The sequence below is a fragment of the Helicoverpa armigera genome, chromosome 14 (genome assembly GCF_030705265.1).
Source record: "Helicoverpa armigera isolate CAAS_96S chromosome 14, ASM3070526v1, whole genome shotgun sequence".
Lineage (NCBI taxonomy): Eukaryota > Metazoa > Arthropoda > Insecta > Lepidoptera > Noctuidae > Helicoverpa > Helicoverpa armigera.
In genome coordinates this window covers 7144385-7288563 of record NC_087133.1, presented here as the reverse complement: position 1 = coordinate 7288563, position 144179 = coordinate 7144385, and the positions used below count along the sequence as shown (strand labels likewise).

Sequence of the window (144179 nt, the reverse complement as noted above, 5' to 3'; positions counted from 1 at the left end):
TGACTGTACATACTTACCTTTAAAAATAAATATCATCATCATCAAAAGGTAACATCAGATCGGAACACTGACGTGTATACGTATTAAAGTCATACGTACTTGATAATTCATATTCTTTCAACTACCGCTATACCCAAACGTTAAATGCACAAAACTGCAGAGGCACAATATTGAAATATTCAATGAAAATATTTGCTTTAAAATCGGCGTAGGCACAACTAGCTGCGATAGCCGACATAATGAGAGACAAATGTTAGCTCATACGGGTTGTTCGGTAAATATTGTATTATCTGTTCTGAATAATGTTGTACCAACTCGCTCTGTAAAATGTCTGTTTGTTTTGCGACGTGTGTGTAGGGCTGTACTTCTTATTGTGACGTCACTTACCGCTACGTTCTAGTAAAAGGCAGGATGAAGATGATATATCTACCTCGTCAATACACTGACCTTTGTAAGAAAAATATTAATACACCGTACTTTAACAGTCGCGTTACGTTCATTTCTAGTCAAAAAACTATTGTTGAGTAGGTATTTCCCTGAGTAGTATTGGGAAATATTTTTAGGAGTAGTTCAGAAAACGGGAAGCATTGGAAGAGAAGCAAGTGTTCCATTAAACATATTTTATTTACATTAAAATCACTTCACTATTATGCTAATTAAATATTATATTCCAATCAAAACTAAGTTACCACTAACGGAATAGGCTCAGTATATCATATGATTTTCGAAAATCCTGGCAGCCCTACAAAGAAAAGTTTATGTTTATATACGTTTCCTTGCACGAGGCCGGTATCACTGCTGCACGAAAATGTTGTGCATATTGCATGTGAATAGAACGCTTGCAATTTGATGTCTCGGATATAGCTTGTTCATATTTAAATCGGAAAATATTTTAAGTGAAATTCTTGACAGTTATTGTTGTGTACATAAAAACAAATCTTGGTATAAAATCTTGGGCATATGGGCAAATAAGAGTTACATAGGTAAACAAACATACACATTGAATGCATTATGTGCCTGGCTGGAATAATACTTGTTTTAATTTTAAGTAAAAAGACATTTCGAATTAGAAAAATATAACCAAAAACAAGCAACCACGATATTCAAATAACCACTCATAAAATTACATCACTATTATTTGAATAATCGCACAGAAACAGATGACTCGTTAGTTCCTGTAACGCTATCAGTTTCCCTTTACTATGCTTAAAACTTAGCCACTAGGGTAGCAATTGGTAGCAACTAATGGCAGCTGGTAGCAACTGGGTAGCAACTCTCTATGTTTATTTCGAGATGATCGGTGAGGAGTGACAGGGATTCTGACGCTAATAATAATGTGCCTGACTGCAATACGCTTTTTTTCCTTTCTAATTAGAAGAACATTACCTAAAACTAATATATTCGAATAATCTCTCATAAAATTAACAGTGAATCACACCACTATCATTTGAATACTCGCACAGAAACAGATGACTCGCTAGTTCCTGCAACGCTATCAGTTTCCCGTTACTCCGCTTAAAACTTAGCCCCAGACGTCAGGTTTCCTATGTTTGATTTATAAACTTACTAATGAACTACTCTATCCGTGTTAATGCTTATACGATATAGGTCTTTATGCAGAACTGTTTGGATCTGTGAGCGAACACTTTAAAGTTTATATTATTTTAGTTAGGAATGGAGAATTTGAGAATAGTAGATGTGGTAATCGATTTTGGTTTTTAGTGATTGTGTGATGGTAAAATATACCTACGGTTATTTAAGCGTCGATTTCAATAGAATTGAAGCTTTTTACGCGTACCTATACTTACGTGAACTAAAGGACAAGGCCTTTGATTGACACATAAAGACCTATATCATAATTCATTACGCCAGCAACGTTTTTAATTCCTTTGTTGATATAATGTTAAAACTAATAAAAATGTATATCGGTGTGGATGCACTATCACAAATTGCCTCAAAAACTTTAAAAAGTTTGTCACTGGACCCACACAGAATCACGAAACTAACTTCCCCCTTTCAACATAAATGCTTTGATTCATATTCAATACCGTAGTTATTAAATTTTCCATCGATTGCAGCTGATTAAAGATAAAATGTAGGAGTAAAACACTTTGCAAGTTACTTGATACCTCGGTTCTCGCCTACAACTTTGTGCGCTGCACAAAAGGCGACTTCATCGCTTTCTTTTATTGCAGCTACTTGATTTCCTTTTGCCTCGCTTGGCTCCTGTTCATGTTTACTTTTAAAGTTATTTACTTTTTCTATATTTGTCATTTAATTTATTGAAGTGGACAGATTGTGTTTGAACTGTTTCTTACAGATGACTTAAACAGTGGAAAGCGCACGTAATAAAATAAAACCTATTTTTTAAAATCTTCTCCGTTTATGTACTTCCACGTAGGTATAGTTGAGCGATACGTATTTACTCATTAAATTTATGTATAAAATACGTACATAAACAATTATATCCGAAAATAAAGCTGATTTTCTTGGCGATGGAAAAACATGACAAACAAAATACTCTCATCAAAAAGTCATAAAAACTTTTTACGAACCAACAAAAGCTATTTGTTTAGCCAGTAGACAAATGTATAATGGTTTTATCCAGTCAACAACCAACAAAGGATTATCTCTTCATTATAACGATTCAGAACCAATCTGTATCCAAGCAATGCCTGAAAGTTGCGGTATGTATACCTACTTCAACTGAAGAGCCCTTCACTATATCCACTATCGTGAGGTAGGCAAGTGCAACATCTACAAATTTTGATGTCCGCGATATTCATTCTTGTTACACTCCTACCTCCAACCCAAAACCCACCTTATTGTCACAGTCTTAAAGTTTGATATCACATGGCGGTTGAAAAGTGTTAAGAGCCAGTTTGTAATAAAGGTCGAAAGTCAAGTTGCATGTGAAGAGCGGCGTCGCGCTTCGTTATCCGACTGCGGCGGCAGGACGATGCTAATTGTACACTCGTCATTACAAAGAGTTTGTATTAAGTTCGTACTCTGTTGGGATGATTGTTTGTTTAACCGTATCTTTTGTTCAAACGATTTGAAAATCGAATTCCGCGGAATATTATCTAGATTTTGAAACGTTGTTAATGTTCGAAAAGTTGAAAGTCACTAAATGTATTATCATAATCTGCTTTTGAAAAGTTTTTAGTATTCTTCTCTTTTATTCTTTCTTTCTTTTTTGTTTTAAAATAATGTTCAGCTTTATCATCTGTTTTATTAAAATTTATTGACTTTCCAGAGACAAATAAAAGTTATTTTGATAACACGGACTAAATCACACTGAGCATTGCTGAGCGGAAAAGCCACTAGTGTGAGCGCACTCTAAAGCTTTTTCCTTACGTAATTATTTCTACTGGTCAACTCATAATAAGAGAACGTATGAGTAGAACCTCTTTTAATTAAAATTCTAACCTGCGTGCATTAAAACATGATAACCGTCCCAGTTAACCGACGCTAATGGGTTAAGTACGTTAATTGCAATTAATCCTCGTTACACTAATATGATTCCGTTAAATTAGTGCATTAACTATAGTTTAGTGCCTAACACTATTATACGTTGGTACAGTTAATTAACACTGCATTAAATGACGTTGAATTGTGATCTCCAGTGTTTAACGGTTTTGCAAACATTTTGAACATTAATTATGTCCACGTTCAAATTAGTAACTATATTTTATATTCATGTTTGTGGCGGACAAATTGCTATTTGTAATTTGTCATTAGCCATTTGCTGTGAATACGTAGTCTGAGCGGATTGGACTATTTAATTTACTTGATCACTATTTCCAAAATCTATTTTAACAAACAAACTAATTATCACAAATGCGTGTTTTGATAGTACCCACGAAAAAAGGAAGTTTTTTTCTTCGACATTTCTAAGGAACGTACCAATATTGAGACATCAGAATTAAGAGCATTGTTTTCAAACACAGGCTTAGAATAATCTTCATTCTTCAAATGTCTATGCTTTGCTCAAATACCTGCAGTTATTACAAGCAAATACGGGCAATCAAAATCCAGCCTTTTACCACTGAATACCTAGGAGCAGAATACTGGCTTTTGTTTTAAAACAATGACTTTACAGAGCTATAGCCGTAATAACCACGCTGGCCAGCTTCATTGATGAAAAAGGTACGTATTTTCTTTATATTTTCCTGTCTTTTCATTTAACAGGCATAATATTAATATTCTCTGGCTTTCTGTTAATTAATACTTACTCATAAAGGCGACATTGTTTCATTTGTACAGGAGTATTATAATATTTCTGATAAACAATTAAATTTTACGTGATAAAACTGATATAAAACTAAATATGTATATAAAATTAACATTCAGCTTTTTGGGAAAGATTGATATTGCAAAAGAGGTTAAGTTGAGGTAACACTAAGAAAGCTCCTAAGAACCTATGCAACTATGAAAGCCCTTAATGTAATTAAAACATCTTTATGCTACACCAAACCCAAGTAACAAACCAGTATCCCATTCCATCTCGTCTCAAAAAACGCAATATACCTATATAGTATATTCCTTACATTTTGTAGAGCAACATAATGCTGGAATGCAATAGCCGCAATGCAAACATCTGGCCGTCCACTAGACAATAAGTCGGTAAGCGAAGAAAACGCACACATTTAAAAAAAAGACGTACCCTCCAGCAATGGAGGCTACGGACCTTCGTAGAAAAATGTGCAGTAATACCAAAGAGTTTTGTGGTAAGGAGATCTTATTTCTGAGATTAAAATGATCTTTTCAAAACATAGGTCATGTGTTCAAGGAATGATAGTTGTACTGTCGAAAGATCTGAGTAGCCTTACAATTAGAATAGTGAGTATCAAATGTAATACCTGTATCGTAATGGACATACCATTGACAGGATATAACAAGTGAGTGCTAAAATGTAGTAACATGTGTAGGACCGTTAATTAACTAACTTTATGTCTGAAACTGGATGTTTCATTTGCACTGCTCTTTGTGTAACACAATCCATTTCCAATTTGAAATTGCAAAATCGAATATCAAACTGTAATTTTACACCATTTGATTCGGGCGCGAAGTTCAAAACACTGCGATACTCCACAAAGTAATAAAAACTAAACATGACTGTAGCACTCGAATGTCAACCCTACAGCTTCCATTTCATTCCATAAAATAAAATGCCAGAAACACAATCAACGTGAAAGCCAAGAAACGTTACACTACTGAGTATATTTTTCCATGTTTAAAGCGAGTCGCCGTCTGCAACGGCCGCCTCAGTCAATATTGACTGCAGAAGGAGCATCTCACGACTAATCTTATAGAAACTGTTTGCCTTCACGATTGAAGGTTCGACGCTCTTGTGGAAACTTTCGCATTTCAAATAGAATTTGCATATAGGCTACGGGGCAATATTTCCGTGGCGGACCCCATTTGAATATTGCTGACAAAACGAAGAAATCGAATATCTATCGTCGGTCTTTGGTGCGGGTTTTCTTAGTGCTGAAATCTGTTATAAAGTATGGCGATGAGGAAACTTTAAAGTCGTGTGTGCTTCAAGAATGTGTTCGCTTGATGTTACGTCGCTTGCCTGAATAACAATGTGTTTTCTTGTGTGCGGTTCCAATAGAATCGCATTCTTTCCCGGAACTGAAATTCTATAAAACATATTTAAATTCCTTTTCCGCTAAAGTTGATTTGGAATGTAAATGATTATAAAGAATATTATTTATTGTTGCACCCGAATTGCACCTCATTATCATAATGTCGTATTTTATGTTCCAGTTTATAGTGTCAAATATTTACATAATTTATCATTTTAATTAGTATTCAGTTCCAGCTAAATTCATACGCCATTTGGTTATTATTAACTATATTGTATGTATTTGCAGATGAAATTATAATTATTGTTTCATTAGTTAAAAGTGTTGCTAAAACGTAATTATACATTCTGTGTCTATTGGCTGTCCCAATAGTTTGAACCACTGGTAGGTATTTATTAATGATTTTGCTCGGACATAGCGTCATACATGGCGATGTTATATAGCTCGTCCCTTCATCCCTGTACCACCAATTACATATGAAAAAATAAAAGACATTCAATCAAGGTAGTGGTTGCACACTAACGTAAAAAAGAAAGAACCCGAATGAATGGCGCTTATTTACTTAGGTGACGCCTAAAGAAGGAGCCTGATAAAAATGATGATATTATTATTTACCACTGAAAACGACAATTTTCTCAATATGTTTGTCAAATCCTGGCCTGATGTGTCATATAGACCTCTCTCTTGTCACGACACTGGTCTCCACCATCAGGTCAAAATGATAATTTTCTACAAAATAAAAATAAATAAGTATATCTCCTAAAAACATTCAGTGTGAAAATATTTTGTTTCTAAACGAAAATGTATTTTAACTAAACGCTAAAATAAACAATGCAGTTGTAGATAAAATAAATTATAAATAGGTTCATCCTCCGAGCCTTTTCCCAATCACGTTGGGGTCGGCTTCCAGTCTAACCGGATTCAGCTGAGTACCAGTGCTTTACAAGAAGCGACTGCCTATCTGACCTCCTCAACCCAGTAACCCGGGCAACCCGATACCCCTTGGTTAGACTGGTGTCAGACTTTCTGGCTTCTGACTACCCGTAACGACTGCCAAGGATGTTCACTGACAGTCGGGACCTACAGTTTAACGTGCCATCCGAAACACAGTCAATGGTGTCTAAGATATACTTAGAAAGTACATACAAACTTAGAAAAGTTGCATTGGTACTTGCCTGACCTGGGATCGACCCCGCGCCCTCATACTTGAGGTTGGTCCTTTACCCACTAGGCCACCACGACTTATAAATAATTATAAATAATTAATAATTATAAATAGGTTAAATACAAATAAATGCTGAAACTGAATAATCAGTACAAACACGCGGTCGTAAAACAATTAGATACAGTAAACAATTGAACAATAGTATTAGTTTAAATAAGCACAATAAGTATAACTATTTACTGAGTGTGATCAAAACCAAAAAGGATTATGAAAACTAAGTTGATTTTTACCCAGGTTCCAAAAAACTGCTTCAGGCATTTGAAATGAAACCTTTTAACGACGTCAAAAATCATCAAATGACCCCTCCCGCTGTGGGTTAGCAGCGGTGAGGGAGTGTCACTCTTACTGAACAAAACCGGCGTGTTCCGTCATAGGCCCTTTATGTACCAGGGCCGCGGTATCTCTTTAGAACAACCCGCAGCCTCGAACGATCTTACCCTGCTACAAACCTTACTCTGCTACAAATAACATATTCAAACTTCAGTATAACACTATAGCTACTTTTTATCTGAGTGCTGGAATAGTTTCCTTGAGACTTTTGGTACTCTTTTTCACATGAAGATGTCAGTAAGGATTTCTTTCTAGGTATACTTACCCGAGGTAAGGTTGAATAGAAACCTTTTAGATTCAAGCACAGTTGGCTAAAAAGCAAACGCTAAATAAATATAAGCTGTACATTCAAATTCACCTGTCGTATTCCATTAGGATTCGGCGGACGAGACTACAAATATAGATATCTATAGCCTAGCTTGGCACCGTATGCCACGTGTAGCTTTTAGTTACGTGAGAGCGAAGATCATGACTAAACTTGTGTGCTTTGTGGATGCAAAACACTCAGAAATAATCCAAAAAGTAATTTATTGAACTACCTGCCAGATTTCATTTTGCCTATCTATTCAATTATTATTTAACCCAGAAATAAAACGCTTATGTATGTAACATCTTGCGCAAGACGGCTGCTGGCAGGAGCTGGATGCGAGAATCCGAAAATCGATCTCAGTGGCGTGCACTTGGAGAGGCCTATGTCCAGCAGTGGAATGCGATAGGCTGATGATGATGATGATGATGTATGTAACATCACAAAAGGTTTTAACTTTCTTAGATGTTTCTATACAAAAGACCACAATTCTTCCCAAAAAATAACTCAGAGGTCCGACCTTTACGAGCTTCTTAACCATTCTTCGCCATTACAGAAAAACACATACACATTAATATGCCAACGATTCGTCCATACACCATCTGTCCAAAACAATAGTCTGCCATCAAAACATGGTCACCACACGTAATATATTCAGGTCCGCAGATCCGTAACACTCGCATGATGAATTCGTCCGCATGATATTAATGTTATCAGAATCTGTCCGCATCAACGGTCGCACACTATTAAAAGCAATATTTCAGTGAAACACCACAATTTGCATACATAATATTGTTGCTTCAACATTAACGGTTCGGTTCGGTTGTGTATTTTTGACGGCGTGTGTATTTTATAATTAACTTTTACGTGAATAATGATGGCCGATTATAATATGCATGGTAACTGGAGTGGAAATATCATCATCTGTCTAGCATTTTCCCAATTATGTTTTGCTCGGTCTCCATTCTAAACGAACAGCTCATCCCGATTAGGTCTCTGGCGAGTGGTACCCAGTTGTATTTCTGGCTTCTGAGCACTCTTAAAGACTGCCGAAGGTGTTCAAGTGACAACCGGGATAACATAAAAAACTCTAAAAAAGCACACTGAAGCTCTTCAATTATAATAATTTATTCACATGCAAATATACTTTCTGAGGATATTGAAGCTAAGATTGATTACATAGAAGAATATTTTTTCACATACATTTCGGCAGCAATAATTACTGTAGGTGGCATACAAATCATGACATAATTTACCCTATTTCATTTAGCATATACAACATGTAACTTAATTAACGTACATCCTGAAATTAGTTTGTTCAGAATCGTTTACTGAATCGATTTATGTCATTTTTAATATAGGTAATTTTTTATCCCAAAAAATAATTAAAACTACGGAAATTATTGTCATATTAAACCTGTACAGTCAAAAAAAAATTCAAATAGACCGTAACTCAAAGTAATAAGACTTCGTTTATTGTCGGCTTTTTCCGTAGTTTCGTTATGTTGTGTCGAGTCGAGCGGCGCGCGGCGCGATATTTGCGTGCGTGGTAGTATGACCAAAAAGTTCTCTAAGAATTGGTATAACTAATTTAGTAAATAACAATGCATATACATGTTAAATTAAAAATTCAGTGTATGTATTATGATTATAACATAATATTCTAATTGGGGTGTTTGAGGGTGTGCGTTAATTACGTTACATGTTGTATAGAACTGTTTGAGTAAAATTAATTATAAATAATGTACAAAACTCGTTTTAATTCTTTCCTAGAATTAAGATCCGAACATTTTGTATTAGTTATTTACTAACCATTAGCGTTTCACGTTTTTCTTTTCTATAAACCTAGCTAGAGTATGAAACAACATGTTCGCTTCGATGTATTTACTGTAAAAAAAAAACTTTCAATATTCATGAAGAGCTGGTTTGAGTAATTTAAAATCCCACCCAAAACAAAAATGTGAAAGACTGCCAAGTTCGATAATATGGGAATGCTTCGCCTATAAAAGAAGTGAGATCTGAATAAGTACCAAGTTCCATACACATACCTCAGTTAAAAATAGTTACTTTTTAATGATGTTACTTGGCAAGTTTTCATACACCTTGTTATAAACCTACTAAACGCAATGAATCAAGTATTTAATTTTCTATTAAAACTTGCCAAGTAATCATCATTAAAAAGTAACTATTTTTAACTGAGGTATGTGTATGGAACTTGGTACTTATTCAGATCTCACTTCTTTTATAGGCGAAGCATTCCCATATTATCGAACTTGGCAGTCTTTCACATTTTTGTTTTGGGTGGGATTTCATTTATTTTTGTAAGGCTGTTTATTTTATTTTTTTCTTATGATTAAGTTAGTTAAGTAAATGTCTCATTTATACTATCTTTCAGATTTTTAAATATGCACTATGCTTCTTACAAAGAAATGAACTAGATTAACTAAATGGACTAGATTTACCAACTGACTGACATGACATGTTATCATATATTATGTTCGTGGATCAAAGTTACACATTCGTTATTTTCGAAAGTGAATCACACTTGACCGTTTTCAGATTTTTACTTTGACTAAATACAAACCTTTGTAACGAATTTCAGATCGGTACGACCATTCGAAGATATATTATATAAATATAGATAAATTTAGTTCGTTTTAGTTCCTTAGGGGTATAAATTTACACTGGGTATTTTACACCTTCATTATTTTGAAACCGACTCACACTTGGCCATTTTCAGATTTTTTCCTTTACCTTGACATAAAGACCTACCTCCATGCCAAATTTCAAGTCAATACGACCATTGGAAGTGGTCTAGGTTTTTGATGAGTGAGTCAGTGAATCAGTGAATCAGTGAATAAGTGAATCAGTCAGTGAGTGTATAGTAAAAATAGCGATTTTCTGACGTCAATATCTCAAGACCTACAATAGGTAAAATAATGAAATTTTGTATTTTAGATAAGTGAGGGGGTCTCAACAGATACTAGAAATTTGATATGCGTAAATAAAATAGATTTTGAGTTACAGGGGGGTCGAATTTGGCCCGAAATGGTTCGTGTAATATAACCCACGGCCGGTGTGTCGCTTTTTTTGCTCGAACTTGGCGGACACACTGCCGTGTGTCTAGAACAACAGTAGGCAATGCTTTTTTTAATTTTATTACTGAAAAATTAATTTAAATCTAGCCCCTTTTCTGTGAAGAGAATATAATTTTTAATATTTTGTTGTTTGTGGTGATTAATGATAAACGGGCGTAGTTTTGTTGCTTTGTCTCAGACACGTTGTTATATTAGTTTTTAATATAGATTTACTATTTATCGACTAGTATGTATTTTATGTTTATATTAATACTTGAGTGCTTTTTGTCACTACTACTTAAGTCACTGTTTCAAGTAAGTATAGGTATGTACCTAGTAAGTGCTGTTCGAGTATTAAGATAATTACTGAAAAGGTGCGAAAATCATTGAAGAACAGTATACCATTGATAAACGTGAGGCCATTGTCCTTACAAGCACTTTGTGCGATAAAAAATAATTTATGTATCGATTCGATTATAATTATAATTTACTGCTGATAAACATATACTTTAGCAGTATCGTTATAATATTGAACAATATATCTATATTGCCAGGCCCCTGTAGATTAGATACACTAGCTGTACTAAGTATTATCAAATCGATCAAAAAAATACATTTTGTTTCGTCTCCCAAGTTCAGTTCCCATTTAAAGACCATTGCTATCATCCTGAGGCAAAAACACTAAATATTTTTTGCCTCCATTTTCAAATCCCAGATTAAAAATATTTTCATACATTTCACAATTTTTCATAATGACAAAAAGACAACAGATGTTTCATAATTCAGGCTTATAATTTTAAATGAAACAAAGTATTTAATTTCAACAAAAAATGGTCTCCATGTGGACAGCCAGACTTAGTCGCCCGTCGATCCTACCGACATTGAAACATTTGGGGGTTAAAACGAAGATGAATGTTAAAAACAGCCTACCTTTCACTTCTATACTCAATTATAAATTCGTTTTTCATTAGAATGAAGAGATGGCTTAAAGACAACAGCCTGAGGCTTTGAAATTAATGAACGTGTTCCCAACAAAGAGATCAGAGGAAAATGTTCATTACTTATTTCTCTCTTAGTGAAATACTTAATCCCTCGGATGAGAAAGCTTCACTCACTTTCTAGTTTGTTTTTCAACGTTTGCGAGATAAATCGTATCGTAAATTGGATATCTGCAGTCGGTTGACTTCTGCTAGAGATTCCCGACTGTATTTGTTTACAGATTTTACAGGTAAAGGTTTTATGGGTAAATTATATATTTTATGCAATGTATTTAAATGGTACGTAAGCATGTTTGTACTTAAGTTCCTATTGTGATATAATCTCAGAATAATACAAGATGTAACTAGGTATACATACCGGCAGAAAGAGGAGTTTTGGACTTAATTATACACTTTCTCACAAGTCGCAAAGGCATGAAACTCTGTCATTTATTTACCCCAGAATTGCCTTTCAGACAGACATGAAGCAGACAAAGTTATATTGCATTTAAATAAATCACAGCACTAAAAAGCAACCTGTATTAATAAAATTTCGTAAAAGGTTGATTTATATCGCAAACTCCAACGTTTCTGGAAATCTTAAAGTTTGTACTCTGCACTGCAAAGTACTGAATATTGTATGAGAATGCATGTAAAATTCATTACGTTCACATTGAAGAAAGAGAAATCGAGAATTGTCAGTTGTTGATATCATAAAAGTTTTGAAAAATACATTAAACTTTGTATATAAGAGCAGAATCTATATCAACTTTTGTGAATTGTTTTTGATGAGAGACTAAACTAACTCAAGCGAAACCTAGCAGCCATGGGTTGCCTTAATTAGCTCCACTTTGTATGAACCCATACAAAAGCGGTTAGATAAGGGTAAAGTGAACAGAAGCAGGCATAAACTAAACAACAACAAGAAACCTTAGACTCTGCTCATAATAAACACGAAGGTTACGTAATATGAGAACAATTACGAAGCTAGTACAACCAACTGTCGAAAGGTATAAATTGCGACAAGTATTTTAGTAAGGCGATATGACAAAGTTAGTTATTGAAATTGTCACCAGGTATGAGGTCCCAGAGCAAGTTCGCGTTGTTGCTTTGATGTTTAAGTTTCACAGTTAATACGAAACTTGGTACTGGGCCCGGTATAACTTAGATCGCTGTTATACGCACTCGCTTACATATTTATAAACTTTCTAGCGTTTGTGGTGTGTTTACGTTTGTATAGTGTACTTATTTCTTAGTGAATTTGAGTTGTCACTGTTTGCTATCAGTAATCTTATTGGACTGGTGGAATTGTGTTTTAGATATTCACCGTCTTACCACAAAAACTTTTAAACGTCAGTTTATGCCTTGTCTAAAAAAATGTCAAATTATGACGTTGACATATGGTTCATTTTGCAGCCAAAAATTTATTAGACAAGTGTAAAACAGGGTTTAAAGTTTTTGTAGTAAGGCCCTCAATGTTTTGGTTTCAGCGTTTTGTACCGATAGACAAATAATTTGATAAAGATTCCGCAGATAAAGCCTTTTTATTAAGATGCAAAAATCAAAGCGAACTGTCGGGAATACACTGTTGAAAGTAATTAGTACAACTTAACAACGGCTCGGTGGAACATCCAATGAACAACGCCGCTCTCCACACAAAACCACAAAATAAAATAAACGTCATTATTTTGTTTGTATTATTGTTCGCAACCGCTGATGCAGCTCGGCAGCCCGCGGCGAATGAAAATGTTTTTCACGTTTTTAAACCACAATGTAAGTATTCAACAGAATTCCTGCGCAAACGGAAAGTTTAAACATAGTCTGGTTTCATAACACTTTGTGGGCTGCTGCGGGAGTGTGTTTAAAGCATTCCACAATCCGTAAAACGGTACGTGTAGCAGCATTTAATTTGGATGTTAAGCTGGGCTTAAATCGGTGCCCGCCGACGAGCGCCCAGTTTGTTTGACTAGTTACTTCACTGTCCAAGTTGTCTAAGACAAACACGAAACTGCTAAACTTGAAGTTCCCCCCGCAGGGTACCGGATTCCCCACCACCAAAGACGTTATCTTAATTAAGGCTTTCGGCTCGGAAGTTCGGTGACGAATTTATTAAAACTTGTAGTTGGTCTGCAACATTTTGTGTACGGCCGAGCGCTGACAAAGATGACGTTTGTGGGTTTCGTGAAGACAGTCAATGAACGAAGTTTGTAAATTGTTATTCATATTGTTCAAAAGTTTTAAGTGCCGCGTAGCACGATAACGGGCTGCAGTAAACCCTGATCTAGGCTACCTGCAGTATAAATACAAAGTTGTTTACCCAAATTATGCACTCAAAAGTATTCAGAAGTCAGGATTTCGTGTCTAGTCAAATCCTATAGGTAAGTATTACTTATTTAAATTAAGTTTCAACTTTAGAGACTCGCTTACAAAGTAACGTTGGTTGAAGAGAAAACGTAGTTTTATTTAGTTAAATATTTTTGTAGAAGTAAAGGGTTGCTTCTAGGAAACTGTGAATAGAGTGAAAAATGAAAAGAATAAAATATTTTTCACAAACCTGTACGTTTGCCTTATCTTTATTTGAACTACCTATTTCCTAGTTTACCGTTTCATAATGGAAGTAGTTTTATAATTTCATATGCAGGTAATGGTGCAATTGAGCTGTTTCATTAATAAATTACTGCGGAATAATAGGTAATCATGAAACTGAAACGACGGCATATTTACCGTAATGCAGGTAAGTGGCCTATTATCACTGAAATTTTAATGTTCATTACAGTACTCTTTCAAGTATAGTTTAGTAGCTAATTTACTATGATATTACAGCTATTTTATCATTATAGCGGAATACTTTCGAAGTCTTTAAGATAGCAGCTAAGCGCCTTTTAAAATAAAATAGCAAAACGTAGCAAGAACGCCAATAACGTTAAATAAAACTAAGGCGTCAAAGAAAATGCTCCTCAATTTTCACTAGAAAAATGGCGGGAGGTCGACGGAACTGTATTTCACAATAAATCTGGCATATAATGTTAAATGCGTCGACCCAGGGTGCTTCTGAGGCAATATGGATGGAGAACATAAATTCTTCTTTGCATCAGTGATGCTGGTCGCATATGATGACGGTTTGAGAGTAAGATGCCCATCGTTTGTCTTGCCTTCTACGCTTTATGAAAATTACACCCGATGACATTATGAATAAGTACCGAAAATGAAGGTCGTTTCTTGTTATGTTAATTTGTAAATTATATTAATTTCTTTGTTGGTATAAATTAGACGTCTTTCTTATGATTTAATGATAATTATAATAATAATTGCTCTATACATTATCCTTGTGGGGGCATTGATTTAAAACTAGATAAATAGATTTCATTAATCGATTGATCAGTTAATCTTTATTACATCTTATCAAATATGAATCAGGTGATAACAATCTATTGTAAATATGATACCTACAAAGATAGTGTTTTTTTTCAGCTTTATTACCCAAATATCTCTCGCTGATTCATATTAATCTTATCAGTTAAATATTATTATGAGTTCCAAGTAATTATTGTTATGAATAAAAAACCCAAAACTGTCATAAATATAGACTCAGTTTTGCGTAGAAGGCATTGATCACGATAAAGTTTTAGGTTGTGAAATATTTTATCGAGTTGATGACGTTCGACGAGACTGAATGATATAAACCTTCGTACATTATCATAGTTGTCAATTAATCCTTATTTTACTTTGTATATTGTACTTCGGTATCTGACTATACGTATTGAATGTCACAGTTATGAAAAAAATTACAATATTCGATTCCGGGACAAACTTTAAAAAAAATGGTTTTAACAGACTTCTGAAAATCGAACTTACTTTTTACTTAAACAGTCTAAAAATAATGTTGAGCTGACCTTTAATTTAAGAGCATACACTAACAGTTGCTTCCCTTATTTTAAAGATTGTCTGTATGAATCATACTTAGTAAGTTTTAATAATTAAAAACGGCTTAGTGCAATTGGTATAAATATGTACTTCTAAGGAAACTAACACCCCATAACTCTGTGATATCAAGCAAAACAGCGAACTCCCCGAAGCGATAATTGCCAGCAGTACTAACCCGTTGTAGATATCAGATCCAGCTTAAACAGAGGGTTCCGTCCTTACCCAAGGACGGTTCCGGAGGAAGCCGGACGCGGGAGGCGGGGGGGGGGAGGACTAAGCGGATTCCAAACAGATCTCACTATGGTGTTGCTTGTGAAATAATTATCATTTAACTTATACAGGTCATGTTTTGGGGTGAATAGACTCGTACCTATGTATGTGAAAAATTTTAGGTAACCATTTTTTTATCGTGTGTCGAATATACAAGTAAAATATTTGGCAATATTTTTATAATTAAGCTCTGATTGATTGCCTAAAGTTATTCCTAGTATGTTTTTCAATTATGCTGACTATGTTGGCTTCATATAAAGTTCTTAGAATAACGGTAATAATGTTTGTACCGCTCTTCCTTTGAAGTTACTTGAGTCAACTAACTCTAATAGATAGCAAATACCTCGTTACTCCATTACTCAGTGAAATACATGACGACTGAGTAATAGGTATATTTTCTTCAATAAGTATACTCTGCACTATAAATTATCGCGTCGGGACACACCCTGCAAAAAGTAATTTTCAAAATATATATGTCATTACCTCATTACAGACCAAATAGAAATCCATAATGCGGGATACACATTAAATAGTGTATTACATAATTAATTGCTCATTTTTTTAGTGCTCTATACTATACACACAGCCTTACTCTAGTACGACTAGTTCTGAACGGAGATTAGGAATTAAACTTATCAAGATACCTATGTGTAATCAAGGATGTATATTGGTAGACCACAAGACGCAGTACATAGTTAATGAAGCATGCAATCATCATAGCAAACAACTTTAGCAAATTAATCAACCTAGGTACGTGCCATTAGAACCTAGAGAAGCATCAATTGACAGAGTTCATAATAAGGTCGGATTGAACGGCTTACATCGTCTGTTGATTGCCATCGAAATAACACCAAGTCTACAAGTACAAGACCGCAGTCAAAAACCGAGCGGTTCAATCATCAATCAGTAAATAGCTTCCTCTGATTTGGAGATAGTGCTGAATCTCGTTCAAAACTTAAGCATTAGCATGGTAACTGCATTTACATAAGTCGTAGTGAACATTTAAGGATTAGCCGCGTTAACGCGAGCGTAACGTAAGCAGTCAACTGGTATTGGCAAGGCTTAAGCTACATTATGGCAACAATGTATTGTACCAGAGATAGCAAAGTATGGGCACACGTATCAATGGTTATGCGTAGAATTTGTTCTTAGAATTGTTACTGAGGTTGCCGTTATTAACCCCTGAAATTAAGCCCAATTATGTCCCTCACTTTTGAAAGGCGACTCTTGAATTCACATAATAAGTAGGTACGCTAAAACCACTTCTAGCCAGAAGCATAAAATTTGTGCGTTAGATAACGTAGGTAACTGCATATAATGGATTTAAGAAAAAGGCTGAGGAGCACAATTCGATTTTTATTCATGGATGATGATACGGTAGCCAGCCTTGTCCCCGACTTTGTTATATGGACGAGTTTTTACAAATGGACCCAAGCTTCAGCATCATTTCAGCTACTGACGTGAACTGCCTTTATTTTTGCTTAGCAAATGAGAATTTATTTTTCTTTTGCTATTCCCTTCTGAGACCGCTTACTACTTAGGTCGGGTAAAGTGTAGCTCGGTTTTCCTATGTTTGTTTTTTTTTAGGATCTTTTGCCAACGGGAGTTCTTTCGACGTTGCGTGTCACCAACCCTTATAAATGTATTTCCCGAGACTATGTTGTGGAACCCCGGAACGCATGGGGCAATTCCAGGACCAATAATGGGTTTTAGTCAGCGAAATACTGGCAATTCCAGATCCTAATTTAAGTTTTCCATAAAACCAGGTCTATAATTTGATAATTTGGCCAATAATTCTGAAACAAAATACATTAAAATTAAAAAACATAGTCATACATACACACTACATGCTCCTCTATCGAGAAGGATTACGCTGGATAATGCTGAAAACATTAAACATACACTAAATCTCTTTGGAAACTGCAGTCAGTCTCCCACTTCATTGCAATCACCACCGAACCTGAAAGATGACCTCAGTATAGACATGGGAAAGATAAAAATATATCGATAAATAAAAGGAAACATTCAAGAACATAACACTGTATTGTATATTATTATCGAATATCATGTGTTATATTAATTACGATAAGATTTGAGATATATTATGGAATCGTGCCGATATGCGGACTTACACCCGGAATTTTTGTTATCTGTTCGAAGAAAAGGTATACAAAAGTACATATTATTATTATATTGCTATTAACCCAATCACTGAAAAAAGTATTGATAGATTTGCTTTTCAGTAGGTAGACATATTGGAACTTATCTCACTAAATCTTAGAATGAACAAGGCTTTGCAAAATTCGACTCTATTAATATACAACCACAAAGTTAAAGTTCGTGTACAAAATCCAGCATTTAAAATCCCATCAAGCCGTCAAGTACGAACATTTATGATGAAAATCCGAACTAATTTCGCAGCAAATCTGGTTGCTCAATTAATATTGGTTAACCTTTATCAGATCTGTACGGTTGAATGGCCATCATACTAATTAAATGTTAGACACGTAATTAGTTGTATGTATGCATATGAGTCTGTTTGTTAGGTGTCAACACTGCATTATTAACGCTACTGCACTGATTACGTATTTGTGGGTAGCTGTATTAATTTTCTATTTAGAATTTCTCTGCGCATGATGTTTGTTTAGCAAATAGAGAAGCTGTACCTCTTTGAAAACATTATATTTGAAAGTTATTGGTTCGTTTTTTTTAGCATAACATTTAAGGATGGTTTAGTACCAGCTGCAAAGGACGAACGGGGTTAAGCTACGCAAGTCACAGTGGATAACTGTTTGAGTAACTATCCATTTCCTTGCAAGACCCCTCTGTGTCCCAGAAAGTCTGTTAAGATGTTATATCCTGCTGTAGTAGGCATGTCCTTTGTTGTTCCTTTCTCCTAAATGACTAGATAGCAGAAATGTAATTATTGCTGTTCCTACAATAACACTAATGAAGTACTCGGCGAGGTGGTTTTTCATTGACATTATGTGATAAGCAATAGCTCAATGACGATCGATTTATCAGACTGTTAGGCAAGTCCGAATAAACGTAGACAGTTAGACATATATTTTGATATTTTTTCTATAATATACACCGTGACATTTTAGTCGTCTTACAACGGCAGCCCACTTCATGTATCCAATGACTAGAACACGTTCATTAATTTTTTTTTTTATATATATGACATTTAAATAATTCAAAAATAAAAATAAATTCATTATTATGACGCATGACATAGATTATAAAAACACCCTGTAGTGAGCGCGGGTCTTGTATCAATGGAGCGGCGCGGCGCGGCGCGGTGTCTTTATCAAAGTTCATTCACCCTAGCGCAAAATAAGTTTCTTACTATTGCAATCTTAATGTTCTCGTTATGTAGAAGTTTGTAAACTTGCACTCTTACTTAACTTGTAACACTTAATTCCAATTCTTCCTTCATACTTTTACGGGCTTAGGACCGTCAGAAACATTTTTCGTAATAAAACCGAAACAAAGTGATGTAAGTTGGCAATGACGTATTATAAGGCCTCTGTCACTCGACGTACTTGCGCGCGATAAATGCCTATCGCTCGCTGGGTTTCCGGTAGCCCCACGCGGCTCAGGGCGCACAACAGTCACACGCGCCGCGCGCGTTCCAATATTTTTATTTCGTGCGGGTTGATCACTCCTCGGTTCCGTAACGTTATTAGATTGTTAGGCGCAGCGTACAATCTTCTTGCTTCCCTTAAATTGTCGCCAGCTATTGCATACACGCGTACCATTTGTAGGTACTCGATATTCGAGTAGCGACGGTTCCTATCACTCATCATGCAAGACGTACCTATACCCTATTCACTCGTAGCGATCGCGAACAACACTTGATTACCGGTAGTACGCACACACTTCCACTTCCGGTGTCTGGACGGCAACTGAGCCACAGAGTGACCTTTAAAACCTATTTTTAAGTAAAAGGCGGCATTTATCAAAGTCCACGTGGACTCTTTGAAAAGTGCCGTCGTCGTCTTTGGCGGTGCCGTCGTGCCGCTCGTGGAATGAATCTCATTGGATGACAGTCCACGTGGACTGTGCTAGATTGGCTTACGATATTTTGTCTCGTAAAAAATGGAGATGGAACGATCACTCGACTCGAGCGCTGGGAAGGTACCTACTTTCTACCGTTTGATACGTAAACATTATTAACAGGATGTTTCTTATTTCTAATGTCATTACATTAGAAATAAGAAACATAATAATCGTGCCTAGTGGTATTTTATGTCGGATACATTGAGTGGACACCTTTGTAAGACGACTAAAAAGTCGCGGTGTATAGTCCAATATAATCCACGTGTAATGACTCACAAGCGTTTACCAAATATATTGCGATTCATTTTTAAGGGACGAGATATAATGATATCTCAAACATACCTCTAGATATGAATGAAGCACGTACCTAGCTAATGCAAGCATGTTTAAAGTAATCCCCGTGCCTTGTTATCAGATAAGTAACTGCTTGGGTGGTAACTAGCTAAGGTTTTCCTACTTTGAGGTAAAAAAAACACTTCGATTAAACATAATCAATTATAAATAATCATTCAATTAAAAATAATAATAATTAAAGAAGCATCGAATTTATTGAATGATAAAATTAACTTATTTTACAGTAGGATTTATTTCTATTTTCCTTTAATACATAAAGCCATTCGAAAAAAATATAACCAATAATCATTTTTTACAAACGCCTTATCTCCAGCCCTTGTAGCACATGAAATGTTCATCAGTAAGCAAGTGAGTCAAGAACTGATCGTCATTTCTTTCTACTCTATAAAAGGTAATCTTTGTCTTTTCGATAATACGCGTTCCAACTTTCCCATCCCTAACATCAATATATCGTGAAAGCATTTAATTAGAGATCTGTATGTGTTTGGTCTCAGCAGTTTGGAACTGCATCTAAGTTCTGGAACTACCAAAGTACCTTTAGCAAATATTAATTGGTGGAAACTTTATAGCCGTATGCTCGTAGTTCTATTCAAAGACAAATACGTACTTACTTAGGTATTAAGGATGACTTATAGTTTGAGTTTGAGAGTGTTTGAATTAGAGACTTGGGCGGAGTTCGTATCACGGTTTATCGAGAGGTGTATTCAAAGGATTGTTTTTAAACTTAGGGTTCTGTGTTAGTGTTCTAGAAAGGTCGGATTAAGTACAAAATTGTTGTACAGACAAAGCCTACAGATAGTTCTTAATTTGGAAATGTCTTTGAAATGAATTCGAGTGGATTTTATATACTATTATAAATTACGTATGATATAATTAAGCAATAAATACATAAAAATATCACGTTACAAAAGAATCGAAATCAAGCAAACACCACCACCATTTACGAGTATCAAAGTGCACAATTTACGATAGCTTACAAGGAAGGTACAAACACAGTTAGGTATATTAAGCTATCACGGGTACAGGTACCTACTATCAGGTACAAAATTTATGGATACACGAGGCACTAAAACTATTTATACCTCGATTTTATCTTGCTGCTGATAAGATTAAAACCAAACGAAAGGCAATCTAACATATTTGCGTTTTTTTCGCACAACAGAAACATCTGGCCCTTTGTTCATCATATCTGTATACAAGTGTAGATATGTTCTCAATCAATGTCAACATGACTATTTTCTCCAAGGTACACAGACACATACAACACAAATCTCGCAAAGCAATTGATCATGGTCACCGATCGGAACAATAAGAAGATAAAGAAGATGCTAAGATACAAGCAGAAGTGTGGATAATAACTATTTAATTCTAAAATATCCTGGCAATTTTTTTTATCAATGTTGCTGAATCGCAGGGATTCACCTAAAACAATATTTTTAAGGTACTAAAAAGCATAACCATATTATGTGCGGGAAGAACGGTCCGATGATACCTGTACCTTCAATGAAGTAAAAGAAAGCAGCATCAGAGAGATTTTAGAAGGTAAATGTCCGACACATCACCATACGTCTGTAGAGGAGTCTCATGAGGAGTTTTCCCATGCAAGGAAAGAAAAACAAAACAATATATCTGCGAATGTTTATTCATCTACTTATTATGAATGCTCCTTATCTATCTTTGCAATTTAGGTGGGCTTACGCAGAACGATAATTATCGATGAGTCAGAATTTCATTAGTTGTCCAAATGATACAATAAAAAAATTTAATGAATCACATGCGATTTATTAGTCAGCTTACTTTTCTTCGATAATATTACGTTCATTACATAAGATAGAGCTCCGACATAAAGAAATACCATTAGAGGTACATAAATATTTGTGATACCCAACTGTGTGTAAATGTGTGTTTATATGTAGTAATGTATTTCCTTTCTTCGCACAAAATGCTTGGGATGTCAGACTCGAGCTTATTGCATGACATAGCTACATTTACAACTCAGTATAAATCGAACTTAGCCAACCGGCGAACTGACCCACAAGTAATATTTCATTTAAAGTCTCATCGTGCGTTCCGAAACTTCGCCAAAGCTTGTAAAGTATTTGCTCGAAATTTTCAAGACGGAGTGCAATCACGGAACGTTTCGACCGGAGCAGTTCAAGTTGCGAATCGAACTTGTGACCAACGAAGTCTTTTTCATTTCTGGACTTTGATGAAATTTCAAAACTCGCCAATGAGGTTCATTTTAAAATATCTGCTGCTGTTTCATCTAAATGGAATGGATTCGAATTTTCTGCGGTTTCAAACTAAATATTTACTTCTATTTTAGTAAGGCGTTACTGAATAAAAACTCGTAGCTTTTTCAATTAGAAAACAATCATAATATTATGGTAATCTGCGTCGCAAAGATAACACAAGAGAACATGAATAGATTGGCGTCTATCTATTCATGGTCTCTTGTGTTACGAAATAGATGAAACAGTCTACCTTAACTAATGTAAGAGAACAGATAAGTTTAACATCGAGTTTTATTTAAACCAAATAAAGTAAAGCAGGAGTAAAATATTTACTTAGAGATATTTACAACAAAGTTATAAACCATATAGTTTATGATTGTCTATAATTTTGTTATTTAATATTTGCTATGCACTGAGGACTTTCATTTTTAGTTTGTGTTTCTTTTTCGAAAGGTTGAAGAGTTGAATCCTAAAACCATACTAAAGAAAACCACTTAAATGTTTTGATGCATCTTTACCTAGCACTGAACATTAAAACTCGGCGGTCCAGAGCGAGTAAACACACCATAATCAGATTACGACTGGATACTGTTAATGTAAGGGGCAATAAACTGTGTGCACTTTAGAGCTTTCTAACGCCAATCTTACTTTATATTTGTCGGTTTGTAATCATAGTTTTGAAGCCTCTACATAACCGTCTAAATTACATCCAGGAAATCTTTCTCCATTCCAAGTCCTCTTTCTTTCAAAATAATATCAAAATTGTTCATGTAGCTAAAGTACCTCCGGTATCCGTCATTGAACAAAACTAAAGGGGCGTCGTTACGAAAAAGCTAGGTTCGCTCAGGTGCAACTGACTTAACACAATTGAGTTCGTTATTCCAGCGGGGCATTGTTCAGGCAATAGAGACTTACGGGCCCGATCTGCAATCACCCTGATTTATAGACTTTAGAAAGCACAAACTAAGGCGACTGTTGCTATAAAAATTGCTGCTATATCTTAATGTTGAAGTATGGGATACAATTTTGAAGAATAATGCTGAAATGTACAATGGTTTCGTAGTTTTTCCAGTCTAAGCTGATTTTCCACTGCAAGGATATGTTGTATTAGTTTTATCAAATTGTCAAGTGTCAAATCATAACATATATGCAGATCACGAAAATCGTCGTTCTTAAAGGTATAGCTTCTTCGAACACACGAGGCACCTTTGTTCTTATTTTCAATTTCATGTAAAGCGATTCTATAAATTTTAAAATCGCTGCCCAGACAGGAAGTCAGATCGAAATCGTGGCGGTCGGGAGGAAATTGCTCATTCTCACGCGAACGGCCGCCGCCTCACTCCGGGGAATCCGCTCTAATGGAAAAAGTTAAAAAAATATACAAAACTTTTTATTACAAAGCCTCGTTGGACTCACCTAGACACACACCCTGATGCACACAACTAAGAAGACAGCGAGGCTGTAATATGATTCATTCTGATTTAATAAAAGTGGAGGAAAAGTATTTTCAAAAACTAACGATAAGATAATGAATTTGAAGTAGATACCGATAACCTCAAAAATGTGAATTATTATATGTAGGTGCATTCAAACTAATAATGAATCATAAAAAACAAGATATTGACATACAATACCGTTATTTAAATCAAGGATTAAATATTATTGAATGCATAACGCAGCTAAGTTATTACGTACTTTTTGTTGTTTAATACAATATATGTCAAAGGTATTATTACATAAAAAACATGTTAAGAGTACCTACGTCTATATTGATTTTAATAAATAGCATAATATTAAAACCCATTGCGTGATATTTTCTTTTCAACTAGGGCATGGTAGCGTAAAAAGTGAATTATCACATTTTATTATAATAATACTTTTCTTAACAGGTTCTTCATAAAAATATTGTTGTATCTGAGATTGTGAGATCTTTGAAAATTTTCGTTATTAATTTTGTGATCCAAAATCATTTCAACTGACTACAGTGTGAGTATTGGAATTACCTTAAGATCAAGTTAGAACTAAAAAAATATCCTTATCAAACATTCCAGTCAAATTAGTCTCCTAAAATATCAAAATCACATTAGCTCTTCATGTAGACACTACTAATTTATTAATTGAGTGACTACTTGAGTCAGGCATAGCAGAACTAAGTAGTTAAGTCTATCCACGACGCGACGCTTAAAACCCTCAAATGCCATGTGTTAACTAGATAAGTTTGGTGACGCCCTGCGTACCTAACTTTAACTTAACTTCATTCAGACTGAAGTTGTTTCAGTCAACGACAATTAGGGTGTGATCGGAGACCTTTACATGTAAAAATATTTCTCACGGACTCTTCGCGAAATATCCCAAACTAAAAAGAATATCAGTATTTGCTTCAAGTTTATTTTGGCTTCCCTTTGTTGGCTTTCATTAACCTGCATCAATAACTGTATGTCAGTGTATTATTTTTGTAGTACTTATTGAAATAACTCAACTTAATCTTCGAAGGCCAAACGTCATATTGTGTCATGTTTGTTTTCCTAATCGTTTGTCTATTCTTTGTCTGCCCTTATAAATTCACCTTCGGTAGTTCATAAAAGAAAATTGTCACATGCAAGTTAAACGTGCCATCATTCATAACCATGGAGAACAAAATGATTAGCGGAGGTGCCATAACGGTAAATCGCTTAAGTAATGTTTACTTAACATTACTGGTTTTGCCCTTATAAGCCTTCTTTGAACCGGACCATTTTTTGTATCTTTAACAGATAGAACACGAATGCTTCGTTAGTTCACTCGTAACTGATCGTTTTATATGTGCAGACCGTACGAATTTGACATAGAAGAAGGCGCCTGACCTGCCTGCATTATGGCATCTCTGCTCATCTTTCCATACTCCGTGTTCACAGATCATTTGGATTAGTCACGCTGTTTTCCTTTGCCATTCTCTCTTTATATTCGCAGTAAAGCAGTATGCCTACTATCGATAAGCTAAATGATCAAACATATGTCGTAAACAGTGCCCATTGGTCATGAGTGCGCACGAGTAGCCAGAGTCTTGGAAACTTAACAATAGTACCATTCATACTGTCTTACAATGGGTTCATAATTATTTCTGCATGTTGCGTTTTTAATTGTGTTTAAAGGTGTCATAATAAAATGTTATACATACCTTGAAGCATGCCAAATTATAAAATTATGACACTAGGCTGACTAATACAGAATTGGTAAACATAATGATTATAATGTTTATCTTACGATAGGAGTAATCTTTATTCCCCTCGGTGCAAAATAGGTACTTTTTAGAAATTATTTCAATAATGTTAATAAGTAATCTTAAATACGATAATATTAATCTTGAAAATATAATTCCTTAAACATCAAAAATATGAGGAAACATTTCATAATTATGACTGTTTTGAGCCTTTTTATTAATTTGTAATGCATCTATTCTAATTTTAGGTCAAATGATAGATTGAATATAAAAAAACACATAAAGTAATGTTGAAGACAATACAATTTTCTTGTTGTATCTAGTTTGAGTTTATTTATAACAATAACAACAAAATAAATTATTAAAAAAAAACGTGATAATTTTATCTAATGTTTCTCTTATCTTTCGATATTAGGTTTTGAGAAAAGATTTTCTTCAACAAGATCTAAGAAACGTGCTAACTCGTTGATAAATCTGTCAATCAACATTAAAACTACTGCTCAGTACTCTGCCGGCTTCAGTGCAAGGCACCTGCTTCAAACAGTTACATTCATAAACACCTAAACTCTACGAAACCAAAAAAGTGTTGCTATATCCAATTACAGACTACATACGGCCATAAATTTAGTACATTTTAATGAGTTAGTAAATCATCATTCTAAATATACTTTCTCATAAACACGTAGATGTGTAGATGTACAAATGTTTGCCGGTGCACCTATCTCTCTGCCGAAATATTGTATCGATCCGAAGATAAATTTCGATAAGGACTGATAAGTTTTGTTATAGTTTTAAATAGTAAGAACGGTCACTAGGCTTCAGTCGTGGACAACTGTCAGACTCGCGATCAGTGATTACAAAGTTTTTCTAATTTAAATCAACAAAATGTGGTAAGTGATCTCTGTGTGTTTATTCAGTTTTCCATCTAGTACACAGTGTTTTATTTACCAAGTAAATTGTGTGAAAATACCGCCAATAATAACACAGTAATTTTGCAGTTTGATTAAACACACGCGACGCAAATATTTTGTTGCAATTATGTTGTTGGCTGAACGTTTTATTGTTGGAAAAAATATTAGGACTTGACGATTAATTATTTAATTGTGCGGTAATTAATGCACAGAAGTACCTCGTCGTAATAACATGCATTTTTTTTTCACAATAGTGACTTTATGCTTTTATATTTTTTTGCGCAAATTAATGCTACTTTGACACGAAATGTTTGACGTGCACAGTGAAACATCAAACAAACATTCGAACAACACAAAATTAATATTTTCTTTGCGTAGTAATTAGAAGTAAGTTTAATTATTGTTGTTTTTATAGTTATGGTCAGTTGTTCTATATTTATTCGAGCATGCTATGCTGTCGATGCGCAGCACTAGCGTGTTCTCCGTCAGTGAGTACACTAGTGACGTAACTAGCATTGACCAATCAGTTCGATAATGCAGTCGAGCGCACGTACAGTTCGCAACATCTGCGAAACGAGAATCATTGCAATAACTTTTATTTTACGTTCCTACTACACTAAACTCAATACTTTATTTCCTCTAAACTATATTTATTTTACGTTCTAAGAACTTTTTTTACTTTAATCTATTTCTAATAATGAACTAAGGTCGTTGTTGTAAAAAGCACAAGCAATTGTGATTTTCTAAACATAGATGTTATTTGAAACGTGTATTTGCGAATAGCATGTAAAAGATATAAACATTAAACATTCCGTGACAATATAACAATCTTATCTAATAGGTATCAGTTAACAAATTAAGCCTGTGATTAATGTTATAGGCGGGTTTACTACCTACTACGGTTATGAATAACAAGAATGAAGATAAAAACAATTAAATATCGGCTGATTTTCATATTAAAACTTTGCTTCTAAAAACTTTTTTTTCTCGAGTGCTGATTAGCTATTCAAAATGTGATACATCCAATGCATGCTTCCAGTACTAAATAGTAAATGCTAAATAGTAAAAAAAACAATTGAAAACAGAAAGCATCTCATTCTTTAACATATAGCAAAAGTCTTCGGAGTATTATGTACTAGCTTCTGCCAGCGGTTTCACCCGCATCTCGTGGGAACCTCTGCACGAACGCAGATAAAAAGTAGCCTATAGCCTTCCTCGATAAATGGGCTATCTAACACCGAAAGAATTGTTCAAATCGGACCAGTAGTTCCTGAGATTAGCGCGTTCAAAATATCTTTTCGGGGAAACCCTAGCGGACACATTGAAGGCTGCCAAAGCTGTGACGAAATCTGGGGCCGATATAAAAGTCACCTATGATAAAAATAGGAACCACAGCCTACCAGCCAACACATACCAACCACAGCCATCAACTTCGCGTGGTTTAAACTGGAAGGCTCCCGCTTCGACTCGCAGGCAGTCGGGGCCGCAGAGGAGCCGCCAGCCTTACTCGTCTGCTGGAACGAGGGCGCCACCGCCGCCGACGAGCCGGCCACCGCCGCCGCCGCACGTCAGCTCGTCGAGGACATCGCGCAATCAGCCGCGGTCGATCCGCCGCCGGTAAATCAGGTACAATATGCTGGTCGTTTATCGTCATTTGTAAGACAATGGTCCCTCCTCACGAAAGACAACACTATTCTATCATGGATTGAAGGTTATAGAATACAATTTTCTAAACCAGTCACACAGGAAAATGTACCTCCTGTCCCTGTTTTAACACTAACTGAGATAAACGATTTTTGCAAAATTATCGACAGTCTTATAGAAATTGGAGCTGTATCCGAATGCACTCCGTGCGCCAACCAATTCATATCCAGTATCTTTCTTGTACCTAAACCGAATGGCAAGAAAAGGTTTATACTGAACCTAAAAAATCTTAATAAATATATACAAACTGATCATTTCAAGCTGGAGGATTTACGCACAGCAGTAAAATTAATCACAAAAAATTGTTTTATGGCAACCTGTGATCTCAAAGATGCATATTTTTTATTAAAAATCCATCCAGATTCCAGAAAATATCTCCGCTTTCAATTTGACAATAAGTTATTTGAATTCAATGTCTTGCCATTTGGTTTAAACACAGCGCCATACGTTTTCACAAAATTAATGAAACCCGTCGTTAGATTACTCAGATTGGCTGGCTATATATCTACTGTATATCTTGATGACCTATTTTTAATGGGATATTCGTATAACGATTGCTTAAACAATATTAATATTTCAACTAAGTTACTAACATCTTTAGGATTCATCATTAACTATGAAAAGAGTTGTCTACAACCTTCTATGAGATGTAAATTTTTGGGTTTTATCCTTGATTCCCAAATTTTTTTAACTATTTTACCCGATCAGAAGAAAGAACGCCTAATTAACGAGATTACCATGTTTATGAAATTAAAGCGTATCAAAATTAAAGATTTTGCTAAATTAGTCGGTTTGTTAATTTCTGTTTGTCCAGCCGTAGAATACGGTTGGCTTTATACCAAAGAATTAGAACGTTGTAAGTATCTTAATTTACGCGGTCACGACGATTACAATCGTTACATGAGTATCCCCGGTCACTTGCACGATGACCTGAGATGGTGGCTACAAGCCTTAGTAAAGCCCGAGAACCGTATCAAAGATGATACTTACTCGCTAGAAATATTCTCTGATGCCTCAACTACGGGGTGGGGAGCAGCGTGTGGCTCAGAGACGGCGTGTGGTCGTTGGTCGTTGTCAGAGCAAAAACAACATATTAATTACTTGGAACTTTTGGCCGCCTTTTTCGCACTTAAAGTTTTCGCTAGTGACTTTCACGATTGCCAAATACTCCTTCGCATTGATAACTCAACTGCTATTAGTTATATTAATCGGATGGGTGGAATTCAATATCCACACCTAACAAAAGTAGCAAAATATATTTGGCAATGGTGCGAGCCTCGAAGAATATTTGTTTATGCGTATTACATTAAATCTGTAGATAACACTATAGCAGATTTGGAATAAAGACGTAACCATCCTGATATAGAATGGTCACTCACGGAGAATATGTTTTCCTATATATGTGAAAAGTTTGGCACTCCATCCATTGATTTATTTGCGAGTCGGCTTAACAAAAAATGCAAAAAGTACATTGCTTGGCATAGAGATCCAGGTGCTTTTGCAATAAACGCCTTCACAGTTAGCTGGTCTAGCATATATTTTTACGCATTTCCGCCTTTTCCAGTTATTCTAAAAACTTTGAAAAAAATCATAAATGACCAAGCAAAAGGCATTGTAATTGTACCCCTCTGGCCTACGCAACCTTGGTTCCCTTTGTTTAAAAACTTATTAATATCGGAATTAATTACCTTTAAATCAGACAGTTACAATATAGTTTTTGACCATTCCAGCACCGGCAACATTCAAACCCATCTTACCCTGGCTGCAGGGATTTTATCAGGGGAGCGTTATCGCGGAGAAGCGTCCCAGAATCATCGGAACATTTAATGCTAGGCTCTTTAGCCGACAGTTCTCTTAAGCAATATGATGTGTGTTACAAACAATGGTTCAACTTCTGTGTTCAGAATTCATTAGATTTTTATGCCACATCGATTACCGACGTATTGAGGTTTTTAACAATGCATTTTGATGCCGGAACTAAATACAGTAGTTTGAATAGTTTTAGAGCAGCCCTATCTTTAATATTGGGTCCTAGTGTCTCCAAAGATGATAGAATTGTAAGGTTTTTTAAAGGCGTGTTCCGTTTACGTCCGCCCATGCCTAGATACAATGTAACTTGGGATACCTCTTGCGTTCTATCTCATTTAGCTACTTGTTATCCTAATGAAACATTACTGTTAGATCAACTGTCGAAAAAATGTATAACTTTATTAGCTCTTGTTACGGCCCATAGGGTTCAGACCTTTTCAAAAATCAATATAAAGAACATTGAAATCAAACCTAACGAAATCATAATTAAAATACCTGACTTAGTTAAAACTTCAAAAAAAAGGAACCAATCAACCTCTCTTAGTGTTACCTTACTTTTTACAGAAAAGAGAAATATGTCCTGCACAAACATTAGTTGATTACATTGCTAAAACTTCATTGTTACGTAAGGATGAAACTTTATTCATCGGATGTAAAAAGCCGCATAAAGCAGCGACTACACAGACGTTGTCTCGCTGGATAAAGAGTACGCTCCACGCTAGCGGGATAGACGTATCCATATTCTCAGCGCATAGCACGAGACATGCGTCTACATCTAAAGCCCACCAGCTTGGTGTTAATATTGACCTGATCAGAAAAACTGCTGGCTGGTCCAACAATTCAGATACGTCTTTCAAATTTTACCAGAGAAATATAACTAAATATGACCCGTCAGTCTTAGCAAGAGCTATTATCAATAATGCAGATGACTGAACTATGTATAGTTGATTCAAAATATACCTAATTAAGTCTTATCTTAGAATTTATTTAGTACTAAGCCTAGAGACATGTAATGCCTTTTTGTTGATGTGATTAAACATAATATGTTGATTCTGATAATTTTGCGTTGATATTTTTTGAATTATACCTCTCAAAGTCTACAGATGTGAATAAGTAATAAGTTTATTATTTCAGGTTACTAATCTCGAGAACGAAGCACGAGTATAATTGATGATTAAACGAACTTACCTGTACGTGAAGTTCAATCATAATTATACGAAGTGCTTCGTTCGAAGAGATTAGTAGGTCCCTCCCGCCCTTCCCAAATCATTCCAAAAAATATCAACGATGGACGTTGGCTAAAGACACTCCAAACTAAATGACAAGCGGAGTATTAGGTCAAAATCACCTCGCAAACAAAAAAAAAAAAAAAAAATCTTTTACCTCTCAACATTCAGTGCATGTGGTGAATCCTGGGTGATACTACAGATGTGAATAAGTAATAAGTTTATTATTTCAGGTTACTAATCTCTTCGAACGAAGCACTTCGTATAATTATGATTGAACTTCACGTACAGGTAAGTTCGTTTAATCATCAATTTTTAAACACGATATTAAAATATATCTTTATTCGAATGTGATTTGCTGCTATTACATCCATGTATTTGCTAACAAGTGCGTAATTTATACGACGCTGCCAATGACCTCGACTTTCTAGTAAATATTCTACTGGCGTTTTCCATGTGACGACCTCAAAAATGGCGGCGAGTTACTGTCACTGCGTTTAGACCTATACTTATAAAATAATATGTAAATAAAATTCATTTATCAGAAAAAGAACCCAGAGATACAATATATTATGTAAAGAAATTATTAATTACATATGACAGATTCCAGATTAATGCCGTCCACGGCCGATTTCGGCTGTTCTCATGTTAAGAGATCAGGCAGTTACGCAGGACATATTATAGTGCACGAGCATTTGCGCAGACACAGGTGCAGTCCCTATTCCTTCACTCTCATAGCCCGATGGGGCGGCAATCCGACACGACCGGAAAGAGATCAGGCACAGGACCGACATTTACGTGCTCTCCGACGCACGGGTGAATCAATCACCAACTTCTAGACTACGGGCTGCTTTGTGATTGTTTAAGAAAACCCACAAAGCGATTTCGGCCCGACCCGGGAATCGAACCCGAGACTTCGAGCACAGTAGGCGCGCTTCCGACCACTAGACCAACGAGGCATTCCAGATTACTTAATGTATAAACGTGAAAAGTTAGTGTGTTTGAACATGGTCATTCCTGAAACTGTATTACGGATTTGCTAATTTCTCTTGCATTTGATTGTCTAATACTTGACCAATAAAATAGGTCTTAATCGTCAATCGTCACATTATACATATAAATAAATACTTTTGCGGTTTTAGTTTATCTGCCTGTTGCGATAAACTCAAAAACACTTCATGGATTAAGCGCCTTCACCAATACACAATAGTGATAGCAATTCACATAGTTCAACGAGGAAGCAGTATTATAAACAGGCCCTTGCCTCAGCCGGAGAAAGCAAATTAGAAAGGATACTACTTGGGAATAAACTAAAATAAAATTTAAAAGAGACTATGACCCTTGAGTTTGTTTCGGCGTTTCTTCTCAGGGATCAGTCAGTTAGGAAATGCCGACCTTAGCGTTCTTAAAATGACGTGTAAAAGTGATGTAATGTCCAACTTGCAAAATAAACGATTTCATTTCATTTCAAACTTCAGTCCAAAAACAGTTAAATATTTGAACATCCGGAATAAAAATTATTATTGCTGAAATAAATAGTGTTCTTATATTTAATCAAATCATGATACTTATCATTGAAAAGTGAACGAAACGTCAAACACGTGTTTTAAAAGCACTATCTTTGCATGTTGTTTATATCGACACACAATCGCTTTGCGAACTATAATATATCTTTTGTTATATTGATAATCAAGTAAATCCAAACGGAATCATAAAGATAAAGCAACGTGATCAAGATTGTGTTAATTAAATTAAAAGTATAATAAAATTGTGTATTACAACACAGTATAATTAAAAAATATATGTTTATTAGCGTTTATTTAGCTTCCGAATATGTGAGCACTTATATACCTATGTCACAGCAAATTATGTATTTTAAAACAACATTATGAACAGGAATGATTCTAAAGGAGACGCAATTGCCATCTGTTATATTCGTAACAGCGTTTTCACACTGATGGATTTTTAAATCAAGCGAATACGCGCGATAAATTCTTAACGGCAGAATCGCTCAGTTTAAAATATCATCATTGCGCTGACAGTTGTCAATTGTTTGAGCAATGCCACTCGGAAAAAACGCGAAAAAATCCACTAGTGTGACAATACAGTATCGAGAAAGTCTGTCATTACCCGGTAACATATTAATTAGGGTTTTACGATGCACCTAGTGTGACCGAGTTTGTAGTACTTATTGTTTAGTACCTATTGTATGCAACAAATCAAGCAGTCACTACGGTATTGCGTATTTTATTGCTGTTATGAGTGTCATTAGATTTTAGTGTTTGAGCAGTACAGTGAACGTAGGTTGGATTATAGCTAAATGCTTGATGCTTGATACTTCGACGTAACAATGTAAAGTTTACCAAGTTTACTTTCAATTTAACTATACGACTTCGTACGTGTTCAATTAGGGTTTAAGGGCATTTAGGAACTGCACGTAAACAAACAAACATTTATATTTTTTTAATATACAAGAAAGCCTTTCTACAAAATTGCAACAAACTATCCAAACAGACCGAGTTGATAAAGCTCGGTCTGTTATCTTGCTATCAAAATAATTATCTACTCATGATTTCTGATTCATAATAATAATTAACATGATTACTAAATATAGGCATTTTAAACTCATACTAACGCTTACTTACATTCTCATTAAGCACTAACACTATAGCCTAGGACTTTATTGTTTTTGTTCTATTTTGTTTCAGCTGCTGTGTGTGTAATCTCTTATGCAAGATCCTCAGTTTGATCGTATCTCTACTGTTCATCGTGGCTGTCATACTGCTCATCTTATGGGGCGTTGGAGTTATATTTGGCAGTAAGTATTTAACACTATTTAAGGCTCGAGCAGACCGGATGCGTATGCGTAGACGTGCACGTACCACTGAGTTGTAATGTATGGAAATGTATGACGCTTGCGCAACGACGCGCGTCTACGCTTACGTCTACGCATACGCATCCGGTCTGCTCGAGCCTTTAGACACTGATACTTAATAGATGTTATGCTTTCATTGAACATCCTTGACAGTCGTTACGGTTAGTCAGAAGCCAGTAAGTCTGACACCAGTCTAACCAAGAGGTATTGGGTTACCTGGGTAGCTGGGTTGAGGGGGTCAGATAGGGCAGTCGCTCCTTGTAAAGCACTGGTACTCAGCTACATCCGGTTAGACTGGAAGCCGACCCCAACATAGTTGGGAAAAGGCTCGGAGGATGATGAAGGAAGAATGCTTTTGCAATCATCACCTGTCTAGCCTTTTCCCAGCTTTCTTGGGGTAAGCTTTTAGTAACTGCATGCAGATAAACCAATGTTTTATGGAGTGACGGCCTGTCTGATCTCCTAAACTCAGTTACCTGGGCAATCCCTAACTGACCCAAGATTGGTTATGAGACATTCTGGCTTTCGACTGTGGTACGGGGAAGCGCGACGGGTACGCGATGTAGTTCCCAGGGATATACATACATGGAACGGCCCGCGCTGGCAAAAAGTAGTAAAACTGCATAAACCGTTGCTTATATGTATATAAATAACACCGACACTAATTTATTTATTTTTCTCCCACAGATAATAATACCGACACCGCCAAAGCGCTGAGCTTTAACGAAATGACCTACAATAACCCGAAACTACTTTGATTACAACGACAACCTATCTTCATAAATCTTACTATACTTGTAATACGAAAAATGCAATCCTGTGTACTCGTCAATATACACGAAAAAGATCAAAATGTAACTTCTCTCTCACTGTTTTAATTGTATAAATTATTACTTATTATAATATAACGTAAGCTATTTTCTTATCTTCATTCTTTTCTTTCTCTCCTTCTCTTTAGTTTTAATTGTAAATATAGCTTAAGTTATAAATATAAACGTTGCTAGTTATGAATATATTGCACTATATTGTATATCTAGCTTCACGCATTCAATGCATTTTAAAAACATGTGACTATTGGATAAAACATAGACTGAATCTTGTCTGAATCTTTGACTTTTATGATCAAAGGTCTATTGACTTGTAACCCAACAATCGCATGTGTAAGTTCGCTTTTATATACAGTATGTCTATGAATATCTTCGCTGATGGCAAAGAACAAACAACTAACAAACTATTCGAATTACGTCCACCAATTACGTATTTGACCTGAACCAATTGATAGAGCATATATGTAAGTAAATTGCCCGTAGTTAGTAGGTAAGTACATGGTTACACTTCGTTTGTTTTGAGTAACTTATAATGCATCACATTTCTTCATCTAACAATTAATGAAAAGATCTTTTAGACATTAAGCTCTTACACAGTTTAAGGCACCCATGTACAAATATGGCTAGCAAATAAATGTTTAAATAGAAGGTTGTTATTTACTCGCTTAAGTCAAAATCTTGATCACACTATATCTGCTTGAATAATAATAATGTACTGGGATCGATCTATCATCACTGACAAGACTATAGTAGCCAAGCAATAAGCCTGATATAGTGTTGATGTCGCCATGTGGAATGTCAACACGGCTGTTATTGTGCCGATTGTCGTTACGGCAAATGGTCTAATAGCCAAGAGCCTCGACCAACACCTCATGAGGCTCTCGTTAGGTGGCTAGATCAAGGGTCTGATTCAGAGGGCAGTACTCCTTGATACGGCGCGTATTGTGATGATGTTTCTGTCCCTGGGCTTACTTACCGGTACCTTGTGGCTGATGTTTTATATTTTTAAATATTTTTATATTGATATTTAAAAAAAACATTATGTTATGTACACAATTAATGAATAAACGAAATAATTTTATCATCGGTTTCCCCATTCCTTTTCCATTGCCATCCCATCACTCTTCTTAGCATTGTACTTGAGTCACAATAAAAAGTACGATCAAGAAGAGTTTTTGTCAATTGTTTTCATCCATAAACAATTTTGAAGTTTTAGACAGACTTGTCAAAGTAATTTGTAAGAATGTCACCAGTTCAGTCTTTGCTAACGCTAAATATTATAATTAACACGTTAATTCCGAGAATAGAACTAACTACAGAATAATTATTTGTTTATAACGCTTAGAAGTCATCATATAATTGTGGAAACCTATGGATTTATAGTAAGAAGCAGAAAACACAAACATGTGGTAACTATGTTTTACTTTTCGAAAAGACACTTCGAATTGAACCCTCTTATGGCAATAAGAGAACTGTATGCATTTAGGCATCATAACCATTCGTCATTTTATTCTCAATAAAAACAACAGTTTTGTATGGAAGCCACTTTATTCAACAAATTCTCCTACTAAGAATATTACTTGCACCTCACAACGCAATATAAAACACTAACATGTCAGTTATTTTAGGAATTATAAAATACGACCAGTACAAGTTCACAGCGAGTTTGAAATAAATAAAATGTAAACAATAGCCAACTGGTCACGGACGATTCTATTTCGAAGTTTTATGCGTTGGTAATCATTCTTTGTAACTTTATAGCCGTACTATATAACAGATTAGCCCATTGCCTTTACGTAGTCGGTAATGTATTATGTTATGACCCATCTCAAATATCCGGCCACATCAAACTTATGAATTAAATGAATCTATATTTGTTATTGTGACGAAGATAATAAGCATAAATCTGGATTGATATAGTGGAAATACTTTTACTATAATCAGTGCTTCCTCTAATAATTTGATAACACGTGGTAAGCCAAAAGGCTGGGTAAATTCCATACTCAAAAAAGTTCATTATTTAACGAATTTATACCTAATTATATATTACACCTAAAATTAGGCATTACGTCATAATATTGTGGTTTCCACTAGGATATAGTGACGACAACAAACAAAAACAGGATGCGTGATGGTTTCGGTAATGCGTAGATACCATCAAACGCGATTAACACACGGAAATTACCTACTTAGTAAATAGTTATAGATAGGTTATTGGTGTGAACAGATAACACGAGGCTCTTTTGGGAGTGTCTAGTTACCAAAATATAATAAAGCATTAGTATATATATAGGCTGAAAAACACTTCATCCAACTCGAAATATTTAGTTACATATTAAGTTATTTTGCAGATGTTAATATTAATTTGAAAAAAACAGCTTAACGCCCCGCTTCAGGCATTACAAATGTGACGGTTTATACTATTCTTATTATCTACTATTTATTACATAATATATTCTAAACATAAACTTATTACAATTTGCTTACAGTTATAGGTACCTGACAGTATAAGTAGGTACAAGTATTCCTACTGCGATTGTAGAGGGTTACTTGAGATGTAAAGTAGTTTCCTCAAAGAGATGTCAGCAACCCCAGCGGGGCCCAGCAGGGCCCAGGCCTGCCGGAGCTGCGGGTTGTTCGAAAGAGATACCGCGGCCCTGGTACATAAAAGGCCTATGACGGAACACGACGGTTTTTAGTCAGTAAGAGTCTGACACTCCCTCACCGCTGCTAACCCACAGCGGGAGGGGTGATTTGATGATTTTTGACGTCTGAAAAAAAAATGATGTAAAGTAGTTTGGAAGGCAAAACGAAATAGGCTGGTTTCATTTAGTAATAGTATCCTAATAGTATTTACCTCCTCACTCCACCTTATTCGGGTCGGGTCATATTTGATGATATCCGATTGTTAAATGGAAATAATAATTCATGTGACGTTATAAACCCTTTATTTTCCTAATTCACATGACCATAGAGATGGGATCTCTGTTCGTATTTCCACTGCGCTTATAATTCTTTATCCATTTATCCTATTTACCATTTTATCAGCCTTCTTTAACACGGAGGAACTCGTTATGACAAGATAGTCATCCATCCATGGACCGACCGAGCTAATCGTTGCGGTCATAAAACTATCTTACTATCGATTGACCCGCACAGCTATGTGTCTAAGTGACAATTTAACCACGAACTCCTCCGAACGAAAAATGCAGTCAACTTAGCAAATGACGTTGAATGATAGGTAATAAGCTACAAACTTGTATAATATACACACCAGTTTTTTGTTATATTGTTCCCTCAAGTCTCCTTCAATCACATGTGCGCGCGCTAAAAGTTCACAAAAAAATTGACATACTCAAGAAGAGATCTTTGTAAGAAGACGATTCTTGTGACCGCGATCGCATGCCAAGGTATGTACTATTTTGTAGCTTATTACCTTAAATTCTGAGGTGCTAAAATGACTGATACGTAATTATTTAATTATTACTTATATTTATTAATATTAATAACCTTTTTTCAGCTTTATGTGCAAGCTTCTTTGTCAGATCTGCAGCTTGACGATGGGTGTCATGGTCGTCGGTGCGATCTTCTTTTTAGCATTCTGGTTCCTTCGATGGTTATTCGATAGCTGTAAGCATTTCTTCTTTTCGAAATAGTTTTCATGCGTAGATTGAAGGGCACTTGAAGTATTTTAGTCATCTGCTGTTGTTATATAGACTGTGGTATAGATTCATCATCATCCTCCTGCCCTTATCCCAATGTTATTTGGGGTCGGCGCAGCATGTTTTCTCCTTCCATACTTTTCTATGAGCCGTCATCTCGCAAGTTACATTCTTTCTAATTATATCATCTTTCACTGTAGTATAGATGCTTATGTTTTAATATTTCCGACTAGTAGGTACATTTTTTGTATAGTAAAAGTAGAGATAGGTTAGACTGTTTATGGCATATGCACTTTGGGTTCTTCCAACTAGATTGTTACTATATGATTTTACTTCCCTTTATTAACGCTAGACTTAAAATAACAAATTTATATTATTTGCTAGATTTGATTACGTTAAAACTCGCTTTGATTCATAACAATGTTTGCATTTGTACTTTTTCTAATCTGAAAAATCCCAAATGAATCCACTGAAGATGATAAAAATAACAATTGTTTTCTTGTTTTCAGAAATCAAGATTATAATTTAGATTGTAAGTCTAAGTTATAAGTCAAAGGATTGACTTTAAGGATTGGTTTAAGTTAAGACTTAAGTTTTAGTAGTTCGGTTTACAACTGCACGCTTTTGACTATCATGACTTGTTAGCGGTTGAAGATGTCTTCTATACCATGAAAATATCTTAAAATAATTTTATTCTGGCTCAAGGTAAAATAAATAAATTGTATTAAACTCTACTTTGATGTTTTATTTAAATAACACCTTTAGATACGAACAGTTGTTGCTTTTGTCACGACAGTTATAACATCAGGCTTAAAAGGTATACTGTTAACGTATATTAAGTATACGCGGTACTCATTCTGATAAAAAATAAATAAATACAGTATTTAATAAAATAGTATTTAATAAATGAAATAAAATTCGTCTAAAAACAGACCTTCTGGTAATGACTGACTCTTCTATGGTGTTCTAATTCTCGCAATTTTTTATTCTATTAACTTTATTTGAAATATTATTTTATTATATTTCATTATTTTTGCATATTTTATTTTTTAGGGTTTCGTACCCAAAGGGTAAAACGGGACCCTATTGTTTTCGCTCCTCTGTCCGTCCGTCCGCCCGTCAGTCACCAAGTGTATCTCATGAACCGTGATAGTTAGAGGGCTGAAATTTTCACAAATGATGTATTTCTGTTGCCGCTATAACAACAAATCCTGAAAACTATAATAAAATAAATAGTTTGGGAGGCTCCGATAATAATTTTTTAATAAATTTTTGCTCTGGTACGGAAGCCTTCGTGCGCGAGTCCGACTCGCACTTGGCCGGTTTTTTTCTTTGATCTAATCGACATAATAATATATTACCCTTTATATTAATGTTAACGTATTTAATTTAATTTGATTAGGTACGACACACTCGTTATATGCACCGACATATGCAGGCCCTAAAAAAAATATTTTTTTTGTTTGCAGCATTTGTCAGCTCATTAGCTTGGGAATTTTTTTAGTGTTGATTATTATACTCATACTAGTAATATTTTGGGCAATTGGATGGTTGTTCAACTGTAAGTGCATTTCCTTCTTCCAATTGTTTTATTGAACCTTAGCTGTTCCCGGGAAACTTCCCTTGGTACCCGGATAAAAGATAACCTATGCCACCGGGAACAGATAAGCTTCCCGAGAGTGAAATATTTATCCAAAACGATTCAGTAGTTTTGCAGCATGTTCAATGTAAACATGCAATTACCTTTCCCCTTTATAATATTAGTATTGATAAAAGAACTGTTACTAAACTGATTGATAAACTAAGAATTCTTCTTAAGTGCAAAAATTGATAACATTTTCTATCTTTTCAGGAATAAAGATTGACAATTAGATTGTAAGTCTAAGTTGTTTTGAAGACTCGACTTTAATGAGGCATTCTTATGACCTAACCAGTGGTTTGGTGATAATTTTTGGTGATACAAATTATGAGTTTTAATTTATTACACGGTGGCAGAAGATCTCTACTGTACTCTCCTACTCATAACAGATTTTGTAGTAAAAATATATATTTTAGTATTGTAATTAAATATTAATGATATTCTATTAAAATAAGATTTATTTCGTTTTTTTTTTTTTAATTTCATTTGTATCTCATAAGTGTCACGTGCAGCATTCTACCTTTTGCTGAACATCGCAATAAAACTAATTAACTGCAAGTCGCGTATACCGAATGGTCAGTAAGCGGTGAATGGAGTATAGCCTGACCATAGCCTATCAAACGACATGCGAATCTGCTTTGCAAATATGGTTGACGCTTGGTTGATAGGAATACAAAAGTATTAATTATTTATTTATTATGTTATTTAGTTATTTATTGAAGAATACAGTAGCGATAATTGAGCGATAAACATGAGGATTTATCAAGATCAGATGTCCAAATTAATCCATCCAGCCCAATTTTACAATCAAATCCAATATTATTTATTGCCACTCATGAGATCTGTGGATGCACTATTTGAAGAAAATAATTGAAATCTCGTACAAAATTCAACACCTTGATTTTAAAGTTTTTTTCGTATGGGTTAGATATAGAAACGAGACCTGAACTGATGAATGGACCGCGCGTTGGGTCTATGGTCTATTAAATTCTATCCTTGTCAGTCTATCAAAAGTCAGACTTATAATGTCAAAAGTAAAGGTTTACCAGAGTACCTCAAACAATAATCGAATTATTTCTATAAAGTGCTTAAAAATCCGTTGATGATTAGTAGTTTTTAGGTATGTCGTTTCACTGAAGCAAAGTAAGAAACTCAAAAAATTAACTTTTTAAGTGTTAACTTGAATCTTTACCGACGAGTAACCTTATTCTGGAAAGCCCGTTATTAACTCATTACCTTTTGATTTCGTTTAGTTGTCACTACACAAGAATTTTGAACCTAATTCACTACATGGTGAGAGCTTATTTCTCTATGAAAATATTCCAAAGGCTTTGAAAATGTGGTAAGATTATCTGCTGCTAATATTTAGTGTAACGGTTGATCTTCACAACTTTGCTGTATAAATCAGTAGTTTATTAATATAGAATTTTGAATCTAAACACTGTGTTTGGATTGACGCGACGAATATTGGGGAAACGTAGATTTTCTCAGATTGTAAGGAGAATATTTTCGATTTTAAATAATTATACGCATTGTGGCATCATCGTGGGAATCAATCACTTTCACATTACCCGGCTAATTTTTCAGAGCAGTTTTCTTAAATGAATCTTCTAAAAGTAATGTTGTCTTTGAACGTTATTTAAATTATTTTCATTCTTTTCAGTACTCAGAAGTATATGGCAGTGATTTATGCACGTACTTCAATTTGAACAGCCGTGTTGATGATTAGTAGTTTTTATGTCGCTTTACTGAAGCAAAGTAAGAGACTCAAAATATAAACTTTTAAGTGTTAACTTGAATCTTTACCGATGAGTAACCGTATTCTGCAAAGCCCATTATTCCCAAGTCCTCTTTATTAAATAGCTGAGATCGTCTGCACATGTTGTGTAGGTATTCAAACCAGTAGTGCTGCTGTGGCCATCGGCGGCTCGCATCCAATATTTTATGTTACAAATTACAAGGATACCTTATATAGATCACATCCTTGTCAAACTGGAAATGGACTAATTCTTGCACTACAGTCAATCAAGAGAGACTAGTCATATGATACCTATTGTTGATCTTAGCTTTCAAATTATGCATTCCCGTAACAATACCTCAATTTTAAATCTTAGAATTATTTGCAAACTGATGATACTAACGTATTAAGTACCTTTTGATTTCGTTCAGTTGTCACTACACAAGCATTTTGAAGCTAAATCACTCGGTGGTGAAAGCTTCTTTCTCTATGAAAATATTCCAGAGGCTTTGAAAGCGTGGTAAGATTATTTGCTTATATTTTGTGTAAAGGTATTTCTACACAACTTTGCTGTATAAGTAATTCGTTTATTAGTATAGAATTTTGAATCGAAATACTCTGTATTTACATTTTCTCAGATTGTAAGGATAATATTTTCGATTTTAAATAATTACACTCTTTGTTGTATCATGGCAATCATTACTTTCACATAGCCCGGCCTCTTTTTAGTCAGAGCAGGTTTCTTAAATTAATCCTTTAAAAGTACGAGTCAAAGGAACTTTCAAAAATTCTCAGTTTGAATTTAATGAACTTAACTTTTGGCCTAATCCTGAAACAAAATATCTAAAATTATTTATAAATTTTTCAAAAGATACAGCATGCGAGTAAAACCACGAACAAAGCCCTGCGATGCTACTATTTGGCAAATATTTCTGTTGCAGCAACTGTGATGACTTCGCTGTTCGAGTGATCGGGTTTGTAGGAGGTTGCCTACTCTTCACTATAGTTCTTTGCATCATCATCTGGTGGCCAACTGTATCATATGTAAAAGGAATGGGTTGAATAGCCACTGAATGAATCTTCTCATCTTATAATGTATATGTAGTTGCCATAAGATGTGACCGACACTTCCAAGTGAGTATTGCTTGAATAGTAGAATAATACATATTATATTATATTTAACTTGTTAGATTTTGTCAATGATTTTGTCACTGGCGTATCAGCTGTGGCATTGTAGGCATTCCCACGATTTGAACAACAAATTGTGAAGTCACACTCATTTCTTCTTTTGATAGTCTCCCCTATCTTCTTTTACCATACAATCCCTTATTATCTCCCTATGAATTCTCTCATGCACTTGTTTAGTTGGCCAGCATTAAACACATTATCTAGTCATGTACAAAAGGTAACCCTATCTGCAAACTCCAATTCCTCACACCTGAGCTGCTTATCTACACGAAAATAGCCCATGCAAATATCACGGTTTTTGGGGTTTTGAAACACTTACATTTATTTCCTCATACCTACAAACTGAAAAAATCCTACGTCTCTGAATACTATGCAATGTATAAATATAAATTTAATGCAATCGCAAAGTACCTCGTTTTTATTTTATCGCGCATATTCCTTAAAATGTAATAGGTAATTATGTTTTATTGTTACAGTGTCTTCTGGCATCAATTAGTTTTACTCATAGCTCTTTGCATTTTGATCATATCTTTGATCATAGCAGACAGGATAATTAGTGGTCGTTGGAGGACTAAACCCGGGCACGTGCCACCTGATTTTGACCTACGACGGAACGGAGCAGGTATGTATATGCGTTTAGGGTGAGAGATGTGCGTTTGTGAATTTGTGTGTGCGTTTGTGCAAAGTAATGTTCCCACATCTATTATATACTAATATTATAAAGTGGAAAACTTTGTTTGTTTGTTTGGTTGTAATGGATAAACTCAAAAGCTACTGGACCGATTTTAAATATTCTTTGACCATTAGAAAGCTATATTATCTGCAAGTAACATAGGCTATATTTTATCCCGGTGCGGGCAGTAGCTCCCACGGGACGCGGGTGAAACCGCGGGAAAACGACTAGTATCTTATAAACTAATAATCCGATTTTGATGCGGTTTTCAATGACGGGTTTGTATTCGATGAGTTCATGTCCTTGGATAGGTGTGATGGCTATAACTCACTAGGGGGCGCCTCAATATTAGTGCAAAACAATGTTGCAATATAATCAAAACGTCCGATTACAATTCTGTTATCATCAGCGATGTGTACGTGCTTAATGCATGTTCCCAAATAATAAAAATTACATCCGTAACTCACTAGAGGGCGCTACAATATTAGTGCAATAATATTATAACGAATTGTCCGATTTCAATGCGGTTTTCAGCGATGGGTTCGTAGTTGATTAGTGCATGGTTTAAGATAAGTCTTACGATATTAACTCACTAGGGGGCGCTGCTGTATTAGTGTGAAACAATTATATTGCAATATTATTAAACGTATCTTTGCTAGATCTTACCTAGATATTATGTAGACTATAATTCGTATAATAATATATGCTCTTTAAAAAGTCTGAAATAAAATTAAGCAAAATTAAAAATTTTGAAAAAACCCACGACGGTAAAAATCTTATTGAAAAATAATAAAATAACTCAAAACCCCCGACTTAAGCTAGGCGTCCACTTATCGGTATCGTACGCAACGGACGCATCGCACGCAACGGATCGTAGTATCATTTATATAGAAACTCATACAAGTGCGTCCACCTGTCCGCATCGTACGCATCGCACATCGACAATGCCGACACCTCTGCTCCGTTGCGTGCGATGCGTCCGTTGCGTACGATACCGATAAGTGGACGCCTAGCTTTAACCAGTTATACCATACCCCAGACTTACCATAATACATAACCGAGGAATAACCGTCGGGGGCTGCCTTTTCTATATGAAATTTCAACAATTAATCATACTCATGTGTGTATTTTATCGTTAAACATCTCCAATTCTTCAATAATTGTATTCACGACACTAGAAATCCTTTAGCAGGTTATGTATTATGGTAAGTCTGGGGTATGGTATAACTGGTTAAGTCGGGGGGTTTTGAGTTATTTTATTATTTTTCAATAAGATTTTTTCCGTCGTGGGATTTGCCAAAAAAAAAATTTTTCCCGAAAAACTTGAGGACTCTCTTTAGGGTTCAGATTGACCGGGTCGGAGAGCAGAGCAATTTCTTACACGTTGAAAATTGAGTAATTAATATTTGAAGTAAGGTATATTTTTGCATGCGCACTGCTTCTGTCATTTGAGAATGCTCGAATGCGCTCGGTGTGAAATATTAAGAGGGGCCGACCGGCTCCGATCGTGATTTTTTTCTTGACGTTTGGCTCCGTTTGATACTCTTTAATGCTCGCGCAGCCGATCGGCTCCGGTCTGTTTGAAAAGAAAGATGCGCGCCGATGCTCTCCGAGCCGGTCTATCTGAACCCACCCTTACCTATATTTTAACGAATACACTGCGATGTCTCTTGTAATTATTGTTTTATTTATTCTGACTTGCTAATCTCACATGTTTACGCGACTTTGTGAAATCATAATATCAAAAAAGGGCACAATTTACTCACGGGTATTCTTTATTCAATTTTTTGAGGAATCACTAAAAAAATTAGTACAAGGGCAACTATGAATATAAAAGCGATTAATTATTCATCTTTGTTCATGTAAAACAAGGGTATACACTTTCCTAAATTCGAAAAGCCCAAAGAGCGTCAAAATTAAAAATCAATTTCCATAGATACCTACTTCAAACGAAAAACTTATTAATCGTGAGAATGTATCAGTACATAACACGTCCTGTAGAAGAAAAGACGATGTTTTACGAAAACGATTTTGCACCGCACTTAAAAACTAATAAAATATTTTCAAACAGTAAAAAAGACGAAAATAATTTCAACGTAATCATTACAAAAAATAAAGTGACCAAAAAAGATATGTTATTCTCAATAGCATTTGCTGCAAAACCATTAATTTATTTTGCGTCTTTATTCGGATCAAAATTAGTTTCATACGAGAAGAATGATATCAGAAAAATAATGTGGTTTAGTAGATTATACTCATTGTTGTTTACTGTACACCACATTCTGGCTGGAATGGTATTCGCGAGACCGCTTAGTTGGCGTTACACGAAATCAGACGTGCCCCTCAACGTCTTAACTAAAACTTTTGGCATTCTGAGTATTTTAGAAGGAGCTTATTCAGTTTTATGCACTTCAGTCTGGAACCCTAAGTTCTACCTAGAAATTTTCAACAAACTGGATGCCATTGATACCCATTTTCGCGTTTCTAGAACAGTGTTTGGACGACGACGAATCATTTCTATATTTCTCGTCATCCTACCAGCAGGCCAACTCATCTCTTGCATTTTGTTAACAAGATTTCGAGTGCAAAACATTGCAGCTTACTTGAATTTTTTTGTTCTTATGTTGCAAGGAGCAATTCTGTACTTTTTCGTTATTAATATTTATTTGAAACTTCTGTGGTTGAATAATATTTTGGAGAACACCACTATCAAAAGGATCTCCAATCAAAAAAAGATGGTGTTTAAGGATACAATATGGGATTCTATAGTTAAGGTAATGTAGGTACCATTAACCTAAATGTTTTAATTACACTTTCGTGATTTTTTTAAAAGGCAATTCTTTGCTACAGGGTATCTGCAAGGAGCCTAAAATGTTAAAAGATCACATTATCCGCTACAGTTGGTTTGAATTGATGCAGATATATGACAAAGTAGCGGATTGTATAGATCTATTCAATAAAATATACTGTGGTCAAGTAATGAGTTCATTAAACTATGCGTATTCTTGATTTAATTTCATCATTTAACTTATAGTATTCATGACTATTGGTGTTTCAGATTTTTGTGATGTACAATTTGTGGTTACTGTGTACTTTGTTAACAATATGCCGATCGTTATCGCCATCTGTGAAGGTAATGAAAAAGCTCAAAAGCATCTTAAAAATGTTCGACAATTTCAGAAAAATAAAAACAGTTGTGTTGTTTGAATGACTTTCTTACATATTTTATATGTTTTAAAGTATCAGCTATCATTTTTGTCCATAAATGAGTAGATACAAAAATCAATAACAAATACAGCATTTTTGTTCAGTGTAATCTTTTAACGTTATTTTCATTCTTTTCAGTATTCAGAAGTATATGCCAGTGATTTATTCATGTACTTTAGTTTGAACAGCCGACCTATGTTTTTGGCAATCATGTGCGAAATGTTTATGAGCGAAAGAAAGAAAACTTTATCATTGTTGTTGCATGTATTACAGTTACATGAAGGAGGTAAGATGTTTATGATATTAATAAGGTAAATAGTCTATGGAGTGTAAGGGGGCAAACGAACATCGTCATTACCTAAGACATCATATAATAATGGCGTCCAATGCCGATTTTAGCCACGGCGGCTGTTCTTAAATAAGAAGATCAGCCAGCTGCACAGGGAATATTATAGTGCACGAGCATTTGTGCAGACACAAGTGCTCACACTATTCCTTCACTCTCATAGTCCCATGGGACAGCAATCGCGACATTACCGGAGAGGGATCAGGCGCAGGACCAACATTTACGTGCTCTCCGATGCACGGGTGTATCAATCACCAACTTCCAGTTCGTTTCTAAAACCCGCAAAGTGATTTTATTTCTCAACTAGCTGTTGCCCGCGACTTCGTCTGCGTGGGCAATTTGGAATTGTCAAAATACTACTTATGCCGTAGCGTAGGTGTATTCTTTTACATAACAATATAATTAGGATTACCACTTAGCAGCATCACGGGTTGATCAATCAAGGTGGTGTTGACGATGTGTGACTATTTATCTAAACAAAAGAAGTAAAGTTTGTGACGTTGAGGAAATCTCTGGATCTAGTCAACCGATTTGGAAAATTATTACGTAATTCTCACATAAAACAAAGGTCTGACAAAGTTGTCATTTGTACATTTTCTGCAGCAGCTGCGACAAATCAGGAGCCAGAAAGTCTGTCAAACAGTTTTATACTTACCATGGATAACGCGGTGTCTAGTTCACTGGGTTGAAGAGATCAGATAGGCACTCCAAGTAAACATTGGTACTCAAAAAGATTCGGTTTGACTGGAAGCCAACACCCACACAATTGAAGAATAGCTGGGTGGATGATGACTGAGTCATCAGGCAAGCGCATAGTTTCACTACTTGTATTTCGGGAATTTACTGTGCACTCACTCACTATGTTATGTTGGAAATCCACCGAAATGTTTGCATTAGTTCACGATCAGGTAAAGTATACGTCCGAGAGAATAAGTCCAATTCGTGTGTTGGCACTTGAAGCCTGCAGTTCTTCCAAGATTTTCAAAATGTACGCTCACAATTTTGTCATTTCTTGGTGGAGCCAGCAGATCAGAAAAAACATAAGTGCTGTGTATACTGTGCGTCACTACTGCACAACGGTAAAATTTCGTCTTTATAAATAGCACAAACGTTCGCTCTCTTGCGGAGGACGTTTAAATACCATATTTTGAGTCACACGTAGGTAACAGGACAACAGTAATATTATCACCGAATCGCTTTCAGAGATCTGATGAGCGAACAGACCAGAACTGACTTGATCGCCTCGAGAAAATCAGAGCTCTATGAAGCGATCATTCGCTTTGGTTCCTACTGTTATTGTGGTTTCTGAAAATGTATTCAATTAACCAACGATGAATATAATTCTTAGCCGGCCAACTCTTTTGACTTCTCGAAAATCATAACGTTGGTTTTTGTGCAATGCACAAACGGAAATTCGATACATTACACATTCGATATTCACACTTCTACAGAATTGATATTAAAAGGTTTGACAACGGGCTATAGTAGCGTAGTTAAACTAACTGAAACAATTTTAGTGATCCTTCAATAAAGTTAGAGAAGCGGGTGTGCATGATGAACATTAAGAGTTGGTAAATACGTGATGAAGATGACCTACTTCATTACTATTCTAATTTGTTCATGTACCACAAAACTCAAGTTAAGGTGGAGAAAAGGATTACTAAGCTCCCAAAGGCCTGAGCATTTGCAACACGTTGCATGGCATCCTGGAAAGTTACGTAATTCTCAGCCATCAGTTTGAGCAGCGTTAGGGAGCGACAGGCTTTGGCCCTAGTGGGCCTCACAGGGGTTTGCTGAATCTCCTTGAGGGGCGCGTGAAATAACGGGTCTCCCAGAAGCCGGAAGGTCGATGACCCACTCAAAACTAATCGCTCACGCCTACGGTGGCCGGGAGTCGTCTCTCGACATCCGGCTTTCGTGGTGTCTTACCGCAGTGGCTGGGATGAGAGTTGGGAATTTTCAGTCGCTCCGCCGCCTCATTCTTTGTCATCCCATTTCTTCTCGCTCCAGATCATGGTTTAAACCGGGGCCGGGTGCGATAGGTCGCACAGTCCGCACAGTGGTGACACCCGGGCGCCACCTCCGTGAGATCAGAGTTGGGAATGTATGTTTGCAAAAACTAATAGAACATTTAGCGAAAACACGTTTGATAGTAATTCTGTCTTTGTAACTGAATAATATAAATGATATAAACGTAGCTATATAAAAGGTGTTTTTTTAGACTCAGTCCGTGGGTCTGACTGTGACTGTTCGTAATTGTAAACGGTGTATTTGTGATATATATCTTAGCTCGATGATTTGTGATCAGAAGTTGAAAGCAAGTATGTATCTGGCCTGCGACGCGTAATTTGTACGTTTTCAGAACGAACGAACTCTTGTCTTCTGTTGACATCTTGTTGACGTATTGTGACAGGTAGTTATTCCCATTGATGTTAATTTTAGAAGTGACACAATGTTTTCGGTCGTATTTTGCCTACATTCTTCATTACTCAAAAAGTATATTAGTAAGGACCTTCTATTTATATGTAAGTGAATTCAAAATAATGTAATATATTAAAACCAGGAACTTATTTTTAAGGATGTTTGAATATTAATTACAATGTTTTTTTTTTATAATAATAAAATCTTAGACTCGCAATGCACTTTCAGTGTGATGCATGTTTGTTATTGGATGAAATGAATGGATATTCATGTTTATGAGAGGTATAGCTTATATTATGTCAGAACAACATATGTAGACTTTTTAAGAATGTGGGGAAGTTCATAATTTCTTCGGGACGTGGGTGCCGCTTCATAAAAATATACCCTATGTTACTCGCGGATAATGTAGCTTTCTAATGGTGAAAGAATTATAAAAATGTCCCTGATGATGCGCTGATATTTCTTGTAGTGTTTTTATAGTAGCGAAATACACACGTTGTCATATAATTTTTTCTTGAAAGTAAGAACATACCATGACAAAGTGAAGTCTGTTTTCATTGATATTTTACCTACTACCAGTTTTATGGCACATCTGTTTCTGCATGATTTTCTTCATCTATAATTTTAGGATATCATTTCTTTAAATTCAGTTTTTTGCTCAAGTTACTTATAAAAGCGTTATTTTCTATGTAAAGATTGATAATAGGCCGATAAACTTACAAAGTTCAACATTCAAATATGTGTCATTATTGCACCCGCTGTTGCAGAAACGTTAACAGAAATTATCGTTCATTGCTCATCCCCCGTAGGTGATAGCGTGATAATATATATTCTATATGTTGAACCGGCCCCCAGGTAATATTCATGCAAAATTTGATTTAAATCTATGCAGTACTTTTCGAGTTCAGTGAGACCAAACATACAGACAAACAGACAAACAGACATACAGACAAACAGACAAACAGACAAACAGACAAAAATTCTAAAAACTATATATTTGGGTTCAGAATCGATAATGGATCACCCCCCAAGTATTCTTTTTAAAAAATATTCATTGTACAGTTTTGACTTTCCTATCATTTTATTATATGTATAGATAGCCAAAAACGGAAAACGGTGTCTGATATTAAACGCTTTGCTCGGAGATGGGCAACAGCATCTCCGAAGTAAAAAGATATTCCACATTGTTCTCGGCAACACCCATGCCCAAAGCCATGAGTATGGACAATACCTCCCAACTTGGAGGAGACTTTGGTTCAAGTAAGGAGGTTTTTATGCTATACAAACAAGCAGTAAAAGCCATGTTTCTTTATTCCCCTAATTATCATTATTATTTAATTTCAAATCATTTTTTTTTTCATACATAACTTATTATATCTTAGACACCAATGACTGTGTTTCGGATGGCACGTTAAACTGTAGGTCCCGGCTGTCATTGAACATCCTTGGCAGTCGTTACGGGTAGTCAGAAGCCAGTAAGTCTGACACCAGTCTAACCAAGGAGTATTGGGTTGCCCGGGAAACTGGGTTGAGGAGGTCAGGCAGGGCAGTCGCTCCTTGTAAGGCACTGGTACTCAGCTACATCCGGTTAGACTGGAAGCCGACCCCAACATAGTTTGGGAAAAAAGGCTCGGAGGATGATGATGATGACATAACTTATTATTTATTTACAGATGATCAGAAGTACAGTCAAATAAAGACCATGATAATGCTAGCGGAGTCACGCAAGTTAGAAATAACTACCAACGTCTTCGCCATCAATGTCCCTACTGTCATGAACTTCGCCGGTCGAACTATATCCTATACTGTGCTGATGATTCAATATTTCTATAATCACGTCTTTTAAAATAAATAAAAATGTACCAATATTGTATGAATTCAATCTTGTATTTGTTTTTATTTACTAAATCACGATACACAAGGACATGTTACTTTATTATCAAAGATATTAGAAGAAACTTTACTTTTCAGACTTTTCTGTGTATTTACTTGCTTTCGTCAGCAATATTCTAAGCAAGCGCAAAGAATGATTATTAGCAAAAATAAAAGTAAATATTATCATCCACCACGTACGTACGTAATATCCAGGGTTACAAAAAGCATGTATTACCTAATGTCGTCCAAAACAAAGACCGAGTCACACACGCGAGTTTCATTTGTATTTAAATTTATTTCCGAGCAAAAGAACCAAGCAACACTGTCTGGTATTTCCTCTGGGAGATATAAAATCTCAGACAAAAATATGAAGTCTCCGACTACACATAAATGCAGAATTGTCCAACATTGCACTCGAGATTGGTCTTTTTATCATGTTTTTATTATAAAACTTGCTAAAATCCCTGACGATATAGGTATTCTACCATATTTGCACAAAGCAGTACAAATAAAGTATTAGGTATGAAAGATTTGAAAGCCCATTTTATTTCTCTTTCTGTTAACGCGTTTCCTTTGATAGCGTAAAGGCATTTACTAACACATTTATTGAAAAATTTAAGTGATTTTATTTCATCGGGCAGGTACCTAGGTTCCTAATATGCTATCCGCTGTGCTACCTTGTTTATGCCATAATATTATAATCAAAAAGAGACCTCTGTGTCTCAAAGTCTGAACTATTTATTTAGTAATTCAGTCTTTCTGATGACTAGCTTACCATCACATGGTAGTCAACAAGTTTGGGTAGGTAATTCAACTCGGTAATACTAGATGGCGCTGATATCAAATTTAGTAAGCCGTTGTGAGCTACATATTTGCCTCTTGTGTTCCCAGTACTCAGGATTCCCACCTTCTTAATGTCTCGACACTGAATAGACACGTCTATAATACGTGTACCGATGAACGTATGAATGTACCTGTAATAAGAAATAAATAAATAAAAATAAATAATTAACCATGGCTAGTTTTATGTTTGTATGGAAACTAAAACCCCTCAGAATGAAAGTTTACTCTCATAACTCCCGTCTCAGATCAAAAAAAAAGAGTCCCGTAGTACCTATAGAATATTATTAAGTTGAAGAGTCTTCATAGCAGGATGAATTTTTAAATTTGAAATCCTCTCTACATTTAAAAACCCAGATCTTAAGAAATATGAGAAATTTAACATAACTATGCGTCTTATGAGTCGAGCAAAAAAAATTGTTCGGATAGACGTCATATTACCTATGTCTGAAGTACAAAGGGTGAGTCAAGAGGGAAACACTAGAAGACATCCAATCAAATGCATCCAAATCAGTGCCTAACAATAGACTCATGCATACTACCTATGATTCTGTAACTTATAGCGTGGGTTACATCATATTAACTTAAACCTAAACATTGACTACAACAAAAACATTTTTAGACAAACCGGTCTTTCCTCCAAATGCCTATTATGTATAGGCCGTATAAGTTGCTTGGAATGTACCTGGCATAATATTTTATCTGTGAGTGTCTAACTCCCGCCGACACCCCCCGGCGCCTCTCTGGTGTTCCGCCATTTTGAATTTCGGAGCCGGCAACGCGAGCGTCAGTCCATTCTATTTGTTGTTGCGTATCATCCGTGACCCGGCAGTCGGCTAAAGTGCTCTATAGCTGATTCACGTTACTAACTTATTGTCTGCCGTCTAAAAATCAACATGTCTGGATGTAAGTTTTGTCTTTTATAATATTTATTTCAAGTTGCGTAGTTAGTGTTAGTGTTGTGTTTACTTAGGTTATGTTTATAAGCTTACAATGCCAAACAAACACGTTGTCATGTGATCAGATTTTAGAAATCCGGAAAAGTAACTACTGGTTGCATAATTTAACAACAGTGTACTACGCTTAGTTTTATACTTCGAAGATTTTTACCGTTATGAGTATTGTATTGAGATCTTATTATTGTTTATTTATTATTGGTTGATATCACTTCGGTTTAGGTACCTACTATCAAAGATAAATAGCCCATTAAGATAGTAGTTAAGTATCAAACAAGTCACTAGGTATTAAGTTAACGAATTCTTAATTGCCATGCAGTTGTTAATAACTAGATAATGACACATCAGTTTTGGGATTCATAGTGATATCTATAGTGCAGCTATTTTTTTTACGTTTCTGTAATCAGGATTTTAAAATTATGATGATATATAGGTATATGACCAATGCCTAGGTTTAACAATATTTTAAGTAAAAATTAAGTTATGTTTATGTAAGTTTGGGTTTTCTGAGCGGTGTTTAACTCATCGTTATCACATCCGAATACGCCCCTAAAACAAAATAGATAACTTGTCACCTTTTTTAATGCATTGGCCATTCTCAGTTTTTTTGACACGCTTATTTGGACATGCCATAGCTTTCTAAACAAACGGTTATGAAATAACGGCAGTCTCATCATTTGCCTAGCCTTTTTCCAACAGCCTATTATGGCCTTCTAAAATTGCCATATTTTTATTTAAATAAAATGTAATCTCAGAACACCTGATACGTATTCTTATTTGTTTTACATCTTCCACGAAAAAGAGGCAGTCGGGTCTAATTTAATGCGTGGGTGTGTACGTACATAACAGGCAAGGCTATGTCTAGATAACTATGAGCTTTATATACCGTAATGACGTAAACCCATAGAAATTTGGCGCGACCGTCCTTGGGAGTTGTTTGGGATTGAATTAGTCGCCATGCAAAGCGCCCAAAAATTGTGGAGCCGTTGACCGATAACGTACATAGCAACATAGGCTCAGTCCATTGTTTTCTCTTCCTTGAAATGTAGGTACCTATTTTTTTTTTGTAAACGCCAAAGTTTGTGAGGATGTGTGTCTCTCAGAAATAATACTGATCTGTAAACAAATACCTATTAGACTAGTTCATTGGCGTCAAGATCCCAAGAGGAAAACGAGTGACACCTAGATACCTCGAGTTAATCATGATTCTTCTTTCTGAAGGTCACTGAAACGTAGCTCCAAGAATCGTCAGTAATAATCGGTAGTTATTAGGGCACGTCTCCGAGGCAAAAATATCTACATAGACACGTGTAAACTATAGTACTGTGTTTGATTTCAAAGAAATAGAAATGAAAAAATAAACCAACGAAGTATTAATAATTATTGATATTGCAAAACAGTACACCCACAAAAATTCACGTGCCGGCATCCAAATACTTTCGGCGTAATTTTATATTTGGAACTCTGAGATCATCAATGTATATATAAAAATCTAGTAGAGTAGGTAGGTATCTAGCGTACTGTACTGTACTGATAAATCTCCACATGTTCTACGACAGCCGTCAAATGAGACACCAATTTTGAGACAGAAATTATTCTCTATTTTCAGATCCGTACGGTAACCCTCAGCAGTACCCGCCACCTCAGGGTCAACAAATATATCCTCAAATTTATAACCCTGTAAATGCCGGCGCCCCACCTCCGGGCCAACCCGGTTTCCAGCAGTATGCGCCACAATATCAACCGAGTTTCGGTTACCCGTACCAGCAAGGCCAGCCTGGTCAACCTGGACAGCCGCCGTCAGCAATGTCGTACCCTAATGTGTCACAGATTGCACCTTCGGCCCCTCAGGGTCCAGGTTTTGGATATGGTCCCAACCCTGGATTCCCTCAGGGTTATGGATGTAAGTATTTTTTTTATCCTCTCCTCAGGTCCTACATATAGCCTCAAGCTTTTGACAAACAGTTCTACATAACAGTTGAGTTTTACGTACTTAAAATATTCACGTTAAAGTTTCCAGCTACCGACATAAGTATTATAAAACCATTAGATAAGATAGGAAACAATTTATTTTTAGCATACTTTTCTTTGATACTGGCTAAATTTCAAGAACGTGTATTCGCTAAAACACCCAGTGTCCGGTTTTTCTGGCAACTCCGAATGCTTTCAATTTTTTATCGTTTTGAAAATTAAACGACTTATTGCAGCAATTCTCTACATGTCTCTATAAATCTATAGGTAATAGTTTTTCACATTATAAAACAATATTAGTCCTGTAATCTATACAGAAAATACTAGATACGTTTGTTTCAGAAAAACCATCCAATAGGACTGGTAGATTAATGATAGCCCTTCTTTTCCAGCTCCTATTGAATGGATACCAACAACACCGAGCGATGCCCACGGCTTGAGTAACCGAGCAGTCGTAGGAGGATATGAAGGTCACGATGGAAGCTCACTGTGGGTCATCAGGGCTAGATTTGAGGGAGATCTCATTCCCGGCAAATTGGCCATAAAACACAACTCCGCTTACGTCGCCTGGGGAGGGAATGAAAACGCAGTCAGAAGTATCGAGGTGCGTACTTTTGAGTTTCAATTTTATTTTGATTAGTTTAAGAAATATAATCTGAATCGAATAAACAAGATAAGAAACCCGTGAAGGACGGTGTGAAGCACAGCTTAGTGCCTCTCAGTTTTTTAACTAACTTAATAAAAGGTTCCAAAAAGCTGTATTAAATAATATTCTGAAGAAGAGAGATAACAGTGTGCTATAAACAGTAATCTGTCCAACCAGATAACGTTTCTGTCATAACAACCATTCAACTAATTGGATTTTTATAATGCAACACTCGTTTATAGATAACGAGAATAACGTTTGAACACTCTAAAACGTTTAATATGTTAAGGCTTATTAACAAAACTGTTGACATTGGAACAAAAAATATAATAAAATAACTTACAAAATTAATACCTAAGCAATAGGTACACTCCTTGTAGACTTGTAATTTTCTTGTCAGTCATAACACTGGGAAGTGCTGAAGGGGACGTTTTTGGGGTGCTGTTTTATGTAATTGACACGTAAAAGTTCCAATATAAATAAACATATGTACCTTAACGATGTACCTATCTCATCTGAATCTAGACTCAAAAACAATTTGCCAAGACAACAAAATATGAAAACTAAACAAAATGAACGTCTGTAATCTGGTCGGGACTGGATGTGTGACCTTGATTATGCCAACTGTGTGCTATTATTCGCGTTGGTGTTCTCATAATAAGATTTTTGCTCAATATAATCAAGACTTACACGGAATTAAGGAGTTTCGTTTGTCATTCAATTGTTCTAAAGTTAATTAAGCCTCTGTTTTATGTAGATACTACTTACTTACATTATATAAATCTCCGTCTTACGTACCTACCTATTTTCGTGTTTAATAGGTATTTGCCGTGTGACAAAAGACACGTGTGCGAGTACCTATTAGCAATATTTGATTTACTGTTAAACTTTGAACTCAGTACCAATTGCAGGAAAAGTTATATAATAATAAAGTAAATACATAATTAGTAAACCATAGAGACTGTAGATAAGGAAGGAAGGGAAGATGTTTGCAATCAATTGTGCTTGTGTATAATTTATCAGCGTAGGTAGAGAGCAAATTGTTCCTGTGTAAATATCCTTTGACTAATTAGGTATACAGTTAAAATTATCGTTATTTCAATGCCACGTAGGTACTTATGAGTTATGATCATACGAGTATGTAGATGATGTGGTGATAGTTAGGTACATGACTCATTAAAAATGACTAATTAAATATGTTGCAATTAACCGTTTGTGACAGCGTTAACGTATGAGTAGACTGTGTTTATTTTCTATTCTCAGAATTGTTTAAATTCACGTGCGAAGCATGAATCAAATAAAGTACCTATAGGTACCTACTTCTATGTTAAACCATTATTTCAACCTTCACAGAGAATACATATACTACACTGTTATAGAGAGACCTATCGAGACCATCATATAATCAACAATTCCAAATTCAAATTGGATTACAGTTTCCTGTATTGAAGAAAAAATAATTCTTTATTTAAATCTGTATTTTCAGGTAATGTGCGCTCCTCCCGACAGGGTTCGGTGGATGGATTGCCACGACGGTAACATACCTCAAAACGCGATCGTAGCTGGCAACACCAGCTCTGGGGAACCTCTGTACGTCGGCCGAGCCAAGGAACAAGGGTCATTGACCCCTGGAAAGGTAATACACTGACAAACTAACCTTTAAATATAGCTATGAATTCCATTGAGTAGCTGTGTTTAACCGAAGTTGGCTACAGCAAAGAAGCAAAGTTATTTGCCAGAAATAATACATCTTTATATTTAGGATATTATTGTTTGTTTATTTGTGGTTATGAATTCAGTGTGATTGTTTTGCTTCAAGGCTAATTTCATAACGTGAGTATTTTCCACTTGAAGGTAACTTGTCCGACTTATCGATAAGTTGGAAACTACTCTGATAGGCAATCTGAAAGTACGTAAACGTACGTAAATATACATTGGTAGGGACACACATGTATGTGCCTTTCTTTAATAGGTACCTGTAATTTTTTTTTTATTTGAAAATTCGATTTGTTATTTGACCTAAAGTCAAAGAACCACTATGAAAATATAAATGACTAGCTTCTGCCAGCGGTTTCACCCGCATCCCGTGGGAACTACTTCCCGTACCGGGATAAAAAAGAAGCCTATAGCCTTCCTCGATAAATGGGCTATCTAAAATTGAAAGAATATTTCAAATCGGACCAGTAGTTCCTGAGATTAGCGCGTTCAAACAAACAAACAAACTCTTCAGCTTTATAATATTAGTATAGATTTCGACTTTTCAATGGTAAACACGCAGTTTTCATTACATTTTGTAATAATTTAACTACGAGCATTTTATTAAACATGTTTTCTTTTATTTCAGGTACACCCCAGTCACAAAGTGCTGTATATATCGTTCGCTGGAAAAGAAGTCCCGCACAAATATTATGAAATCTTATGTTCAGTATAAATATTATCTACTGGTAACAATGTCTTCAGTTTTATATGAGAATTTTATAATTATCATACATGTTTGTATCAGATATAACATTACAATGTGCTAACAAAGATGACTGTTTTTTCTGAAGACAATAAAATGGTCTGAAGTTTCTCTAGAAACGTAATGAATGTTTTTTTTTATAAATGCTTATGGATGTTAAAATATCTATGGTTAGGAGTCTCCGTTTTGTTATATTTTTATACGTTTTAATATTGTACTGTTTTGAAAATCAATATTATTATTGTAAAATTTTTATGTCTTTGTAATTAGCATTTACTCTTTTCTTAAATATATTCCAAATACATTTTAATGGAGTAAATCTTTGTTTTAGTACTCTTCGATGACCTTATGCTTACGAAAATTCGTGGTAAGTTTTTGAGATTAGAAACTACCAGCTTATTTTTGCTTAATATGACTTATCTTACAAATAATTATCGCCGACAGTAAATCGTTCTCTGAAAATATAAAAAACACGTATTCCCATAAGTTATCAAACAAAAACACGTAAAATTAAAAACATTTCTTTATTTTCATCAATTAATAAGTACTCACACATAACTAAAATAACATCTACGTACACTATCTTATGGCTAATACATTATTATCAACTATATCACTTCATTGGGTACGCAAAACTTGGTCTTGCGATTTTATTTTTGTACAAAAAAAGAACTTTGATGTAGGATTTTTATCAGAGTTTGACAAAAACATTTCTAAGAAAATTCTCTCATCAAGAGAAAGTCAAGAGGCACATCGAGAGCTAGAAATTCTTCAAAGGTGACTGCTTCGAAGAATTTCTTTCTTTCTAATTCCCCTTTCATTCTAGATTGGCTTGGTTATTTAAAATTGTAATTAGTAATTTTAGTTTCATAATTACAAAAACATTAATTTAGTGCTGCGATAGGCCGGGGTCTACGGGTATAACTACCTGATTCTAAGTAGTAGTTGTAGTTAATCATTATTTGCGGATAAGGTACAAGTGTTTCATTGATAAACTAATAAGGTAGAGAATGCATTAAGCGGTCAGTATTCGAGACTAAATCCGTTTCATATGCTTCATGAATATATAATTCATCTCAAGGATCTTGCTAACGCCGAGAATTACATCGATCGATTGCACTTCGACAATGTTCAGATTCAGTTAAAAGAAATTTTTTGTACGAGACTTAAGAACGGAAACAGAAAAAAAGCTCATCCATACAAATACAAAAGTGAATATGACATTCTATTAGATTGACAAAATACAGAAAAGAAGAAAGATTCAAAATAAATAGATAGATGATTGCCAGTAAAAGTAATTGTTTGGAACAAGTAAATAGCAACTTGTGCCTACGATCTCAGATACAAAATATTGCAGTTTCTGGCATCAAAAGCAAATCTTGGATTAGTTTCGAAAACTATCTGCTTCATACAACATCTACCTCACATCTACATCATGACAATGTTCATTAAATTTTTTAAATTCATATCCATAAATAAAATCATATGTATATTCCCATTAAAATATTAACAGTCTAGGCATGTGCCTTACAAACTAAAGTTGTACCTTACTATTATTTACCATACTTTCTATAAAACCCATTTATATTTGTGATTGGACAATGACGTCAGTTTTGTCATCCGTAGTATTGGCATTTGTTTTTTTATCTACTTCGTCAGTCTCATAAGCTTTGTTTTCCAAGCCGGTCTTCTCTGCATTGGCTCCTAATTCAGCTTCTTTGTCCAGATTGGCTTGGATCTGCTTCTTGTTAGCTAAGTACAGCCACCTGAAATGATGAAATGATTATCAGACCTTTCAAAGAACTGCCTCTATGAGATTTCAACAGCAAGGAGTCCGGTTACTAATTTGTTGGCAATTAATACTAGGTAGGTAGGAGGTAGGTAGGTAGGATTATATAGAAGATAAAAACTTACAAGAAGATAACCACGGCTGGCATAGTAAGAGCTCCGCCTAGGAGGAAGAATGCCCCAGGGAAGGTCTTGATTGTCGCTGTATATACAGTAGTGTACATAGGTGCGTAGATAAGCGGCATCATCGCTTCAGCCACGCCGAAGAAAGAATTTACTTTGCCTGGAATTAACAAAAATATTAACATGCTATGTATTGTAATGATCACCTGCCTGGACTGTTCCTAACTTATTGGGATCGGTTTACTCTCTAACGGGGGCTACCGTTTTTTGTTTCACCAGATGACGCAACTGTAGCGTGAGGTCTAAAACTATGGCAATCAAAGTTCGTATTATGAGCGCCAAAACTTATATCTACATTAGATGATTATATTAGATCATATGTAATACAATAGAACTATAGTGTGAACGTATTGGCGATGCCACAGTGTTGCGCAATGCCGTTTTGCTCGAAAAAGAAATGCGAACATAAGTTTCCGAAAGATGAAAATGTGTCAAAGCAGTGACATTTATAGAACCCTGATCTGTATTTGCCATAATTAATCAAAGTCAAAGTCAAAGTCAAATCATTTATTTCATTTAGGCCTTTACAAGCACTTATGAACGTCAAAATTATAACTAAGTTTGATTCTAGTTGCCCATTCCAAAAGTAGCTTCCTATGGAGAAGAACGGGCAAGAAACTCCATGGTTACTCTTTTTAAAAATAATATAGTATTACAATTTGTATGTATTGATACATACAGTAAAAGCATGCGATCTAAAGTATTGTTAAATATTCACAATATTAATTTAATTAGAAATATAAACGCTCGCGCGTAAACAGTGGCATTTGACGTTTCGAAGACCTCACGCTACACAAGCGCCTCTAGCGGCGATTTCATACGCGGTAGCCCTCATTGGACGCAGACGAGTACCAGTATGTAACAACGGCCCCATGTTAATTTTCCACATCAAACCAGATACGTCATGTCGATATTCCTAGGTAAAGTTGATTGTCAGACGTCGATGAAATAATTTTATTTACCATCACTATAAAAACGTCTCATGCGCTTTTCATAATAGTTGTTCATAATAGAATAATTTAATAAAAACGAACTAGATGGCGTTGCAATCAATAATTCTTACCCAATTCATGTTTGTCCACTAATTTGGAGACCATTGACCTCATGGCTATGAACGATGTTCCATTGAATACTTCAATTAATGGAGCTGAAAATTTAATGAAAATATTTAAGTGTTTATTCAAGTGCCATACATATATTTATTTATTTAACAGTTTATGTACACGTTATATACGCTGTATACATTTATTACACACACAGAATACAGACAAGAAGAAAAATAGAACAAATAGTACAAATGTACAGCTTATTATTAGATATTCTAACTCTCCCATAACGATGGGAGAGTTAGAATAAAAAGAGATATTATTATGAATACAATATGTCTCCTTTCTACGTTCAGCGAGTTCGATTCCGACAGATGTGCATTCACCATTAACGGTTATTATTTCTTTAAGTACCTAATTAAAAAAGAAAACTTTGGAAAATATGCAACGATTTTTTTTATACTACTATTTTTTAAACTAATATTTGCAAGATATATTTTTTTTAAATAATATGTCCTTCGCCTTTTCCAAAAATATTCAAAACAATACATACCTATATAAATATGCCACGTTTTAGTAGCAAAGGCGTACATGATTCCGGCCAGAATTTTACTGGTACACGATATTACTCCTATTATAGCGTCATCAAACTTCAGTAAATGACTAAATACACCCACCGAAAATAAAGTACCTGAAAATGAAGAACAAAAAAATGAGGCAACTTTGGAAACATGTAAACAATATTATCAAGATGGAGTCTCTAACATTGATTGTCTTGATACACACAAGGAAGCTTACAATGTATTCAATAGCATCGACTTGGAAACACTAACAGCCAATTTCTTCATCAAAAGTAAAATCCAAAGTAAAAATCAAAGTAATGTCTAAAGTAAAAGTAATGGTCAAATTCGCTTTTTCTATTAGTTTTGTTGTCACTTTAGCCTTGAAAAAACGAATTTGACCGTTACTGTTACTTTAGACATTACTTTGACTTTTATGTTTGATGAAGAAACTGGCCGTAAGGCGGAGAAAGTAAGTTGGTTAAAACAATAGTGGATGTAGACACAGTAGCATTTAACAACATGGAATATACCTTTCCTACGACATTAAACCAGTATCAATAGGATACACGGGTTACTGAAGTGAAAAACATCCCATTAAGAATAATAGCGTTCTTTGTATAGAAAAATACATTGAATGAACTGGAAATTTCCTTAGACAGAATAATCGAATGTTACAGTGTTTTGTTTATTCTCTTTAATGATTCAAATGAAAACATAATTACCTACTAATGAAGTACACATGGCGTAAGTAGAGAACATGCTGTAGTCCACTTCGTTCCAATTGAAGCGGTATCTCGTGAAGAGGTACAGAACAGACATTTCACCTGGAATTAGAAAAAAAAATGTTTTGTGAGGACCTAATAGGCGTTTGAATATAAGTTAGTAAAGTAGGAAGTACAGTTATCGGCACGGATATCGAGCCATGACCTTCACCTGCGTACAAGCGATTTACTGCCTTATTGCCTTATGCGTACGGGTGCGCAAAGCGATCCCCACTCTTCCGCCGACAGCCCAATATCCGTGCCGGTAACTATAGTTCCCTGAATGTGTGTGAGATGGGACCATTTAGATACCTAACATATAGTATGTATAATAATCGATAAATATATTACCAGCAATATTAGTGGGACTAAATAGGAATCCATAAGATCCGTATTAACATCATGCAAAGGGTCATAAATAGTACGTAGGTAAGTACATGGATACTCGTATGTACACTTTTTTATTATTTATCTTGTACCATTGCGTGTAAGAGGAAAAATCCTTGTTGGCATCCATACAAACAACTATCAGTGAATGTTTATAAACACGTTTTCATTCGTTCATTTTTGAAATCTAGACAGTGGAGTGGTCTAGAAACCCGGCGAGAGTTCACCGCTACCGAGCGCAGGGCGCGATCCTATTTTAAATCTATGCCGCTACCATATGTTTGCGCAAAAAGGTTGCAATTTTGCGTACCTACATTTTTGAAGTATCAACACGTAATTTATTACTGTTTGCTAGAGCGAGTAGACCAGAACAAACATTATTTGTGTGCGTCACAGTAGTGCACAATGCTGAGCACCTGTTAAATCGCCTTAACAATGTAACCTATGAAAAACTTCCATAATCCTTTTTAGCTTCGGATTATCGGCGTCCCAGTTTGTTCTTTTTAGGCAGACGTAACATTTCCATGTTGTTCTCTCAACAATATCGAATACAACGCTTTGTTATTGCAGGTGTAGGTAGGTAAGCAACATAACCGGTGAAAGAAACGTTTGGTTTATAGAATACCTTTTGAAACAACCAAAGATTTTATTATTAAAATCATCATCCTCATCCTCCGAGCCTTTTCCCAATCATGTTGGGGTCGGCTTCCAGTCTCACCGGATTCAGCTGAGTACCAGTGCTTTACAAGAAGCGATTGCCTATCTGACCTCCTCAACCCAGTTACCTGGGCAACCCGATACCCCTTGGTTAGACTGGTGTCAGACTTACTGGCTTCTGACTACCCGTAACGACTGCCAAGGATGTTCAATGACAGCCGGGACCTACAGTTTAACGTGCCATCCGAAACACAGTCAGTGGTGTCTAAGATATGTTTACTTAGAAAGTACATACAAACTTAGAAAAGTTGCATTGGTACTTGCCTGACCTGGGATCGAACCCGCGCCCTCATACTTGAGAGGAGTTATTCCCAATTTGTCATTAGTACCGATTGGTCACCAACTATTTTTTCCATACACCAAGTCCCAATTGGTCATTCGAGCAAAATAAATAATTTAATATTTAAAATTTTGAGTTTCGATTCGTCACCCGCATAAAATTTCACGTATCAGAGTACCGTCAGAAATAAAAGTGTTAGAAGAAATTTTAAATGAAAAACTTCGATGTAATACTTTTTGTGCCGGTAACAAAAGTACCAGGGGCCCATAACTAGCAAAGAGAATTGGTATTTTTATCTACAATCAGGAAAAAAACGTAAAATCCTGACACTCTTGACTGCTATACTCCTGTAAGTTATGCGGTCCTAGTACACGGTGGGCAGTTCCATGGACACTCGTTGATTGGTATATTACTCATCTGATTTATGCGATCCTGGTATTTTGGTTTTGGCCGTGCGTTGTGTGACGGCGTTGAAATCGCGATTTTATCTTGCCATATTCGGAAAAAACATAAGCAAAATAAATATAAAAAAAACATAGTACAATATTGTAAAGCTTATCTTGTTGACAGTACTTTTTACAAAATAAAGTACGGATGACCAATTGGGACTAAGCAAAATAAAATATTTTATTGAATGACCAACTGGGACACGTTTTTTATGGATGCCAAATCACTAAAATGACGAATCGGGCATAACTCCTTGAGAGGTTGGTCCTTTACCCACTAGGCCACCACGACTATTCGAATATACCAAGTTAATATCAACCAGTAGGTAACGTCAAAACTTCGGTTCGCAGTTTCAAAACATTGGTCCCAAATACACTGGAACTTTGCAATCTGGTAAGAATGGTAACCAACCCCTGCAAACATCGTAGGGAAGGAAGGAAGATGTCTAATGACGTGAATACGGGCACATGTTCTTATGAAAAAACCTTATTTCTAGTTGCCAAGAATCAGGTAATAGGTCAAGTCATTAGCGTCAAGTTACATTCATTATAAGCTAGATGTTACATAGGTACCTGCAAATTACACATCTCTTTAAATTCAATTCTCCAGTATATAAACTGTGATTAATCAATGAGACTGATAATGAATTCGAAATATTCGTGGAATTACAATTTATGTAGAAGAAATGATGTTAATTTGTTTTAATAATTACCAGGATAGATTTAAAATACGTATACAAATGTTCTATTGTGATAAGGTGGTTTGTCAAAGAAAGCAAGATTGAGATAGGTTGATGTACTTTCGTCTGTACAACCTGCTTAGAAAACATGAGTGGGTTATGTTAACCTTTCAACATCATTACGGACAATTTCTTGAGTGATTAAATAAATACACCTTACTCAATTTTAATAGTGTATCGAGCGCATCACAAAGTTTGCTGAAGCGTACCTGATCCTTTTCCTTTGATAACAGCCTGGGAAACATGGTATAATCGAAGGTCATAAATGGCAAGTGCTTTTAAATATTAGTTTAATATTTTATGGTACCTAATGGATCATTAGAATTTTTATGATTTTCAACATAACAATGCGGCTGCTTAAAGCCACCAACTTGATAATTGTGTACACGTTTTTTTTTTAAGAATAGTGAAGAAATGCATCTTTTCATAGTTTTAAATCCCTTTCAAATTCTATCTTTAATAAGTAAAACAATCCATAGATATAATATTGGGAGCGGCTCTAAGGTAATGCTGCCTCTGGCATGATAATGTTTTAGAATTTAGTTTAATGTAATTAGAAACTAGCGAGGCCTCTTCTCTCTCCTCTTCCATACAAAGAAGGAATTAATGTTAATCACTACACTTGCTCAATGCGAAAGATTTTCTTTATTGGTATAAGTTTCGTGCACGAAAGAAAAATTAGGAAAAATCTGATGAAAAACTGGAAAAGAGAATAACATGTTTCCTTCCTATTATGCATATTGAAAAGATTTTAAGTATTTTATTCACGATTATATTATATGAGAATATTCAGAGCCATATCAATCCCAACACAGACAGTCGATAAGGTTTTTCCGTTTCGCACTCTAGTATTAAAATGGAAATATATGCCTAGGCTTATCGTTAGCCAGCTGTATAGAAAGCGAAACTAAGAGAAAGTTAGTGGCGTAACTAACCCGTAACTGCGACGAATAGAAGCGTCACTTCATTGCCAAGGGCGTGCAGTGTGAACGAGATAATGCCTAGGCAAGCCGGTCTACAGATATATTGCGAAGGCCACTTTCGCTGATCACAATCAAAATCTGTGCGGAGTAGTGGAAATTAATTGCTTGTATTTTTTTTATTGCGACATCTACACACACGGTCGGTTAGCTCCATGGTAAGCTATTTATGAGTTTGTTTTATGGATGCTAATACAACTGAAAAATGACATATACTTTACATATAAAAAAAATATACATTGAAACACCCGTGTCTCGAAGAAACTGCTTCCTACGGCCGGATAACCTATGTCCTTTTTTAGGCTCTAGACTCTAGACTATCTGTGTACCAAAATCAGTTCAGTAGGTTTGGCATGAAAGCGCGACAGAGTTGCTTTTGCATTTATAATAATAAGTGCTGATTTTATTATCGCGATTACTGAAGTTCCATTAGGTACCTACGATAGGTTCACCAGCAACTTGATTGGATACTACTTAAATATTGTTTTTAAATAACGCATATTAGGCATTACTATTTGGATAAATAAAATCTGCAATTGATTTGTAATTTAGGTCAATGCTACTACAAGTGGTCGAAACTAATTACTAAATTGCAATCACAAATAGTCAATAAAGAGATAAAAGATAAATTGGAGTGATTGATTACTAAAAGATATTGACGATCAATTAAAATTCAATTCATTTTATGTCATGCTGTTATATTATATGCAGGTAATATACGACCGATTTTTTATTTTTGTTATTAAAAGTTCAATGAACTGTGGTACCTATCCTAATGTTTTTTTATCCAAGTGTCTTGATAACTAGTGTCAATATCTATAGGTACCGGATATTTTTTTTAATTTATGGGAGACATTTATATATACGGGAGATTCCGATCAAAAATTTGTGACGAACTATTTATGTACGAGTGAGTACACGTCAAAGATGGTACAGATAGACAAGACACAGCTTAAATAAATCCATATCTTTATAACAATGCATTGCATAAATTAATATTCGATATAAATTACGAACGTGGACGGATATAGGGGAAGAGGACGACCAAAGAAACAATAGTTGGATTGTGTGGAAGTCGATATGGTTAGGAAGAATGTTACTTGCGAGATGACGACAGATAGAAGAGTATGGAAGGAAAACACGCTGCGTCCACCCCAAATGAAATTGGGATAAGGGCAGGAGGATGATGAATATCTATCTGCCTTATGTGGAATTGCAGATATATCTGTTCTTTAATTATGAACTAAAGTTCATAATGAGGTACAAAATATAACGAACCTATACGTACGTCTCACAATAAAATGGGTTCAACCTAAGCAAAGGTTAAGGCCTAACATTGTGTGACTTCTATAAATATTATGTTACTTGAGATCTCATTCCGATATCTTGTTTTATAAATATGTGCAGCAAAGTAAAATGTATATTGAGTTCATTGGATTAGGTTTTAGGTTTCTGCTCAAGAATAATAAGTAATAGTAATAGGTGATAACTCTTCTTCTTTGTTACCTATTTAAGTACTTATATGTACATGCTTTATATTGAAATGAAAATGAGTACATAGGTTTGACGAGACACAGCTAAACACGGTATCTTTCGCTGAAAACTTCTGAATTTCTGCATCAGGTACAATACAGATTCAATGTGCTGTTTGTTATGGTTCCTAGCATAGTTTAAAAAACTTTTAAAGTCAGTTAGTCAACAATCTGTCTAGCCTTCTGGCAACTAAGTATATGGGAGTTGGTTAACAGTCTTACCGGTTGCAGATAGGTACTTCAATCGAGTATTACTATAGCGACTGCCTATATGAATCCGATGCAACCTGAGGCGTCGTCCTAATTGGCAGAAATCGCGCGATGGCGCGATGCGTTTTTCATCTCACGATCTCACTTGCGAGGTTCCGAGGTTCAAATAGGACACTCTGATGAAATCTGTATGTTTGAACTCATCGAACGACGAGAACGCATCGTGTCATAGCACAATCGCTGTCAATTAGGACGACGTCTTAGATGAAAAACGCATCGCGCCATCGCGCGATCGCTGCCAATTAGGACGACGCCTGATACCCTAGCCTATTGCTATTACCACCAATAGTTAATGCAGTCTAAAAAGTCAAAAGTCTCATCACAAAGCAGCCCGGAGCCTGGAAGGTGATTGATACACCTGTACATCGGAGAGCACGTAAATGTCGGTCCTGCGCCTGATCTCCCTCCGGTCGTGTCAGATTACCGTCCCATCGGACTATGAGAGTGAAGTATAGTGAGTGCACCTGTGTCTGCGCAAATGCTTGTGCACTATGATATGTCCTGCGCAGTTGGCTGATCTTCTTACATAAGTACAGCCGCCGCAGCCGATAATCGCTAGGCGGGCATCATTATAAATGCAGTCATTTCATCATTACAAAAGGAGGCTCACCATAAATAGGTCCTATAATGACACACATAACGACAACCAGCATGATGACCCTCAGTCTTCTATTGTTTGGTCCTTTCTTGAAAGCCACCACCAAAGTTTCTTTGACATATCGAGTGTCAAAGAAGGTTCGTAGCCATTCGCAGCAATTTGCTGGAGGTTTCTGGAAAAAAAATCAATTTTAATATTAGTGGAAATGGTATCACATACTTAAAATTTTCTTATAGTATACAGTGGTAAATAAAAATGTTGAATACGAAGTGAACATTGACATGATTGGCAAGTTTTCCTAGATAAGCGGTAAGATAGGCCCATTTATGGATGAAAAATATGGGCAAATTTTTACGGCTTCGTGCAGAGATTCCCACAGAATAAGGGTGATATGCCACATGCAGATGCTAGTCTTTTTCTATAATACGTGGAAGGTCGATTTCGGCCACGGTGGCTGTTCTCATATAAGGAGATAAGCCAGCTGCGCAGGACATAATATTATAGTCAGCTACTAACACCTAATATACTACGTAGGCCCGCCTTTCACAGAGATTTTTTCTTGTTTAAAAAACCTTCTCAAATGTAATCCGAGTATGGAACTTTACACTGTACATTAAATGCGCACGCAGCTGTTCAGTTTCAGCAACACTTTATTGTCATTAAATCCTTGTTTGTACGTACCACAGTATGTACATTTACGGCAGAAACATAAAAACCACCGTAAGGCCACGAAAAAGATATTAAACGTAATTGTTTACACAGGCAATCGTTTTTTTTTATCGCGAGTAGTGATTATTGTTTCATAATACAACAGTAAAAAAATATTCGCACCTTTTTGCTGTATACTCGGGCCAAATCATTAGCAGTGATTGGCAAGAATTAAATCATTTTCAACTAGTTTTTTTACTACATTCTTGAATTGAAAAAGAGTAATTTAAAAATGTTATTAGGTTCTGCTTTGTAAGCGCTATATGCCTGGCCCTAGATACTTTTCTTGTAGCAATATAGAAGGGTACCCTCTTTTAGGGTACCTGCAATCTCTTTGATAAACGAATCAACTCGAATAATCGATGTCGTTGGAGGGTCTTCATCTAAAAATAGCCTCTGCCTAGCCTTTTCCCAACTATGTTGGGGTTGGCTTCCTCAGAACTCTCGCTTAGAACCACTGTTTTACAATCAGCGACTGCGGTTACCCAAGCAACCCAATACTCCTTGGTAAAACTGGTTGTCAGACTTTCTGGCTTCTGACTGGCAAAGACGTTCAAATGACAGCCGGGGCCAACAGTTTATAACATCGGTTTATAATGTCTTCTGAAACACGTCACTCGATTATGTCAACAAAACAACAAGAAATAAAATGTAAAAAATCCTTGAATACCTCTCTAAATCTAGATTTGAAATAGCCGTGCCATTGATAATTACATAACATTCGCGTGAGGTGATTGTGACGGCTATCGAGATATCATGCACTCATATGCAGGGCCACAGTATTAAGGCTAGTGAAGGGAAAACGGACCAATTTGCGGTTTCAGAACGAAGATAATTAATACATAGAATCTTAGTTGTAGATAAATTGAATAGCCCATAATTTTGTGACCTCTAGATTACTAGCAGTTGGATAGTTAAGTTATTTTCCGATAGCATATTTTCAAGCACGTACTTCATTTTTTTTAATCACTAGATCCTGATGACTCGCAGATCTGTAGTAATATTATAAGAGAAGATTGTATGTAATTACTGTAACCTTCATTAGGGTAAGTTAGGCTTTATGTTATCCAGGTACAGCAAAAAATTCTCCATGAGAGCCTTGAGAGTCTGAAAACCAGTCCTACCAAGCTGCATCTGGGTTCAAGGGTTAACTAGCCACATGCAAATACAACATACTGTTATTCTTACGAATCCCGTTACATTTGTAACCACTTTTGTTATAGGTATAGTAAAAAGGAAGCCCAAATGAACCAAGTGTGAGCATTCAAACTGAGGGCATTTGCTCTATTTTACCCAAAAACTAATCATGAAGGTACCTAATTTAGCCAAACACCAGCAATACGCCATTACCACATAAGTTCTAAATCAACTGTATTTCAGACAGTCACTTAATAGATTATCTTATCTTTTCTAATTAAGTCAATTATACCATGCATGGCATTTAACTAAACTGACAGGAGCCAGTCGAATGAATTAAGGTTGCTTTGACAATCAAACCTTGGAGCAATATGTACTTTCGGAAATAATCAACTGTGAAAAAATAAGATTAAATATCGGTTCTTTTTTGTTTTAGACAAATGTCGTGTGTAATGACCCTTATTAAAATACGGCTTCCGCAAAAGTGCAACTTCGAAATCTTCCATCTTTTTATGCAGCTGACATTTTTTTACGATTAAAAATAATCGGTAAATATCGATAAAAATAATCGATTAGGTGACCATGAAGTCGTAATTATATAACAGCTTGCAAGTTCAATGACTAAAATGGATTATTCGTGCGTAACAGTACAAAAAGTCCGTCAACTTGACCTAAATCGGTGTCACACTCGGTTGCAAGGAAGGACCTTGCCGTCTATAGTTTTCTTTGAAAGGAAAAATTTTGATTGCATGTCATTAATTCATAGTGAAAGTGAGGTATTGAATTTATGTTATAAAATGTTTTGTGTGTATTATTTACAATTACTCGTATATTTTCTTCGTATAAAGGGTATTAAAATGAGTCTGGTAGAAGCAGGGACAGCATTTTATTTCACCTAGTAACAAGCCCCACATAGTCAACACTCTGCCTAAAAGTAGAACTATCCAGAATAAACAAAAAAAGCAATATGATGATCATCTCCAGAAAAATTTAACACACTTCATAATAACTTTGCTTGCAATTACAAAATGATACATTATCTGTATTCAAACGTAAGACAACAAGTTAGTAACGCAAGTTGTATATAGCAACATAGACCATGGAGACTGTTCTATATATTTTTTTAATAAATACGACTTAGCTACGTCAATCCAGTTGATTTCGATATATGCCAGTCATTTGTCAGTACTTTTAAATGATGACCTAGTTAAAGTCTTAACTACTTATCTTGATAGTTGGTTTTATATCGATAGTTTTAAGTTATTTGTTGATCTTCTAATATCATTCAATAGCTTTTTCCGCTTGCCTTGAACTGTGTTTATTAAAAATATACTTCAGAAAGGTCGTCATAAAAATAAAAAGTACTGTTTCCTGTGGTTTTACTATCAATTATAAATAATATTAATATAAAATCTGTTTGAAATATTAAAGAAATCAAGAATTGGAATGGCATTGTTAATATAATATACGGTCTTTTTAATAAAATATACAACAATGTCAGAAATATTTGTAAAAAAAAATCCTAACTATAGCATATTTCAGTAATTTTTGTATAAATAACGTGCTGATACTGTTATTGACGTTAATATCTTTGAGCTATTTATTAAGGTATTGCTTGGGAATCACAAGTATATAAGGTTACAATATTTAATGCACTCATGTGTAATGCATTAAAAATAACTTCATAATTATGTTATTGAGTAACTGTTATATTTCTTACACAAGTTATTTGTTATGTAACAATAATTGTTTTATTTATTTTACGTAAACTATTACATAATCGTTAGATCTTAGATTGAAAATAACACTATACCTAGGTATTAATATGACTTCATAAATGAAACAACCAGTTATATATCTTTCAACTTTGAAAATTATAAAAGGATGTGGACGACGTTTTAATCATTTTCAATATTTGGAATTTAAATAGACTTGCCAAATAAGGGTATGCTTTCGGACCATATTTCATACGCAGCTGTTGTCATTGCTTGTACATCGTTCACCTTATTTTATTCCTGAACGTGATCAAAATATACTGTACGATGGTTCAAAATAATGATGGAATTTTGTCTCCAGGCCGAGGTTATGTCAAATAGGACACGAACGATCAAAGGTGGAGGTTGATGGCATTACGAAGATTGCTAAGCATTAGACATAATTGTACTACTAGCCTTGAGGAACTACAGACGAGCTTCAACCAAAATAAAGATTAATATTTTTCCTTGCAGGAAGCAACATTTTGTAAATAAATGCACATGTATGAAAAGGTCAAGTTCTCTGAGGTACAGTTATTAATTTCAAAATATTTAAATGCAAATAAATATCAAATAACATTTATCAAATTTATTTCTTTATCTTACTTTTTGTTAGCTTCAAATCGATAAGTTGTTTGGAAGCTAGAAATATGCAGGCACGTATGTATATTTTTAATATTAGTTACTAATGATTGATGCTATATTGACCTACTAGCACTATTTTTTTTAACATTTCTATTTGAAACTTTCTACGGTAAATTACTTTCATATCAATTAAGCTGTTCGGTTATTTTATGTCATGTGATATCCTCCTAGCCGATTATCGGCCATGGCGGCGGTTCTCGTATAAGAAGATTAGCCAACTGTAAATAATAGTGCACAAGCATTTTCGCAGACACAGGTGCACTCACTATTTATTAACTCTCATAGTCCGATGGGACGGTAAACTGACATGACCGGAGAGGGTCATCTACGTGGTCTCCTTTGCACAGGTGTATCAATCACCAACTTCCAGGCTCCGGGCTGCTTTGTGAAAGTTTCTAAAACCCACAAAGCGATTTCAGCCCGACCCGGGAATCGAACCCGAGGCCTCGTGCTCAGCAGCCGCGCTTGCCAAAGGTAGCTCAACGAGGCAGTTAATTATTTATTTTATGTAGACATCAATTGAAATAGGAATTCATAAGGAATACTGACAGGAGACTATTTTTAGCTAATTAACGGAAATTCTTCTACAATACAAAGACTACTCATAAATAATAAGACGATTCATGATCACAAAGTCGCATTTGTCTCATCGTGTGAACGCTTTATCTGTGCATAAAATTATTCAAATTAACCTGTCACTGTAATCTATAATTAGTTGCCAATATCAACTGAACCGTTAACTTCTATCTTATCGATCCAATAATTACGATAAATACACAAACAGTCTTGTTTCGTTCAATGAACCATTTAATCCGGGCTCAATTCCAAGGTGTTTTAAATACCATTGGCGAACATCTTCAGCGCAATAAATAACTTCATTGCTAATAAACAAACAGTCGTGGAAAATAAACATCACGAATATGGAAATGGGGTGTCAATTATTAATAATTTATACTCACCACAGAGGGATCAGACTTCTTCACTTCCTTGATGCGAATGAAACCGTAGATGAAGCTCAATACGTACAGGGTTGCACTAACTGAGAACACACCGTATAAGCCAATCTTTCGCACCAATATTCCACTGAGAGCCGCCCCAACTGGCACACCTACTGAATGGAACAGATTCACTATCCCTATTCGCAACGTCCTTTGTTCCTCTGTAGTTATATCTGCTATATAACTGAACACTCCCATGAACATTGTAAACCAGCCACCCGTCAGGGCTGGAAATATAGCCTCCGTCACAGCCGCCACTTCAACTGGTAGCTCGTAGAAAAAATAAGTATTCACAATCAAGCCTATACTCGTCAAAAATTCACCAACTATTGGTAACAGCATGCAAACTTTTCTCTGTCCAACTCTGTCACTATACGCTCCAAGAAATATTAATATACCGTAAGGCAGAAACGATTGTAGCACAGTCTTCCAACCAGTTACTGATGCTACTAATCTTTGAACTGCTTCTTCTTCGGCAGTGTAATTAGCTGTTTCTCTTAGCGTTAAAGCATCACAAATGTGATGGTCAAACTGAAGATTTACTCGACAGGCTTTCTCTAAGTAAAGGTTCTGTGTTGCTAATATAGACAGCACTGATGGCATCACATAACAAGCCAAAATCGGTTCTACTGTTATGAGAGAGATCATTCGTCTTAGTCTCTGAAAATGACTTAGTCCTTCCCAACTCTCTTCTTCAACTTTCTCATTTTTAGTACTTTCATGTTCTTTGTCGAGTTTAACATTCGTCATATTATCATATTCCTTAGTTTTACTAAATCTATTCTTAATTACATTAGTTCCATTTAAGTCACCACCATTAACATTAAGAGTTTTATCAGCAGTTTTGTTATTCTCCGCATTTTTGCTATCCACAGCCATGACTACGTCACGCGTAACTGAAACAGAAACATTAATTATTATTTCACCTGTACAACCGTTTCAATTGGTACCTATGTACTGAGTACCGTTAAAATTTTATCGTATTACACTTTTAAGTTTTATGGCAATTTTAAACGCAAATACTGCGTTTTTCTCATTGGGCTTTGTACTTTTGATTGGTAAATGAAGTACCGGACGTGGTAATCGTTTCATGATTGCCCACATGCTTAACGTAATCGTCTCTAACTGTTAGACTGAATCAATTTTACCTCGCTAACAATAGTTTTATCATTTTGTTACATCTTTTTTATTAGGAGTCACGGAGAACACAAGGTAGATGCATCTTTTGTTTAAAATTCTTTGGCATAGATTTATCTATGTTTATAGAACTAGTTTGTATTTTAGCACACGTTTTAGTAACAAAGACTGATACGACACGGATTTTCATATTGATTGAATGCTTAATGTTTCACAATACAATTTAATTTTACGGTTCGGTACAGTTAATTGTGTTACGGAAATAAGTTTTCCGGCTTGCTATTCAGGCTTTACAGTAGCAATGTTTATTCTTATCAGTTTAAACAGGCTCATGATTTCAAAACGTCAACTGAAATATAACATTTTCCATGAAACTTAATAAGGCAAGGAACATGTACCAAGAGAGACATGAAAACAAATCTATTATGGTCTATTCGTTTATATTTTGCAAGTTTTTGTACACGGAGGAAGAAATTAGACTATTGTAGTGGTCACGCGACATTATTTGGAATCCAACAAGTGAATCGTCGTACGAGGCTCAATTCATATCAATGCCTTTTGATAACACAAAGCCAATGAAAATATGCCGTGCAAAAATAAAAAAAAACAAAATAGCTTCAGTGCCATATTTTTCAGATTGATTCATGTATTTATTTACTTTTGGACAAACAAGTAGCATCTGTTTCAAAATAAAGTAGAATTCAAGTGGAAATTATTAAATATGAAAATATTGCAACAATTGTAATGTATATCATGTTTCTGTTACATTAAATTAACATCGTAGCGGCTTCTATTTAAAGTTAACAATACCACAGAGTATTTATATCGACAGCATTCATGGAACAACTGTGTTTATTTATGTACTATCTATACACCAGCTTTAAAATCCAATTCCAGTAGTCTATGGCATGATTCTTGTGCACAATACATTACACAATTGTGAATTTGAAGTCTGTGATACATCACTAAATGAATTGGTACTGTGATTCCGGTTCATCCACAATGCGTATATGGTATAGACGCTACATGTTATTCATTCATGCTGCAACGAAGAACACAAATGCATTGAACTGTTTGATTCTATTTGACTACTATAATATTGTGTGGCAACTGAAAATTGCACGTTGATTCTTCTAATACAAATAAATAATCGTCAACTGGTCCTTTTACAACGACTCCATATTTTATTTTACAGTGAATTGGTAGAAAAACAAACAAGAAACTGAATGCTTCATTGCACTTTTCGGCGGTGATTTAATTTAAGTAATTATTTAACAAAATCACTTAGAAATAACTGTTTTTGCTAACCTTTAGGACAATGACTTCGCTAAAAAAACAACGAGATGTTTCTAATCGTGATGTTCTAGAAAATTTGCATTCTGAAATTAAAAATCAATTTTCGTATCGAAGGACCAATTTGGAGGACCAATTTATCGTTCGTTGGTCCTTTGATTCGATTTGTTCATGAATTTTGTTATTTAATTGCAGTGGTGACTGGCATATGTTGACACGTTTTTGTTGTGTACTCAACAATACGCCGGGACCGTGACAAAAAGTCACAGTGTCATCACACTGACCTTGTTCTGCTGATTCCGTGTTCCAAACCAAGGTCCACTTCAAGAGTAAAATTAAATAGCAATAGAAGAAAACTATATGTATGAACTAAATGTCGTTTTTAATGTTCTGGGAAAGGGTTATTATTTCATTGAAACTGCAGTTTATTGAATTAAGCTGATGGGTTTAAGGAAGAATTATTGAGAGGAATTCGAGGAATCTTGGATTAGTACATGGTTCGTAATCTAACTGACTATGTAGGATATCAGTCCTAGATTAGAATTTGAAACATAATAATAATTACTATTATCAAATAGATAATTACTTAATGCTCGAATAATATTATGTAATTCCAAACCGGCTGCGCGAATTAACTTTTAGAAAAAAAAGTTGTATCATTTATCTAGCCTTTTCCCAAAAAGAATGGAGCAACTTTAAAAAGTGGACTTCTGAAATAAAACTCAAAAAACTTTACATACGTCATAAAACAGATACGAAATCCTTATTAAAATACATGCTACCTCAATTGTTTTTTTCTGTAGTCAGCTTGCTTGCCATTAACATTACCACAAAATATGTGGCGTTAAATTTTTAAGCGTCATTACGTCTGCATCAAGGAATCTCTGCTGATTTCAATACAAGGAAGTAGGTACATGATAAGAAAAAAAAACTAAAGTTGTTTGCAAAAAAATCACGACTTTATAGCCAAACGAACTGACATACACGTTCACGGTAATGATTTCTGTTTAAATGCTAATTAATTATTAAACGATAAGTTTAAATAATTAATATAATATACAATAATAATTATAATAAACAATAAATAATAAATAATTGATTAATGCTTAATCCTTCTCCGTGTGAGAGGAGGCCTGTGCCCAGCAGTGGGCGATAAAAAGGCTGTAACATGTAACATGTAAGTTCAAATAATTACTGATTTTGAATTAACTAAGTAAGCTTTATAATCTGAGTTTAAAATCAAGTTATCGCTCTTTATTGTCCTTATGATTTAATTATTTTATTTTAATCGTATCAAATGTTTAAAGACAAAAAATGTTTTGCTCAAAGTCAAAACTTTGTTCATATAATATCTTTGTATTCAAGTCCTTTTGAAAGTCAATGTTTTTTTCTTTAAAAAGTACAAAATGCTTTTGAATTGAATATAATCTGATGAAGCAAAACAAAATAGTGGAAGCAATTTAAGATTAGGAATAAGACAAGTAAATTGGAAACCTATCTTAACTTAGACTAATTATAATAATATTTCTCATGGTTTTAAGATAATACATAAATCTATTTTATGGTCACAGTGTATTGTACTGTACCAAAGTACAAAGTTTAAATCTAATTACTGTCAGAAAACAGTCAAGCCAATAGTTTTTCCAATAAGCAACTATCAATCAAATACGGGATTTTCTTTGAAATTATTTGACAAGTCATGCTTAGGTGTAAAATCCAATTAGCGAGAAACCGAAAATAAGATAAGCAATTCAAATTACGGTTATGTAATAATATTATGTATTGTTTTTAACTACTAGGTAATACCAATATAAACAGAGCTACGTACGTATATGTATAGGACAAAAACTATTTTATATACATCTCATTATCTTGTAAACTGGGTTTTCCATGAACACGTTACGTAAACTTTTTCTAAAAACACAAGTATTTATAAGATTTATTTATACAGTAAGCATCAATTACACTATCATGATTAGGTACCGTCTAAGAAATGGGACTGAAGTCCTTGACATTTCCTTTCATGCTTTCTTTCTTTATTAATTGTAAGTATAGAAAATTACATTGACTAATATCATTGAAAAATCTAATTGACTGACATAATCCAAACTTTGTTTTAAGGCGTGACGAGCCAAACATTAAAAATGCAATAAACCTGAGTAATACAAAGAAAAGCAAGGAGCGCTCACTAAATAAATATAAAGATAAACTGACAAAATAGCTGTAACATGCCTTGCCCAGGTGTTATCTTTTTAGAACCAAGTAACGACAGTACCTATTATGAAATTACAATGTTATTTTTACCATTAATTCTGCAACAGTTTACGATTGATTCTGCCTAGGGAAAAGGCTGAGCAGATATTACTTATGTAGATAGATTTTGTTCATGAACCACCGAGAAAAACTGTTTTCTGAATGTAGCTCTACTGCTTTTAGCAAAAAAGCCGATGGATCTTATGATGGTTGATTTTCAGGATGCGACTACACTTGTTATTTGATCACCTCATGAAATTCGCATTTTTTTCAAAAACAATGTTCACAGAATGGAATTTAAAATTAGTGTTTTTTATATTAAAAGAAATATGGTTAGCTTATAGTAGAACCGAACGGAATCTTAAACGCCTCAGCCTAGAAGCTTTTTGGAAAAATCTAGAATGGCAGATAATATTAATACAAAGTACAGGAGTTGTGACTCAAGATGCAGTTACTTCGTAATACCTCGTAATAACTCGTGTATGCAGCTAGTGCCATTACATTTCGCAACTAACTTAACTCAAGACTATTACGTTCAAAAGGAACTTTTACAATTTCATGTGGAAAGTTCTATCACGAATGAAAAATAAAAAGAGCTCTCTTTTATAAGATTTGTATAGTAACAAATATGTAAGAAACATCGTATTTTAAGTAAGCTAAAAAGCGAGTCATCACTAATGCAAAGTCCGGTGATAAAGATGTTTAAGTCCCAGTAATTTTTTAACCTAATGATTTACGTCACGAGTTGAGAACTATGTCACAATTACCTACATTATGTTATACATATTTAGTTATAATTCCCAAGTAATCAAAGAACCATTCATTCTACTGGATTATTTTTTGAAATGCTTTCACAAAATCTGTATTATCTTTGAGCTTGAATCAAACCAACGTTTTAGTCCAAGCTTAAAACGCAGGTCATTCTAAAATGCACGTTACAATGATTCTTAGTAAGCCCATACCATGAAATTGCACACCCATAAAACCAGTAGCGATATGTACACATTACTGGAATATATAGGTAAGCATAAAAGAATACCACATTATCCGGGTGCATGCAATTATTCTGCACAATTACTTGATGGTATGTTAAGTTGGTCAACAATAGAATGACAGCGTTTGCAAGGCCGCCACTATTAGACAAGATACCATCAGAATATACTCCGATGCTGTATAGTTTAGTACTTAATTTAAAAATGTATTTTTAATAAGTACACGTGAAGAATTGCTTGTTTCTTATTGTAGATTTTAGAGGCTGTTTATTTTTAGAAGCTTTATGATCTGAAAGATAACTAACATAGGATGACTGTTGTTGGGCATAGTAGTTTGTGTGACTAAGATTAAAATGTAGAATTTATGTTCAGATCCGAAATATGAATAGACTTACAGAAACTCAAAAAATAATTCAAAAAAATATATACGATCTGGACGCCTACAACCCTGACTGGTGGGAGCACTCTAAAGATCGAGAGGTGTGAAGACGAGATGGGGAGGCCTTTGCCCAACAGTGGGATAATAAAGGCTAAGGAAGGCTTTTTTTTAAATATAATGGCGTTTTTGGCAATTAATTATCTATTGGGATATTGTTTTAGACCCTCAGGTTGTTCAATAGGTACATCTTCACACATAGTTAAACTAGAAAATTAAGCACAGGGCTATTTCTATTCAATACGTTTTTGTTGCACATGTGTCATTCATAAAGTCGAATATGTTATCCTTGTGAAAGTTTTTAAACGGCACAGGTACTTAAATAAACAAACACAAAACATCGTGGTTGTAAATAAATCTCTGCCTTAATCATAAATGCATTTTAAACCTGCAAGTACCTGCATTATTTTGGTAGCAATGTGAGTTTAATAAGCCTAATGATTACGTACTTTGTGCTTTTAGATACCTCCGTAACTGATCAAGAATAATAATAGTTTTACGAAGGAGTTGATCCGTTTGCATACGATAAAGAGGTATTAAATGAATTGCTGATGATATTTACTGATAATAGATGTATTTTTGCAGTTTTTTTTTTCAGGTTTTTTAAGGTTTTCACGTATTGTGCAATTGTATTTTCTTTATGAATCTTTATAAAATTGCATGAGAAACAATCTACTGCTAGAATTTTGGTTTTTGTTCACAAATACTTAACTGCATAACAAATTGTTTGACAATAAGTATGTGGAATTACCAAAAAATCATGACAACGGTATAATTACTTTTATATCGTATTAACTCGTCTCGCGCTGCCGACTTCGTGTAATTTGTAAAATACAAAGTATTTTCACATTACGTCAAATTATTTTTATTTCAGTATTATGTTTGATTTTTTACTCATGATGTCATCATAAGGTTTCCGTGACTTAAGGATACAATGGGACCCCATAAAAGTCATTTCAGTGGTATCGGAGCCTTTAAGATTAGGTACATACAAAAGAAAAAGGTTTCTTCTTTATACTATTACTTTAAAGTGTAATCATGAGTTATCGTTATCATTTACATTAACATATTTTTTTTTGTACCAGGAGAGGAGGCTAATAAATCTATAAAATCTATCTATATATATAAAAATGAATCCCTATGTACCTCACGCCTGATTAAGCTGAAAATTTGTTTATAGCAAAATCCGGCTACGGGATGCAGCAATCTCACGACGCGGGTGAAACCGAGGACAGAAGCTAGCATCTAATAAAGAAACCATTTGTAGCCTCCGAGCTATTAAGAAAGTTATCTTAAAATTCGAATGCATTCTCATTTCAAATGCAATTTCATGATGAGAGATGCGGTTTGGCAGACCGTACATCCAGATAGAAAGTCTTGAACCGAGCTAAAGGTTACGAAATACAGAAATCGAAAGTCTATTTCATCCATATTTCAATGTATTCATGAATATATGCAATGATTGTGATATTTGTACGAATATTTTGCTGTAGTAAAACACTTGAACAGTAACGGAAACAAATATTGTTCAGTTTTTTTTTTTTCCAAGAAAAATCCAATTTATTTCTTGTATATTTTTAAGTGCTGATATTAAAACCTGAATTGAAATATTGTCGGCTACAGGAAAATACGTAATATAATCCAAACTAATATTATAAATGCGAAAGTAACTCTGTCTGTCTGTCTGTCTGTCTGTCTGTCTGTCTGTCTTTTCTTCACGCCTAAACTACTGAACCGATTTGTGTGAAATTTGGTACAGACATAGTTTGAAACTTGAGAAAGGACATAGGATAGTTTTTATTACAAAAAAAAAAAATTATTCCGGACATATAGCGCCATCTATTGGTCAAATCAAAAATCTGCTGGTAGTCACTATTCCACGCGAACGAAGTTGCGGGCAAAAGCTAGTGTTTTATAAGTCACATTGTTCGGTAATTGTTTTATTATAAAAGCACTTATAAGGATTTGTGATAGCTTTTAATTAGTGAATGGCAATAATTATTTTTAGCTTAGTATTTTTAAGTGACCGTGACGGTTGTACGTGTCTGCCTATAAGGGAAATATACAAATATCATTACTTTGAAACAAATCCGAAAGTAATTATGTTGGTCTGTCGCTGTAATGCTTTAAACGGCTACGCGAGAAAAACTTATCATTTGCTTTTTTTGCAGCTAATTGTCTAATAGAATAATTCTATGCGGTGCGCGGTGTGTTCCCGAAATTTTTAGGCAAAAGTCGGAATATTTTTATATAATACATTTCTGAAAAAAAATGTCATATTCAAATATATTTTTTTGGTAATTATTCAAACATTAATTAAATTTATTAAAACGTTTAGAAAAAAAAATATTTCAATTGGTTCTTGGTCTGAATTCAAAAACAATTCTGTATTATGTTGCGACATTGACCAAGTACCTATATTCTCCGATATTTATCGTAGAAAATAAATATTTTAACTCTTTTTAAAAAGTCACATTTTCTTTAAGTGTAAATATTCATCATTTATTAAATGTACGTGGAAATAACCTTCCACAGTCAGCATAATTTCCCAAAACTCTCATACTTCACTAAAGGTAATTTTTTTAAACATGTTATCCTGTACAAAATACAGTGCTACAGTCACCAGGCCATAACACGTGTGATTGTATAAGCACTAGTGAGCGTGACACGCGCCTATCGTGTTTTGAAACTACTTGATTGTCCTTCCATCATTATCCAGCCTAGTTTATTTTGCAGATGGTTAAATTAAACACTGCCAGTGAATACACAGTATCTATGAACCATCGCTATGTTATTAAACAAAGTTGCGTTTGACTGTCAGCTAGCTAGACTCAAATAATATTAAACGGTTTTTCAAACGAGATTTCGGTACGGTATCTACTATATTTTTTTAACGACAAGCCCTGGTGACTGTTATTGTCATAATGAAAGGTCCTAGATATTTCAAGCTAGCGTAGCGTACTGCTGGTTTAATCAGTAAATATCACACCATTGATAAAGAATATGTACTTACAATGCTTTCACACTAGTGGTCTTTTGCAGATTGTTGTTTTCGTGTGTCTACAAACAATCATACTACTAGTGGTTGCCAATTGTTTACACCCTTTGCACGAATCGAGCGTTGTCGCTCGGAAAAACCAAGCGAAAAAACCGCTGGTGTGAAAACGCTGTAATGCAGTTATGCCACAATCTCTTACGAATTACGCACGGTGCGGCGTCCAGTTAAAATAGTTAATATCACTTCTGAAAACATGTTCAATTTAATTGACTATGACTCGTTACTGCGTTAACTCCTTCCTTCTTTTGTCTTGACCGATCTCAACTATGTAGTTAGGGGTAGGTCACTTATTATATCCGGCACAAACTTAACTGTACTATGGATATCATAATTATTAGATACCTCTAACACCTGTTTTAAATATTTTTTATTTACTTTAGGAAAGACAATTTTTTTTCCTTTTTAGGATTCAGGTGACACGGGCCGACAGCTGCCGGATGTTTGACAAACATTTTTTTTAGAAAATCTTGATTCCAATCAAAGTTTTCAGTCGGTCTCATACCGGCTAAATACCTGATCTTTGTAATGTGCGTACTACCACATCTTCGTATTGAGCCCAAACAAACTATCGGCCAACTAAAAGTCTGCCGTGTGTGGGTACTCTAAGAATGCTATAATATACATATATGTGAATTCGTTTGTTTTGCTTTCTAATAAAATTTATTTCAATGTGATTTTGTATGGGAATGAACCTAAAAACCCATTATCTACCAACTTATAAAATATATTAAAGAACAATAGTCACTGAAACAGCGTAAATAAACAAAAGACTTTAGTGTGAATCTTTTGTGTGTAATTGACGTTAACGTATTATAATGAAATTACTTTACAGTTCAAGATTTATCCTAAAATATAAGTAACATGAATTTTAAAGCAAACATTGTAATTTTAACACACGCTTATATAAATCAAAATATGTAGGTAAGCGTAAATTGTATGATTCAAATCTGGAAACTATTAAGTAGAATAGGTTTTTTTTAGGTTCAGATAAATAAATATAGTTATTAACTCTTTGTCACATAAAAGTATGTAATAACACTGTATGAAGTCTGCAAATTGAGATAATTATCAGTGGTCATTTCATTTCCAGTTTTTTATTACTATTGTGTGTTTGCCGAGATAAAAAATCTGCAACAATGGTCGCAAATTGCTGAGGAAGTAATTTTGCTAGAGGTATTTGTTTTGATTTTGTCTAGGACTGGATTTTGTCTGTTACTATGCAGAAAATCAGAATTTTAGAACCAGTTCAGGCAAAACAACCCCTAACCTAACATAAAATATATTTGTCGCAATCAGATAATGAAGAGAAACTATTATTGAAATAAATATTTTATGTAGATTTTTTTATATAGGGATTTTGCATGTATAACTAAAAAGTGTTTAAACTATAGCTTACCTTTTTATTAAAACTTATTCACAACCATATATCATCACTTCACTGAGGCCCCATTTGTTGTGGCCTTTGCGTGTTTCTTGTTATTGTACCGTCTATTAAAAAGTCCTTTAAAATTTTATTTATATTTCCTTTTTTTATTTTAAAAATCGAAAGTAATTTTAATATTTATTTATTTTAAAACATCAATTCGTGTAACAGTCGCAGCGTTCGATTTTTGAATATATGCAAATCGCGCGCGAACTCCTGCGCCGCGATCCTAGGTGCGCGCGTTCGTCACAAGCGGTAACGGTTAGGTGATTGCAGTTAGTTCACACCGGCTCACATTCTTAACCATTTCGACAAGTCGGCTACGAGCGGATGTCCACAGCCAGTCGCGGACTTCGTTGGCCGTCAATAGCAATCATTTGCTTATACGAACTCGAGGAACGATCGATTGTTTAATATCAATTCTGACAACAGTAACATCATTCAATAAATTCGGAAAAGTACTGTTATTTCCCAGTAAAATTGCATTAAAAGTTCCACGATTGTACTAGACTGGTATTAATTAAATGCAATTCTAAATAAAAAATATTTTGTCCCTGACCCATGGTCTGGTAGTTACGTTCACATTTGCAGTAATCACATACGTTATTATCACATATATTTGAGCTTTATGCTGGTTCTCACCAATTTCGATATAATTTACTGCCTAATTCAATTCCTTGATTATTCTGATGCTCATGGCCATATTTTGTCAATTCATTCGCAGTTTAGAATCGACCACGTACCATGTGATGTAAATGTTTGTACTGAAGTATCCTTGCTTCAGATATTAATTAAATAGAACAACCTAAAAGATTGAGATTGTCGGACCATGACATATTATTGCGGTGTCCCTGCTAAGTAAATTGTAATTTGATAACGACAATCGCCACAGTCTATTTAGTTTAGGACATTACAAGGTACTTTATTAGGTTACGTCGACCATAATATACACTTCAGATTTACTACAAAACTTACCTTAAACTCACCCTCCCTGCCGGGGTTGCGGGATTGTTCGAAAGAGTTACCATGGCCCTGGTACATAAAAGGTCTACGAAGGAACACGATTGATTTTTAGTCAGTAAAAGTCTGATACTCCTTCGCCGCTGCTAATCCACAGCGGGAGGGTCGTTTGATGATTTTAGCCATCGTAAAAAAAACACTCTGTTAAAATAGTAATTTCGTAGAAAGTTACTAAGAACTAAAACACAAAACACGATCATATTTAATTGAACGAAACTAGATGAACGAAAAGAATATTAATAAATCGTTCAGAATATATCAACTTGTTTGAGCACCTATTGACGGCTATCAATCGCGACCGATTAAACTACTGTTTCTAGACTATTCATCAGATGTGGTACACGGTATAATGCGGCCAATCGGCCACAACCAGAGCCTTCTCTGCTCCTGTTTGTTTGCTATTAATTATCCAGGTGTTTTTAAGGCTGTTTCCTTGATTTTTCATTATACAGGTAAGCTAAAAAAGTTTGTGCTAACTGCCAAAAGTATTGAAACATTTTTGGGAAAACTGGTTGTCAAAAATCAAGATTTTGACCACTGTGGAATGTTGCGTCAAAATTGATGTAAATAGAACCACTACGAAATAAGAAGGTGATTAAATAATTTTGAGCGTCAGTATGTCAAGCAATAAGGACAATGAAAGTATCCAGTCATTCGATAAAATTTAATAGTATAATATAACATACCCATGGCATAAAACTTATTGATAAAACAATAATCCGAAACTTTCACACAAATACATATTGGAATTAATCTTATTATGTAATCAAATCATAACTCGTTTTGATTATCACTGGCACAATAACTTCTAAATAATTGTTTGTCTTATCTCTATTGGTCCTGTTCTATGTCTTTAAAATACTTTCACTTAAGATACAAACATTAACATAATCACATTCAGATCTTAACTAAGTTGTATTTTAGACTTTATCTTCACTTATACCATCGACTTCATTGCTTTTCCCCTGTGGAAGTTCGTTCGTCACTATATCCAAAGAGCCATTTTTACTTAAACCGCAAACGGAAAACACTTTGCTTCCAACATCGTGTTTCTTTACACAGTAAAGTACTATTATTAGTATCGTTAACAACACCACTATGGCGCCTACAATGATTGGTGCACTCTGATCCATATCGCCTTCACTAAGCATTGCAAGTTTAATGTTTTCTTCTTGGAGGAATTTTTGGAGCTCTGAAAAGTACTGGAGTATGCCTTCAGTTGAGAGTTCTGATTCACCTGTTATAGCTTGAAGAACTGTTCTCCAGTCTTCACTTGCGCCAAGAGCCATTCCATCACTGGAAGAAATATGAGTATTAGTACTTTTATTTGCTAACTTTACTGCCTCGTTAGTCTAGTGGTCGCAAGCGCGGTTGCTGTGCTCGAGGTCTCGGGTTCGTAACGTAAATGTCGGTCCTGCGCCTGATCTCCTTGCGGTCGCGGATTGCCGTCCCATCGGGTTATGAGAGTGAAGGAACAGTGAGTGCACCGGTGTCTGCGCAAATGCTCGTGCACTATAATATGTCCTGCGCAGCTGGCTAATCTCCTTAAAATGAGAACAGCCGCCCTGGCCAAAATCGACCGTGGACGCCATTGCTAACTTTAACATAATCATTATTATGATTGGTATAATCAATGAATACCTAGAAGTCTTTGGGACACCTGAAATTTTGTTAGCAGGAAATCTGAACATCACTTTGGCCCTGCTTAAAGTATCAATTACAGTACAACTCCTGCATGTTGACGTCAATTGGATAAGTTTTCTGAATTTTAATGAGCATAAGTAATAAAAATGATGACAACATTTTCTGCTTCTTACAGCATTAAGGATCAAAGATCAGGATCGCGTATGATATTAAAATAGTTACCTACTTGTGATGGGGTTTCTGTTTCCATGTAGCCCTAATAAGCAGAATGTTCAAGTTTTTCCCTAATTCTCCAAAAATACGTCTTAATCTATTTTGTTGACAAAAAACTTGCTCTCATGATAAAAATAGCTATTGTTTGTTGGTTTTCCAAATTAGTACTGCATAATGCCTTGTCACCACGGGGATTCCGTGATGGAACACATGTAATAATGTGTGAGAAACGTTCCATTACTTAGTTTTTACATGGATTTCAGAAACCTCAAACCTCAAAGTCACTGTCAGCATAATATTAATGATACTTTAAGTTCTGAGAAGTCGAAATTTTATCAGATTTAACTTGTACTTGAATAAGGAAAAGATAAAATTAACGAGCCAGTAATATTGTCTAGTCTTATGATCAGCAACATATGTAGTGTACAAAGTTAATGAAGACAGTAAAAAGAGACGACCAATATTATTAAAATTACCTATTTTTGAAAGTAAGACAAAAATGAAGGCAAAAGTAACTGTTATAGCTAAAACAGCAATAATTCCTAGCCATTTTCCTAATGGATCTTCATAAACCCTAAAATAAATGAAGAGGCATATAGAATCGGAAGTTTTAGCTAATCCTTACCCTGCTAAAGTAAAGGACATTAATGACCATAGTCATTAATGTCCTATCTAAGGTCGCGAATAACTTGTATTACCTCAACTACAATAAAACATCGCGATCAAGGTGTACATAAAAATATAAAAGTACATAAGTGGGTGCTATCAGCACATTTCCGCATTACGCCATCAAAGCATCACATCCTTGGCTAACAAAGAGTCAACGATATTATTTTCCCATGCATTTTAATTAGACTATACCTGAGAAGTTTTCCTGCTTCCTTCACACCATATATCGAACATTCATGCAGAGGTCCTGTATGATTCGCCCTTTTACACAAAGATAGCAGGATTTGGAACTCAAGCACGTGAGATATCAAATACCTGAAAAGAAAATAAAAGATTATTTTCTTCAGTCGTGATTCATGAAAATTTAAAAAGTGTTATCTGTAACTACAGAGGTGAGTCAAGACCTCATTGATAACTTTTATGATATTGGTGACAGTAACAATGAGCTTATCAAATAGAATGTAAATATTTGGAGGTGTGTTGGATAAGGCAAATAGAAAGATCATCACTGCTTCCTGAACAAATTCTTCATCTCTTATTTCATACCTTATCTTTGGAAAATTTACGACCCTATAGCATTTTGCCTCACTAATGCTACCTAATACTACTAGGATGCTTGATGATAACAACCAAAGAAAATCCAAAGCTAAAAATCTAGTCATGGCTGACTGTACAAGGTGTTATGTGCCTACTTTTAGTGTTAACAATTGCTTATGAATAGGTAACTAAGTTACTGTATCAAGATCTCATGATTCATTCATTCACATGTAGGTAAAATATTGAAAAGAAAAGTGCAAAATATTTGTCAACTATACCTACTAAAGATATAGCTATCGGTCATAATACTGCTAGATCTTTGTCTAAATTCAAAGGGTTCGTAACTAAAGGCATTATGCTAAGACATTGTCTTCCTACATCACGTATTTCCACTCATTAGCACTTTCACTAACAAGTACTTACATGTATAAGTAAGGATGCATCTACACGGTGCAAGAAACTTGCGCATGTTAAGGCAAATGCGCAGGTTACATGCATTTCAAAAACGTGCGGGTCCAGCGACTCGCGCACGTACCAAAGAAAAATGCCAACAAGAGTGCTTTTGTCACCTGTCACTCGCGCATGTTAACTGGCTCCATCTAAATGTACCGTGTAGATGCACCCGAAGTGTACATAATGTACTTACGTAATGTATTGCACGTGGGACACAACGTGGTACTTAGCTGCTGGATCTAGGTCGGTTTCATTCCTAGGCACTGGGGGTGACACTCCAGTCTCTTTAATTCTGGAAAAAGGGTAATTGATTTTAGAAAAATATGTATTTAAATGTTTAACTTAATCGAACTTAATGTAGAGGTTTATATTACACGCAAGTTTCGAGCAGATTGAAGCAATCTATTCTGTCCGCAGAACCGAGGAACTATCCCGCATATGGATAAAAATACAGTAGCTTTAGCGTGAAAGAGGAATAAGCACAGAAACTTTCACGTTTAAAACAATCGATTTCTTACTGCCAATCGTATATTTGAGATGGTGGTCATGTTAGAAGTACTTTGTGCTATGATAGCAGGGCTTACCCGTGATACATCCAACTTATACTCATTACCATAATGTTATAATTTTGAAAAAAAAAATAAAAGAACCTTAGTTGCAATGCTCTAATTTTATCCTCTAACCATACGCTTACTAAGGTCGTTGTAGTGTTAGACTAAAGTTAATTAGAAATTACGAGTAGGACGAAACTGATGATTCCTATACCAGGGACCGTAATTCAACCCGCCTTATAAGGGATACTGCTATTCGTCCCATTTAACGCATATCTCCCTTGCGTTGATAAAATCATTTTATCTTGTTGGATTGATCTCAAATGAAGGACTGAATTAATAAAATCTGTTGGATTAATTTAAGGCTTCTGACTTCAATAATGATTCAAATATTATAGTAATCCTTCATTTGAAGCAGTGCCACAGACTTATCTTTTTTGTTATGTCTGGTTTGTCATACTGGTTGATTGATACGTACATTGCTCTGAATAGCGGTTAGACTTTAGGAACTTTCCATATGCAGTATCTATTGTTCCTTTCTTCATCTAAGCTTATAAGCTGTGTAAGCTAAAAATATATTTACAGACGGCCAGCGACCTAGTCCTACGCGATGCCGTGAAGAGATAAGGAGATATACAGGTAAGTTTACAGTTAACTTGTGCCTATAAATGGATCATAGACACATGATTTGACTTGCTAATAAGCAATCACTGCCTAGACGTATGATTAGAATTAGTAATTGCAGTTTTGCAGTTATTTGGCATTTGTTTTTAGCAGAGCCTTGTTTGGGAAACCAGTTTGTGTGAATATTGCTACTTAGCTGTTTTTTTTTTTTGTGCATCTGATGAAGCATTGGTGTTATCTCACAATGTTACTTGTGAGATGGTGACGGCACATAGAAGAAAATGGAAAGATATAATACATGTTTCGTCTTCCCCTAATAAAATTGGGATAAGTGCAAGAGGATGATGGTGCATTGATTTAAAATAGGTAGGTATTTTTTGGCGAAAAAGTGCTCGGAAATTAGTTTCTGTAGGATAGGTAGGACACGAAGGATCTAGGTCTATAAACCTGTTTTTTGTTGCAGTTTATTTTTGTATTAGGCAATTGAATTCTGATGAAATCTAGTCTCTCGTCAATTATTTGCATAGATCTTAAATTAGTCTGATCATGCAAGACTTTACTCTTCTTGATATTTGCTTGGCTATAACTTTTTATACAAGGTCTACGATTTAGTCAACATCTGTTACCAAATACCATGCATGATTTTACCTATATTTATCCTTATGACCTCATGTACTCGAGCGTTGAATGAATCGAGTGAAAACAATGTTTACAAGGCCTACACGGCGAGAATATGTACTAGTATTGACTTCAAGACGAATCACATAAAAACTTAAACAGAGAGCTATAGGTAACTTTAATAAGTTCTCTGTAATTTTGATTTTTCCGCTTGTACTTTTTCTGGGTTGAGGAGGTCAGATAGGCAGTCGCTCCTTGCTCCTCCCGCCCGCGTCGCTCCCTCCTAAAACACTGGTACTCAGCTGCATCTGGTTAGACTAGAAGCAGACCTCAACATAGTTCTGAAAACTCTCAAGCGCGGATCCAGCCCTCAAAAAAGGTTGTGGTCACACACAGCCTCAGAAAATCGGCTAAGTACCTACAAATCGGAGCATGAACATGCTCATTAACAATCATGCAAGTCGTTTATGAACTTTTGAATTAAACTATTTTCTTTTTTCTGAGCATCAGGACTTTGTCATTAGGAAAGAAAATAAACTTAAGAGGAAGTCGGACCCGATTTAAAAAATATACCGGGAGCTATCATTGTTAAAGCACCCCTATGTATGGAAAGATTGTGAGCAGTATTTTTTTGCGCGAGCGTAGCCTAGCCGGAAAATTTTAAGATTTTGTTGTAGGTACCAAGTTATAAAACCAAAAGCGAAGACGCAGAATATAAGTGTATAAAGTGTAGTGTATAAAATTTTTGAGTTCGGTGCCACAAATTACCTAAAGAAATTATAAAAAAGTACTGAGTAATTAAGAAGCTGTGAGCGTAGCGAGCGCAAAATTTTGGAATCTTGGAACACGAAATCACTCAAACAAGTAAAAATAGTAACTTCTGAGGGGAAAAAACCGCGAGCGTAGCGAGCGCGAAATTATTTTGAGTTTTGGAACAAAACAGTACCAAAAACAACAAAAAAAATTAAAATAGTGCCTATTGTAAATAATAATAATTGTATGGTAATAGACAGCTGTGTTGCTGGGTAGTTTGTTCTTCACCGCTTCTTCTTAACCAGAAAGTGCTGAAAGAGGGCGTTATGGGGGTGCTATCCTCTTCTACTTTTAAATTTTAACTTAAACGAACGTTTTCGACATTGGACTCAAATCACCGCAAAGTGAAGAAGCCGCGAATTTTTTGAGTTTTGGGACACAAAAGTACCTCAAAAACTAAAGCTGTTAGAAAAAAAATATGGTGACCTCGAATTAGTAAACAGCAGTCATAAAATTAAATGCAACAAAAAAAGTCTTATTTTGTTCCAAAACTCAAAGTTCACAAGTCTAATAAGGTTGTGGGCATGCCCATCGTGCCCACAACGGTGGATCCGCCCTTGAAAACTCTAGGCTAACTCTAGGTTAACTTTCTCTCAGCAGATAGTGACAAAAAAAAATATAAAATGCTCTTAGATAGATACCTATAGGAAAAGCACTCTGTCATACCTCTTTTTAGCATTTGAATAAAGTAGCGCGTCTTGATTGAAAAAAATGAACTAGTAATTGCTGCCATGAATTTGCATAATTACTTTAAATCAAATCAAAGATCTGACCGAGTTTTGATGACTAATTGGTTAGGTACCTACATAAACATAGCCAATTTTTTTTCTTAATAAATATTATTGACATAAGCGAGTATTAACCCAATATTCATTTTAATAATTTATTTATTTATAAGCGTTATTTGTGTTGTTTATGTAGATTTCAGTTACTTAGTATGCAATGCAAGCTTGATAAATTGTATGAAAAATGAAGAAATCATTTAAATCTCAAATGTCGAATAGTATTATTGTAATCAAGGGATTAACGTGACATTAAAGTACACAGTTATATGTCGTGAAGAAAGTAGGTACCTGCTCGTGTAGTCAGAAACGGTTGGCTTGGTCGTTAAAGAATATATCGAAACTTTAAAGTAAATAGTGATAACCTATATAAGTATGGTCCTTCATTTTTTTGATTATATTAAACTTTAAGTCTAGATATAGGTACCTAGTAGGTAGGAACCATGATATCATGCCTCGAAGAATTGTATATGAGCATACCCACCGAACATTCTTCTCTGAAAGAAGTTACTATGAATGTACCTACGCTATATTTACTAACCTTAAATCCCACCAATGCTGATTCCAATCCTCCAAGCTGCTATTCCCAAATACATCCCATCTCCACTTATCCAAGACATAAGCGTAAGCCATCAACGGGAACTTCTCCAACGCGACCCAGAGAAGATGGTTCAAGGTCACCTCGGGACCCGTTTCAACCTTCACCAAGTTCAAGGTCATTAAGTGTTCAGGCGAGGTCAACTGAACGGCGACGATGTCCGAGATTGCATCGTGGAACGCTTGAACACGATTGTAAGTAATTAATTGTTTATTATATTTGTTTATCTTGTAAAACAATCACGTCTTTGATCCTTGAGAGGTCAAGTAAAGGTTGTGGGTGGGTACCAACATTCAAAAACAATTTGACATTCTAATTGAAGGGCGGGCTTGACACATTTTTTGTGATACTGGAAAACCTATGTCAAAAATTAGATTGATTTTTTTGTCAATGCAAGCAAATTAATATTAATTTGTGGTAATCAAGCCCTACACAGCTCTGAGCTGAGCTCACAAGTCTGTCTATCTTATCGTACATTTCATACCGGAAAAACATGAACTTAAAGCAATGCAATTAATATAAAGCTTCGAAACCGTAAAATATTCCGTTACAGTTAGTAATCCAGATTCCTGTTCAAAGAGGACGATGCTAACCGCAATGGCATTCTATTTATCATTAATCCCCCCTGAACTTTGGATGGCTTAAATGTGTAAAAACACCAATTTTATTTTCATAATTTTTAGTTTTTTGCTCCCGGCATAACCTAAAGTGATAAGAAGGTTCAACTCAAGAAGGTACTTGTATCACCAGAGGACGAAAAATGCTAAAGTTTTAAATACATAGGTACATAGGTAAGTAAGTACATATTGTCGCCGAGTAATTTTGATAACGAAACTATTGTGACTGCATCCGAATTGATAAACTTGTATGTGTCACATGAGATTTGTCATTGACTTCATGCTGTTGAATTTAACACCCTTACGGTAAGTAAGTGCTTCAACAATAATAACATGAAGTATCTGATAAGGTATCAATTTCGGAAGCTTAGTTATTTAGGACAGTCATACTTTTCCCTTTAACTAGTTTCTACGAGTGGTTTCATCTGCATACCTTGGGAACTATATCACGCATCCAGATGAAAAATACCCTTGATCAATAAACTGGCTAACTACTGACTGTGAACTTATGTTATTTTATTTACGTTATTTATTTATTTATGTTTATAACATAGCAGTTAGGCTTTATTCCACTATGCTTCACTCAAAATAAATGTTAAATAAATTACTTGTGATTTTTTAGCAATTTTTACATTAGCTTTTTACTGTAACAAAAGTGATCTTCAATTACCTGGATTTGGCCCATCTCTGTACAATGGAGGAAGATTCCTGTAATGCTTGAAATACTGGACATGTCCTAAAAGTCTTGCAGCTCGGGATAGGCCAACGACAACATCCGTCACCTTGTCTCCGCACCATTTTATTCTAGAGAACAATAAAATAATTTCTTTATAAACATATATGTATAAACAAATAGTATAGTATGGTATTCCTGTAATTTCATATTAACTGGGACACTAGACCAGCATTCCATTTTAAAACCACAATAATAATTTTGTTTATTTCTCTAATACCTTCTTCACATATAAAATACATAGAAGAAATAGTTGACGATGTTTGTGAACACAATATTCATAATATTCATCCTTTTGCGAAGTATAGTTAGTTACAGAACAAAGTTTTGCATTGAAATGTTTTTGTAAAATTCAATGACAAGGTATATGTGCCACAAAGTACAGGTAAATCTACTACCTACATAGGTATAAGATTTATAAAAATCAAAATATACATTTCTAAGAAGGAGTCACATATTTGACTGCAGATTCAATCAAAAACCGCAAAAAACCGAAACTGAAAAAATCCCTTCACTATACAACGAAACACGTGAAGCAGTACTAGTAAAAAAGTTTTCGCGCAAAAAGTTTTAAATTAAATAGACACTGCATACTGCCAAGCGTAGTCACGTGTTTGCCAAACAGATATAAATTAATCGTATCTGTATAGAACTCACTGTCCAATCGAAGGTCGAGTTAAATATAAAGGTTAACTTTTACCCTTCTATGTCGGATATGAGCAAAAATCATGACTTGCAAATATTGTTTCTATGTACATCATACTTATGACATAATACGGAAGAACAAATATTGTTGGGTCTAGACAAGAATTGGATGAAACTGAACTAATCGTACATACTAATTTTAAATTCTCCCTTACTCATACATAAGTAAATGTTCACCTATTTGAGTATTCCATATTAAATTTACACAATCAAATACTTAATTAAGTCAACTTACTTGTAATTGACGCCATCACACATATCATGGCTAGAAGGCAAGCAATTAGCCGTCGCCATCGTCTCTTTTATATCCTGATAAGAATCCTTTGCACTCTCAAAACCAAGAGATTGATGGAACTCATCAACTGCGTCAAATAGGTCTTTGGAATGTAAGGTCTCATTAGCAGGGAGTTTGGGTCTCATGTGATCAGCGTATGCCACTACTTTTGGGTAGATGGCTTGCCATTCTTGGGCCCATAGGTTACCTGAAATGGTTATGAAGAAAAAGGCTGAAAGATGTGGCTTATATCTAACTAACACGGCTTTAAACAACCGATATAAAACGCTACTGATATAAAGAACAGAGCAAATAAAACAAGAAGCGTATTGCTCTAAACAAAACTCTAAATTTCACTGCGATACTTGAAGAAGTATTGCTGCAAAACATTCATCAGGCACCCTAAAACTTGTAAATATTACAAGATCCCACTTACCTAAAATATGAGCAGGAATGAGTTTATCGTTGCTCTTCAAAAGGTCTCTGTAAACCAATTTCAATTTTGCTCTAACATAACCATGTAGTAAATCGTAAAAAGGTTTGATCTCCGTCCAGATTCGATCGACAGTTCCAACAAAATCATCATCTTCGAATGCATACCGCCACATATCGCCTGCATCGGTAAAGTTCTCCGATTCTGCCACCCTGTTCATTCTTACTACATAGTCTTTGAATATCGGACGAATTTTCTTTCCAGTCGTATCGCGATAAACTTTCCAATAATAAGCCAACTCTTTTGTGTCGTTGCTTGTTTTAAAGATCGATATTACGTCTGGAAAAATGTTTGGATTGTTAACAGTGAATTCGTTTGCGATTTCAGGTTAAGTTTAACTACAGATTTTTTTTGGACATGATAACAATTCAATAAGTAATAGATAACAATATGATAATCAAAACTTAAATAACTGATATCTGTATCGTAGGTAATCAATGACAGAATATGTTTCGCCTATTTCAGTACACAGTACGAAAATTAGAATACGATTTGATTATGCACATTAGGGGGGACAACCAACTATCGAAATGCCACCAATTGGTCATATTAGTGATGCAACAGCAGGTTATGCTTTGGTTATCATCTTAGTTTCTCGTACATGGTGCAAACCATCCTAAATCTATATTAATTACCATAAAAAGTAAATTATACTGACTGACCACTCATGGTTCGTACCGAATCTTCCGCGCTGCAAGTCGAGTTATAGGCACAAACAGTGACGCGGCTCCATATCCTTTGCATCGTGTCTATTTCTTCTCTTTGCTGGAATTCATCAAACACTTCATAAAAATATAGCATGTGCAAAACAGGACTAAAGTACCTTCGAAGGCTATAATATTAATCATTGTAATCGAAGGTAACTCAAAAACACCACTCGATCTTAGATAAGAAAGCGAAAGTAGCTTTTTACGCGCACTGCAACGCAATTTACGGAAACAAAAAAATAAAGCAAAACTACATTTAACGCTGTTCAATACTTTCTGACATTTAAGTAGATACATTTAGTAAGATTTTCCTAGTAGGTATACCTTGCTTTGTGGCATCTGGACATTGGTGCCCCGTTCTTTTATGATTCTTATCTTCCTTTTCACCTTAGGGTCATTCATGACTTGCTCATCATTTAAATATTTCTTTTTCAATATGTTCCAATATTGTTTCTTTATTTCGTCCTCTTCTGCAGCAATGCGAACCTGAAAATCATCATCGATATGAATTGAGACCCAAAAAAAAATTTTTAAAGGTACTGGTTTGAAATTTGGTCTTACCATTTTATTCTTCTTAGCTTCATTATTTATATCAGTAACGTACGACCAAAGAGCTTCTTGTGACGTCTTGCAAACATCTAAACTTAATTTATCCATTTCATCCATAAATACATCGAGACTATTATTACCCTTATCTAACTCATCTAATTGGTATTTAAATGTTTCAACAATATCATTTGTCTTAACTATTAAGGCATTGGGGTCTAATACAGTTCTCATAGCATCATCTAAGAACTTCTTTTCCTTGCCTTCGTCAATATCAGTTTCTATTTCATGACCGCTTTCTTCTGACAGTTCCACTGTTTTATTGCCCTTTGATACTTTATCATCTGCAGACATATCTGACGTAGGGTTTGGTGGAAACTGTACGGCTATCGACGTTGAAGCTATTATCAGAACACATGTTAATCGCTGTAACAACAAACTCATTATAGTGTATCTACCAACTGATGCATTGTTTATCAATACAAACGTCTGTGTATCGAACAACACTTCTTTGAAGGCAGGATGTAGTACTGACACATTATCATCTACGCTACAGTTCAATGGTAAGTTTTAAGGCCAATGTTACATGTAAGTGCCATATCAGATGTCGTGTGAGCGATTCAACAATAGCCTAAGTGCAGTAACGTAGTTGAATAATGATTGTATCCTCTTTCTTGTCTATCGCGCCTGGTGGGCCAGTCGGTGTTCATGACAACTAATTCTAAACTGATGTATTACATTTGTGACCATTTTTATTACTACTTCCTGTAAAATGTGGTCAGGAGCAACTGTACCGTTATCTTTTTAATCTGGTTGCAATTTTAGTGGGTGGGATGTACTCAGATTTATCTAATAAGATGACCTCATGAGAGTTGAGGGGCTTAACTCAAAAGACCATGCTTTATTGTTATCTTCATTATCTACTGTCGTAAGCACTATAGTAAAATTTATAATTAGAGTATGCCTTAAACACTTCGACTTATCAACCAGCAGTTTTTTTAAATAGAAGTGTACTATAAACGGAAGTTTTAATGGCAACCAACTACCTGCCTTATCACGAAACCCACTAACAAGTAGGGTCAGTCTAGTAAAACCACACTTATGTTATTGAATTAACAAAGTAAGAATAACAATTGCACGAAAACGTGAAATACCCACTGTGAATATCATCGTGTTGGTAGAAAAATCCACAGCTGTGTCAACTTGTACTACACATATCAACCGCAGCACTGCACCCACCACATTTTCAGTTCAAGACTTTGATGTAGAATATTGTAGCGATCGTGTTACGTGAACCAGCGCTAGGAGACGACAACGCGAGCACAGCACACTCTCTGTTTCACTTGTTGCTGGTTGTTTGTGAATACTGCGATGTTTGATCGTTTTGTGGTGGATTTTTCAAATTGGAACAATTGAACGGCTGTTTTGTTTTGAAAACGTAGAACGGTAGGAGCGCGCCGCGCGACCCGCTTGCAAGCGCGGGCGCATTGTTATGCCACATAGAAATGCCTACCTCAATTCAATAGCTCCACGGTGCGTTCTCGTGCGACCGGACGTCGGATCGTACAGTGCTAACACCTTATTATCGTGGTTTGTTTATCGAATGGTTAACGCCTTGATTAATTATTGTGACATATTGACTACATGAACTTATGTGATACAGGATACACTGAGCAACATTGTCAGTATATGTACCTACTTACAGCATTAAAGCGTATCGTATCGTACCATTTTAGTGCCATGCTTTTACTACCGACTATTATGAAAATATTGATATGGAAAGTACGCGCTTACTGATATGCGAAGCTTTAGAATCGTATTATACCGTCACTCATTTAATAAGTTGTATTACAATAAAACAAGTATATAAGAATACAGATATATCTTTATTGATAAACAAGCGAAATTACACAATCACAAAATAATATTTTAACCTGTTTTTCCGCAAGAAAATTTTTGAAGTAAATTAAAGAAATTAAACTTAATTTAGTAATTAACCTTTCTTCAAGAAGTTGGCCAAGATATCGGCTCCAGCTTCATCGACTTCCTTGTAGCCATATGGCTCTAAAGCCTTCTTGGTCCTTTCGAACCATTTTGTTACGTTGTCATGGTTACTGAAGTCGTAGCCGAAGGCCTGAAACAAAAGAAGTTTGTTAAAGATACTTTGGTTTTACAGGGTCATAATGGAGCCGCCATTAATAAGTAGACTTACGACCAGTTTCTTCATCAAAAGTAAAAGTCAAAGTAATGTCTAAAGTAAAAGTAACGGTTAAATTCGTTTTTTCAAGGCTAAAGTGACAGCAAAACTAATAGAAAAACTGAATTTGACCGTTACTTTTACTTTAGACATTACTTTGAATTTTACTTTGGCTTTTACTTTTGATGAAGAAACTGGCTGTTAATATTTTTCAAAAAGAAATGCATAATAAGGATTCCTTAAGGCCTTCTTAAGTCATAAAAAAAAGTTTATTGCTGTTGAGAGTGAATATTATGTTCCATGATAGTCGACAGTCTAATGATCTTTAACCATTTGGATATATCCTAATACCTCATTCATTAATTATTTCTTACAAATCGGAAATCAATAAAATATCTTATGCTCTGTGAAATCGCACACCTGGTGGTTATCTTGAAAGGTGGTTCAAGGCTATTGTTCTAGGTTTTGTAATCGATACTAAGTTGCTTCTATTCATACATAATTAATCAGAGGAAAAAGTGTAACTTTCTAATGATACCTGAACATTCTTTAGTGAGTAATTCGAAATCATTTTTATTCTGCAACTAAATCGGTAATTGAAGACCTTAAATTATGTCTACTTGCTGGTTTTGGATATTTAAAAACTTTTGTGACAAATATCACATCATATTATACAAATTTATTTGAATTTCTTAATACTTGTGATATAAAATTAACTAAGTTCATTCAAACATAGGATGCTCACTCAATCGCAGTGTTTATACCTAAGGTATTCGCAGTCGGATGTTACAAATGATTCGTGAGTATCTGCTATTCATTGATCAGATAAAAACCTTTCAAGAATGTTGAAAAACATCAACAAACAAGAGCAACACATTAGCTTCACAATAGAAGGAAATGTATACCGCATTCTCGATATACAAGATATCGAGGAAAATATTTCTCTGCCATTGATCATTTGTGTGAGTATTATACCTATCTCCTACAATAATAATATATGGTGTTATTCCTGATATAGAAGAACTCATAACTGTACTTCAAGGGATGAAGTACAGAAGCCTGGATTCGAACATAAGCTTCCATCTTTAGATGATCTGACTATGACAACAAAGTCAGACTGCTGCATTTAAAAAGCCATAGAACCTGAACATGTTTCGGATCAGGCCCGACAATCTGTACTAATATTTGAAGCAAAAACATCTGTTAGATCGTTTGCTTGAAGGAGGAAGCTAACTGGCCATAATAATGATGTTTAAGGTAATAATAATTAAGGAAGTCACAACTTACATTAAGATTAGTGATAGTCACAATAATAGAGATGTCTGCAATCGTGAGATTCTCTCCGGCAACGAAGGCTCGTCCATCCAGGAAAGAGTCCAGCCAGCCTAATGCTTCATCCAGTTTAGCTGCCTTGTCATCATCGTATTCCTCACCACGGAATAGTATCGGTACCTGGAAGGGAAAACCCCGTCTATAATCTGTATGTGATCTCTACAGCAACCCATCAAACCATCTAATTCTCCGTCGAATGAAACTTTTAGTTGGCATATTGTGTGGGGCTATATTACAATCTTCTTTTATCGTGACTGAAGCCCCGTACCTTGATTATGCCTGTGCCAGTTAGGAACATCGATCTATTCCAGTACCTTGTTCGTGAGAGTCTATCCTGCTTGGTCCCCCTATTTTTAAACTTATATCAGGGCTCCCCTTGGTAAGTCGTTCAACCGTAGAGGTGGCCGAAATTGATTTAATAAATAACATATCGGTATCATGTCCCTTAAAACCACAGCTACGTAGGGGAATCTACGTACCATTGGTTTATCACTATATATGTAGTATAAACCAAAGTCGCTTTCTCTGTCCAGAAAAGATTTAAGCATATATAGGGCTATATCCCTATGTATGCTTAAATCTTTTGATGGGGTTTTATTGAATAGACAAATTGATTGAAGAGGAAAATTGATATCTATAATAACTATCCATTAAATAGTGGATAAATACTACTATGTATTTTTCAATTTTAGCATAGTTTTTGCGAGGTCTGGGCGGGTCGCTGGTTTTGAAATCATTCCACATGCTTTCTTGATCTACAAAATTTTCATAAATTACTGTAAAACCAACTTACGTAGAGGGCATAATATCTCGTATAGAGAGTGCCAAGATCAAAGTTAAGTCGCTGATCCACAATAGCTCGTAGGCGTGGATTCTTCGGGTACAGGGAATCGTCACGGCCGTAAGCATTCACCAGGTAAGCAAGAATTGCTCGGCTGAAAGAATTCATAAATCAATATTTTTAGTAACGAAAGATATGATACGTAATAAAGACTGAAGATGACCGAATCTAATTTTCTGCAATGGACTTGATAACTTTATTTTAGGGATCTTGCTTATCTTGATAGTAAATAGGAATAAAGTTCATTAGCGTGTCTTTGCTCCACTGTACCTACCTATTTCAGTACTAAAAAGCACTTAAACCACGGATACTTACCTCTCCCATAAAATAAATCCGCTATCATCCATAGTCGGTATAGTATGCTGTGGATTCATCTAGAAGAAACAAAACCAAACATTAAGAAAATAAACAGTTCCATGAAAGTCGTAAACTAGGGTAATCTAAATTTAGCAAACAAAAAACTAACGTTAAAGTTATTTCAGCTCATTTCGTGAAGGAGGGAACCCTAATATGATTTATTGCTAGCACAAGCAAAAATGCGATGTCAGCACGCGATGTTGACAATTTTGCTTCAACGAATTGACATTATTTTATTTGTTCTGGTTTTATTTGATTATCAGTATTTTGAATCTTCGCAATTCTGCAAAAGCCCAAAGTGCATCTAGGTTTAACCGGCTACAACTTGGTGGAACTCTTATCTTCAACTGAAGAAGTGTCTCTTAAGTCTAACTGACTGAGGTTTGACCAGAATCCGACCCCGACATAGTTGGGAAAGGCTAGGCAGATAATGATGTTACTTACCATAATGTAGACATTAGCGAAACAAGAGAAATCTTGACTAAGAACATTAAACAATGATTGGATCAGATTCCATCATTCAATCTTCTAATTTAGCTCTTTAGTACCTACACCCACTCCGAAAATCAAGAGTACTATTTATAGAAGGCAAAACGCAACATGTAATGTCATCATGAATTATTACGTCATGATTTCAATAGACCCTAATCCTGATCATTGAATAGGAGGGAATAAAAGCAAATAGTAGTAATCACTTTCACTTCATAATAATTAAACCTAATCTGTATATAATCTGGTAATTATGCTAGAGTATAATTTGTAGCCCTTAATAAATCAAAGTAAATAGGTCAGCTTAATCATCCTCTAAGACTTTAAGCCAATGCATGAAGAATCTCTTACGCAATCGAGATTATCTATGCAATCTTGTCAACTTTAATATCAAGTCACTTCACTCCTAAAGATTTGCCTAATACTTATGTCTTGTTATGTGTTGTACCAGAAGACATAAGTATCGGCGTAATCGCCGAGACGATTTAATCAATAGTTTATATTATTTTTAACCGACTTCAAAAAAGAAATCTCAGTGGCTGAACCGATTTCATTGCGGGTTTCAACATATTAGTTATTAGTATTTGTCAGAGTTAAAAGGTTTTTTCGTATATGTATTAAAGAAGTCTATTTACATTTTTGTATCTGATACGAAACTCGTATTTTCCAATGCTTTCCCTCAAACATTGGTCTCACATACCTTGAGGAAATCAGGCGTCATATGCTCTCCTTCCATGATATTCGTCAGTACCAGTTCCAGCTCGATCCCCATGACCTTGGCAGCCATGATGATGGAGCGGCATGGTGGGGAGGGGGGCAGGTAGTAAAGCTTTATCGGCTGATTCGGCATCTTCCCTTTAGAACGTGCTGCTGCGTTGCTGTCAAAAAGATAAATATAATTTAGTAAACTTTTATGAGCTACAAATCTACAAATTGGGATCATGGTTTTTAACCAACTCCGAAATACTGCATGTCAATTCGGTTAAGAGTTATTTAATTTCATATACTTGGAGATCGAGGAATAAGAATAACAAAAAATATTACCGTTACGTACAAATTTGGTGTTAGTTAAGCAATAATGTATTAACAAGTTAATAAAGTATCCAACATTTAAATTATGTATTCCCATCGTTAATATTTTTTCAAATAAACCCATACCCATCTTCATCAACGCAACGTTTTCCTAATCCCTGTTGGTAGTTTTAATCCAAGCCACGAAACGCGATGGATAATTGTATCATGTTTTGAATAATGGTAATGTAAGAGTTTTATAAACATGCAGACAAACCACGAACAGCCCAGTCAGCCAAACTTTTTTGACAGTTAATGACAATAAATGCTGTTTAATTCGAAACTGCAACCATAAACCAATGTGCAGGTACGGAGAAAATCTTACTTTATTACATTCCTATTTACCATTGCGTGTTTACTTATAAATTATTCTAGTTTCAAAGCATAGTACTAAAACTAGCATGCAAGTTATTATGCTTAATACGTTATGGTATTAGTTCAAATAACAGCCATAAAAAAATGAATATTCAGTGATTGTGACGTGTGACCCATTTTTTTCTGCTCGAAACCGAAGGATCTGTGCCCACCAACCTGTGCTCACTCGTCAAAATTTTGATTCACTCATCCACCACCGAATTTTAATAAAAAAAACTTACCCGGAAATATATATGGAAAGTAATAGGGCAAATATACATGCTATGCCTCTCATTGTTAACCGATTATAATAGTTAATTATTTTTTATAAATTAATTAATTAAATCTGGAAGCTCTTCTGTTGCAGTTTTTGTAATCTATAAAATCTGAAGCCATAATAATATTGAATTAGTGCAGACAAAATAAAGCGGGCTAATATTTACAAAAAAAAATCTCATAATTGTTGTATCGCATGCATGCTTTTGCTTAGCATTTATGAACACGTATTGTAATACAATGCAGAAAAAAGGCCACTAATTGCAATTGTATCGATCTAATTCACTACACAGTAAGTTTACAATCCAAAGTAAATCTTATTTTTGAACGCTCTACAGACAATAACGTACTTAATTAACTTTTATCTCAAATATCAAGAAATGTAATCTAATATTTTTAATCAAACAATTTAAATCTGTAAGTAAATAAAATTCAAAAATAACAACAATCATGCGAAATCGCAGATGTAATCTTCAAAAACGCAAAACTCACTTCGCTTTTTGAATTTTTTCTACAACAGTTTTGTCCATACATTGGCCCAGTTTGAATTTTTATTGTGACACTATCACAACCAATATAAATATTAAAATGTACGCACACTATTTTATTAATTTATTTTGGAAAATAAACCTACGGTGAAACGTACGTAGGTTGAAGTTACAACTTGTGCGAAAGAGCTTTCCACGGACGGACGAAAGTCAACGCGTCAACCACGGTCCACAGAAATACTGATTTATAACAAGTCTGTTATGATTGTGAACGAAACCTGTTATGGCCATGGGTACCATAGCAACGTTGGGCGGTGCCATCATAACGACAAGTCATCGTGACCATCATACTGAAATGAATACCTACTTATTACCTGAAGTCTTTTGTTACATGGCTGAAAAGGGTTGTATGGGATCTTTTAACACTTAGTAACAATATGGAAAATATTGTCTAGGTCATGTTATACTTGAGACATCTGATAAGTACCATTTTATATGTATTTCTAAATAAAATTATTACATTTGAATTTGAGAGCTTTTGCTGGACGTCGATACGTCTAATATGTACCTAATGTTACCTACATTATAGTGAATGGATGAAATAACAATGCATCAAAGAGATTGTAATCTGTAAACTGTGATACATAGCTACTGAATACAATCACCACAGTTATTTTCCGATCCTAATAAAAATATATATGTACTTAGGTATCTGCATGTTATAATCGTCATTTTACAATACCTATGCTTAAAACTTAGATCATGAGATTATAACCTTGATTCATTGCATTTCCTTAGAGCTGCTACTTATCACGCCTACCAAAATCTGTGTGTCTAATTATTCACACGTAAGTAGATCTTGAATCATCATGCTCTTGACGCATAAAACAAACATTTTGTCATTACACATTATAATGCGTGACAAGCCTTCTTTTAATAGCCCCTTATCTTCAAACAAACCTCATCATTATCATACAACTGCTATCATTTTTTCTAGTTCCACAGACTGCACTGGATATTTACTTAGTCACTCATCTCTAATGAATGGCAGACATCTTAAGAAAGATTTTTTTTTTCTAAAAGTATGGGATACCCATTTTGCATAGTTTCATAAAAATATAAATATACTAAGTAGTATAAATGCAAAATAATATAATTAACACAATGATAAAATTGTTTTCATTTGCAGTATCACGTTGGACAGGAGCAATATTATTTAAAAGGTCAGGCATTCACGATTCATTTTTGATCTTTACTTGTATTATTAACATCATTTTTTTTTTAATTTATGGCATGTACTCGTATATTGACTTCATAGATATTATCTGACACCAAAAAGTAAGAGTAATTTCTTCTTTAGCCTTTCTTATTAGGACTGAAGTTCCTTACACTCATGAGAGTGAGAAATCGTCTATGTTATAGATCAATCAACTCGCCTACCAAAAGCCAACATTACAAAAAATAAGAATAATGTTAAAATTCAGTGTCCTCCACCCCTTAGTAAAATATATTATTATTGTATCAAAATATACACTAAGTACGATAAACGCGGGGCGCACATGAATTGCATGTTATTTCTGTTCAACAGATAACTTACATGTTATATTATTGTGCCGATGCAATGTGACTGCTGTACACGTTGTTCAAGGTCAAGGTCATTCCATTATGGTATACATGTATACCAGCTGTTGTTTCACGCATTTTAATGCTTCAGTATCAGTGCCGATTTAGTTGCAATCTAAGCTTTACGCATAGGTAACTAGCCTAGGTTCTCTGTTGGAGTAGGCTTCTGGGCTGGGAATATAAGGGGTCTCTTTCTCCATCCCTACAGAGACTATTCTCGCCTAGCGCTATAATACTAGTGGTTAATAATATAAAAGTCTGAAATCGTCATTCTCCTTGAGCAAGCAAGCGTGGTAGTTAACAGTCCTTCTTTGTGTGCAAGCCTGAGCCCTTCTCGGAGACAATGAAAAGGCTAATAATGGTGATGATGACCATAATGTGCGTATTAAGGTATTTTCACTCTCTCACTCTAGATCCGTGATCACAAAAATTACATAGCTACAACAAGTTATAGATCTGTACTACGGCAGAATTTCCCAGAACCAATAATCTTTTTTTATTTATTTATAAAAATGTGATAATTAGATTAGCAACAACAATAATGATAATCGATTTTTATTTATTGAAAATCGATTATATCATTCGTGGAATGTAATGATCGCACTTATCTTTTTAGGTGAAGAGAGGTTTAGACAACATGATTGACGTATCTGTGCCAAATTAGTTATGAGTGCTGTGGTAATCGGTAACCATGAAATATGGATAATACAGGAACTATAAGTAATACCTCTATAAGAGCTGACCGTACCATTGTTCGTCACGTCTTTACAAGAATCACACAACTTTATTGATAGAGACCTATGGCATGACGGGGACAATATACGGCAAAGCATTTACATTTACCAACTAACATAATAGTACAGGAATCTGCTGCTTCATTGTTTTATTTATTCTTGCTTTCACCATTGGGAAACAATTGGTCTGCAAGATAAGAACTGTCAGTGATCTATTGACTCATACTGTACTTGAAATGACTTTAACAATTTTCACACGCAGATAAATCCTTATCTCTTTCTTTCTCGTCTATGTTTTTGTAAACAATGCCAACTGTATATTTATTTGCAGTTTTTATATGTTCGTTCTGTATATTTTATATAGGACAAGACCATACATTTACTGACTTATTATTCACACTAACATCTGGTTTATAATATTCGTCACACATGTTCTTTGTCTGAAATAAGTTCCATATTTAGAAGATTACACGGCAGTGTGTCACCTACAAACACATGTGACTATGGAAGAGATACCTACTTTTTTCCATGCCTACCAATGCTTTTACTTAGGGTTCAATCTAATAAGCCCGTTTAGGTTCTAGGTTAAGACTTGAGAAGAGGCTTGGGTCATGAAGTGCGAAACTTATTGATACAATTTTTAATGGGTATTTAAGTTCAATGACTATTTGGTCGGTGGGTAATAATGGTTATCTTTGTACCTGGCAGCCAAGGGTTATGCTTTTAAGCTAAATTACCTACTGATGACGGTAGGGTAATAGGTCCCTACTGACACAAACAAGTACTGCAGTTTGAACATTATCGATGTGACGGCTTTACATCAAAGACAATTTTGAGTATTTAGAGGGATTTATACTATCACAAACTTGAAAAGGTATTGTTACGTCAATTATTATCGATAAGTTTTGGACCATTTTCAGTGTTTCTGTTCCACTTTTGTATAATAAAATAATAGTTTAAATAATAGTAGGTATAACTGCATAGACTTCATATTTACAACAGGCAGACTGATGAACTTTACTGTAATGAATTGATAACATTCTGTAGGGCAGAGTGAGGAGATACTATTATTTTATCGTATAATATGTAGCAGGGAAGTTCTAAAAAAACTTAAGTCATACAATATAATAGGTAGGTACTCCACATAATCCAAGTAAAAAATACTACCTATAAGTAATATGTGCCAAATTTTATACCACTGATATAATTGTTTCACTATTTCATAGCCCATAAAATCGGCACCAATCGAAATAAAACACAACATTACATTACAAACAACTTAATAAAAAAGTTTTATTTATCCAATTTTATACACGAACAATTTGTTTCGTCACATTTTTAAGATCATCCATACACATTAATTAAAATGTCTTTATTCACTTGTCATCTAGCACTTCCACCGTGGACGCACTACTCGCATTATCCTTGTCTTTATTCTCTCCATTGTCAAATCCATCATTCACAGTCTTATAACCCACATCAGATACATCAGTTTTCAACGAATTAATCCTCTCACGGGTTTCTTCATTATTCTTCGTCACATTTTGTGTTTGTTCGTCACTAATTTTCACTTTCTTACTCTTTGAATTGCCCATTTTGTGACTGAGACCCGCCGGTTCCCGGTTCCCATGCACGAATGACGATATCAAGTATGATCCTCACTTCAGCGAAGATAAAAATACTGATAAGCGAATCTCTGTAATTAAATGTAGCGGCACTCTCGTTGATAAGTCTGTTTCCAAATAAAGTGAAAATGAAACTGCAGTTGGCAGTGCTGGTGAAAGATATTTCTGCAGTCAAAACATAAGTGCTGATATATAAATACGAGATAAGGCGACAATGACACATTACCCGTACATATGTTCCATTGACCGGATGTTTGTGTGTCACTAACAAACAATTAAATTGAGTCTTTGTGAGAAAAAAGGATTTTTAATTGTCATTATTGTGTCTGCATTATTTTCTTATCTTTGTTTTGTTTTTATGAGGATTGTTTTGTAATTTCACTTAGGTATATTATTTTAAGGTATATGCATATTTTATGCGCATTTCTTTTAGGTACCTACACGTTCCATTATCATATACCGTATCGCGTTTAAATCCCGATTAGTTGTAAATATCGTTTATAGTTCCGAGTACTCCAACTTTAAGCCAAATACTCCAAATACATGTAAGTCATTGAGTGATTTCAACTAACCTATTATGTATGACATAAAGAGGAATTAACAATTAATAAGTAAGGGTCAAGAAATGGACAAGAACAGTAATAGTTTTTACATAATGTATTTTATTAGTCAACAAATAACGTCAAATAGGTATTGTTAAAATTAACAAAAAAATAACAAGGCATGGATGCCGCTCGTAGCTTCGCACAAATGATTCACCATACTATTTGTCCGTTGTCTTACATTTACATAAATACAAGTAGTTACAGACATTTAATAGTTCATCTATTATTAAAAACAATGAATCGTTTGTGTCAACAAGCCGATTATACACTTACAGACTTTATAATCACTATATCTTACATTCCACTCAAGGACAATGAGTCAACAGATGACTTCACAAAACGTACAGGATGGAAGGAATTAATGCATATTTTTGAGATTTTGATAGAGTCATTTTGGCAACGATTTTTCCTATGATATACAGTTTTCATACAACAGTTGTGTAAAAGAGGTTTAGTGTTTCCATTATCGTTTAGAATTTTATCATTTACCTATCTTCGAAACAATTGGACGGGTACCAATTTTTCCCCGTTTGTACCTAGATGGTATATAGTATCAGATGTCTGAAGCCCACTTTCAATGGGATTCTTTTCGTTCCAGAGACGCAGTTTTTCTTATCAATACCCTAGCAAGTCGTCGTCGTTTCTTAGTAAATCCAGGTAAAAGGTTATTTTTATAACCATTATACGATCCATCAGATAATCATAATGTATTCGCTTTTAGTCGAAAAATTTCACCTTACCTAACCTTTATTTAAGGGTAAGAAAGTATCATTACTACCTTTATTTTTTCACCACAATTTCTATAGGTACACTTTGTCACTTGACACGCAATCAGATAAAATCAAATCAAGGTGAACTGTAAGTACCTAGTGCTGGAAAATTGTAGGGGTAGTTACCTAATAAAGGATCTTTTTTGTTAGTCATAGGTCAAGCAACCAATTAATCATAAGAAGCTAGACTTGATTGAATTGAAACCCAAGTCCAAATCGTGTTACTTTTGTGGGACAGTAATAAAGCGTCTCCTCAAGATGTACGTAGGTAGTATTGTAATTGCCTGTCGATCTGATTGTGTTTTTAAAGCGTCCATATGCTTCCAGTGTGTAAAGACTGTGCTCGGTAGTGACAACAAGTACCTACTACCAGAGTATGAAGAATAGACAGACTTTTCGTCTATGGCTGTGAAAATTCCAGGATGGCCATGGAAATTATACTTCATTTCAGTTTTATAATTAAGTGCATAAAGCATGCTAAATGACAGGTTTCCATAATAGGCCTTGACCTAAGTATTGCCTGTCATCATGACCATACCTACTTAGGTTAACTGAATACACGGCCTTTTATGAATATGATTCATAATCACATAGCCACTGGAATCATGCTTTGTAAGGATTACAAATTGCTGTGGGTTCCACTAATTGAATGATATAATGAAGCGCTGGGTCTGTTTATTTTATTGTTTCCGACATTTAAATTAAGGACTTATCTACCTTACTTTTGTGTAGCGGGACAAGTACATAACTATTTATTTTGACTTTGCTTATATTTTTTTAGAAGTAGGATTTTATAATTGTCTCATAATTAATTTACTTACAAAAAAATAATGGCTCGAACACCACGCTTATTCAAGTGGTTAAAAATTTCAGGTTTAATTAAGATGTTTTAATTCACCCTTACCTACTCAGTAATGGTGTCCAAAATGTACAGTTATTTTAAAAAAGTTACATGTGTACTTGCCATTCCTGTAATAGGTTGGCCTAACGAGAGCATTTTCCTTTACGCAATGTTTGTTTAGCTAGCTTCGTAGTTTGCATACCAAGACTATCATAACAATAGGAAGCCATTAAAGTTATTTAGACTTAGGTTATACCTGCTCATTGTTTGTAGTAGGTAACTGCAATTTGTATCTACATAATATGTGTTCTTAATAACTAAAGATATGATTTTCCGGTAAATTAACATGGCCTTATTATTTTATTCTCCTAGCAGTGTATGATTATAACTTCATATGGTGGAATAGTCTTTAACTAAATCATGATGATAAGTGTTAGAAAACTGCAGGAAATATTCACTATTTTTTTTTCTGTCTTTAACAGACCACGGGACTGTAGAGTCCCGGGTTTTTGGAAGGCGTTATATTATTATAAGTAAAGTTTTGTGAGGCATCATTAAAAGTAAATTTAATTTAAAGCATTTTAATAAGAAAATATAAAATCTGAATTCAAAATAATTTGAAAATAAATCATTCTTAGTAATTAAATATGGCCCGACGTCTCCTCATGCCAGCCGCATCGTTCACTTTTTGTATCTTCTGATATTTGTCTATAGCCGACTTCACGAAGTCTGCTGCGTGAATAATCTTTTCCAACTTTTCTGGGTTCATAAGAGATCTCATTTCTTCATGGATAGGTCCAACGCCATGGAAGGCGATGGAACATAAGTTCGTGTAAGTACAAACACCGACTGTCAGGAGAGAACCGATGATAAGAATGAAGATGCTGTTGAAAATCCAGGTGATGGTGTGACCGACAGCGCTGACCATAGTCTGGAAATTAAAGTGACAGTTATTAGAGAAATCAATGAATTAATAGGTCAAAAATTAGGAACAGAGCACGAAGAAGAAGAATATAGGTAAGGCAGACAAGTAAAGATAGGCAAGGCTTCGATTTTCAAGTCTACAGAATTTAGTGACTACCTATATAAAATGTATAGGATTTAGCTGCAATAATAGACCACTAAAATAATATTATCTATATCGATTGGTAAGAATAGTAAAACTTACTCTAGCGTAAGGCATTTGACTCCACAGAAGACCGAAGGTAGAAGTGTCAGGCTCCATTAGGTAATCGTAACTGAAACCAAATATTCTATTAGTATAACAAATTACTTTGCTAGACCATTTAAATCACAAACTTACTTAAAATATGTAACAAATATAAACACGACCAGTAAATTAAAAATCAATACAAAATCATAGAACAGCATCGTAAAGTCAAGAAGCAAGTATTTGGAAATTCAACAACTGCTAATTGGTTAGAACCTTCAAAAATGTTTGCAAAAGATAGAAAAAAGTCTAAAAACAAACATATTTACTTGTTAGATTCAGGGTAGCCAATCGCATAAGGGTAGCCCGGAGCGTATGGAATGTCAGGATAAGCTACATCAGCGGTACCGGGGACGTATCCATTGTCAAGAATACCAACATCTGAACCCTGAAATCAAAGGTGAAACATAAATACGCCTTCAAATTTTTTTACATACGATTATAGTTTGATATGCTTTGGTCAGATCTCACTGAGGGCAAGGACGAAATGATTGCTAAAAATGCTTATGTATAATGATTATACTCACAAGTCTATTAACTTCAGTAGAAGCAGAAGGTTGATCAGATAACATAGCATCATGTTTGATGACCGGTCCAAACGGCTTCACTGGTTCAATCCTTGCTCTGCCTCTGTTCCCGTCTTCTGGTCTATACACTGGATGTTCAGCATTATCTTCATGTACGGGATGGTCTCTGTGTTCAGTTTTTAGTTCAGGTTGGAATGCAGCTTGTTTTTCTAACAAGGCATAAGATGAAGATATTTCTGCTGAAAACGCAGTAACGGCCAAAGCCAGGACCACTGCTAGTGATCGATACATCTGAAAAGGGATAAATGAAAATCATGAAAGTAAGGCAGGAAAATTCAAAGATTGATGAAAAACAAGCATAAGGTAGGTAATGTTATATAAGAAAATATTTTATGTTAAGTAAGAAATGGGATCTCAAACTTACCTTTTCTTTGAGTGGATTTTTGATCTTATCCCAGTGAAGTCCTTAAAGGAACTGATGCCCACTTCTCCCTGGTTTATCTTTTTATAGGATATCCTCGACAAGTCACTCCATAGAGAAATTACTGTTATCTCCATATTGTCTTGCAATAATGGCAAAGGGTGAACCAAAAGATAAGGATTCGTCAAAGCATTGGAATCCTTGCCCGTAAATTCCTCCCAAAATTGCAAATAGTTATTGGCATTGTTTCTTATCAAAACCTTTTATAACGTCGATGGCGCCATGAGATATTGAAGTTAATGACTAAGTAGCTTCTATAACTGTGATGTGAGACACACAGAGACATTCCATAGCATAGCACTTTAAAGACACGGTCATCCATTTTACCGTTTACGTTAACGTTATGTTAAAATCCAATTATGGATCTGCCGCATCCCCGAAGATTACCTCAGCCTGTAGAACCAGAGCTTCACCTATGCTGGGACTTCCTACTCGTACTGCATCTAACAGACTTTCCGTTCATCAGGTATCTGCCCTAAGAGCAAATACTTCAGTTGTAGCAACTGCACTTCCGTCACTCGTCCCACAATAAAATCAACAAAGCATGTTATGTCCCTAATAGAAGCATAGCTTATAGGAAAGGCATTATTTCTAAGTAAATTGCTCAAAATTGATCGAAAAAAAACCTATAAAAGAAATAAAGGCAGCTGCCTAGGACATGAATAAGTAATGCGACTGACCGTCCGTCCAGCAAACAGTTTCTTTTTTCCTTTTAAAGGCCTACTTTAAGGCAATTTGACATCGTTAGTGACCTCGTTTCCGTGTATCGATTCTTACAATCATTTATGATGTAACCATATGTATCATGTCGTGTGTAAGGATAATTATGGTGTTTTCATAAAATGTTGATATTGTACAACCAATAGCGTCATTACCGCCCCATGCTGGGGTTTTGGCAGCTAATAGGTAGGTAAACATAAACAGAATGCCTACAAATACAATGTTTGACAATAGGGTAGTTTCCAGGGTCAAAATAATGAAATAATATTTAGTCCGCTTTTTAGATAATCAAAAAATATTGGATACGTATTTTTTCTTTTTTTAATTAAACATAAAATGACAAAGATAATACACTTCAAAAATTAGGAGTGGGGGCCTTTTACGTCACAGTGTCCTGAAAATTGTAGCAACTTGTGACGTCACACTCAACTTTAACACGCTATATCTTAACAAGTTCTGATCCAATTTAAAAAAGAAAAAATACGTATCGCTTAATTTTGGACAATCTACAAGACGGACTAATTATTATTTTTTAGGAAACTAGCCTATTACCAACCACCTCATTAAAAAAGGGCTAATTGAAGAAGAGTTTTTATGACCTATAAAAGTCCAAGAAAGATATCCTATATTTGCTTTAGTTATTATAATATCACAGAGTTCGTACGGAGTCAATAGGTACTTTTAGTAAATTTGCTAATTAAAGTAACATAGTTATAAGACATTTTATAGATCCTATAAAAAAAAAGAGTTATGTCATGAGTCTCGTCACCGAAAACAAGTCCATAATCAAGCGAATTCTCAAACGAATTTTCCTTGCTACTCAAGCATGAATGCAGGTAAACTATGCTGTATCTATTAGTCATTGCCGTGAATCATCATCAGTGCACTCTCTCCTGGCTTGTCATGTGACAACAATACCATCGCACTGATAAAGTTCGGAGAATTTGCATTACCTGTACCAAAAAACGAATGAGTGTCCCTAAATGCGATCATCATTCCGAGCATCTAGTTTTAATGTTTTTGGGAATAATTAAAAATCTATAAAATAAATAAATATACAATTGCTTATCAAGAATGGGATGGGAGCCGCTACTGAAGAGCATGAAAGGGCATCAGCTGTGCGTTCTATTTACAAATCTGTAAAATGTTTAGTCTGTGGTAAATGTGTGATTCTCTATGCAAAAACCACGTGCTCCATGTGTGATAGAAAAGAGGTTCGACACTTACCGTTTGACATATTCCCAAAACAATAATATTTCCTTTTCAACGAAATCACTCATTATTGCACCAACAAGGAACTTGATAACTATCATAGGAACATGATGACGATTGTAATTAAGATTTTATCTTTATTTGTAAATACCGTTAACTTGTATAGGTAATGTTATTTTAGTCCATTCAATATGTATAATAAGTTCTCAATGGTCTACATTATAGCCACCTATTGTTCGAATGTGAATTTTATCAAAGAGACAATAAACAGTCATTAATTCCGTTTCACACGGTCAGTCATATAGGGGCTCGTACTACGACTACCCGCCGGTCGGTACTTCAAACACCATAGTACATTTCAAATAGAGTTCAGGGTTAAATACCAATCGATTCCCATTCATTAAAATGTGTTTTCGATTATACCTTGAAAATTATAGGTCATATAGAACAATTGTAAATATTTATTAGCTTGGCTTCACAGAAAACATATTGCTGTTTGCATTTTTTCAGGCGTCATTAAGTGCATCGATGGATCGTTTTTGGTGTTCAAATATGAAATGTATGATAATTGCTTATATGAATATTTTTCATCGTGTGTTCCTTCTTTTCTGTAACATCTCACATCGTCAAAATTATTCCAACAAAGCAAAAAGTCTGATTTATAACAATCCTTTTTGGTGCGCCTCATGATATTGAACGGCTCCAATTTTTTTTTTTCCAAATGTCAAAATAATCTCAACTGTTATTTTTAACGTAGAGCAAAAATGGTTTTGGGATTCGAATTTTGAGTTGGTGGTGTTCACATGTGGTTTTCTTCTCAACGCAAATTTTGAGCTATATTTGTGCTTTTTTGGTGTTTTCTGTGGTGCCTGCTTAGTTTTGAGTGTGTTTTATATGTAGATTTGTGTTTCATTATTCATCATTTCATCATTTCATCTGTAAGTAGTCTTGTATTTTAATTAATTTTGTGCAACGTCGGCGTATGCCAATAAATAAACATGGCGGACAAACAGGGGCCGCCGGGACGCCCTCCCGACCCCTCATGTACTTCTGCAATTGAAACAGTAATGACCGTCCCATTGTCTAAATTTGAGGCAATGGAAGCAGAAACTTCAACTCATAAGAGAAAGCATCCTAGTCAGGACGAGGATGTTACTGATGTTAATAATGTTAATGCTACAAAACGCGACCGAGTCACCCCTCCATCATTGGTGTCACGTTCCAAATATACCAACTTAGATAGGGAGCCATATCTGGTATATGTTTCCTTCACGGATTCAGACTCCACTTCTGGATCCACCCTTCACCCCATAAGATTTGGTCAATTAATGCAAAAATTAAACATTAAGAATATTAAATTAGGCGGGATCAAGAGAATTGGCAGAAATAAGATCTCGGTGGAGTTTGAAAGCCATGAGGATGCTAATATCTTTATTGAAAGCCCAGCTATTAAGCTCAAAGGTTTTGTTTCTACTATTCCCACCTTCAACATCACAAGGATGGGGGTAGTGAAGGGTGTACCAACTGATTGGTCAGAATTAGAGGTCATCGATAATCTTAAGTCCCCCCATGCTAAAATGTTGAAGGTGAGACGCTTAAATAGGAGGGTTGTCAATGAAGGTAAGTCGGAGTGGGTCCCTACATCAAGCGTGGTCGTCACATTTGATGGTCAGGTCCTCCCGGATCGCGTCTTTTGTTTTTATAATTCGCTCCCTGTGGAGACATATAACTACCCCACTGTTCAATGTTATGCATGCTGCAAATACGGGCACACTAGACCCAATTGCAGGTCTAAGCCACGATGCTTCCGTTGTGGTGGGGATCACCTTGGGGACGGTTGCTCTGTTGAGGATCCCAAATGTTTATATTGCTCTGGCTCTCATCCCGCTAATAGCAGACACTGCCCAGAGTTTATCCGTCAGAAAAATATCAAAGCGTTCATGGCCAAAGACAACATTTCCTACTCTGAAGCTGCCAGAATTCATGCCCCTTCCTTCCGTTCCTTTGCAGATGTTACGGCTTCAACCCCTATCACTCAGACTATTCATCAGATTCTCACACAGGAACCTCGCTCCCCACGTCCCCCTCCCCCTAATTACATTTCTCACTCCCAACCCTCCACTTCATCATCCTACAAAAAAACTATTTTGACCCGCCCTAAACCTCACCCCTCGCTGCAGCCTGGCTATGACCGAAGGGCTCACCAGGACATTATTAATAGCTTCTCGTTCTCCCCTTCGCCTAATGGTTGTGCTCTTCTGGATTCTCCTCCTTCTGAAAAAGATCATGTACAGACCATACAATCTATTATACGTTTACTATCCTCTTTACTTGTTAATTTTCCTTTACCTGACCACGTTGCCACAAATTTAATAAGCTCCATTAAATCTCAGCACATTCCATCTTCTACAGTGGAATACCAGAAGTCTGATCCCAAAAAAAAATGAAATTGCTCATTTAATTAATCAGTACAAACCGGCATTGTTTGCAATTTCTGAAACATGGCTAAAGCCACATCTCGTGTTTAATATGGCTGGGTATAGCGTGCTTCGGGATGACCGTCTTGACGGTTATGGCGGAGCGGCTATACTGGTTAATAATGTTCTCCCATTTTCCCCCTTATCCCTTCCCCCACACGGAGATGAGATTAATGCCGTAGGTGTTAATATTGTCGGTGTTAATGTTATTTCTGTCTATATACCCTCTCCTGATTCCTCTTGTTTCCAGTATATACGTTCTATTTGCTCTTTATTTTATCCTGTAATTTTTCTAGGTGATTTCAACTGCCACCACTCTCTGTGGGGATCTGACCATTGTGATAGTGCGGGTAATGAATTAGTGAATCTGCTGGATGACTTGGGGTTATGTGTTATCAATGATGGATCTTTCACGCGCCTTCCTAGACCTGGACAATCGCTAAGTTGTTTAGATCTAACACTGTGTTCAGCCCGTTTGGCCGCTGATATGGTATGGAAAAGGCTTAACCTAACACATGGTAGTGACCACTATCCTATATGTACTACTCTCACCACTAGGTGCCTTCCGCAAAAGGAAAGCCCCCCTCTTTTAAAGTACAGGCTGTCTGATGCTAGGTGGGACCTGTACTCTCAGATCCTTGAGGACGCAATCCATACCTTGCCCCAGGTGTCTTTTGACAACCTTGACGTCTGTATTTCGCAACTTTCTGATGCCATTTCATCAGCCACTGATGAGAGCATACCTCTTAAGAATTCGGCTTCTGGAAAAATATCATCCCCGCCCTGGTGGGACCGCGAATGCACCAGCATCATCAAACTCCGCAATGAAGCTGAACAGAGCTATGCTCTCAACATGGCTATTGAAAACCTGGTGGAATATAACCGGATTGTTGCGAGATCCAGACGCCTATTTAAGAAAAAGAAATATGAAGGTTGGAAAAAATTCTGTTCTTCGCTTTCCCCCTCCACTCCTTCTTCCATGATTTGGCAAAACTTTAGAAGATTTAAACGTGGTTGTTCTGTTCAAAATTCTTCAACTATCCCCATTGACCTAGCAGATTCTTTTCTTTACAAGTTAGCCCCTTCGTCTGTCCCTTTTGTAACAGAATGCCCTTCTGCTCCCAGTAGTGAGGTCATGTCGGTAGACCCGTTGGAAGCCCCCTTTTCCATTAATGAACTCAATGCCGTGCTCCAGCATGTCAAGGACACTGCACCTGGTATCGACGGCCATCCATATTCTTTTATAAGAAGTTGGGTGCCTGCGGACGCCAATACTTGTTGGACATCATGAATACTTGCTTCACTCTGTCATATATCCCTGATAGCTGGAAAACACAGTTGATCATCCCCATATTGAAACCTGGGAAATCCCGGATAGTCCAGATCACTTTCGTCCTATTGCCCTTTCTCCAGTCATAGGCAAAATTATGGAGCATCTTATTAAAAACCGATTGGAGTGGTTTGTGGAGAGCCGAGGTGTTTTATCTAAGTCGCAGTTTGGCTTCCGAAAGGGGGCAGGTACCATGGACAGTGTTAGCATCCTGACAACTGATACCCGGATAGCATTCAGTAGAGATGAATCGGTTTTAGCGGTCTTCCTAGACATAACAGCGGCATACGATAATGTCCTTCTTTCGGTTCTCAGGGAAAAACTACGGAAGCTGGGTGTTTCTGAACGGATGCTGCATTGTACATGTAACCTGCTCTCTGGTCGTAGGGTCAAGATTCGTATCCCTGGAGAAGATTCCGATTGTAGAACGGTCTGGCGTGGGCTTCCTCAGGGGTCCGTTCTTAGTCCGCTACTTTATAATATTTACACCTCGGATCTTCATGATTCCCTCAACTTGGATTGTCAGATTCTTCAATATGCGGATGATCTGTGTTTGTACATCCCTACTTCATCTATTGAAAGAGCTAGTGAGTCCATGCAAATATCACTCAATTCCTTAAATCAGTGGTTAATTGACCATGGCCTTGTACTGTCTGCTCCAAAAAGCTCTGCGGTTGTTTTTACACGTAAGCGTACTGTTCCTCATGTCAACCTTAAAATTGAAGAATCTCCCATTGAAGTTGTTAATAATGTGAAATTTCTTGGGGTTATATTGGACTCTAAATTGTCAGGGGTGTTTCATCTCAACTACATTAGCCTTAAGTGCGAGAAGAAACTTAATATGCTTCGTGCGCTAGCAGGAGTCTGGTGGGGTGCTCACCCCTTCACCCTAAAATTGGTATATAATGCTACAATAAGAAGCTTGCTTGATTACGGCTCCTTCTTTTTTGAACCCTGTAATAAAGTTGCTATTGCTAAGCTGGAGGCCATTCAGGCTAAATCTCTTAGAATTGTTTTAGGGTGCATGAGGTCCACCCCTAAAAACACCTTGCAAGTGGAGAGTGGCGACCCCCCTCTTCTCATCCGTAGACAGTATTTAGCCGACAAGTTTCTTTACAAGACTTATTTCCTCAGTGAGCACCTGCTTCTGCCTAGGCTGTCAACTCTTGAAGGCCTATGCAGGCAGAGTGATTACTGGAGACATAAAGCCCCTCCTCTTTTAGTTAATTCCTTTCGAAAAATCCTTGAAATTAAGGATAACTCCTTAATCTCTCAGCAAGATAAACTTCCCTTGTATTCCTGCTCCTTTGACACGTGTAACTTTGTGCCAAATGTCTCCTATATTGACATTAGGAAAGACACTGCAAACCCAAATGCCCATTTTCTCTGCACTATAAATGACAAGTGGCCTGATTATTATAAATTCTATACGGATGCTTCAAAATTAACCACTGATGGAAAGACTGGTGTTGCCGTATACAACTCTAACTCTCAGATATTTCTCCAATTTCAATGTCCTCCTGAGTCATCGGTGTTCACGGGAGAGTGCATTGGGATCCTCGAGGCATGTTTATTTATCTCCTCTCACCCTGCTATTAAAAAAGCAGTGGTTTTCACTGATTCCAAAAGTGCCCTGGATGCGATTGTTAAAAATTCGTTTAAGGACCATCTCCGTAGCCCAATTATCGTTGAAATTAAATCAGTATTGCTTTTGTGCTCTACAAAGGGCGTGGAGATTGTATTGGTATGGATTCCTAGTCATGTTGGTATTAGAGGTAATGAAATTGCGGATGTATCAGCCAAAGGTGCGATTAGTAGCAGCATGGCTGATAAAAAACACTACTCGGTGCAGATCTATGACCTGGCTCACAAAGCTAAATCAGACCTATTCCAGTCCTGGCAAACTGACTGGTCCGAGTCCAGTAAGATGAAAGGTGGTCTGTTTGCCTCTATTCAACCATCCATTCCTGCGAAGCCTTGGTTCTATAAACATAAAAAAGTATCCAAGACCGTTATTTCCGTTATCTGCAGAATACGTATTGGTCACTGTTGCTCCCCAGTTTTCTTAAACAAAATAAGAGTTCGGGACTCCTCACTCTGTGAATGTGGTCTAGATGAAGGCACGCTTGACCATATCTTTCTTAATTGCCCCCTGAATGATGCTTTCTCTTTTGATCGTGTCATTGCTAAACTAAAAATTCAATACCCGGTAAATGTTCGTCATCTTCTTTCATTCTTTCCTAACCCTCTAATGGTAAATGCTTTTGTTAGATTTATTTCTTCTAATAATGTTAAATTGTAACAGTGTTTATATCTTTCATAATGGTAATATGTAATGTGTATATAATTACTTGTGTACTAAGTTAATTTTAGCAAATTCATTAATTATAGTGTATGTATTTTGTTGCAGGCTCGATATCCTCCACCAGAAAAGTTGGAATTATTTTCTTACATTAATTTCTATATATTTTTCTTTTTCTGTTTCATATTTTCCCATGTGTCGTCACTAGCTACGCGAGTCTGGCAGAAATTGCCGTCAAATACGGCAGATTGCCATAAAAAAAAAAATGGCTTTAAAACGTTTACCTAACGATGTTCAATCTTTGTTAAGTGCATCTGCCCACGTTAATAATTTTAAGAGAGCTATTGAAGAATTGGTAAGTGGTAACTTATGACCTGAGTACGTAATTTACTCATTGCTTCTTATGTAAATTGACGCAAGAAAATTAACGTTATATTTGATGCCAAAATTACCGTTTCATATTCTGAATTTAGAGAAAGTTTTTTATTTAGTTCTGTTTAACAATTTCTCCAGACCTAATCCAAAACATAAGTTTCAAAAATTCTAATAGTTCATATTTTAATGTGAGTTGTTCACTGAATGTTGCCATCAATTTTTAGTTTGCAACTACGTAGCAACAAAATGATAACAAATGTTTACGAATTATTATCTTGATTATAGATTTACAATTCGCTAGACGCAGAATCTACATCGATAGCGATAAGAATTCAAATTGAAGAAAGTTCGATTCAAGTCATTGATAACGGATATGGAATAGCCAAACACGACTTCAATTTAATTGGTCAAAGGCATGTGACGAGTAAAGTAAATAATATTGAAGAATTAAAAGCCGCTCCTAAAAACTATGGATTTAGGGGAGAATTTCTAGCTAACATAATTACAATTTCGCAAATGGTAAAAATAACGTCAAGGCGCTTGGGTACGGAAGATACTTGGGCAAAGACATTTTGTGATGGCAAAGAAAAGAAGTTTGCTAAAATGACAACGAGGCCGTCTAATGGAACAACGGTAAGTAAATATAAGATAAAAAGCAGTTGCATAAAATATAGGATAACATCTTACTTTATTTCCCGATAATAACTTATAGGTTGATATAAAGGGTTTTCTACACAATCTAAATATACAAAGAAGAGGAATAGATGCCATAAATGAAACGCAGAACATCAAACTATTTTTAGAACAAATATCTTTGGCTCATAACAATGTATCTGTAAGCTTAAGAGATGACGCTAAAAATGAAATAGTTTTTAAGATTCATAAGAAGAGAGACGTTTATCAAACATTATCGACTTTACTTGATATTAATAAATCAGATGTAGTAGAACTTCAAGTAGAGAAGCATGAGTACAAAGTCAAAGGTTTCATTGGAAAGACTGATAAAGTTATTGACTTGCACTGGATTTACCTCAACGGAAAATGTATACACAGTAGTAGCAAGTTACATAAAATGGTAAACGAATATTTGAAACGATCTCTACACATTAAAGATCCAAGGAGGTTGAAATCTAAGGTACTTCTACATTATTTCATACTTTGTTTTAATATTCAATCAATATAACAATATTATGTTTCATTAATTTTACAGAAGACATCCGACGAAAATCAACTACTCAATCAAAATATTCCATTCTATTTTATTTTTCTTACGTGTCCATACATTGATTATGAAATAAGTTTAACCCCTAAACAATCAGTGGTCGAATTTAAAGAGTGGGAACAAGTAACTAAACTACTAGATAAATTAATAAAGTTCTATGTTGGTGACGTGAATGTAAAAGAAATTAAGGTACCTAAAAATGAATGTATAAATAATAATAAAGAACAAAGCGTTAAAGCTGATCATGATACACGCAATCAAGTTAAGAAAATTATAGAGAAGATATTAGGAAGTAACTGCAAAAAAATAGGCGTTTCACAGTTACAAAATGGAGTAAAAGGTAAATATAATTATTCTTCTTACAATCTTGGTTTTGCTCATCATTAGTGAAATAGATCAAATATAAATTAAAACATTACTTGTAGGAAAACTGATCAAAAGAAAGGTTAAAAAGAAAGCTAAACACAGCGACAGTATTCATATTCTACAGCAAACAGAAATTAAACATCATTCGCACAGCAAAACTATAGCTAAAACGAATGCAGACCGTATTTTGGAACATATAAATGAACGAAAACAAGACTTAGATGTCAATTTAGATAAAAATCCAATTCCAGAATTAAAAAATGAAGTAACAAAAGTTCCGGATATAGCAAAAAATCTAATTCGAAATAAGTCAAAGGAAAAAAAGAAAAAGGAGATAAAAAACAAAATATCATCACCAGCAATGGTAATTAGAAAAACAGTTAGTAAAATACATAAAAAAGATATCATCAAAAACCAAGAAGAATATATAAATTCAGACACAGATTCAGTTTATAAAAGAAGTAAAATTGTAGCACAAAAGGTGGAAGATTTTTTGCAGCACGGAGTCACAAAGAAAATAAGAGCCAATAAACAAACTTTAGAAAAGAGAAACAGGAAAGCAATCAAGAGAGAACTTGAATTTAAAATCAGAGAGAAAAGTCGTGCGAATAATGAAAATAAACTTGAACTCCTAAAGCTAAACAAGTACATTGTGAATAAACTTAAAACAAAATCATACAAAACAACGTACGATCTTATTCAAACAGTTTTGGGAACTCAACAAGAAGTATTTGATGTTGGGGGAAATAATTTCAGTGAAGAATTATACAGGGGATTTAAAAAACCAAATGACAGAACACATTTTATATCAAAAAGAAGAACATGGACGAATAAATGTGTCCTTCGTGAATACTCTAAACGTACTCAACGCCACAAAATAGACATAAAAAATCAATTTATAAACGAAAGTCCAACTCGATTTAGGGTACTTGAATATGAAGATCATTTTACAAATCACAAAACAGAAAAACAATTTAGTAACGAAAATCCGTTCCAATTTGAAGAGCCTGACAATAATTTCAGTAGAAATCAAAGTCCTTACGATGGACAAGAAACATCCAATGCTATATCAAATGTTCCACCAACCTTTGAGTCTGTTACTAGAGAATTTTATAACGCAGGTCGTCATTTCAACTGTACACAAAGAGAAACATCATTTCAAACAATGAGTGGGCCATTAACAATATTGACTTATGACAGTCATGGACACCATAAAAATGAAGTGTTTTCAAATTACGACATTGCAAATTGTGATAGGACTAATAGAAAACACAATACAAGGTTTATAACAAAGCAATCTAAAGAAAATTTCATTACATCTAACGATTTAAATATAAGATTTAAAAAATCTCGTAAACCAGTATCGAGGCAACCCAAAATGTATGACTTATGTATGAGGGAAAGAATAAATGAAACACTGTACACCATCGAATATACTAAAAGCAATGAAAGTTGTCATTATATAGAACCTAATCATATTCTGGTTAACAATGCCACTTATGTCAAGGAAAAAGCAAATGTAACTGAACTTCCTATCATAGATCGTACCCCAGCGTACAGAAATACATACACACTAAGTCCTTCCCATCATTCATTTGACCTAAATAATATAACACAGATCCAACAGAACTCTTTACAAAATAGAATTCATTCACATGAAATGTTTGGAACATACACAATAGATGATTCTGACTGTGTAATAAACAATGATTACAAGGAACTTGATACAGGTAAAAATGATTGTTTAATAGGCAATAACAACGTGAATATTGTGTTTGTATCTAAATCACAACGGACTCAGACTGAGAGTTCGAAAAATGTGAGCATAGAGCCACTTAACTGGTGCGAAACAGTTTTAAACGAAATTGAAACTGGAGACGCAGAATTGTCTCCTAAAGAAAATGATCGATTCAATGACTCTCTATATGATAACTTTATCAATAATGACGACGGTATTGATGAATGGGTTGCAAATGAAGTTGGACAAATAATTCAAGACAATGCTGCCGGCAATGTAACCGAAGATGTCTCACATCACTTTGTAGAAAACAATAAAGAAACACGCGTTACAAATAACGAAATTACAATTGAGGATCCTCCTAATAATAACAATCATATTAATTACACTGCAAATAATGACTGTAATTATGAAATTAATCCTTTTAATCTCAAAAACAGGCATCGTTTCGTACCTAAAGGTAATATTATAAAACTGTTACATCATTATTTTTGTAAATGAGATGCTCCTGACTGTTTTACCGTTTAATTTCAGGCATGTCACAAATCTTCGAAAATTGCCGAACTAAGGGCGCATGCGACTACAAATTGGATGAAGAGTATTATGAAGATGTAAGTGACTTAGTTATAGTGATTGCTCTTAATACAGTTAGAGATTTAGGTTTATTTACTGTATTACAGAGTATTTACGATAATTTTGCAAAAGATGTTCAAGTAAATACAGAAATATATGAACCTGTGGTACAGAATGTTGAAAATCATGCTACTAAAAATATACACAAGTTTGAAAGTAAAGTGAAGAAAGATAATGCATCACTTATTTTTGATGAGACATCATTGAAGGAGGCTAAGGTAGTTCACAATAAATCTCAGGTTAAGATTTCCAAGAAAACAATGATCTTAATAAAAGCGATGGTACTTAATTCATTTCAGGTGCTTGGTCAAGTGGATTGTAAGTTTATAGCATCAATAATGAAAAAGCGAAGCTGTGAAACAGAGGAAACGGCAGAATATCTTATATTGTTTGATCAACACGCAGTTCACGAGCGCATAAGATTGGAGAGAAACTTAGCAGGTATCGATTCAACCCCATGTATTTATATGTATTGGATATTTTTTCAATTGATTTTTTTATGGAATTCTTACTTGCAGATTATCTAAAGGAAGATAATTGGGTAACTGTCGCAGTAGAAAACGTAGTTTTGAAAATGTCCAACGACCAGATTCTTTATCTACATAACTATAAAGATAAATTTGCACAGCTTGGTCTACAATGGACTATTCTTGATAAAGAAGTTAACGTCCACTCTATACCTGAGGCTATTCTTGGAAAAAACCCTAGAGAGGTAAGGTTTAGTAAACTAGCAAAACGATACAAGCTATCCAATAAAATTGATTGAAATTATAATTTTTAGGTTGAAAAAGTCATAAAAGCTGTGAGAAACTTGATCATTGAGGAAATCAACGTTATGAAGATGCAAAAAGGTTGTCTATCGTTATATCCAAAATCAAACATGGATTTAGTTTTTAGTGAGGTAAGTCCTTTAAAAAATACCTGGTACTTTGAGATCTATCATGCCATCTAAACAGTTCACGTACATAGAATATTGAATTTATGCCTCACACTAAAAAGCTCGGTGTCTGAAAGTCATGGCATAGTCTAGTCTTAAAACCTTTTTTCTGGGACTATTGTTCAGCTCGAATCTCAAAAGAAGTAGAAGATCACATGTATGAAATAGTTGTTTCTAAATAACCAGGCTTGCAGATATGCAATAAAATTCGGAGATCACCTTTCCAAGAATGAATGCATCCAATTGTTGCAAGATTTGTCCAATTGTAAGACACCATTTCAATGCGCCCATGGTAGACCCGTTATGGCTGTCATAATGGATATCAAAGCGGAAAATCGTGAATATAAGGTAAATTAATTATTAGGTACGGTAGACCGCACATCAGTGGTAACTGTCATGCACCTTAACTCAATAGTGATAAGTACGATTTTCCTATAAAACGGTTACCACTGACCTGAAGTTGACTGTACCTATATATGTATGAATAACAAAATTATAAATTGCGGTTTCTGAAAAAGTTCGGTATCGGTAACGAATTTCCGTTGAAAGTGTTTATTAACCTCATGTATGCCACATTAAATATTTTATTACTATTGGTTTATATTTCATTTTTCCTGTTTTATTCTCAACAATAAATCAAATAATTACGAGTACCACTACCACGTTAGTTTTATGCGCATAAAAAAGTTGACGACCCTAGCGCGACCGCCGAGTTTAGGCATGAAAAGTGAAGTACATACATGAGATTGACTTCTGTACCTATGTATTTTGTGACCTAGCTGATTTTATATGATTTGTTTTTCGATAAGTAGGTACCAACTTGCCGGAAATGTTATCTTATTTTTGTAAGATTTGAAATGGATCTTTATGTATTTTATAATGATTAATTACAATTCGTTCTTTGGACCCTTTATTGTGACTTTTTGCTTGCAGATAAAGATGATTTATGTTGCTTGATTAATTTTAGTCGCTTCTGTGAAATTAGATTATTTTTTGCTTTCAGATTAACATGTCGAAGTTGAAGCAGTTTAAACAGGTGAAGTGACCAATGCTTTGAATAAAATAATTGTATTTTAACTGCGAGGTTTTATTTATTTAACCTTCTAAATGGTTTAACAACTGAAAGATAACTCTGGTGATATCTATCGTATAAGTTTTAGGGCTATTTTTTCAGAATTCGCCAGCATATCAAGTTACTCTAATCGGTACAAATTTTCTAATCAAAAACGAACCTTATGCTTTAAAGATAAAGATGAAAATAGTTATATATTATAAAATGTTGACATTGTAGTAGCTTGGTGTACTGGCTTCTGTATATTAGAGGCATTAACATAGACTCACAGTATTATGAACCGCGAAATGCATTTTAGAACAATAATATGTATAATTACACTTATCAATCAATATAGTTACACGATAAGAAATTATTTCAAACCATTTCTTCTAGGTGGAATACAGTAACTCCGTTCTATGTGTTTCTGTATCCATTCGACGTAGGAGGATATTCTGGTGTGAACATCAGGAAAGCCGACTGCGCAAGGAATGCCCCAGGACACTACGCCAACAAGCTCATTGCCTTTTATTATTGGGCTGCCGGAGTCGCCCTGAAATGTAATCATTAGTTTTGAATAACTGTACCAATGCTATGATACATAATAAGTAATGTGCACTTTAGTACATTATAACTCAATGGTGCACTTTAGTTAATTTTATAAATTGCTATAAATAGTGCCTCCAGGAGTGCTCAAGTTTTAATAAACTAACAAGCAAGCCCTAACCTTTCCCTAATTTGGTCCTCTACTCCAGTATTTGGCATCAAATTCTTAGAACGATTCCTGCCGATGCCAATTCCAGCCCTTCCAATTATTTTATGTAATAATTACGTAACACTAACAGTTCCCATCAGGAGTCGAAGCCATGCGCCGGAGCAATCCTGCCTACTACATAAATTACTTGACTACTCACGTGACAAGTCCCTTGACCAATTTGCGTGAACGTGCAGAACATGTCTTTAGTAACAGGGGTAGAATATCTCATAGCAAATTCACATATTGGCTGACTGAATACAGGCAATTCCAATGCATACATTTTACTGGTTGATGATCCATGCGGCTGAAAAATTACAATAATAACTTAATTTTAGGAATGCTCCTGCATCAAAGTAGGTATTACGTATTAAGTATTTAACAGAAATGAAAACAGAGGAAGCGCTTAATCGCAATCTTATACAGGACTGTTTTACCCACTTAAGTCTGAGCAAAAAAAGCCTGGTCTTAAAGAGGAAAAAATCACGGTGCCCAACCCTGACCAGAACGGCCTGGTCATAAAACTCTATCAATTTTCATAAAAATTAAGCTTACGAACCTCCTTTGCCCCAAATCCAACTAAAACAACTCTGTCTCCTTCAAACAAATGATATGTCGATAGTTTCAAGATTTGTATGTAACGTAGATCAAATGGTCTTTTCGTTTGCAGAAGAGCTATATCATGCTCTTTGCTTGTCGAGTTGTAGTCATCGTAAACTATTATAGATTCGACCCTGTATTGTTTTCCTCCCGCTTCTAAATCATTGGTGCCTGCTATGATCTTCATGTGAGGGGCTTTTGCTCTGGAAGAAAATTAACACACAACAGCTGAATAGGTAATCTAGGCATATTTAGTGTGCATATGTGACAGCCAAATGGTTAAAAGGTAGCCATTTAATTAAACAGCTAATCCTTTGACCAAACAATGAAATTTCATATAACACGTCTATAAAGCTATTTCGGCAAGTTGGCTGCGACGCATTTGTAACCTAATCACAATATTTACGTACATAAGCTATAATTAGGTAGGTCTATCTACGCATAGATAAATCAATCAATCATTCTGATTAGTCGCTAAAGCAACATTAATAGGTACCTAATAGAGAAAATGCCTAGATAGGTAGGTACTTATTACTAGGTATACCAAATTACCACCCTCTTGATTCCATTCTTGGGGCAGTATTAGGTTGGCTCTTTTCTTCTTATCTACATAATGTTAGTTAATAGTTTGTCAATCAGTACCGCAGAACGCCGAACGTAGATACCTACCTACCCCGTAATGGTGTAGACATACAGATGCATAGACTGCATCTAGGTAGGTATGTACCTAAATATCTAGATAAGCATATTTACGCGTCCGCAAGACAGGCATGTTGCAATGTTAAATATTTATCTTTAGACCTACCTGTGCACACAATGGGCCGCAGTCACCACATAGAACTTAGATACCACAGCACCACCACAGACATGATGACGAGTTAAATTCTGTATGGAAGCGTGAAACTTGCCGTATTCCTCAGGCGCTTTGCTCCCTCCTACTATTCTGAAGTCTATGGCTGAAACTAAGTTACGTACGAACTTAGAATAAAGTTTTAAAAGTGGATAAAATATAGGTACACTTCATCACCAAACAACTATAAAGGAACGCACCTTTTTCAACCAAAATAAAACTGACCACTAACACAAAAATTTCAAATAAAATCTTCATTTTGATGAAAGAGCTAGGCAACTTTTCAATGTATTAATATGCACTGAAAAAAAAAATAATTAAATATGTTTTGCTACTCAAGAAAAGTTTATCTTAGATATGAATCGTTATTCATTGTATCGTCCCCTTTATTAATCATTCTGATAATCTCAGTTCGTAATCAAACGTATTTTCGATCAACCTCGATACAAACAATTAAGTATGTAGGTACCTCAGAGGTGCCGACAAACGTAACTAAACGATTAGTCTAATGTTTTAGATTTGTTTCTACTGGTCTTACGTACGAATTGCCATGTAGTCGATATCTTTGAAATACCTACAACAACGTACCGACTGGATTATTTCTACCTACTTAATTAAGTACATACTTGTAAGTTTCTGGAATCGCTTTTTACAGGAAAAAACAATTAATCAATATGCTTGCTCATTGCATTTTAGAATTGGGCAGTCAGATATGCATTTCCGACTTTCCTCGTTATTTATTAATCACCATTGCTCAGTCATGTGTAATCTTTGCGTTACTTACATTGGCTTAGACTTTAGCCACGATATGTTATCCAGCTTTCCCGCCAAACACTGCTCATGCATGACCCATAGACATCGAACTTCTTCAAAAAAGGTTAGACCATAAGTTCGAAAGAAAAAAAAAACAAACCATAATCAAAATACCATCTTTATTATCTAGTAGTAGTATACTCCACACATCTTGAAGGATCAGTTGGAAAGTATTCCTGGCATTTCGTCATAAGCCTCTTCAGAGCTTGGATGTATTTTCTTTGAGTTTCGTCATTCATTACGTGGGCCACGTTTTTGGAGAAAATCTTCTCACGACCGGTACGGGCGTGGATACCGACCATAGTGACTCCGATTGGCCAGGGAGCATTGCCAATAGCCATCTGGAGATATGCGTCACTTGCCTGTAAAAAAAATGCATAATCTATGAATAGGTATTGCAATATTGTGTGTGTGGATCAGAAATGCCAATGGAAATTGGTTAATTAGCTAGTGTTGCGTAGGCGCGAGTGCGTGTGATGAGATTAATTTTCGAAGTTAATAGCCTGTTAGGCAAAAGACTGCTCAATAGGCTTAGTTTGCTTAATATTAGGATTAAGTTAATGTAATGATTGATTAAAGAATTGGGCATATGTTGGAAGAGTTCCAGAAGAGAATTCTTTTGTAATCTAATTTCTAACTTCCTCTTTTTTTAATAAGTTTAAAGACGCTAGCTCAATTAAGGCAACTATCGAAATATCAGACGAAAAGCAAGTGCAGTGGCACAACCCTATCCCAATGTATTGTAATTTCGGACATGTTAAGGCAAAAAAATAATACACACCATAATATAATTCCTTTCTAAAAGATGTTTTGTAATTTCACACAGACTTTCACAGATGTCATCTGGTAGGTTTTTCTTCTTCAGTTTTCTGACCAAAGGTTTCAAATATACTTGTGTTTGTGTGAAAGTGGCTCTAGTCATTTTGTGTTTTACTGCAGTTTTTTCTGCTCCTGTTGCCGAGTTCAACTGTTGTCCCCATAGTTTTAGCAGAAACTAAAAAAAAATTAGATACCATATAACGTAATATTATCATTGCATCAAATTGATTCCTTCTGTTTGTTGATGTCCATTATTGAGTTTATATTTTTATTTTTGATTCTCAGTAAATAAAGTAAAGAAGAATACTTACTTGAGTAACAAGAGGTCAATTAATGTACTTCTTCAAATAAAAGGTATAGTTTAAATTTCATCGGAATAGAAAAGTAAATGATTCTCTTTAGCAAAATGAGCACAAATCAATAGATGTTTTTAAATTAGCTTACATGATAATTATGTAGGTTTGGTAAGTGTTAACTACATAATGAAAAAATGTGAATGAGACCACTAAGAGTAATTAATATTTTAAATCTCTTACCTGTAATAGGGTCATAATAACATTCATATCATGGTTTTTGTCACCCTGTCCCATAGTCTTTGCCATCTCTTGAATAGACTCATAAGTAACAGAGTCATCTAAAGCATCTTCTTTCAATTGTTTATCATTGTCACTCTGAAATTTTAAAACATTTCATAGTTAATTTAATTATTTACCAAGAAAAATATCTATATACAAAAGTCATGTTAGTTACACATTTTATAACTCACTAGCCGTTTTCCCGCGGTTTCACCCGCGTCCCGTGGGAGCTACTGCCCGCACCGGGATAAAATATAGCCTATGTTACTCGCAGATAATATAGCTTTCTAATGGTGAAAGAATATTTAAAAGCAGTCCAGTAGTTTTTGAGTTTATCCATTACAACCAAACAAACAAACAAAGTTTTCCTCTTTATAATATTAGTATAGAAGAATTGCTTAGACCCAGGAAAAGGAAATAGGGTAGGTGAGTTTTTGTCACCATCTAGCTACGGGAAACAGTTATCTTGGTATGCAGGTGAAATCACAGGCAGCCAGCAAGCTAATATATTATATAGGTATGTTGGGACAGAGTTAAAAGTTATTTTTGCAAAAATAACCTTCCTTATACTACAAAATATTATATTACAACCAATCCAATGTGCATAAGAATAAAAAAAAATCAACAATAGTATATTACTGCAACAAATGAAATCATTGGCAGCTTTTTGCCAGTCTTGGGAATAAAACAGCCATAAAAGTGTAATAATTCAGACTGTTTCTATTTACCTGTGTTCCCAATGCCAAGATTTCATTCAAATAAGCTTCGTCCACCTTCTCCATAGCTTCTTGGAAATCATTTCTTAAACCCTGAAAAATTACAAATCAGAATTATTTATCAAAGAAGAACAACTTTTAATTTCATTGTATAGAGTACATTCTAAACTGAATACATACTCTGTTCGCTTCTGGTTCTTGAATCTCTATTCTTCTTAATCTTTTAAATGACTGTAGTTCATTTTCACCAAACAGCCAAATAGGGTGACCTCTTTCTCTCAACCTTTTTATTACTTCTGTTCTTGGCAGTCCAACTATTTCAGTGTTTTCAGCATCATTGGTTGCTTGCCTTTCACTCGCTGAAATTTTAGATTTATAAATATTAAATTGTTTAGAAATAAACACAACAATCAATTTTGTGCCATTACATAGGTGTAAACCTAACAATAGAGATGTTAAAAGGATCTCAAAATCTATATGCTAAAATCTATCACTGAGAACAACAGTAAGATTGGACTAGTTCTTTAGGAAATTAGCAACTTTTTTTTGCACAGACTATTGGTGTAAAATACATATTACTACTCCAAACTGCAGTAAGAATTATGTGCATGTATAGACGGAGACGTCGCGTCGCAAGGTAGTTTAAGGCTAACAACATAAAACAGCATCAAACCTCTTTCATTCTTGAGTTCCTGGGACATTGGCTCTGGTTCCTGGATTTGTGGGCCATATTTTTTCAAATACTCTTCCTGTTCTTTAGCGAGTAGTTCACCTCTCTTGAAATATTTCTTATTCTTTGTAGGATCCTGCAATCGAAAATGTTTGAGTACAAGGATACAAATGAGAACACGAATAAGATGTGTTTAGAAGTTTACTCACAAGCAAATTCTTTTCTTCTAAGAGTTTACGTTTTCTTGCAATTTCGGCTTTTAAAACATCCATGGTTAAAGATTAATATTAGTTTTACAATGAAAATGCAAACTTAACTATACAATTGTTAGCAAAACAAATAATAACAGAGTGCACGAACGAAATCGGGATTATTTGACACAACAAAAATTGTCAGTGACAATAGCACACGAGTAAGGAAAGGTCATTGACTTATAAACTATATGGACTGTGACTGTAAAAATGTGCATACAACAATCTGCAGTGGCGCATAAAATGGCTGCTATTACAAGTATTGATATTATATTCTAGTTAGGAGTACGTACGAGTATTACTATGTGCATAAAAATAACCGAGTATAATTAATTCGTTTGTCATAAAACTATCACACTACTTCACTGATAACAATGACATAAAATCAAAAACCTATTTTTTTATTTCTAACTATTTATTTATTTATTTAACTAGGAGGAGTCATTTCAAATCATAGATTTAATATACTAAACAAGATTGCGCACTATCAAAATATATATTTACGAAAACTCTATTCCACGCAATAAGGTACTAAATTAGTTGCATGATACACATAGGCAAATCCGAGCCGAGAGAGATAGTTATAACGGAGGCCGTGTGTCTCGTTCTAACACCTTGCCAGCATAAAAAAATGTTATGATCAACAGTTTTGTCCACCCAAAAAAACAATTGAAGCACTTATATTTTTATCTTATTTTAACAATTGTGAGTCAACAAATCAATAACAATCGCATTAATTTATTCGCATTTATTCTTAAAGATAATGAACATAAAGGACAATGGGCGATTCCGGTCCAAATGTCCACCACGAACGAGACCTATATGGCTAGACAGCCCGATATAGAAATTTTTTTGTTATGAAAGTAAAAAAAAATATAATGCCAGAAAAAAGTTATAGCAAAATCAAATAAAACATTTTATAGATGTTTTCAATTTAATTTTTTCTATTATTTTTCGTGATTTTCGTACTTTCTGTAACTTCTGACGAAATAGAATTGTTCATTATTAGAGAGAAGACACCACCAGTGACATCGAACTTTCTTAGATCCAGGAACCGCTGAGTATATTCAAGCACTTCTGGCGCCTCTATTGGTTAGTGATTCGTACATTCATCGGGCAAAAAAATATGGGGTGTTTATATGCAAATTGTCTTACTCGTCTTAGTTTTAGATAAATTGTGGAAATGGAAGTGGAATAAAATAAAAAATGATAATGATAACATACAAAAACTACCGAAAATTAAGAAAACATTTTTAGCTATAACTTTTTTTTGGCATTGTTTTTTTTACTTTCTTAGTAAAAGTTACTCTAAATTTAGTTGACTATTTAACTATATAGGTCTCGTTCGTGGTGGACATTTGGACCAAACTTCATACATTCTTGCACAATCTCCTTTGTATTTTGCTTTTATTTTCTAGGTAACCCTGAACATTCTTGGCGCGTATTCAGCATTTTTACGGTGTATTAGAGCTATTTGTAATGTGGATAATTTGACATCATGCAAACCACTTTTCAAACAGCTAAAAATTTTAACACTTGCATGCATTTATATAGAGGAAGTTTGCAAATTTACAAAATTATATGAAGATGTTATGTTTAAGAAACTTGGTGATGATTGCACATTAAACTGTCGATTCCCAAAGAAATTAAATTTACCATTTATGAGAACCGAATTATACCGTAGAAATTGTTACCCAATGTGCATTCGAATATATAATAAGCTACCATCCCGCATTAAAGGCCTACCAATGAGTAAATTTAAGAGGTCCCTCAGAAATTGGCTTATTGATAAATGTTTTTATACAGTCAAAGAGTACCTAGAAGAGAAATAGTTATAATGCAAAATGATTGTAGGTACTTTCTTAGCTATTAGATAATAGAACTTAAGATAAATATTTGCATGACTAAATTATAAGTCGAATATAGTGAGACCATATTTTTTATTGTATCGACCATCATATTGTACAGTCAACTTCAGGTCAGTGGTAACAGTTTTATAGGAAAATCGTACTTATTACTATTGAGTTAAGGTGCATGACAGTTACCACTGATGTGCGGTCTACTGTACCTATATTCTGGCAAATAAATAAATTTCATTTCATTTCATTTCATTAATTTTTTTTTCGTCTCGTCTGTGTATTTGCTCCTCTGTCCGTCCGTCTTTGAGAGTTGAAATTTTTACAGATGATGTATTTCTGTTGCCGCTATAACAACAAATACTGAAAATTACAATAAAAAAGTATTTTGGTGGTCCCCCACACAACAAACGTGATTTTTTCGCTCATTTTAAACATAATGGTTAGGAACCCTTCGTGCACGAATCCGACTCGCACTTGGCCTGTTTTTTTTTAAAGAATGAATGTAAAATGATGATTGTGATGTCCGTGAAAATGGGCTTTAGAAAGGGACGCACTGCTCTCTCGGACCGGTTTTTACACCATGCATGGCATGAATGAACCGATCACTGATCAGATATTTTGATTTGACACTGACAAGTTAAGACAAGACGTGCGGCTTGTTTTTAAGTTGAAAGTTATGATTTAAGTTGAATTAATAAATTATGTTTTCAAAATGATTTTAGACTATGTTATCAAGTTTCATTTAGAAGATTGTATCAATATTCTATCGGAGCAAGATAATTTGGGTTACTATAGCATCAAAATTGAGTACATATACTATACTTTTATCTTTGTAGTATTTGTTTACAAACATGGGCTCCTGTAAACCACAATTTCACTGTTGTTGCAGCTTTTTGAAGCTTTTCGAGACATATCCAGATGTCGGTGATAAAGTATTATGCAGCCCAGTGGAGACTTTACCGGCTTGCGATAAAGATTTGATTAAAGCCCAACAAACAATCCTAGAACAAGAGGAGTACAAATTAACTATTTCAAAATTGGATTATTGTTTTCTGAAACGTAATATCCATGCAAGATTCTTCGGATTACCAGTATGTCCCGAATTGCATCGTACAGTATTCCCAAAAAATTTGGATTTGGGATGTTTTTTAAAAGTTACAGGTAAAAAGCAAAGGCACTTTAAATTATTATGCCTCCACGAATAAGATTTTATATCAATAACCTCTTTGGTGTTCCAGGTACCGTTGTAAGAGTAACACAGTCAAAAATGTTAGAGTACCAGAGAAAGTATGTTTGCGTTAAATGCAAGTTTGAGAACTGTGTTGAAGCAGAGTTTGAGAACAGGTACATCTTAAAGGCTCCCAGCAAATGTGGCAATGATGTAAAAGCTTGTAGGAGTAACACATTCACTCAAGTGCCTTTAGTCTCTAGAGAACACTGTAAAGATTATCAGGAAATTAAAATACAGGTACCTATGTATATTTTTGACTTCTTTATCCAGAGAAGAAAAGACACGTCAGCCATGTACAAGCCGGAACTTTAAATGAGGAAGAATGTTTGTTTGTTGGTATTTAGCTGCTAGAATAAAGTTGATGAGGCAACTGCTTAATATACCTTGCATGTAAGTAATTCATGATTTGGTGGTATTTCAGGAGCAAGTAAATAAGTTAAGTATAGGAACAATACCAGGCTCCATGTGGGTTGTGCTCGAAGATGATCTTGTTGATTGTTGTAAACCTGGGGATGATGTTCTAATATGGTATGTAGAACTTAGTTGAATACTAAATAATTGTGGATGCTTTCATTGATATTTAAGTTTACCTTACATTATATGAACTTGTTCAATTAAGTTACATAGATACAACTAGTAAAAACTTTCTAGGTAGATACTTTTGTTATTTTAAACTATGAAATGTAATCTTATCTTTTAAAATTGCAGTGCTACAGTAAGGCGCCGATGGCGACCTTCTGGTCATAACAAGAAATCTGAAGTGGAACTAGTATTACAAGCCAATTTTGTAGAAGTTTGTAACGCTCAGAGGTCTGAAGTGATATCTACGGCTCCTGATATAAAAGACTGCTTTGATGAATTCTGGTCAAAATATGATTCTTGTCCTATGAAAGGCAGGGACCGAATTTTAGGATCTGTTTGTCCTCAGGTAAGTTATTTATTGTTTAGTTATTAAAACTCGCCCATAAAATAAATATAAACTTTAAAATAAAATATATACTAACTTTAGGACTTATGGCAATATTTTCAAATGCCTTTGCCACTCTTTAGTTTTGTTGTAAAAGTCAGATAGGCAGTTGTCGTATCACATAGATTAATTAATCTGCATTTGAGGCAAACACCAATATGCTGTTGTAGTTGTAAATTTTAAAAGTTTAACATTATAATGTTGCAGGTATATGGTCTCCATCTAGTGAAGCTTGCAGTTCTCTTAACAGTAATTACTGGATCTAATCATGTAGCAGAGAATGATGGCAAGAAAAACGCCCAAGATGAAAAACACGCAACCCGGGTTAGGGGCCAGTGTCATTTGCTTCTTGTTGGGGATCCAGGTATATCCATGGTTATTGTTCAATACAATTTATGAATATTTGCTATCAACAAAATGTTGTCTATATTATAATACGACGAATTTATTATAAACTTTTAAAACGTTACATAACACTTGAACTAAAGCTTGGTGCGATTTGGCCACTTGACTCTGACTCACTGACCTCAATTTATATGATTTAAGTTATATTTATTATTAGTTCTGATACCTATAGCATAAATGCGTTCTTATTGAAACACATCAATAATTGCTTCAATAAAGACTAAAATGTCACACTTTTCAGGCACTGGCAAGTCGCAATTACTGCGAACAAGTGCCGAACTGACAGCGCGATCCGTATTTACTTCAGGTGCTGGCAGTACAAGAGCTGGACTCACCTGTGCAGCACTCAGGGTACAAAGAATATTGTCTTTTATGGCTAGTCAAATTCCCATTTTCATGTTATCTACTGGTACAATAAAGACCAATTTTTTGTTTGCTACCAGAGGCTCAGAAACTACTTAACCAATTTGAAAAGTTATTTTATTGTTGGGTAGCTAGACTATCCCTGAGTATCATAGGCTATATTTGTCCGGGTACGGGGACGCGAGTGACACTGCAGGAAAAAGCTATATACTTGAGTAAAAAAAACAATGACGCTAAATGCAAAACTTTTTTTTCTGTTCAAGCTCTCAGGGCATACCAGTTAATCAAGTTGAGAAATTAACTTGCAATGTTTTCTTTTCTAGGAAGACGGTGAATGGCAACTAGAAGCTGGTGCCCTTGTTCTATCAGACGGCGGAGTATGCTGTATCGACGAGATTTCACAACTACGGGAACATGACAGGACCGCCATACACGAAGCTATGGAACAACAAACTATTTCAGTTGCAAAGGTATTTATTGCCAAGATGTTTTCAACTTTATGTCTTTGCAAATATGGTTCAATTTGACAGATATTTTAATTTGCGGTTGTGACCTCTTTTCAGGCAGGGATAGTTTGTAAATTGAATACGCGTTGTGCAATAATAGCTGCTTGCAATCCCAAAGGACATTATGATACGGATCAACATCTCAGCGTCAATGTGTCTCTTGGGACGCCATTGTTAAGTAGGTAAAGTAATTCTTAACGTTAATTGTTTTCTATACTCTTATAATACAGAGGAAACATTCTTTGTAAAGGCTCAGAAAGTCATCATCCTCCGAGCCTTTTCCCAATCATGTTGGGGTCGGCTTTCAGTCTAGCCGGATTCAGCTGAGTACCAGTGCATTACAAGAAGCGACTGCATATCTGACCTCCTCAACCCAGTTACCTGGGCAACCTGATACCCCCTGATAACCTGGTTAGACTGGTGTCAGACTTACTGGCTTCTGACTACCCATAACGACTGTCAAGGATGTTCAATGACAGCTGGGACCTACAGTTTAACGTGCCATCCGAAACACAGCCAATGGTGTCTAAGATATAGGTACTTAGAAAGTAAAGTAAGTAAAGGCTCAGAAAGTATTGAACTGATTTGAAAAATTCTTTCTCAGTTGGAAACCTACATTACGCCTGAGTAACACGAGCTATATTTTAGCCAGTTACGCAAAGAAGTTCCCCCGGGACTCCAGCGAAACCGCTGGAAAACCGCTATTTATTTAGTTATTAACATTTTACAACGGTTCTCAGAATTTACAAATCTGTTTCAGATTTGACTTAATATTCATTTTATTGGATTCAAAGAACAAGACGTGGGATAGACTAGTATCGTCGTACATACTTTTTGGCGATTCGAATCCAACAGAGTGTAAGAAAAAGTGGAACCTTGAAAAGTTGCAGGTAATTAAATTATTGTACACTTACTCATATATTTGATTCATAGAAGCAAGAATATTAAATTACCGATCATATTCTTTTCAGATGTACATAAGTTTAGTTGGACCTAAATATACAGAAATGACACAGTCTGCAAATATCATAATGCAAAAGTATTATATGGCGCAAAGAAAGTCGGAACATAGAGATCCTTCCCGCACCACTGTAAGAATGTTAGACAGTTTAGTAAGGTATGTTTGTCTTACATGTTGTTAAATACCTAAGAAAATACTCATACCTATTTCTAAAACTTTCTATCATAATTTCAGATTATCTCAAGCCCACTGCAGGCTTATGTACCGCAAAACAATATTACCAATGGATGCCGTTGTAGCAGTATCACTGATCGATTTATCCATGCAGGATTGTACTTTAGATGATACAGTAGATGCTTTACATTCTACTATTCCCAAATATCCAGACTATGAGTACCTATGTACAGCTAAAAAACTTCTAACAAGGCTAAATCTCGTTGATGTGTGGCGGAATGAACTCTTGTATTACGCCAAGTTAATGCAAGTCGACCACAAAACTTTAGAAAGCGATATAGAAGCAGGGAACTGTAAATTGTTTGCCAATCACGATGACGTTACTGACGACAATATACAACTGTCAGCTTCGCAAATTACAAGTTCTTATTTCAACAATAAAAAATCTAAGAAAAATAATGATACAGAAAAAGAAAATAATGAAGAGAATTTAAGAAAGGAAAACGGCTTTAAAGATGACGGTATCAATGAAAAGCTGGCAGTGACGCTGAAAAAACATAAGACTCTCAATAAAGCAGAAAAAGAACCTCCAATAGTTAAAAAGAAAGGAGGTAATAAACGAAAAAGAAAAGAAGTTACTTTAGATATAACTGGAGTTAAGAATCAACTGTCTAAAAGGGTTAAGAAAACTAAAGGAAATCAAAATCATAAAGAAGAAGAAGATTTATCTAACAGTGATGAAGATAATATCGAAGATAGAACTATTCTAAACGCTGTACCAAGTGTAAATGATGCATTAGCTGATTTAGGCATAGATTTCAATTTTGAAAATGATTCCAATGAAACTAATACTCAGAAAGATATAGTAAAAACTGAACCAAAAGAATTTGAATTAACATCTAAAGGGATGTTTGATACATCCATAGATAACAATGATAGTGTGCTAGGCATAAGTGTTGGAGGAGAATGTAGTAAAAGTAAAGAAATTGCAAAAGTAACAGATGTTGAAGAAGGGACTGTGAGTAAACTGAAAAGGTTCCAGTTTGTTGATAAAAAACCAAAAGACATTAAAACAAAATCGAAATCTATGCTAGGTACATCAGTAGAAAATGATAATAGTATATTAGACATAAGTGTTACAGATGATACAACTAAGAATAAAGATGAGAAAAGGACAGATGTTAAAGAAAGAACAGTTGGTAAACTAAAACAGTTTCAGTTTGTCAGTAAACATGATTTGGATAAGTATGATGATAAGCCTGGAAACCTCTTAGATAAAACAAGTAATAATGAGGAAAATAAAATACCAAAATTGAAGGAAAATAAAGAAAATATTTCAAATAACAAACCATCAACATCAAAATCGCAAATATCAATTTTTGAAGATTCAGAATTAGATGTTGAAAATTGTTTAGATGACTCAACTAATGTAACAACTATTGCACAGGTTAATTCAAAAGAAAATAGTTCTAATTCTTCCTACAAGAAATTATCTAACCCCAGTTCTCAAATTTCAATGTTCGAAACTTCAGACTGTGATATAGATTTAGATATATAATCATGTTTTCAAGACTGTTTCTTGGTACAAAATTTTAAATAAATCAAATACTACTGTTTTTCTTCGTTTTTATTTTATAGTCATCTACATTAACATAATGTAACTTAAAATCACCAACTGCGAACCACACTGTTTATCACTAATTCTCAATTTCAAAAATTCTCTTTTTATCACAGAATTTGAGTAATTTCATGTCTAGCAGAATAAGTAGGTTTTTGATCTACATGAAAACAATAAATATTTACAAGTACCAATAAAATGAAGACAATATTATTTCACATTTGGTGTAATTAGCAAAGATTAGCTAGATTATTTCTATAACAATTTAATAGTTATTCATTTTCCATAGAAGCCTTATGTGGATCTTTCTCATAGTTCTCTATGAGTAGGTGTTTAAACCTCCTTGCTGTTATTTGGATGCTTTCTTCTTTAGGAACCACATTCATTATTTCAACTCTGGATACATAAATATGATCTGGATTCTTCGGGCTTACTATTTTTATTACATCTATTTCATCGCCCAGTCTAAGCTGTTGAGAAAATACAGAAATTTTTAATAATATAATAATGCAAGTTTTGTGCTAGTCATTTATGTTATGTTGCTCAAGTTGCTAAGAAGCCTTTCAGATTATTTTGAAGCAATTTCTTTTAACTTTACTCGTAACATTTAAAACTTAACACTAATATTTTGAACTTACAGAAGCGCTTTTCTTCAGAATTTTCTTTCCATTCACCCTTATTTTACTTTCATAAAACATTTGTTCTACTTTACTGAAAAGATAAATAGTAAAAATATTAGACTACGGTACGGTTTGACACATTAGTGGGTTCCTCATGCTTCACATTACTTTGACTTACTTTCTTGAGACGCCAAGTGCCGATTTCAATATTACATCTGTTCTCATAGATGTTGTGCTAAATTTCACTACTTTTGAGTCTTTCGATAGCGATGAGTCTTCTTCAAAATCAACCTCCTCGTCATCTGAATCATATTGGCTCTGAAACACAAAGTATCCACATAAAATTCATAACGTACTATGGGTATATCATTGAAAATATATTGTTATTTCAACAGACCTTTTTAGATTTCCAGCGAACTGCATTAAACCCAGTAAATACAGGATTTGCACTTACAAGTTTGGAGGTTATATTTACATTTTTTTGAACATAACAATGTAATGATTTTTTACCTATCTCTTGTCTGAACACACGACAAAGAAGTGCTGGAGAAGTAATTCGCCTTAGAAGACTCATAATAATAAAACAAATTTCCTAAAACGGATAAAAAACTTACTTCGAAAGGTTACCAAACACTACATTCCATTTTACGGGACAAGAAAAGTGATATCTGTCAAATTTTATTTTGTTGAAAGCATAGGTTGAAAATAGTATAAATCAATCGTGATTGAATTAGTAAATTGTATAAATGTGTTTCAAATTAAAACAGTCAATCGTATAATCGTATTGTCTCTCATTAATCAAATTAAAATTATTTATTGAGCTTATACAATCTAAATAAGTTATTAGGTTTTTAGTTGCGTGTAATGGGTCGTCGATACGTCCAGAAACCATTGATTACCTTTCGTCAGAAACCTTGGAAAGTACCGATGCGTGTAAATTTTTGATTCTGACTTGTTAGGACCCTTATTTCTAAAATATTAATATAACGCATAATTTATTTCTACAACTTTTAAAATATTTTTAACTGGGTAGTATTATTGTCCTTTGTGGGTACTACTAATCAAAGCAGAGATGGCGCTCGTATCAATTTAGGTATGTATGTATCTAAGATTTTTTTTTGATCTTTTCAATCCATAATCCAACTTCGAGATATATGTGAATGTAATCCCTCCGGGACGGTAACCTCGGGCATTGGAGGCCTCCTGTAAAAATATATTTTATTTATCTATAGCTAGGTACCTATGTTGTAACACTTAGGTAGGTAAGTACCTACTCACTATTTTAGCTACTAGCTATTTATTTCTATAACTTTGATCTGGACCCAAGCATGTCAAAATAAACCAAACTAGTATTTCTCTATCATCGCGCGTTACTTCTTTGTAAGCTCGAAACAAACGATGTGGCTAAAGGCGACGATGACTGGGTTCTCATAAATATAAAATCATAACCGTTTACAGATTAGCTGCCGACCGATGAGAGAGCAAACACCCCTTCTGTGGTTTGTTTACCACATTTGGTTAACATCAAACTGAATGTAGTTTACATGAGAGGTAGCGATCTTTGCTCTTTATAACTAGCCACCCTTTGGTTTTACTGGCTTTTTATCAGTCACTCATATCGGATACCTAGGTATCATAGTTTTTTTTGCCGATTTCCCAAAAAAGAGGATTCTCAATTCTTCGGAATATTTTGTTTTCTAGAAAATGTTTACCGATTATTTTTTTTGTTTGATAGATTGTACTTCCCAAGTGATCCCATAGTCATCAGGTCAAGATCTGACGAAGGAAACCCTGAGAAATCGAGGGCAACTTTCGAAAGTTGAGGGCGTAGTAGAGCGAGTGCATCATCCTCCGAGCCTTTTCCCAAACTATGCTGGGGTCGGTTTCCAGTCTAACCGGATTCAGCTGAGTACCAGTGCTTTACAAGAAGCGACTGCCTATCTGACCTCCTCAACCCAGTTACCCGGGCAACCCATAGAGCAACACAGGCCAC

The 144179-nt window shown here is 35.0% G+C and overlaps 11 protein-coding genes and 1 long non-coding RNA gene across 22 annotated transcripts; 5 read left to right on the top strand and 7 right to left on the bottom strand.

Annotated features, from left to right (window-relative positions):
- Positions 1 to 26057: 26057 nt before the first annotated feature.
- On the top strand, positions 26058 to 40669 carry LOC110375667 (uncharacterized). 3 transcript variants are annotated; one of them, XR_002429491.3, is made up of 5 exons: positions 26058 to 26443; positions 33912 to 34021; positions 34766 to 36314; positions 40037 to 40128; positions 40420 to 40669. It is a non-coding gene; the product is annotated as an uncharacterized LOC110375667 (long non-coding RNA). The 3 variants fall into 3 exon arrangements; XR_007510528.2 differs by lacking the exons at positions 40037 to 40128; positions 40420 to 40669 and adding exons at positions 38426 to 38535; positions 39077 to 39301; XR_002429490.3 differs by lacking the exons at positions 40037 to 40128; positions 40420 to 40669 and adding an exon at positions 38426 to 39301.
- A 551-nt stretch (positions 40670 to 41220) lies between these two features.
- On the top strand, positions 41221 to 51661 carry LOC110375650 (uncharacterized). 3 transcript variants are annotated; one of them, XM_064037948.1, is made up of 6 exons: positions 41221 to 41548; positions 43609 to 43754; positions 46656 to 46781; positions 46864 to 46938; positions 47151 to 47298; positions 51453 to 51661. In XM_064037948.1, the coding sequence occupies exons 3-6, from the start codon at positions 46677 to 46679 to the stop codon at positions 51623 to 51625; spliced, it is 501 nt and encodes a 166-aa protein (XP_063894018.1). In that variant the 5' UTR covers positions 41221 to 41548; positions 43609 to 43754; positions 46656 to 46676; the 3' UTR covers positions 51626 to 51661. The 3 variants fall into 3 exon arrangements, with proteins under 3 accessions (XP_063894018.1, XP_063894017.1, XP_021189535.3); XM_064037947.1 differs by lacking the exon at positions 41221 to 41548 and adding an exon at positions 42892 to 43078; XM_021333860.3 differs by lacking the exons at positions 41221 to 41548; positions 43609 to 43754 and adding an exon at positions 45696 to 46579.
- Positions 51662 to 53242: 1581 nt separating this feature from the next.
- On the top strand, positions 53243 to 58847 carry LOC110375641 (uncharacterized). The gene is made up of 5 exons (XM_021333839.3): positions 53243 to 53400; positions 55060 to 55353; positions 55814 to 56025; positions 57554 to 57703; positions 58412 to 58847. Exons 1-5 carry the CDS (start codon positions 53391 to 53393, stop codon positions 58496 to 58498), a joined length of 753 nt encoding a protein of 250 aa, XP_021189514.2. The 5' UTR covers positions 53243 to 53390; the 3' UTR covers positions 58499 to 58847.
- Positions 58848 to 59037: 190 nt separating this feature from the next.
- On the bottom strand, positions 59038 to 85024 carry LOC110375645 (lysosomal proton-coupled steroid conjugate and bile acid symporter SLC46A3). The gene is made up of 8 exons (XM_021333845.3): positions 84627 to 85024; positions 74023 to 74957; positions 68832 to 68991; positions 62831 to 62932; positions 62099 to 62236; positions 61563 to 61646; positions 60443 to 60599; positions 59038 to 60294 (listed from the first exon to the last, which is right to left on the bottom strand). Exons 2-8 carry the CDS (start codon positions 74938 to 74940, stop codon positions 60111 to 60113), a joined length of 1743 nt encoding a protein of 580 aa, XP_021189520.3. The 5' UTR covers positions 74941 to 74957; positions 84627 to 85024; the 3' UTR covers positions 59038 to 60110.
- Positions 85025 to 86323: 1299 nt separating this feature from the next.
- Positions 86324 to 98620, bottom strand: LOC110375642 (angiotensin-converting enzyme). Its single transcript, XM_021333840.3, has 11 exons — positions 98409 to 98620; positions 97266 to 97676; positions 97029 to 97190; positions 96660 to 96762; positions 95941 to 96276; positions 95466 to 95712; positions 94463 to 94596; positions 93119 to 93356; positions 89383 to 89481; positions 88392 to 88514; positions 86324 to 86969 (listed from the first exon to the last, which is right to left on the bottom strand). Exons 1-11 carry the CDS (start codon positions 98418 to 98420, stop codon positions 86594 to 86596), a joined length of 2241 nt encoding a protein of 746 aa, XP_021189515.1. The 5' UTR covers positions 98421 to 98620; the 3' UTR covers positions 86324 to 86593.
- A 497-nt stretch (positions 98621 to 99117) lies between these two features.
- Positions 99118 to 115651, bottom strand: LOC110375646 (glutathione S-transferase D7). 7 transcript variants are annotated; one of them, XM_021333848.3, is made up of 7 exons: positions 104660 to 104950; positions 104134 to 104277; positions 103167 to 103344; positions 101936 to 101994; positions 101573 to 101714; positions 100735 to 100899; positions 99118 to 99384 (listed from the first exon to the last, which is right to left on the bottom strand). In XM_021333848.3, the coding sequence occupies exons 2-7, from the start codon at positions 104184 to 104186 to the stop codon at positions 99244 to 99246; spliced, it is 738 nt and encodes a 245-aa protein (XP_021189523.3). In that variant the 5' UTR covers positions 104187 to 104277; positions 104660 to 104950; the 3' UTR covers positions 99118 to 99243. The 7 variants fall into 7 exon arrangements, with proteins under 7 accessions (XP_021189523.3, XP_021189522.3, XP_021189524.3 ...); XM_021333847.3 differs by having other exon boundaries at positions 104802 to 104950; XM_021333849.3 differs by having other exon boundaries at positions 104814 to 104949.
- LOC126053859 (uncharacterized) lies at positions 111466 to 112901 on the bottom strand. Its single transcript, XM_049837087.2, has 4 exons — positions 112591 to 112901; positions 112333 to 112451; positions 112022 to 112091; positions 111466 to 111784 (listed from the first exon to the last, which is right to left on the bottom strand). Exons 1-4 carry the CDS (start codon positions 112879 to 112881, stop codon positions 111488 to 111490), a joined length of 777 nt encoding a protein of 258 aa, XP_049693044.2. The 5' UTR covers positions 112882 to 112901; the 3' UTR covers positions 111466 to 111487.
- Positions 115652 to 121377: 5726 nt separating the features above from the next.
- Positions 121378 to 127435, top strand: LOC110375659 (uncharacterized). The gene is made up of 12 exons (XM_064037929.1): positions 121378 to 121467; positions 121773 to 122120; positions 122200 to 122622; positions 122698 to 123049; positions 123135 to 125273; positions 125348 to 125424; positions 125494 to 125664; positions 125746 to 125887; positions 125965 to 126158; positions 126228 to 126347; positions 126570 to 126731; positions 127387 to 127435. Exons 1-12 carry the CDS (start codon positions 121378 to 121380, stop codon positions 127426 to 127428), a joined length of 4260 nt encoding a protein of 1419 aa, XP_063893999.1. The 3' UTR covers positions 127429 to 127435.
- On the bottom strand, positions 127232 to 129997 carry LOC110375658 (chymotrypsin-2). The gene is made up of 5 exons (XM_049837086.2): positions 129839 to 129997; positions 129594 to 129750; positions 128748 to 128991; positions 128349 to 128495; positions 127232 to 127987 (listed from the first exon to the last, which is right to left on the bottom strand). The coding sequence occupies exons 1-5, from the start codon at positions 129894 to 129896 to the stop codon at positions 127808 to 127810; spliced, it is 786 nt and encodes a 261-aa protein (XP_049693043.2). The 5' UTR covers positions 129897 to 129997; the 3' UTR covers positions 127232 to 127807.
- Positions 129998 to 130552: 555 nt separating this feature from the next.
- On the bottom strand, positions 130553 to 133620 carry LOC110375639 (pre-mRNA-splicing factor 18). The gene is made up of 7 exons (XM_021333830.3): positions 133441 to 133620; positions 133235 to 133367; positions 132742 to 132920; positions 132574 to 132654; positions 131807 to 131941; positions 131233 to 131445; positions 130553 to 130813 (listed from the first exon to the last, which is right to left on the bottom strand). The coding sequence occupies exons 1-7, from the start codon at positions 133501 to 133503 to the stop codon at positions 130574 to 130576; spliced, it is 1044 nt and encodes a 347-aa protein (XP_021189505.1). The 5' UTR covers positions 133504 to 133620; the 3' UTR covers positions 130553 to 130573.
- Positions 133621 to 135982: 2362 nt separating this feature from the next.
- Positions 135983 to 141564, top strand: LOC110375648 (DNA helicase MCM9). Its single transcript, XM_021333855.3, has 12 exons — positions 135983 to 136148; positions 136231 to 136502; positions 136580 to 136809; positions 136994 to 137100; positions 137281 to 137500; positions 137747 to 137903; positions 138186 to 138295; positions 138631 to 138777; positions 138871 to 138995; positions 139574 to 139703; positions 139785 to 139930; positions 140009 to 141564. Exons 1-12 carry the CDS (start codon positions 136054 to 136056, stop codon positions 141504 to 141506), a joined length of 3237 nt encoding a protein of 1078 aa, XP_021189530.3. The 5' UTR covers positions 135983 to 136053; the 3' UTR covers positions 141507 to 141564.
- Positions 141565 to 141776: 212 nt separating this feature from the next.
- LOC110375649 (mitochondrial transcription rescue factor 1) lies at positions 141777 to 142844 on the bottom strand. The gene is made up of 4 exons (XM_021333856.3): positions 142584 to 142844; positions 142365 to 142504; positions 142205 to 142277; positions 141777 to 142036 (listed from the first exon to the last, which is right to left on the bottom strand). The coding sequence occupies exons 1-4, from the start codon at positions 142758 to 142760 to the stop codon at positions 141839 to 141841; spliced, it is 588 nt and encodes a 195-aa protein (XP_021189531.2). The 5' UTR covers positions 142761 to 142844; the 3' UTR covers positions 141777 to 141838.
- Between the last annotated feature and the right edge of the window lie 1335 nt (positions 142845 to 144179).

Coding starts and splice junctions, on each gene's coding strand:
- LOC110375645 (XM_021333845.3), bottom strand. CDS start 74,940: ATGGCTGTGGATAGCAAAAATGCGGAGAATAACAAAACTGCTGATAAA. Junction 60,600..61,562: donor AGTGGACAAACATGAATTGG/GTAAGAATTATT, acceptor TGTTAATTCCAG/GCAAAGTAAATTCTTTCTTC. Junction 60,295..60,442: donor CCAGCCGTGGTTATCTTCTT/GTAAGTTTTTAT, acceptor TCATCATTTCAG/GTGGCTGTACTTAGCTAACA.
- LOC126053859 (XM_049837087.2), bottom strand. CDS start 112,881: ATGTATCGATCACTAGCAGTGGTCCTGGCTTTGGCCGTTACTGCGTTT. Junction 112,452..112,590: donor CTACTGAAGTTAATAGACTT/GTGAGTATAATC, acceptor CTTTGATTTCAG/GGTTCAGATGTTGGTATTCT. Junction 112,092..112,332: donor GGCTACCCTGAATCTAACAA/GTAAATATGTTT, acceptor ATTTGGTTTCAG/TTACGATTACCTAATGGAGC.
- LOC110375642 (XM_021333840.3), bottom strand. Junction 95,713..95,940: donor CATTCCTGCTCATATTTTAG/GTAAGTGGGATC, acceptor TAACCATTTCAG/GTAACCTATGGGCCCAAGAA. Junction 94,597..95,465: donor TGTGATGGCGTCAATTACAA/GTAAGTTGACTT, acceptor ATTGTTCTCTAG/AATAAAATGGTGCGGAGACA.
- LOC110375641 (XM_021333839.3), top strand. Junction 56,026..57,553: donor ACGCAGTCAGAAGTATCGAG/GTGCGTACTTTT, acceptor CTGTATTTTCAG/GTAATGTGCGCTCCTCCCGA. Junction 57,704..58,411: donor GGTCATTGACCCCTGGAAAG/GTAATACACTGA, acceptor CTTTTATTTCAG/GTACACCCCAGTCACAAAGT.
- LOC110375650 (XM_021333860.3), top strand. CDS start 45,779: ATGTATCAGTACATAACACGTCCTGTAGAAGAAAAGACGATGTTTTAC. Junction 46,939..47,150: donor CGTTATCGCCATCTGTGAAG/GTAATGAAAAAG, acceptor CATTCTTTTCAG/TATTCAGAAGTATATGCCAG. Junction 47,299..51,452: donor ATTACAGTTACATGAAGGAG/GTAAGATGTTTA, acceptor ATTTATTTACAG/ATGATCAGAAGTACAGTCAA.
- LOC110375648 (XM_021333855.3), top strand. CDS start 136,054: ATGATTTTAGACTATGTTATCAAGTTTCATTTAGAAGATTGTATCAAT. Junction 138,778..138,870: donor AAACTATTTCAGTTGCAAAG/GTATTTATTGCC, acceptor ACCTCTTTTCAG/GCAGGGATAGTTTGTAAATT. Junction 139,931..140,008: donor ATGTTAGACAGTTTAGTAAG/GTATGTTTGTCT, acceptor TCATAATTTCAG/ATTATCTCAAGCCCACTGCA.
- LOC110375639 (XM_021333830.3), bottom strand. CDS start 133,503: ATGGATGTTTTAAAAGCCGAAATTGCAAGAAAACGTAAACTCTTAGAA. Junction 131,942..132,573: donor TCTTGGCATTGGGAACACAG/GTAAATAGAAAC, acceptor TTAAAATTTCAG/AGTGACAATGATAAACAATT. Junction 130,814..131,232: donor TAGAAAGGAATTATATTATG/GTGTGTATTATT, acceptor TTTTTTTTACAG/GCAAGTGACGCATATCTCCA.
- LOC110375658 (XM_049837086.2), bottom strand. CDS start 129,896: ATGAAGATTTTATTTGAAATTTTTGTGTTAGTGGTCAGTTTTATTTTG. Junction 129,751..129,838: donor TTTTATTTTGGTTGAAAAAG/GTGCGTTCCTTT, acceptor TACGTAACTTAG/TTTCAGCCATAGACTTCAGA. Junction 127,988..128,348: donor TTGGTCAAGGGACTTGTCAC/GTGAGTAGTCAA, acceptor ATTACATTTCAG/GGCGACTCCGGCAGCCCAAT.
- LOC110375659 (XM_064037929.1), top strand. CDS start 121,378: ATGGCTTTAAAACGTTTACCTAACGATGTTCAATCTTTGTTAAGTGCA. Junction 125,888..125,964: donor ATTGGAGAGAAACTTAGCAG/GTATCGATTCAA, acceptor TCTTACTTGCAG/ATTATCTAAAGGAAGATAAT. Junction 126,348..126,569: donor TGGATTTAGTTTTTAGTGAG/GTAAGTCCTTTA, acceptor CTAAATAACCAG/GCTTGCAGATATGCAATAAA.
- LOC110375646 (XM_021333850.3), bottom strand. CDS start 115,104: ATGATAGTTATCAAGTTCCTTGTTGGTGCAATAATGAGTGATTTCGTT. Junction 103,345..115,018: donor TTTTGGGAATATGTCAAACG/GTAAGTGTCGAA, acceptor TCTTTTTGACAG/CAACGCAGCAGCACGTTCTA. Junction 100,900..101,572: donor CGAGATATTATGCCCTCTAC/GTAAGTTGGTTT, acceptor TTTCCCTTCCAG/GTACCGATACTATTCCGTGG.
- LOC110375649 (XM_021333856.3), bottom strand. CDS start 142,760: ATGAGTCTTCTAAGGCGAATTACTTCTCCAGCACTTCTTTGTCGTGTG. Junction 142,505..142,583: donor TTCGCTGGAAATCTAAAAAG/GTCTGTTGAAAT, acceptor TTTGTGTTTCAG/AGCCAATATGATTCAGATGA. Junction 142,037..142,204: donor TTCTGAAGAAAAGCGCTTCT/GTAAGTTCAAAA, acceptor TTTTCTCAACAG/CTTAGACTGGGCGATGAAAT.